The sequence below is a fragment of the Phocoena sinus genome, chromosome 12 (assembly GCF_008692025.1).
Source record: "Phocoena sinus isolate mPhoSin1 chromosome 12, mPhoSin1.pri, whole genome shotgun sequence".
Lineage (NCBI taxonomy): Eukaryota > Metazoa > Chordata > Mammalia > Artiodactyla > Phocoenidae > Phocoena > Phocoena sinus.
The window spans coordinates 76,085,946-76,230,124 of record NC_045774.1 but is presented as its reverse complement, the minus strand read 5'-3'; the positions used below and the strand labels follow the sequence as shown (position 1 = coordinate 76,230,124).

Genomic DNA, 144,179 nt, shown 5'->3' with positions numbered 1-144,179 from the left:
TTGAATAATAGTGGTGAGAGGGGGCAGAAATAAATGAAAAGAAACAATGTCTTGTTCCTGATTAGAGGAAGTGGGTTCAGTTTTTCACCATTGACAATGATGTTGGCTGTGGGTTTGTCATATATGGCCTTTATTATGTTGAGGTAAGTTCCCTCTGTGCCTACTTTCTGCAGAGTTTTTATCATAAATGGGTATTGAATTTTGTCAAAAGCTTTTTCTGCATCTATTGAGATTATCATATGGTTTTTAATCCATCAGTTTGCTAATATGGTGAATCACATTGATTGATTTTTGTATATTGAAGAATCCTTGCATTCCTGGGATAAACTCCACTTGATCATGGTGTATGATCCTTTTAATGTGCTGTTGCATTCTATTTGCTAGTATTTTGTTGACGATTTTTGCATCTATGTTCATCAGAGATATTGGTCTGCAGTTTTCTTTTTTGTGACATCTTTGTCTGGTTTTGGTATCAGGATGATGGTGGTCTTGAAGAATGAGTTTGGGAGTGTTCCTCACTCTGCCATATTTTGGAATAGTTTAAGAAGGACAAGTGTTAGCTCTTCTCTAAAAGTTGTTTGTTGGAATTCGCCTGTGAAGCCATCTGGTCCTGGGCTTTTGTTTGTTGGAAGATTTTTAATCACAGTTTCAATTTCAGTGCCTGTGATTGATCAGTTTATATTTTCTGTCTCTTCCTGGTTCAGTCTCGAAAGGTAGTGCTTTTCTAAGAATTTGTCCATTTCTTCCAGGTTGTCTATTTTATTGGCATATAGGTGCTTGTAGTAATCTCTCATGATCCTTTGTATTTCTGCAGTGTCAGTTGTTACTTCTCCTTTTTCATTTCTAATTCTGTTGATTTGAGTCTTTTCCCTTTTTTTCTTGATGAGTCTGGCTAGTGGTTTATCAGTTTTGTTTATCTTCTCAAAGAATCAGCTTTTAGTTTTAATGATCTTTGCTATCATTTCCTTCATTTCTTTTTCATTTATTTCTGATCTGATCTTAATGATTTCTTTCCTTCTGCTAACCTTGGGTTTTTTTATTCTTCTTTCTCTAATTGCTTTAGGTGTAAGGTTAGGTTGTTTATTTGAGATTTTTCTTGTTTCTTGAGGTAGGATTGCATTGCTATAAACTCCCCTCTTAGAACTGCTTTTACTGCATCCCATAGGTTTTGGGTTGTCGTGTTTTCATTGTCATTTGTTTCTAGGTATTTTTTGATTTCTTCACTGATCCCTTGCCTATTTGGTAGTGTATTGTTTAACCTCCATGTGTTTGTATTTTTTACAAGTCCAGCCTGTAATTGATATCTAGTCTCATTGCTTTGGGTCAGAAACAATACTTGATACAATTTGAATTTTCTTAAATTTACCAAGGCTTGATTTGTGACCCAAGATATGGCCTATCCTGAAGAATGTTCCATGAGCACTTGAGAAGAAAGTGCATTCTGTTGTTTTTGTATGGAATAGCCTATAAATATCAATTAAGTCCATCTTGTTAATGTGTCATTTAAAGCTTGTGTTTCCTTATTTATTTTCATTTTGGATGATCTGTCCATTGGTGAAAGTGGGGTGTTCAAGTCCCCTACTATTATTGTGTTACTGTCAATTTCCCCTTTTATGGCTGTTAGCATTTGCCTTATGTATTGAGTTGCTCCTATGTTGGGTGCATAAATATTTACAATTGTTATATCTTCTTCTTGGATCGATCCCTTGATCATTATGTAGTGCTCTGCTTTGTCTCTTGTAATAGTCTTTAGTTTAAAGTCTATTTTGTCTGATATGAGAATTGCTACTCCCGCTTTCTTTTGATTTCCTTTTTCATGGAATATCTTTCTCCATCTCCTCACTTTCAGTCTGTATGTGTCCCTAGGTCTGAAGTGGGTCTCTTGTAGACAGCATATATAAGGGTCTTGTTTTTGTATTATTCAGCCAGTCTGTGTCTTTTGGTTGGAGTATTTAATCCATTTACACTTAAGATAATTATCGATATGTATGTTCCTATTACCATTTTCTAAATTGTTTTGGATTTGTTTTTGTAGGTCTTTTCCTTCTCTTGTGTTTCCTGCCTAGAGAAGTTCCCTTAGCATTTGTTTTAGAGCTGGTTTGATGGTACTAAATTCTCTTAGCTTTTGCTTATCTGTAAAGGTTTTAATTTCTCCATCAAATCTGAATGAGATCCTTGCTGGGTAGAGTAATCTTGGTTGTAGGTTTTTCCCTTCATCACTTTAAATATGTCCTGCCACTCTCTTCTGGCTTGAAGAGTTTCTGCTGAAAGATCAGCTGTTAACCTTATGGGGATTCCCTTGTATGTTATTTGTTGCTTTCCCTTGCTGCTTTTAATATTTTTTCTTTGTATTTATTTTTTGATAATTTGATATTTTTTGATAATATGTTTCTCTTTGGGTTTTTCCTGTATGGTACTGTCTGTGCTTCCTGGACTTGGTTGACTATTTCCTTTCCCATGTTAGGGAAGTTTTTGACTATAATCTCTTCAAATATTTTCTCAGACCCTTTCTTTTTATCTTCTGCTGGGACCACTCTAATTTGAATGTTGGTGCATTTAATGTTGTCCCAGAGGTCTCTGAGACTGTCCTGAATTCTTTTTTCTTTATCCTGCTCCCTGGCAGTTAGATCCACTGTTTTATCTTCCAGCTCACTTATCCATTCTTCTGCCTCAGTTATTCTCTTATTGATTCCTTCTAGAATATTTTTAATTTCAGTAATTGTGTTGTTCATCACTGTTTGTTTGCTCTTTAGTTCTTCTAGATCCTTGTTAAATGTTTCTTGTATTTTCTCCATTCTTTTTCCGAGATTTTGGGTCATCTTTACTATCATTACTTTGAATTCTTTTTCAGGTAGGTTGCCTATTTCATCTTCATTTATTTGCTCTTGTTGGTTTTTACCTTGCTCCTTCATCTATAACATATTTTTTTGTTGTTTCTTTTTTTTTTTTTTTTTTTGATGTGTGGTGCTTTATTCCTGTCTCACTGGTTGTTTGGCCTGAGACATCCAGTACTGGAGTTTGCAGAAGGTTGGATAGAGCTGGGTCTTGGTGCTGAAATGAAGACCTCTGGGAGGCCTCACTCCAATTGATATTCCCTTGGGTCTGAGGTTCTCTGTTAGTCCAGCGGTTTGGACTTGGAGCTCCCACCACAGGAGCTTGGCCTGACCTCTGGCCTGGGAACCAAGATCCCGCAAGCTTTGTGGCATGGTTAAAAAAAAAAAAAAAAGGAGCAGTACAATATCAAAGAATAAAAAACAAAATAGAATTAGAAAGATAAAAATTATATTAGGAAAAATAAAACTGTAATTGGGACAACTGCAACAAGGTAAAATAAAACCACAACAGAAAAAAGGAAAAAAAAAAAGAAAAGGAGGTTACAAGCCAGAAGGAGAGAACAATAATGAAGTATAAAGAATAAAATAAAATTAGAAAAATAAAAGCTATATTAGAAAAAATATAAAAGAATCAACAACAGTGAATCAACAAGGTAAAACAGAACCCCAATCTAAAAGTGGAGAAAAGAAAAAGAAAAGCCTTGGCTATGGGGACGGAGTTTAGGCGGGGGTGGAACTTAGAGGCAGAGTTTAGGTTGGGACGGGACCTAGGTGGGTGGGGGGCTGATGTTTGAGCGTGGGGCGAGGCATTGGCGGGGTGATGTGCAAGCGTGGGGCGGGGCCTCTGCTTAGGACCTGAGTGGAAGGGGAGAGGCAGCATGTCAAAAGGAGGGCCTCTGGAGTGTGGAGTTCAGGAATTTGGAGCTAAGGCCCTGAGTGAGGGTGTGTGGGTGGGGTTTAGGCCCAGCTCGTTGGAAGGGGTCTCCCAGTGTAGAGGTGGGGCCCTGGGTGGGGCTGTAGGGGCAGGACTTGGGTTCTGTGCTGCAGGAGGGAGGCTCGGAGGGCAGAGGATTAGGCCTGGGAACCCAACAGGCTCCTTGGTGCCTAAGTGGACAGGGAAAGCACTGGCCGCATTCCCTTTCATTCCTCTGTGCCCCTCCCCCATCTCCCCCACAGTCTCCCCCATCGCTACTGGACCCCTAACCATGGGTGCGTCCCATTGGGTGTAAGAACTCCTCCCCTCCCCCAGCTACCCCTCAGGGGTGCCAGTTCCAGAGGTCCAGCCTTTACTTTTGCTCCCCCTTCCCTCCCTCCCACTCCCTCAGGACCCACGTGGCTGGAGGGGGCCTAGGTGGGCAGAGGATCAGGCCCAGGATCTCAGCAGGTTCCTGAGGGCCTATGTGGGCAGGGGAAACCTGGCCATTCTCCCTTGTGACCATGTGCCCTCCCAATGGTTCCCCAGTTTCCCCCTTTTCCCCTCCCCCAGCTGCCCCTCAGGGGTGCCATTCCTGTCCCGCCTCTACTTCTCCTCCCTCTTCACTCCCCCCATGCCCCACGTCCTACCCATTTGCTGGGGGTTCCTCCCATACCCTTAGTTGTCCATGGTCCCCCTCCAGGGCCTGGTAGGTAGTTGTCAGGAGACATGAATTCCACATCCTCCTAGTATGCCATCTTGACTCCACCCCACTAGGTCTTCTGCTCTTTTTTTTTTCGTGTGTGTGTGTGTGTGTGTGTGTGTGTGTGTGTGTGTGTGGTACGTGGGCCGCTCACTGTTGTGGCCTCTCCTGTTGCGGAGCACAGGCTCCGGACGCACAGGCTCAGCGGCTATGGCTCATGGGCCCAGCCGCTCCACAGCATGTGAGATCTTCCCAGACCAGGGCATGAACCTGTGTCCCCTGCATCGGCAGGCAGACTCTCAACAACTGTGCCACCAGGGAAGCCCCTGCTCATTTTTTGATTGGGTGGTTTTTTTTTTATATATATATTGAGCTGCATGAGCTGTTTGTAAATTTTGGAGATTAATCCCTTGTTGGTCGTTTTGTTTGCAAATATTTTCTTCCATTCTGTGGGTTGTCTTTTTTTTTCACTTAAGGTTTCCTTTGCTGTGAAAAAGCTTTTGAGTTTAATTAGGTCCCATTTGTTTATTTTTGTTTTTCTCTAGGAGATGGATTGAAAACAGTATTATGCAATTTATGTCGAAGTGTGTTCTGCCTATATTTTCCTCTAAGAGTTTTATAGTATCTGGTCTTACATTTAGGTCTTTAATCCATTTTGAGTTTATTTTCTTGTGTGGTGTTAGAGAATGTTTTAATTTCATTCTTTTACATGTAGCTGTCCAGTTTTCCCAGCCCTATTTATTGAAGAGACTGTTGTTTCTCCATTGTATATTCTTGCCTCCTTTGTCATAGATTAATTGACTGTAGGTGCATGGGTTTATATCTGGGCTTTCTATTATTTTCCATTTATCTGTATATCTGTTTTTGTGCCAGTACCATAATGTTTTGATTACTGTAGCTTTGTAGTATAGTCTGAAGTCAGGCTGATTCCTCCAGCTCCATTTTTCTTTCTCAATATCACTTTTGCTATTCAGGGTCTTTTGTGTCTCTATACAAATTTTAAAAGTTTTTGTTCTAGTTCTGTGAAAAATGTCATTGGTTATTTGAATCTGTAGCCTGCCTTGGGTAGTGTAGTCATTTTGACAATATTGATCCTTCCAATCTAAGAACTTGGTATATCTTTCCGTCTGTTTGTGTTATCTTCTATTTCTTTCATCAGCATCTTACAGTTTTTCAGAGTACAGGTTTTTTGCCTCCTTAGGTAGGTTTATACCTAGGTATTTTATTCTTTTTAGTGTGATGGTAAACGGGATCATTTTTTAAATTTCTCCTTCTGATCTTTCATTGTTAGTGTACAGAAATGAAAGGGATTTCTGTGTATTAATTTTGTTTCCTGCAACTTTACCAGATTCATTAACGAGCTCTAGTACTTTTCTGGTCTCTTGTGATTTGATGACTAACTTTACTGTTGTGTTTGGATTCCTTATTCTTGAGTGTGTGTGTATCTATTGTAGATTTTAGGTTTGCAGTTGCCATGAGGTTTTGATATAGCAGTCTGTGTATAAACAAGATTGTTTTAAGTTGCTGGTCTTTTAATTTCAAATGTATTTCCAGTATCCTACACTTGTACTCTCCTCTTCTCATGATTGCTGGTTTTGATAGCATATTTTTGTGTGGATGATTTTCTACCTTTACTGTATGTTTCCCTTTACTGGTGAGCTTTTCCATTCATAATTTTCTTGTTTCTGGTTGTGGCCTTTTTTTGCTGCCTAGAGAATTTCCATTAGCATTTGTTGCAAAGCTGGTCTGGTGGTGCTGAATTCTCATAGTTTTTGCTTGTCTTCTTCTCCTTCTCCTTCTTCTTCCAGATACTACCTCTTGCAAATGCTTTTGTTAAAGGAATTCTTGCCAGGAGGCTCGGTGTGAACAGGAGGTTAAACACAGGGCTGCTTTGGTAGAGGTGAAGCGGAGATCCCCGCTTACCCTTCCCCCTTCCCACACTCGAGGGATTCTGCACAGACCAGCTTTCAAGGGCCATGTGGGCAGTGTGTGTGTGTGGGCCTGCGGGCCTGTCTAGAGGTGGGTTGGAGAGGAAAGAGATTCTATTGTTCATAAAAATGTAACATGCTCAACAACACCCCCCCCCCTCTTTTTTTCTTTTCTAAATTACTTGATTTTGTATTCTGGGCTCCCTAGAACTTGGATTGACTTGTAACTGAGCAAATACTTGTTTAGTTCTTGCTGAGCTGCTATCATGATGTGAGGTTTTAGAGAAATACATGGAGCAGTCCTGCCCCCAGAAAGTATATAATCTAATTGGGAAGCCAAGACGGTCACCGTCCTGAGAGTGGTTCCAAATTTACAGGTTTTCATTTCTGATCTCTTGCCTGAATTTTAGCTCTAATACTTTACCTGTCTGTCTGCCTCCTGGACAGTCTCTGCTTGGCTGTCCCACTCTCACCCGAACTCAAAATTTCTAAACCTGGAGCTATGCTCTTTCTCAGAGAACCCAGAAAGTTCACAACATCTACATCAGAGTTGTCTGCTAAAAGAACAAAAGCACTGAGGAGCATCAGGAGACAGCAGGGATCATCAAAGTGACAAAAGCAACACAGATAATTGGGGAGAGTTGCCATTAAATATGTGAAGCCCATCATGCATGACAGGGAAGAGGTGTGTCCTGCAGGGAATGTATACCAACGTCATCCCGACTAGTCTCAGATGTCTTGTGAGGCTCTCTCTATATTAATGTGATGGTAGTATTAAAAAACAGGTGTTTTATATATAAATGGCCTTTAATTGCTTGTCAACAACTACCACCACTGTTCAGCCAAAGAAATAGGAATCTGTTCCAAAAATGAAGGGAAAACTGGCCATGACGGATTTTCTCAAAGATGGTACTATGTACACAAAACCATATTTACTATAACTTCTGGGTGATGACTGGGATTTTCAAGGGTAATATTGACCTCGTCTGCTTACTTTATTTTTTAAAATTTTTATTGGAGTAGAGGTGATTTACAATGTTGTGTTAGTTTCAGGTGTACAGCAAAGCGAATCAGTTATACATATGCATACATCCACTCTTCTTTAGATTCTTTTCTGTATAAGCCATTACAGAGTATTGGGTAGAGTTCCCTGTGCTATACAGTAGGTCCTTATTAGTTATCTATTTCATATATAGTATCGTCTGCTTACTTTAAAATGAAAATACTCCGTGAATTGTGACTTCACTGTATTTGATTTTGCTATAGAGGACAAACCGAGGCGGCAGGTAGCAGACAATTGCTCGGTGTAAGGGAGAACTGCTAACAAGACAGCTGCCCAAAGGCACACTGGGTGGCTGCGAGAGCAGTGTGCTTTCCTCCCAATTCAGACACAGGCCAGGATGAATTCCTGCATTTGGAGGGAGGCTGAATTGAAAAGCCTCCCAAGTTCCTTACAACTAAACATTTTATGAGTGTATGAATATGAGTTCCTTTGGAGGTCAGAGAGGTGAGAAACTAAAATTAGGAGGTGTTTTCGCAGAGGGGCCTTCCTGATGGAGGAGGTTATTGGGGCTTGCTTTGAAGGACTGCAAGGTTGGGGAGGTGAGGCAAGGAAAAGCGTTATTCTGGGTGTCAGAGGTGGGGAAGAGGCTAGGCAGGGGCAGGGGAATGAAGAGGCCAGCTGATGATGATGGAGGAAGAAAGAAAGATGCTAGAAAGAGCCCCCTTGAGAGAGAGGATGAGTTGAACTGTGTTTGAGGCAGTGGTGAGCTTAGCCAAAACCTGACAGCTGTTCATACATTATCTGAGAAACCTGACAGTTGCCTAAGGACACGTGAAGTTTGGAGCAGCTCTGAAATGAAAAGAGGTGGGAAAACTGTACGCTGTGTTAAAGCTTCCTCCGTAGAGCTGAAGAACTGGGGTTTTCCTAAACACAGGGCAGGGCTACCTATCAGAACTCCCAGTAGGTCCAAGGCCAAGTAATTTGCTCTTTTTAGGTGTCTCACCCCTCTGTCTAGACTGAGATGAAAGGGCAGTGAGAAAAATCTGTGAACATCCCACTGAAGTCAGGACATGACATTTTAAGAACTTTATTTCCCCACAGAGGTGAAAAGGATTTTTTAAGAATATGATAAAGATGTTTTGTTCGTGAACAAACAAGTACAGAAATGGTACAAGATCATTTATTACATAACTGAAAGCAATCCTGACATGGAACTGTTTCAAAAGGACCTTTGAATGATTGATTATCCACTTAGTAACTCTACTCTTGTATTTATAATGTAAATCATACAATAAAACCATTATTGGATAGTTTCCTGTAGTGTGCAGCTTTGAGCTGTTGTCACCCAGTCCCACCTGAGCCTCTAGAGATATGGCTGTGCATGTTATGTAGGTGATCAAAGAAATATCATGATGGTCTTGTCAGAAACTCAAAAGCTGTGATGGTTCTAAGTAGTTTGCCTGTCTCTATGTTTTCGTGTTATTGGGTTACCACTGTGTAACTCTGTATTTTTATTTTATTCCTTTTATCTATACAAAGGAAAGAAAGGAATACATTCAGAAAATTGGGAGCGACACAAATAACGTTTCAATCAAAGAGACCTCAAATCTAGAAATATCATTAACCTGGAGCAGGTGAAGTCCCAAATGATCTACTACGACCATCCGGTTGTCCAGGTGTGAGGAAAACACTGGTGTGAGCACAGAGGCTAATCACAACACTTATCATTGGGATAATGAGGCTCCTTGGTGGAATAAAACATCAGGAAATTATGCTCACTCTGAGAAATAGACATAAGACTTTTGTAGCTTGGATTCTGGCAACACCCAGTATTGTTTATATCCCGTTACCTTCTGCTATAGAATATTATCTCTCCTTGGGTCCTACCAGTTTATGATGAACCTTGATTTCAAATGAGTTTTCCAAGACATTGTAGTTTTTCCTCCTCTCTTTTCAAATGTTCATACAAGTAGGATTTGGATGAGATGAGGGGAAAGGGACACTCAGGGCAAGGGAAGCAGCCCAGGTAAAGACAGTATATTCAGGTAGGAGGGAAACCAGAGGGGGAGCAACCAGGCTGGGACAGATGATTCCTCCTGGAGGGGGAATAGTGGAAGGTTAAGGAGAAATATTTTGGGGGGCGATCTTATATAGCAGTGGACATGCTGGGTTATAGAGCAGTGAGATGGGGGCTAAAGAGGGGATGTGGCAGAGGAGAAAATGACAACTCCTAGGCGGGTCATTATGAGGAACAGTGGGGGCAACTGGGTGGCTTCTGAGTGCGGAGCTAGGGAACAGTCCACAAGACCACCCTCATGCAGACAATGAGTTCAAGTTTGGGGGGCCCCAAGGCCAACTTCAGCTTCAATATTTTGCTAGCAGGACTCACAAAACTTACTAAACGTTGTTATACATGTTAAACCGTGGTTATGACGTATTACAGTAAAACAATACAGATGAAAGTAAGCCAAGGGAAGAGGTGCATGGGGAAGAGTCCAGGAGAGTTCTAAACTCAAGAACTTCCAGCTGGAGTGTGGAAAGCATTAACATTTCCAGGAACAATGTGAGACAATGAGCACAAATTATTGCCAATTGGCAAAGCTCACCTAAGCCTTGGTGTCCGGAGTTTTTATGGGAGCTCAGTTACATAGACCTGAATGGCCACCCACATTGCTGACCTCAGTATCCAGCCCCTCTGGAGGTCTAGCTGGTGCCATGGGACCCAAAGCCTCCACCCCTAATCACACCGTTAGAGTATTGGTGTGGCCCATGGCCCTCAGACACTCTGATCAGACATGACATTCCAAGGGTTCAGAGGTCACCTCCCAGGGACCAAGGGAAAAAGCCAGACCTCCCTTTCGGGTGCAGTTAATTCTTTACTACACACTGAGGTAACACACTTTTGCTCCTTTTTTCTTCTCCCTCACATTTCTGTCCCTTCCTTCTTCCTTTCCCTAAATCTTTTAACGTTCAAAACAATCAATGTCCCGAAGGACCGCCTCTCAGCGGCTGTCAAGTCAGGCTACAGTCATAGTGACTGGGCTCCAAGAAATGAGAGCAGAGTCAGTGGCGTGTCTTCATCCTCAGCTTGACAAGCTCCATGGAGGGCACTGGGTAGATCTCGTGGTGCCAGGTCCCTGGAGAATGTTATCTGCAAGGATGACTTCTACTAACTTGGGAAATTACAACAAAAAGAAATTACCTCCGAGGCCAAGGACTAAGAGTCTGATTTCCATGGTAACATAGAGATCGCACCTCTCTGCTAGGGATGGAGAATATATGGCCCTAGAAGACTTATTCTGGGGCCATATATTCTCAAACAATGAGATTTCTTTAAAAAAAAAAAAAAAAATTACCCCAAAGAAAGTGACTATGTGATTTAGATCAGGCTGCCTCAAAGCCTTAGGACAGTTCCCTTTAGAGCTCTCCCAGGTGGCTTTTTGTTTTACTTACGATTTCTTTCTTGGTCAACTTGTTCCCTTCATGGAATGCTTAGCCCAGAGAAAGCCTTCTCAGATAATGGGGAGCTTTTTCTTCCTGCAGATGTTGTCATCTTCAGGCTTGCTTAATCATCTGTAGAGATTTCTATGAGGGTTGCCTGCCTTAAACATTTTTTAAAATTATTTGGAAAAAGCAGGTTTGTCTCAGCTTTGGGCTTAGGGCTGCATTATAAATGGTAAAGGGCTTTATTTGCAGATAAAATGTTTTCCACAAGTACTTGTCTAACCAAATCACAGAGCACAAAAATAAGAGGACTTGAATTGACAAAAACGATCATTATTTGCCAAGGGAAACTCTTTCAAATGTGCTTATACCTATCCACATCTGGTTTTTGATCTTGGGGCCAAAAACCCTCTTGATTTAAGTGTTTTGCCTAGGGTGCACTTATCTCAGAATTGTGACATGAAATAAATAGGGAAAGTAAACAGCATTATTTTAAAATAATGCAATTTGTATCTAATGTGGTCATGTGTGGTACTCTAACTTATTATGTGGAGCTGTAATTTGAAATACTTCATATCCTACATTTTAAAACTAACCTAGGGTTTTCTCCGACGTTTTCAAAAGTCACTATTATATTTTCATATTGTCATTAACATTGATTATGCTACCATTCTAGTGTTCTGCTTTATATATTTTAATTAAATGTTTTATATTGTGTACTTGAACCCTGAGGCAATTTTAACATGAAGGGGACAATTTTATAAATGGAAAAAAATAAAACCTTACAAAATGATTGGTGTGTTCCCTGCTGCACAGAACATTTAAGAACCAGAATTCCTGCCTCAAAATGTTTCCAGGCTAAGTAAAATTATAAGGAAAATTAGATGCTTTCAAAATGTCGAGTTAGCTCTTTTATTTGGTTTGATTTTTGGTTTGTTTGATATAGGCATGAAACGTTTTCTCCTTAAAGAGGAGTCCCTTTTTGCTGAAGAGAAGGTAGTATAAAGGTTTATTATATGATTATTTGTAATCATTTAAAAATTGGATACAATATAGGTGTCCCAAAATAGGGGGCTAGTTGCATGGTTAGGTAGCATCCACACCACGTAATAACACATGTTTACTATATGTTAAGAGAAAAAAATCAGATCATAATCAGTATACACAGAAGAGTCCTTATTTTATTAAGAAAAAATATGCAGAATATGAATAATATGTGTAAATATGCATGGAAAACCCTGAAAGTCTATTTACACCAGGTTAGTAGTGGTCTCTCTGCATGAACGTGACATGATTTGAACAGTCATAAATCCCTAAATCTTAGAGTTGAAGGGACTTGGAGATCATTTAATTCAGTTTCTCATTAATTCACCAGATAGCTCATTCCATTTACAGACTGATCCAAGTATTCGGGAGTTCTCTCTTAAATGGAATTCCTACCTGCCTCCCTGTAGGTTCCACTAGCTGCTGCCCTCTCCGCCCTCGGGGGACGTGTGGAATAAATCCATTTCCTTATACATCACTGCTCTTTAGCTATTTAAAGACCGCTACTCCTTCCTAAATCTTCTTTTCTTCAGGGTAACATCCCTAATTTATTCAGTCCTTCTTTGTGATTTCCCAACTCCTCCTATGGCCCCGATTCATTTTTCTGGAGGTCATGGAATTGTTGGCATATCCCTCTTAAGATGGGTCACCCAGAACAGACCCCCATGTTCAAGTGCGCTCAAGCCAGCCCAAATCCAGTGGACCTTGTTTGCTCCTTTGATCTCTAACCAGTAAAGGCCACGGTTTGTATCAACTTGAAGTCAACGAAAACTTTTCCGGAGATTTTCTATATGAGCGACTGTTAAGGGCCATGTTCCCCAATTTGAATTCATTCTATTAATTCTTTGACTCCAAAGCAGGATCTACGCAGCTATAACAAGCTGCAATTCAGCTTCCAGCCTTTCTATTAATCCTTACTAAGCCATATCTTATTTGTTTTATTCTATATCCAAGTCTGTCAAACTCATTTCAAATCTTGATTCTGTCCAGCAATGTGTCACCTCTTTTTCAGTTTCTTGTACTTCCTATATTGATAAGTAAACCATCTCTATCTTTAGTCATCTCTGAAAATCATTTTTAAGGGCAAAGACTAGAAGTCTCTGAAATCCCAGATCTGCTTTTCACACAGCACTTGATGGTACAGTATTCCATTGGCCGTCCCCCTCTATTCACGACCTACAACTCTGGGGTGAGCCAGCAAGCATCCCTGATGAGATGGCACAGGCAGCAGCTGGGGAGGAACGCAGCCCTGAATTTCCTACCACTGGGCACAGTAAAAATGTCTTGTGCTTTTCCCACCACCAGGCACGGGAAAAAGAATATGAAAGCCAAAAGTGGAGACAAAACTGAAGAGAGGGTATTTTCCCGAAAGAAAGGAAATGTAGTAAAAGAACGGAGTCCCTGGTATCAATCAGCGCTTCCATGCCACTGACAAGCTAAGACCCTATAAACAGAGTAACGGGTTGGACCCCTGCCTAGTTTCCCCTGTAAATGCCACCCATGTCTGGCCCACTTATTTGAAATGTGGTCTCCAGAAAAATCTTGGATGGGGGAACCAAGTTCCTGGGAGAATTGGTCAGCTGTGAGTTTCACAGACTTTTGTCTTTAACCTGATTCTGCAGCGTCCCCATGGAGCTCTGGTTCCACACGTCCAAGGTGAGGGAGTTGAATGTGACCTGGTGACCTTCATGTCTTCTCTGTTCAATACTTTTGATATGAAGATAAGTTTGATGCACGGTCAAGGGGCAATTTCCGGTTTTTCCTCATTATGCTGTTCAAGGTTATCTGTGGAACACAGATTTGATATTTCCAGAGCTTCTCTCCTTTTAAAAAAATTTTTATTTTATTGAAGTATAGTTGATTTACAATGTTGTGTTAATTTCTGCTGTACAGCAAAGTGATTCAGTTATACACACATATCCAGAGCCTGTCCCTTGCTCAGCAGTTCTCTCACATATCTCAAATAGGCTCCCTTCTTTTTCCATGCCCCTCAGGCACTGCTTTCTGCCCCTGCATCCTCCCTGTTTCCTGAGAAAATCGCAGAGATCTAGCCTGATGGCTAAGGGCAGCTACGGCAGCCTCTCAGGCCTAGACCTCTCAGGCCTGGACTGCACGCCCCTCAGCTGTGAATTCTGCTCCTTTCTGCGAGGGACCCAGCCCACCACTAAATTTCTTACAGCCTCAGTTTACTTATATAAAATGGGGATGATAATTCTCACAGGACCATGGTGAGGCTATGTCAAAGAAAGAGTGTAAACTGTTAAATATATCATCTGGCACATAGAAAACACACACATAGATGTTAGCAAAAAACCCAAAAAACTTCACATTTCTCTGCATCTTCACCCTATCTGGTCTGAGAGGAAGTAGGATACATATTCTTTTTCTGAGGTGATCACAGTTCCATTTGTACTGATTACTGGCTTAAAACAATAAGAGGAATTACAGGTTTATGTAAGTGGAGGTCCAGAGAGAGGACAGAATACTGACAGCAACCTGAGGTTAAGGTGAGGGCCCCTCGGGGTCAGGAGATGGCTGCAGAAGTTCCAGCACCTCACATTCAGCAGAGAAAGAGAGTTGCTTCCAGAACTTCACTCAGAAGAGCAAAGCAGCTTCTTTTTCAAAAGTCTAAAGAAAACTCCTCTCATATCTCACTGGTCTAAATGAGATGAAATGCCTTCCCTGGGCTTCCCTGGTGGTGCAGTGGTTGAGAGTCCGCCTGCCGATGCAGGGAACACGGGTTCGTGCCCCTGTCTGGGAAGATCCCATATGCCGCGGAGCGGCTGGGCCCGTGAGCCATGGCCACTGAGCCTGCGCGTCCGGAGCCTGTGCTCCGCAACGGGAGAGGCCACAACGGTGAGAGGCCCGCGTACCACAAAAAAAAAAAAAAGCCTTCCTTAAATCAGTCGGGTGATAAGTTCATGCTATTTTAGGCTTGAACCCCATACTCTATTTCTAGAAACAGGGTGGAGTCAAATTTCCCCATTGCATATAGGGTTTGGGGTACCCAGGCAGCATTGTCCAATTATACAGTTTCAGGAGGCCTGACCCCTATGATTTCTCTTCTGGAACTGTGTTCTATGCTATCCACGTAAAGTGCCATGGGAATAGTGCTCGGTGGAGTTACTCAGCTGGAAGCACTGGACTTGGAAAGAGGTACAGAAGTCCCCTACCTACACACCTTCAAATTGTGAACTTTCAAAGATGTGAATATGCGTTCGCATGTCCAATCACATAAGTTAGTTCATGTGTCTGGCGTATATTGTCACGTGCATGCATCCTCTACAAGTGGTTGTGCTTTTGTATCGATCTGCGAGAGGATGACTTCATTGAACTCCTTGCTGTGCAACGCGAGGGGCTTACTAATGAAGACCTGATGGAATTGGAGGCCCAGAGAAAGGACGAAGAGAGACAAGAGGAAGAAGAAGTAACTGAAGAACTGAAGAGATTCACGTTGCAGGAAGTGGCAAGGGGATTTTCTGTATTTGAGGAGGCACTGTTAGTTTTTGAGGCACAGGACCTGAACGTAGACGGTACACGAAGGTTGCAGCAGCCGTTCAGAATGCAATCCAGTGCTACCGTGTCATCTATGGTGAGAAAAAAAGAGCTACTAGCCAGACATCCCTGGATCATTATTTCAAGAGGGTAGATAGAATTGAATCCAGCAAGGAACCAGAGCCTGTGCCGTCAGCGTCAGGCGTGAGTGCAGTTGCAGCCTTCTGTCTCCTGTTGCTGACGATCCTTCAGCTCTACCATCTCCCACCTCGTCTCCCTCCTCCAGTCTGTAACTCTTCTTGCCTGTTCCCTCGATGCCAGCCCCTGTGTGCCAGCTGTTGGACTACTGTGCTTTTCAAGGGACTGTACTGTAAGGTTAAACATGTTTCTTTATTTTTGTGTTTGTTCTTTATGTATTATTTGTGTGAAAAGTATTATACACCTATTACAGTACAGTACTATATAGTCGATTGTGTTAGTTGGGTACCTAGGCTAACTTTGTTGGACTTACGAACAAATTGGACTTACGAACGTACACTTGGAATGGAACTCGTTCGTATGTAGGGGACTTACTGTACTTGAAGTTCAAGGAAGTTACCACAGAGGTACTAGATATTGGCTAGCTCATCACACAGGTCATTCCACTAGGTGCCTGAATCCATCTCCTCCTCCTTTTCCTACGGAACGTTCTCCTGTTAATTTATCCTTTTTCTTGAATTGGCATCAGCTCCCGTTTTTATTGGGTCACTTATGCTGATTCTTCTTCATCCAAAACCAAACAAAAATTAAAATTAAATTAAAATTAAAAAATCAAAGCTTCCCCAAACCTGCTACTCCACCAAGCTACCTTAACTTCCCTGTCACAGTTACTGAAAGCACGGTCTGTATTCATTGCCCCAGGTCAATGATCTTGCTTCTGCCTCAACCTCTCCGCTGAATCTGCTCTCTCAGAATCATTTCTCTGTAAACTAATCGAAATGTCAGGCCAGTTCCAACTTCTCCGATCACCATATCCTCCTTCTTGAAACTCTCCTCCTTTCTATCCATTTATTTGATCAATATTTATTGTTCACCTGCCACGTGTTAGACACTGGGGTAGATGCTGAGAATGCAAAGATTAAAAGAATCTGGTCCTCAAAGAGGTTATAAGGCAGTGGAAGGGCAGCCAATGAAACAACAGGTGAGAGCCTGAGTGGAGGAAACATGTAAATCTACTAGGAATAGGAGAAGCTTCTAAAAAGGCAATTCTTGGACTGTTTTTAAAAAGCTAGGCGCCTGTTGATTGGAAAATGTCAAAGGCACAGGGAGAAGCATGGTGCAATCAGGAAACTACAAGTGGCTTGGTATGGTGTGAAGGATGGCAGAGACTCTGGGGCGGGAGGGAGATAAAGTTGTTCAACAAGGTAGAAGCCAGGTCGGTCAAGGGTTTGGACAATGTGACATAGATCGTGGGCAGCTGCGGAAGAATTCTGAGCCATTTAGTGACATGATCCAATTCATATTTTACAAAGATCATTCCAGTGGAGGACAAAATAGGCAGGCCCAGAAGCTGGAGGACAAGTAAGGAGGATGCTAGAGAATTTGGATAAAAATGATGATGTTTCTGAACTACAACTATGGTGGGGGTCTGTTAAGGTGGTAGAACAAATTCAAAAGATATTGAGGAAATAAAAATATACAGCATATAATATGGGATAGGAAGGTAGGACCAGTAAAAAATGGTGAAACCAAGTGGGAAGAGAAATGCAATAATGTCAAACATAGTGGAGAGATTAGTCAAGAAAAGAACATAGAATATTCTTGGTTTCCTCGTTACTTCTATGACCAGTTCTTACTCATGCTTGGGTTCTTAGCCCTGCCCCTGAGCAGGGGTGCTTCCCAGTGAAAAAGCCGGAGCAGATCTGCATTCTTCCCTTCACAACACCATCTAATCTTATGGTTTCGACAATCACATCTATGTCCTAAGCTCCGATTCTACTCATCTGAGTCCGAATTGTTTCTCAAATTCCAATGTCAGTTTTCAGTGCTTCCTCAGTGTCTTTTGCTTGGATGTCCATCTCTGCATTCTAACTAAACTGAAATCATCGCCTTTTCTCCAAACATATTCCTTCTCCCCTGTTTCTTAATCTGTTAATGCTGCTGCTCTCCTTTTAGCTGGACAATTTACTGTCACCTTTGCTTCCTTATTAGTTCATTCATTCACTCATCAAATATTATCGAGCGCCTACGATATCTCTTGAACTCTTCTAAGTGCTGTAGATATAGTGATGACCTAAACAAAGTTCCTGCCCATATAGAGCTTCATTCCAGTAAGGGAATACATATCGTATTAGATAAGTGCAAGAGGGTAAGAGTGACAGAGTGCTTGCTTGCGACATTCAATAAGTCGGTAAGACCTTTCACTTTAATGTCTTTTGCATTTATCCTCATCCTCTATTCCAACACTGTACCAAAGTTCTGCCTTCAGTGTCCCTCAGACAAATGGTAATAGTGTCTCAGTTTAATCCAATTCATTTGAAACGATACGTAGTGAGCCCTTACTACATGCTGGATGCTTGGCTTGTTACAGATCCCGAAATGAACTCTAAAAACTTTGCAATTTAGAAAAAGTGATGAAATGACCACCTAAACCACTTAAATACAAACAAAAAATTGATAAAATTCCACATGGCAATTCTACCTAACTAGCCAGGGAAATTCACAGGATGGGTAGATCACTTCTGAAGTGGGCTTAGCTGAATTAGGGGTATTCAAAATGCCACTCAAAGGATAGATTGGACTTTTATTGGGTCTAGGGTGGCAGCTGGGGAGGAAAATGCATTCCAAGGGGAAGACACTGGATGAGTAAAGGAAGGAATGTGGGAAGGCATGAGTGTCCAGGTAATAGTGGGTAGTGCCATTTTCTGGGAGCTTCGGTTACTGATAGAGGAAGCTGAGGCTAGGAAGACAGACTAGGACCATCCTGTAAAGAAGCATAAAGGCTGGTCTGATGAATTTATATTTAAATTATGAAAATCCATCGTTTTTTCTCTTATTTTTATTACATACATGACCTTTTTATTTGTTAATTTTTTTATTTATAGAACACTTGTGGAATTACTACCCACTACTATCCCAGAATATTGGTAATTTAGTAAAAAATTGCTATACAAGACCCATGTGTTGAAACAGTATCTTATGATATGAAAGTTAAATGAACTCTGGTAGACGGTGGCATGAATGTATTTGTATCTGAAAAATTATGTTCCTGAGCTTTGAAATATTTTGGGTTTCCCATTATTTTGAAATTAGATAAAGACTAATTTGGACGCTAGCAGTGAGCTAGCTTCCAAACTTCTATTTTTGCTAACTTTGTAGAATGAAAAAAAAGAAAATTTCTCTCCTGTGGGCTTTATCAAAATTCTATGAATTGGCAAAGGCTATGAAACATGAGAAATTTGAAGAACAAATCTGAGTAGAATATCTCCAGACTTTAATAAATGTCTGAATGAAAATACCAAAAATATGGTTTCTTCCAAAAATATGTTAATAATTATCCATTTCTAGAATGAGACGTTAGTTTCTAAAGAGGTGCTAATTTGTCTTTTAAATAAAAGATTGAGTTGTTTTAAGTTTTGCATCACCTTATAAAAGGAAATTCCCATTCGGAGGATTTTCAAAAACAAATAAACCAGTTGAAGTTTCCAAATATAGAGCTATGTGTGTTATATTGATGACATCTCCTAACAACCAGCTTTCTGGTTTAGCTTCTGAATTATTCTGTACATGGACAATCTCTTGAAAGTATATATTTGGTAATGAGTATCACACTAATATTCTCCTATGTGAGTAGATATGAAACCCAATATGATTTCAAAATTGGCCAACTTTGCCAAGGAAACATGAAGGTTTCCATGGTTCCAGAGAATCAATAGTGCCCTCTAAAGGAAATCCATGTGAGGTACATCCCATATCCAGGTTTAATTCAGCAGTTAATCTGCCAAATTTTTACTCAATTGTAAATCCAAAAATGGATTCAAAATTATAAAAAGAATGCAGGCCAGCCCTCATCATAAGTACCCTAGGTGGCTGCCCACCCCACTTTGGGACTGTTGGAGCAGAAAGACCATTCTTCAGCCCTAGCTGCTGCTTCGTGCTGAGAACTGTTTGTCACCACCCTGGTGGAAAGTTCCTGGAAAGGGAAAAGGTGATGGTTTCTAAAGGGAATCCAGGTACGTGTCTTGGGAAAGTGTGTTACGTGTAAGGAAAAATGTGTAGGATAGAGTTTCTAGGAAGCCTCGTCAGCTTTTTGCCCTGGGCCAACTCAGAAAACCCAAATATCGGGAAGAGAGCCAAATCAGCTGAATTCCAAGAGGACAGACAGTGTGGTCTGGCTGAAACGCATGGAAATAAAAAGAAGTGATATGAAACATTTATGGATATGTGTCTGTCCATCTAATTTTGTGGTTTAATCTTACATTTTTTCTTCTCTCCATCTTTCATGATACACAGAGAAATAGCCACAAATGACTTGAGAATGTTACAAGAAATCCTGGGCAAAATTTTATATTGTTACTATTGATTAGTAGCGGGAGAAGCCTTGGAGATTAATATCTGCCTTAGAGGCATAAAAAGTCAATAAGTACAGAAGATGTTAATCCCAAATATACATTGCTGAAGCAGGTTATTATTGTCATAATGAGATGGCTGAGAATGAAGTTTACAGTATTTCCTTTCTTCTGTTGCCAAAACTACACGTATAGAGAATTGTTTATATTTTTAAGATTTTCCTTCAGCATTCAGGTCCAGTTTTGTCAGACAATAAATATCACGGTAAGGTTGGCACTCAGCACATACACCTGTAACAGGTGAGACAGCTTACCTGGCACCTCCAAATATAAGACTTCACCTGAGCCTCACATTGACCTTGTAAGGTCGGCAGGTCAACTATTTATTTTTAATTAGTTAATTATTTATTTTTGGCCGCATTGGGTCTTCGTTGCTGCGAGCGGGCTTTCTCTAGTTGCGGCGAGCGGGAGCTACTCTTCGTTGCGGTGCGCGGGCTTCTCATTGCGGTGGCTTCTCTTGTTGCGGAGCACAGGCTCTAGGCACGTGGGCTTCAGTAGTTGCGGCACACGGGCTCAGTAGCTGTGGCGCACGGGCTTAGTTGCTCCGCGGCATGTGGGATCTTCCCCGACCAGGGCTCGAACCTGTGTCCCCTGCATTGGCAGGCAGATTCTTAACCGCTGCGCCACCAGGGATGTCCCAGGTCAACTATTATCATAGCAGAGATGGAAAGAAATCTCATGAGCGTTTAATTTCCCAAGATCCTCTTTTCTACTTATTGATTAGAATATTAAAGCACCTGAAGATACATTAGGTTAAAGATGAAGGGAATTTTAAAATCTGCTAAGTTGATCCATCAGCCACAGCAAAGCTTTCCCCTACCTTTCGGGACAGTCCAGTTGAAGGGACACCTTTCCACAGATATGGCTGTGGTTAGTAGAGTGAGTACCATCTTAATTAGACGTGACCCATTCGTCTAAAGGAATCTGAGAATTACGGCAACTAGAGTCATTCTTAGCAGGTTCCTCAAACTGCGAGCCAAGCTAAAAGGTGCCTCGTCAGAGCAAGCGGGTGTGCGAGAGCTGACAGGACATGCTGGCTCACTTATAGCACTACGTCTACTCACAAGCCCCCTAGGATGCATTTGAACTTCACAGGCTAGAAGTTAAAAGGGTTTTTAAGTGTTCATTTAGGTTTCCCTACCACATGGCTCTTGGAAAAGACAAATCCTGGAAACTATAGATTTCTTTAAATCTCCAGGGCCGGAGGTTACAAAAAATCCCTCCTCCTATGACTTATCCTTTTCAGCTAAGAGGCTATTTTAAAGTAGGTGCCAAAGATGTACTTCTAAGGGTTTATCACCACCACAGCCCGGCACAGTGGCTGGCGGGGCGAGGATCACAGAGCTCCCTGGGTCTGACTGCCCATCTCAGTGTGGAGTGGGATGTGGGCAGCCTTCTTCCAGCATTTTTGGAATTCTTTTCTGGAACCAAGGCCCCACTTGGGGAACAATGGCTCTTGATGGAGTTTCTGCTCACGGGGGGCCTCTGGCGGGGTGAGCAAGAAAGCTTCTAGCCTGGGACACACAGAAACAGCCTAGGTACGACCGAGGGTCAGAAGCCGTCTGCCTTCAGTGCCTTGGCCACTGAACAGAAACAGTACTTTCTATTTTAGGCACTAAACTCTGTATGAGGTCAGAGCCCATGGCTCTGAGAAGGGTGCTGTTCAGTTCGTACTGACTCCGTAACTGCTGGGTCTTCTCACTGTCACAGACCAGTTTCTCCTTGTCCTGTGAATTACGGTTATCATGCTATTCTGTGTGGTTGTCATACCTGGACATGGCATGGACAGCAACTCCAGACGTTAGGAGGGCAAGGACTATTATCCCCCACCTCGCTGCTGGGAAACCAAGGGGGAAACGGAATGATTGGGCCTGAGGATACTCTGCTGGCTGAGGACACTTGGCCCCACCCTGTAAGCAGTGCTCTTTGCTTTATATCATTACCCACCCTCCTTCCCTCCTGTACCGCGTGTCCATGAGGCAATGTGATAAAAGAACTAACACCGATAGGATGAGATCAAAAGTGATTCCCCCTTGGCCTCTCTTCTTTAAGATCTTTCTGGAGACAGTATCTTTAAGTGTTCACTGTCTTGGTAAGAATTTGAGGCTGGAAAGGACAGCATTTTCTTGTGGCTTTTAGGGATGATGAAAAGCAGTGAGTAAATGCGCACCTTTCATTTTCTCGTATAGGACGTTCAGGAACACACTACAGGTCTTTCGGCTGTTCAAGAAAACTGGCCCAGGTACTAGGATTCTGCTCTGCGTTGGGCTAGGGGGGCATGGGCGCTACATCGGTTAGACAGAGGATTATGACCTGTATGTATGGAAACCTTCTGCCAGAACACCGTAGTTGTTCAACGATAGAGTCGTTCAGGATGTTTCTTGTGGATAAAGGGGCAACGATCGCACATTTCATTTCTATTTTACTGGATTTGAACATTGCTTTGGTGACTGGGAGAGCAGGAATAGTTTGGGGGACGGTTTTGAAGTGCAGTGAGAGGGTGAGGAAAGAAGAGCAGGCAGGAGTCAGTGGACCCTTTACCTAAATGAGTGGTTCAGAATATGCATGGCCCACAGAATTGCTTTCTCAGTCTGCTGCTAGAGAAAGCAAATAAATCCTGAGGACTATTTCTGAAGTCTTACCCGTTACAGGGTCAATCACTGGAGGCACTGGCCTCCATTAAACTGGCTCATCCCAGTAGTCTAAGATTCTACCAATCAGGAAACAACCATTTTCCTGACCTCCCCAAACTGGAAAGCGAAAAATGACATTCCCCAGACTTGTACGTACCTAGGGTTCTGGAATCAATGAGGTGAAGGTTATCTTCTTTCAGTTTGGGGCACTTTTTTTTTCTGCTGGCAACCAAGACTGTGGAGACCCCTATATATACCCTCTAGATGCTGTAGGGGCAGCAGGAACTAGACTCCAGGCTCCAGTGTCCAGCAATTGTGGTGATGTTGCTTTCCAATAACGGCTTTTAATTCCCTGAATTGAAGCAGGGATAACGCGTTCTTGAAGTCGGGGGGCCCTGCCTGTGGCGAGGAAGGGGTGTCCTGGGGGATGAGTCAGGCAGTGTTCTGGAAGTCAGCTGTAGGATCCCAGTCTAGAGCCCACTCCTCCAGCTCTTCTGTTTTCATAAGCACTTCGTTCCCAGTGTTAAATCCTTTCTGTTCAAGATCTCTCGAGTGGTTTCTGTCTTATGCTGAACTTGTTCTGATACGCAGGGTACCAGGAAAAATAGGAGAGGCCTTCAGTAAACATGGCCCATTGACATTCTTATTTCAGTAATAAGGAAAGAAAATCTAGGCAAACAAAGAAGTTACTAAGGAGAGGGGATTTGAATTAGAGTAACAGTTCTCTATAATACTAAATAGCAAGAGAATTGGAGCGGTATCACATTTAGGAAGTGATGCACACTCCACTTACAGATTCATAATATGTAATCGCCTGGCACAGACTCGGAGAAGCTTGCCACAAAGAAGCATGCTTAATTCTGTTTACCCTTGTATTTCCCGAAGTCATACAGAATGACAGTCATTATTTGGGAGATGCTAGTTTACTTCAATTTGAGGTAAAAAATATAGTCTTAATAACTATTCTTAAAGTAGATTAGTACTTTGTGGTAACTTACTAAGGAAATACTTGAGACGCACACACACACAAAAATCATGATTTAAAAAGCAAAGACAGGATATAGAAGAAAAGTCAGCAAGCAGTGAAACCAATACAATAGTGAATGTTGAACTAACAGGTGGCTAGTAAACTTAAAATGCATCTTAAGCAAAAGTCTTGAAAGATAAAGTAAAATGCTAATAATAACTATAAATTTAAAATCTTCTAATATTTGAACAAAAGACTAAGCAGTAGGAAAGGAGGAATGAAGAAATTATGTTAATTTTTATATTCTACACTGAGGGGGGGCAACAGATTTGGATTTGTTCTTGATGCTGATAGGAAAATTTAGGAAATACATACATACATACATATTTAATGCTTAAGTAACAGAAAAGTATTTGGATTAATAGCTTTTAAATAAAGAGAGAGAAAGAAAGAAAACCTAATAGAGAAAAACGATCAAGAAATTCTAGCATTAGATGACAAACATAAAATAAAACCCAGGAGTGACACCTGTAAGTGTAAAAAGCAAAAACACTTACACCGGCTTTTAAAGAAATCCAACTATATGTTCTTTATAAGCAATCTATCAAAACCAAAATCATATAGAAAGCAGAAAATAAATCAAGGGATAAACAAAGATATCACGAGAAATGCAAACCGAAAAGAAGTAGGAGGTCTTGGTATCAACACCCAAATAAAACTCAAGGTAAAAAAAATTAACTGGAGAAAAAAAGGAGATTTTAATGTTGCTAAAAATTACACAGTGATGACAAAGGGGAGAGATGCCATTGACTCCCTCTCTGAAATAGGAGATCCCCACCTCTCAGAAGTGTTAAGGCCCAAGCCTTCAGAAGTGCTTTCTTCCCCTTTGCTCTCCTATGTCCCTTCCAAGGGATGCCTCATTTGATCAGTGAAATCAGAAAAGGATCATGTGTACTCATGGACTCCGCTCTTGGCACACTTCCTTAGAGCCACCTACCTAAAAGCACAATGAGTTCCACATGGAAATCTCCCTGGAATATAGAATGATTCCATTGGCGAATGGCTTTGGAGAAATCCAGCCCCTCCTCACCGAAGCCACTAGAATGAAGAGTGAAACAGTGTGCTTGCTCTGCAGACACGGCTTCAGGATCTGCTCCCTGGCATGCTCTGCCAACCTCACTATACAGAACCACCCCAACTATATAGAAATTCTGGGCTACTGCCTTTTCTGTCCTGGCTACTCCGTTAATGACTAAATGAATTCAGTGAGTAGAGGAAGGTCTATTTTGGCTAGAAATCCAAGTTAAATCCTCCAATTCAGTTTAGTATGCAATGAAGCTAATATTTTATCCCAATCTGATTTCTGAGTATCTTTACCAATTAGTTTATAAACTAGAAAGGAGAGAGCTGTGGGTAATTACAGCCTCCAAACCTCCAAAATGGGGGCCATTAACTTTAATGAAAATATATTAAAGCAATATATAAGAAGAAGTTGACAAAACCACATTCTAGAAGGGACACTTAAAACACTCTGTTTCAATCCTTAACTGAACAAAAGGACAAAGATTACGACAGGAGATAGAGAATTTGAACAAATAATAAGAATATGAATACATCAAAATTTGTGCTCTATGAACAGAGAGGATATGCATTCTTTTCATATATTTATGGAAAAATTTACAAAATTTGATCATATACTAGCCCCAGATAGAAACTCAATAAAATTCAAAAAGTGACAGTTCTTCCTGCTATATTCTCTGACTGTAAAACTAAAACTGAAGATTAACAATACAAGCAACAGTAAAATAAAATTTTAAATGAATTAAAAATATTGAGTAATCCTAAACTTCCGGTCAAAGAGACAATTCAAATCAGTTTCAGAAAGTTGAAATAAATCACATCAGATGCCGCCTGTGTACCTTACATCCTTCTTGGTTTCACCTCTGATTCCATCTGTATCTGAGACAATTATTTCCACACAGGTTTCAGCCTGTTATGTGCAGATAACCATGCCCCTCAAGGGTGGGTCATACTCAGTACTCATGGATTCTCAACCAGGACGTGTGGGGAAGTTAAGGCCTCAACCAATGGGGATGGGAGTCAGTGGAGAAATAGTTCTTCTTTTTGTCCTTTGGGGAGACAATTCTACGACACTTTCAGTACAGTCCTCAGAATGTCCCTATGGGATCAAGGACCACTTTCACATACTGCTCATCAACTCAATAACACATACACACCTTAAACGTCCCTCTTTTCCCTGTTTCACTCTCCCTGGTCTCTCACTCCTGCTCCTGGTATCACTTCCCATATAAACTACTTGTACACAAGCTCTTGTCTCAGGCTTGCTTTTCCCTTTCCCAAGAACACAAGGTAGGTGAAGCATGGTCCTAGAAAGCTCACCCTTGGGATGGTATCTGGAACCCAATTCACCAGGCAGATGGCAATAAGAACCCCACTGTGGTGAAATGAACTTCAGGTAACTGCAAGAGGACTGAGAATATCACCACGAAAGGATTGCTACCTATGAGCACTGAGTATATTTACCTATAGAATTAAGACTAAAGCAAATGCAGAATAGGGTATCAGAACAGAGTGTAAATGTTTTATGTCCTGATATTACGGAAATTATTAAACTTGGGAAAGGAAGGGAGAAAGAAATAGAAGCTATTGTAAGAACATTAATTTCTTCATCTGTAATAGTTTATAGAGTTAAAAGATATCATTTAAAGCTGATGACCCAAGAATCAGAAATATAATAATATTTAACAATACAAAAAGAAGATATTATCAGCTAAAATTTGTTGTTAGAGAAAAGGGGATGGGGGGAAGAAATATGCTATTTTTTTAACACTGCAGGGTAGGAAATTAATAGATATTGTCCAAAGTAGTAGAAGACTAAGTAAGGGTATTTAGTAGGGAAAAAACTCACAAACCTTTCTTAATATCAGAAAAAGAAAACACACACACACAGAGGCATATGCATGTACAAAGAAAACAAGCCACATAATGAAAGACATTTTAAAAACTGCTAAAATAGAGTACATAAAATAACACAGTGGAACAAAGATCATCTGAATATCAATAAATGTAAATTTAATTTATATATTGAAAGAAAGATTTTCAGATTAGATCACAGAATAATCCCCAACTCTATGCTTTATACAAGCGGCATATCTAAAACAAAACAATCTAGAAAGGTTCAAAATAAATACTAAGCAAACACTTCCCAAAATAAAAATAGGGTCAGGATCTTAATATCAAAAAAGGAATTCATACCCCAAAGCAGTAAACAATACACACAAAAAAGGACTTTTTTAAACCTAATGGGCACAATCCACAGTGAGTGTATACTTAAGAATCTTTCATGCACCAAATAATGTTGCTGCAAATTTTATAAAGCAAAAATTGCAGAACCTACAAGGAGAATTAGAAACACAGTCTACTAATATCGTTCACCACATTATTAGACCATTCATATAATCCTATCTATTGTTACGAAAAAACATTTGGAAAACAACTGAACAATCATTCTTGATTACAAATACTCAAGTAAAATGGGAAAATATGATTATTTGCTTAACATGATAAATCTATTTCAGCCCAAAAGTCAGCATCACGCTTAAAGGGAAAACAATAGAAGCATTCCTACCAAAAATTATGTGCAAAACGAGTATGATCACTGTCCTGACTATTATATAAAACTGTGCTGGAGGAAGGAGCCAATGCAATCAACCAAGGAAAAGAAATTAGACACATGTGGAATGAAAACAGATAAAACTACCGTTATCAACATGTTCACAAACCTGGAAAACTCAAAGAGTCGCTTTGACATATACAAATAGTAATCAGATAAAATATATGATATGAAAGTAAAGTTGCAAAAAGATTAAAAACCTAGGAATGAACTTAACAAGAAAGGTGTGAGACCTTTACAAAAACAATAACAACAAAACTTTAAAACATACTGAAAGATACAAAAAAAATCGAACAAATGGAAACACATACTATATTCTTAGATAAGTCAGCCAAATATTAAAAGCATCAGTTTAACACAGTTTTAATAAAAATACCAAAAATTTAAAAAAAATAGACAAAAATGATTCTAAAGTTTTTAAGGCAAAAAGCAATATATATCAAGCAGAACTCTGAAAACATGAGGTGAGAAATGCGGTGGAGGGTCTAGTACCACTAGATATTAAAATATATTCTATAGTTTCAAAAGTTAAAACAATGTAATATTGGCAAATGAATAGACAGACAACCAAAGGAACAGAATAGAAATACCAGAAATACATTCAAATACATAAAATAATTTAGTATATGATAAAGGTAGAATTTCAAATCAAAGACAAACTTTTAACAAATAGTGTCAAGACAATTGGATAGCCATCTTGAAAAAAAATTACGTTGAAACACTGTCTCACAGTATATACAAGTATTGATATAAATTCTATCGAAAATGAGACTAGAAAATTGTTAGATGAAAATAGAGGATTCTTTTATAACTGTGATTCAAAACAAAAGACTGATAAATTTTACATAAAAATGAATCATGCATGGTGAAAAGAAAAAAACACATAAGCAAATCAAAAGACAAGGGATAACCTGGGGGAAAAGCTTCCAAGTCATATCATGGGTAAAGAGCTAATCTCCCTAATATGTAAATAAATCCTAGAAATAAAGAGTAATAACCTAATAGAAAAATGGAAAGATTATGAACAGTCAGTTCAGAAATGTAAATGGCTCTTAAACACAATCCCACACTTACTAAGGGAAATGCAAATGAAAACCATATTGAGAGATCTTCAGAAAGGCAAAACAGGCACTTACATTGCTGAGTGTGTAAACTGGTTAAAACCATGGAGGGTAATACTGTAGTATCCATCAAAATAACAAATTATATATCTTCTGGCCCATCAATTCCACTTCTGGGACTTTGTCCAAATGAAGATACACTTAGATATACATAAAACTGATGTACAAAGTCATTCAATGAAGCATTGTTTGTAAGAGCAAAGACTGGAACAATACAAATGCCCATCAATAGAGGACCAGTAAATTAACTCTGGTTATTCCTCACAATGGAGTACCGTGAAGCTATTTTTTAAAAGCAAGGATGCTTTCTATGTAATAATGTAAAAAGATCATCGTACTAGTTTCTCAGGGCTGCTGTAACAATTCACCACAAACCGGGTCGCTTTAAAACAACAGAAATTTATCCTCTTACTGTTCTGGACATAAGAAGTCTGAAATCAAGGTATTGGCAGGGCCACATTCCCTCTGAAGACCCCAGGAAGGATCTGCTCCGTGTCGTTCTCCTAGCTTCTACTGGTTGCAGGCAATCCTTGGCGTTCCTCGACTTGTAGGCGTCACTTTAGTATCTGTCTCCATCCTCTTATGGTGTTGTCCTCTAGATTAGTGTTTGATTGAACAACTGGGTACTACAGCTTGCCAAGTTGACACATAAAATTAACCATCACAATCACCAAGAAATATATTAAGCGAAAAATAATTCAAGATACACAGTAGTATGTAAAATATGCTATGCTTTATTTACAAAAGGGTAAGAATAAGAATTCATATTGCTTGTATTTGCATCAGTTCTGGAAGGATTCTCGTGGTTATCTGTGTGCATGTGTAACTGGTTAGATTAGGGACAAGGAACAAGAATTTACTATAAACCTTTTCATATTATTTTAATTTTTGAACCATGGAATGTATTACCTAGGCAAAATGTTTAACTTAAAAAAAGAAGATGCAACAGTGAGATCTGTGGTACAGATGTAAGAAAAGGCAGATCATTAGAACAAGATAAAAAGTCCCAAACTAGACACACACACACACGCCCCGTTTAATTTTTTTTCCTATCCGTATTTTTTATTTCCTCAGTGAACTTGTTTCTTCTGTGGCGCTAGAAAAATAATTAAATGTCCTTAATCCCTCTCGGAAAGTTTAGCAGAGACAAAGGATGATGGATCAAAGCCTTTTGAGAATCAGAGAATTCATCTTCACAAAAATGTTTAAAAACTGATAGCCTCTCCTATTTTTTTTAAAAGATACGTTTCTTACCTTGAAGGATTTGAAGGGTGAGAGAAAACAGAAAGGTCCAGCAACTTCATTATCTGTACAGTTCATGTATTTATGAAACTCAGAATTAAAAGTGAGAACGGATCTTTAGGGAAACTGACACGATCATCTCTGCTATTACCGACGTTTGCATTTGCAACATTTACATATTTCGTAACCTTGTGCAGATCCATGGCTACAAATTCCAGACATGTGTGATTGAGTCCCAGATCAGTATTTCTGGTGTGTCTCTTCCTTCAGTTTGCCAGACATGTCCATATGGACAACAAACTCAACATACTTAAACTGCAGTCACCCACCCCACCTCCTGCCTCACACACCTGCTCTTTTCAGTCCCCATTTCAGTCTGTGTCACTATCACCTCCTCAGTGACTTGGGGCCTCTTCTCTCTCCCGCCCTCCTGTATCTAATGGATTACCGAGTGCTGTCAATTCTCTCTTAAAAAATAACTCTACAATTCATCCATAGTGTAGTCCTATTGACTCTGTCTCTTGTTATTTCTATTTTTCCAGTTTTATTGAGATATAATTGATATACAACACTGTATAAGTTTAAGGTGTACAGCATGATGGACTGACTTACATGTGTTGTGACATGATGAGCACAATAGGTTTAGTTAACATCCATCATCTGATAGAGTTCAATAAGAAGAAAAAGCAAAAAAAGGAAATGTTTTTTTCCTTGTGATGAGAACTGTTAGGATTTAATCTTCCGAGAACTGTCGTATGTAATGTACAGCAGTGATAGCTGCAGTCATCATGTTGTACGTTATATCCCTCATACTTACGTTTCTTATAACTGGAAGTTTGTGTTTTTGACCACCTTCCTCCAATCGCCCCTGCTTCACCCTGCCTTCTTTGATAACCGCATACATCATCTTTTTCTATGAGTTTGTTTGTTTGTTATTATATTCTACATATAAATGAGATCATATATCATTTATATAGTCATTTATAGAATGACTTATTTCACTTAATTTCACCTAGCAAAATGCCCTTGAGATCCATCCATGTTGTTGCAAATGGCAGGATTTCCTTGTTTTTTATGGCTGTTTTATTATATCTGTATATCTACAGATACAGCTATAGATATATCTATATAAATATATAAATAGAGATATATCTATAGTTATGTCTCACAACTTCTTTATCCATTCATCTGTCAATGGACACTTAGGTTGTTTCCATGTCTTGGCTGCTGTAAATAATGCTATTACATGGGGGTACAGATATCGTTTTGAGTCTGTTCTCATTTCCTTGGGATCTAGTCCCAGAAGTGGAATTACCAGGTCATATGGTAGTTCTATTTTCAATTTTTTGAGGACCTTCCATACTGTTTTCTACAGTGGCTGTACCAGTTTGCAATCCCACCAGCAGTTCACAAGGGTTCCCTTTTCTCCACACCTTCGCCCGCATTTGTTGTCTCTTGTCTTTTTGATGGTGGCCATTCTAACAGGTGTGAGGTGATCTCTTATTGTAGTACTGTTGATTTGTATTTCCCTAATGACTAGTGAGGTTGAACATCTTCATGTACCTGTTGGCCTTACGTATATCTTCTCTGGAAAAATGTCTATTCAAGTCTTTTGCCCATTTTTAAATTGCATTATTTGAATTTTGCTATTGAGTTGTATGAGTTCTTTATATATTTTAGATATCAACCTCTTATCAGATATATGGTTTGCAAATATTTTTTCCCTTTCCATAGGTTGTCTTTTCAGTCTGTTGATCTGTTAAGAAATCTGTTCATTGTCTTACGGGATTTCCCTTGTGTGTAATTTCTCACTTTTTCTGCTTTTAAAATTCTTTGTCTTTGACTTTTGACAATTTAGGTATAATGTGTCTCGGTAGAGCGTATTAGGGTTCAACCTATTTGGATCCTTTGGGCCTCTTGGATGCAGAGGTCTATTTCTCACCACAAGCCTGGGAAGTTTTCAGCCATTATTGCTTTAGATATACTTTCTGTCCCTTTCTCATTCTCTTCTCCTGCTGGAATTAGCTTCCCTACCCAGGCTCATCAGCTAAGTATCTCTAAGGCCACTAATGCTCTTTGTGGTCTTGACTCAAGTCAGCCTGCACCCCAGTTTCACTGGCTGAACAGGTGCTACTGACTTTGCTCTGGGGGCCGCCGGTTCTGCCCACTCACCTGCCTGTCAGCTCAAGAGTTGCTGGGTTGTGCGGCTTCCAGATGTTCTTGTCAGCCCTTCCCGTAAGATAGGAGTAGGTAAAGACCACACTCTACAGTGCGTGGGGCTGTGACCCAGACTTCTGCCTGGGTGGGACTGGGAGAGCCCACTTCAGGCAACTCCCTAGTTTTTTCTGAACAGGATTTCTGGTAGGGAGGCTGGGGGAGGAGCTAAGACTCAGTTCTTCTGCTGGGCGTGGGCAGACCAGGCTCCAGGGCTGGCGGATCTCCTCATTGGAAGACCCGAATTAGGCAGACTTGTGCCCCACCAAGCTCCCTCGTCAGACTGTGCCACCAAACGGGCTGCAGAAGAGCAAAGCTGCTGCTTGGGTTGACTCTTTGGGCTCTGCAGGCAGGAGCTCAGTCTGCCAAGATCCGAGTGCTGCTTGTTGGAAGCCCCTCCTCCGTTTCTCCATCACAATCAGATTCCCAGTGGTTGAGCCCACAGATGCTCCTGTGAGCCCCATGGGGTGAAACCAGAGTAGGGGTTCCCATGAAGTGACCCCCGGTGCTGGCGGTGCTGGATGTCACCGCTGTGTTCTCTTTTGCCACTGGAGGAGCTGTAGGCACGGTGCTGTGCCGGCCCAGGGAAAGGGCCATGCGGTCAGCGTGTAGCTGTTCCTCTCACCCTTGAATTCAGTCTGTCTTGGTCTGTGTGGTGCAGGAGGTGCTTCAACCTCACTCCCGTGTTCTGAGATTCTCTGAGTGATGTTTTATTCTTGCCTAGTTCTTAGTTGTTCTTCTTGTGAAACGGAGTCAAATCAGGTATGACCTATGTCACCATCTTGGTGATGTCATTCTCTCATTACGTCTGATCTGCAATTCCTAAACAGTTTAATCCATTTTCCACATTAGTATAGAAGTTATTGCTCCACAATGAAACTCTTATGTCATCAAAACTCCTCTTTTGACTTCTATTAAGTTCCATTTTATATAATAGAATCTCCATAAACTCTTGTTAAATGAATGAATGAAGAAGTGGACAACTGGATGATAGGCAGTGAGCAGATTCAGGCACAGTTATTTTGAGACTTATTAGCCATAAAACAATTGTTAGAAGAAATGCCAGCTAGTTAAACCATTTTGCTAGAACTTAACCTCTGAAACAACTGTCCATATCACATCAAACTATTACAGATGAAGTTATTTTTCTTTGTAAGTTTCTTGATTTTATTTCATTAAATCAACCAGAGACAATGATGGCAACTTTATGAAATTTTGGAATTGAAAAGACCAGTAAATAATAATCATAGTAATCACAATAGGATTTCTGCAGTACTATAGACACAATGGAGATGTATTTCCTAGGGGTGATTTAAAATTCAGAATTCTTTCAGCTCCAAATCCATATATGTTGTGCAACACAAAGGAACACTCTCCCTCAAAAAAAGTGACTAATTCTCATCCACTAAATTGTTTAAAAACACATTCTTTATAAGTGTACCTGCACACATTTCTGTAAAGCTAAAAGCGTCCAGAGATATATAGCGCTCATCTTGCTATAAATTTAAATGTAATCCTGACCTGTATTTTTATGAATTAATAAAAATTTTACTTGGGCAGTCTGGGTTTTGCAGTTAATCAAGAGAATTGTACCTTTAAGAGAGTATCCTAGCAACCTCTCAGCAGCTAAGGAAAGACCCAGCTGACAATATACACAGATTTAATTACTCTGCTGGTCTCCATCAAACTTCGCAGTTAATCAAAAAGATACTTAAAAACAGAAACAGAAATTAAGCCACAGCTGAAAATGAGAACTATTGGTAAAAGGGCATAAGGGAAGAATTATCTTGACTATAAAGAGAACTTTTTACTCTGGAACGTGTTTATCAAGCAGCAGAGTAGCAATGAAATTGGTAAAGTTATGATTGCAGTAGGGGTGTCAGAACCAACGTATTATTACTCTAAGAGATCGCTAGTTCCAGGGTCAAAATTACATTGGAATAATCACAGCTTTATAGATATTCTCAAACTTGAAACCCCACTACATTTCAAGGCACTGTCTAAATGTACACTTTCTAGTGGTGATGCACTGTAAGGGAACTAAGCCCTGGAGAGCCATGTTTCTCTTGAGCACACATTTGGAAACAGAGCCGATTTCATCACCGCTATGTCCTACGTCCTTCGACCACCAGTCCAGACTCCCCATAATCACCACCGTTATTCTACATGGCCTGATATTCGGCCCCATCTTTATCTCTATATCTATATATGTTTATAACAGATTACACAGAAACAGGTCTGTCCGAGATGAGGTAGGGTATTTTTGGGTAACAGATGCATAAATCAAGGAAGCCAGAGAAAGACAGATGGAGACTTTGTACAGCAAACAAAATCCAAACTTGTGAAAACATGGCCTACTTTGTCTAGAAATAAAAACTTCCCCTGGATGTATATAGGCATTCTTGTTTATATACATGTCTTCAGCAATGCTAAGGAGTGGACATGAGAAATCTGAATACTTAGTTCTAATTTTTCTTTTGTTTAACATATTCCCTGTATATAGGCTAATTTAGATAATTTTAATATTTCTTAAACCTCAGGCACAGAAAGCTACTTGCCTGGATCATTAAGCACACACACACACACATACACACACACACACACACACACACACACACACACACACCTCAAACTGAGAAAGCTGAACTTTTAGATGTAATGTCAAATTTAAACCACATTGATTAGTTTTCCTTCAGGGAGTGCTGGAGGATGTTTGGAAAGTTTTTCTGGAAGCTTGGGGGTTACAGGCTGTGATGGAGGAATGACATATGAACTAACTAATCTTTTTGGTGCTGGTTGTTCCAAAGGCGTTTCTCTTTCCTGACTAGTTCAAATCTTCTGATATATTAGCCACAGAGAGCTAACAGTTAGACCGTATCTGGTTATAGCCGTAAAGAAGTGGCTTATTTCTAGTCTAGGTGGCACGCAGTGTGAGGGGCAAAGGTGAGTCCAGATCCAGCACCTGCACACTGTAACCCCAAGCCCTCAGTGCTAAGATTCGAATTTGCAAAAACTTGCAGGCAGCCACTTCCGTCTGTGTAGGAACGTTTCCCCTCACCACCACCTCCTATTGTTAGGTTAGAGCAGTAGTTCTCAGACTTCAGCTGCAGTGCCATCCCCTGGAGGGCCTCTTCAAATACAGACTGACCCACCCCTGGACTTTCTAATTTCAGAGGTCTGGAGTGGAGCCCGGGAACTAGCATTTCTAACAAGTTCCTCAGGGGACACTGCTGCAGCTCTGGGTGGCTTTGGGGACACACTTTGAGAACTACTGCCTCAAGTTTAAAGCAAATGTGTCTATTTAAATGAAGCTGAATCTGTTCTTCAAGAGAAAAACCGTGGTTATTGTTCAGAGAGATGCCATTATTTCCTGCTTAGAACCAAGGACTGCGTATTTATGATAAAGCTCGACTTCAGAGTTATGCGTGCCATTGTTTCTGGACCCCGGTGATAATGTTTGAGGTGATAACATGACAGATTTTCCTGGCCCCTGTTCTTTGGTTCTACTGATTCTAGTTTTTACTGAAAATATTTTAAATAAAGAACAGATATGTGCCGATTAAGTCAAGGAGGTCCTTTGTCAGTGTTTAGGAGAGTAAATAGTACAGATATCATTGAAATTAGAAGCAAATATTGCAGCGAAATTTAAGATTTGGGGCTAAGTTCTTATAGAAGGACAAAAGGACTTCAATAAACCTTTGTTCTCAGGTGTACCCAGAAATTTTCTGTATCCACGATTGCCTAGGTAGGGTAACTCTTGGGTTCTTTTTATCAGGATAAAAAAAAAAAATCTGAAATCTATGATGTCCTGTTATATATATAGATTGTATGAAAAGTATGCCTAGCCAGGATCAATATCCACTGGGACGGGAGTTCTGAAATTTGATATTTAGGTCAGTTACAGAGAGAGAGGCAAGGCAGCTGCTTTTGGCCATGCTATTCAGGGCGATCCTCGCTCTGTGGCAGGGAGGCTTCACCCTGAATTTCAATGCCCTGTCTTCAGAACACAATGTGGGCTCCGGATTTCCATCTATTCCTCCTCCATGGAAACGGCTAGTGAAGCAAAACTATGTGTGTAAAACTGCTTCTCCCACAGGCGGCTTGTTCCCAGAAGCAGCAAAGTGCCTTCTGTGGAAAAACTGTAACCTCCGCGTGGCTCTGTAAAGACAAGAGCCACTTCAAAGATGGCAGATTACAGGGTGAAATCGCACGTTTCGTTTTTTAAAATTCCGTATTAGCAAGCATCTGCTGTGAAACAAAAGTTTGAGGCGTTTGGTACGGAAGTAGAACACTGACGAGGTGATGCTCTCCCTATGCTGACATGCCACACTGTTTCACTTATTCTCTTCTCTCAAGAACACATCCTTTTATTAATCATCGCGATAACCCTTGTAAGATATGATCTGCCCTACTCCCCATCCGAGGAACCTTAAGTCAAATTATTTGACCAAGGTTGTAATTAGCAAGTGACAAACCCCAAATCCTGTGTTCTTTCTACCCTACCCTGGCTACCTATTTCTGATTTTTGTTTTGTGCTGGACTGAGACAGAATGTCTTCATTTATAAACAGATATAGATTTTGCAAATGTAGCATTGAGTACGGGAAAATATGTATCTGGATCTCTAAGCCTTTTCTATGAACGTAGAAAAGCGTAGTTTAAATGTCTTGCAGACTCACCTACCGCTGAAATTGCTCACCTTTAACAACAAAGTGAACTTCTTAACACAAGCATGGTGAAATCCTATCTTATCACAGAAATGGCTTGTTCCTAGGAATAAGGCGTATGGAGTAAGCAGCTAAAGCTTATTCCATTAAGAGCCTTTCGATGTTTTCTTCTGTTAAGAGCCATTCATTTTTTTAATTAATTGGGAAATACAGTAAATACGATTTTCTTTTTTATGCCCAAAGTGTCTTCATCAGGGAAAAATGCCTCCCCCACTCCACAGAAATACCAATCATTCCAGGAAGAGGGCTAAGAGTAGGGAGTCCACGCCTCCCATGCACATGCCACCAGCCCTACAGGCGAGCACATAACGTAAACTAGCCAAGCAGACCTTTGCCAGAACTACAGGAAAGATTTTCTCTTTCTGAGGTGGGTGCCAGCTGAAGGGAGGCTAGCGCTTGGGGCTGCCAATTGCAATACTGTCAGCAAATGCAGAAGTTATCTGGAAATGATACCCAGCAAATGATACGCTAAGAGGTGGAGAGTAGGCACTACTGTTTTAACCTCCGGAGCAAAGCACATTTTCTTGAGCTTTCCAGATTCAAGCCAAAATTAATTTCCTTGCTCTGTTTAAGCTAGTCTTATTTGGGTTTCTGTCACTTACCACTTAAAGAGCACTACTGCAAAACTCTTCCTAAAATACTTTATTTCTTTGGACTTCTTACATTGAGACTATTGAATGCAGCCTGTTACCTGTGTAATCTATCATATATTACAACCCGTTAGTCTCAACTGTCAAATGGAAGCAATAGTAAGCGCCTTCTTTAGAAAAAGCTTTGGGAGGATCACGCGAAAAAAGCACATACATAAAAACACCAACCGCCAATTCTATATATAGAATTCAACAATACCACTTCATCCCCCCTTTTCTCCGTTACCTTTCCAGAACATCAACAATTTGAGCATCAAATGGTTCCAAGATTTTTCACGTATGAACTCATTTACTGTATGCAACTACCATGAGGTAGGTACTGTCATTAGCCCCACCTCGTAGAGGGGAGGGGCGGTATGGAGAGGCTTTGAACATATCCAAGGACACACACAGACATTGACGGGGGAGGGAGCTGGGCTACAAATTGTCACATTCTGCAATCCAAGTCCGGTGTTTTCTGGACTTCATTGTCTTTTTGCTATGAGGCTAACTCTCTACCTCTCCTTATGTCACTAAAACTGTCTTCAGAAAAGCTTTCCAAAACTTAGCTGTTCTACTTACTCTTTTGTAGATTAGGAAGCCAGCTCATCAGTCATACACAGTTAGTGCCGAATAAAGGGACATTCTAAGTGCAGACCTAAGAGGCACAATATATTCAGTAACAGATATTGTATGTTAATTTGGAGGTTTAGAAGCTCTTTTTGCTTGTATCTTACTCAAAGTATAATGTCAATGTATTTTGTGTACATTACCTATGCTCTATTTTTTCCAAGTAGTCCCTAAAGGAAACTCATAACAACTGTGATAACAACAGCTGATGTTTACTGAGTGCTTATAATGTATCGTGCACTGTGCCAAACATTAACCGAAGTATTTCAGGTACTCCTCATAGCCACCCTAGGAAGCATTATAAAAGACTAGTAATTGCTAAGTAGCCCAAGGACGCCCAGGGAGTGGATGGAAGGGCAGGGATGCAGCCCGGCTCGTGTCCACACTGAGGGAGAGGCAGGGCCTTACTCTCCCGGCACCTCCTACCGTGCCGCGCACCCCCCAGGGAGCACGCAAACAAGCAGTCAGTGAATGAATACATGACGTGCTCTTTGCTCAAAACCCAGAACAGAAAAACACTTTCAAGTGACACGAAAGGGGACTTGAAGGTGAAAGGGGCATTTATTGCGTAGAAAGGAAAAAGCTTTAAAAGATCCTTTCTTGACAATTTATGGTAACTTCTTTAATCCTAAAAAGTCCACACTGTCACCGTAATACAAGTTTCCCATCCCCCTTGCACCAGACGGACTTGCAGGCTCTACCCAGGTTAACACCCAGCCAGGGACAGCAGAAGCTTCAGCGTGTCTGAAAGTGAGGTGGGGATGAGCATCAGAAAGCCAGTGCGTCAGCACTGAAGTGTTTATTTTGATTCAGTCTAGTCCCCCTTACCGCCGCCTTTTAATATTATAAGCAACATAAGCCGTTATGACAGCTATGAATCGTGAAAGAATTCATTAAGACTATAATTATCTGATAAGGCTAAGCATACTGTCTAACCCGACGTAGGGCAGATTCATCTACTTCAACTAAAAATACTGAATAGGAAAATTTAAAAAGGTGAATAATGAAATAAAAACCCTGCAGGTCCTATTTCCACTATATATTTCCCAAGTGACCTTAAGGAAGGTACCATTCAAACAAAGAGTCAGTGTGTTTTACATGTTTATTAGTAAGAGTTCTGAGTGCAAATAAATTTAACTTGACATTTAGGGGAAAAAAAAGTTATTCACTAAGGTTTGTTCATAAAAACTTGTTCTGTATAATCTCCAATTTTAACGCTTAAGACCATAATGCTAAGCCTATAACTTAATTTTAGGTTTAATTTAATAATTCTGCCTTATTGCATCTGGTTAAAAAGACTAGAAAACATCAGGTAGAAAAAAGCAAGAGACTAACTAAAATGACCTGAATATAAAACTTTACTAAAGGACTTTTTACAAAAGCCTTTAGAACAAAAAAACCCTAAAAATTAGAATACTTTTGGCTGAAAAATTAGCAGCTGTGAACAAAATTAACAGTACATAATATTTTATCAAGAACTCCACTACAATATTGTGGTTTACGTATATTAGAATGATTTACAATATACTAAATGCTTATTTATATCAGTCATAGAAAACTTTATTAAAAAATTTTTAATATAGTTTAGCACTTTTGAGAGATTCAGTTCCCAGTAAATAACAGGAACACAATTTAGAAGATGCCAGGTGGTAACATCTTTTCATTAGAGACCTAACCAGGTCAGTCTTGTCAAAGAATTATGAAATTATATTCAATAATAAGCATTTATAAGAACTCAAGATAAAACAGTAACTCTAGTCCCCTCATCAGTATGTATGCTTGGCATGAGAAATCATACTATGAGCAAATATGTAGTAAATTCTTGAAAACAACAGTTCACTTTAGAATAAGTGCCCATCAACATTATTTATTCTTCCCCTGACACACTATTTCCACCACTCTTCATCTGAACTGTGTTTTCTCCTTGGTTGGTGGTGTATTACTGTTTCTTAAAGACCAGTCATGCCCAGCATAATCCAAGGTCATCAACTCCTTTGCAGCTGACATGAGCTACAAACAGCAGAAGACCAAACACTTTTCAACAGAAAATCGACCACCCTACTCCGCAAGGCAGGAGCCCCATCTCTTAAACAACTTTTACCAAGGTTGCTTTAAAATCAGCCCTGTAAGTCCAATAGTATCACACTATCGTTATCTCTTTGGTTTGACAGTAAGTTCAAATCTTAAAAGTACGTATTAAAATTTCCTAGTTACGTTACTCTGGAAACATAATTGAGTTGAAAATCTTGCTATTTTGGGATGAAATTTCTTCTGTTCCGTGTATTTGATATGAACTCTCACATCTAGTCACTGAGATATAAAAAGCGTAGGAGATCAAGAAGACGAATTACTGATGACACTGCACCCAAGCCTCTGGGAGCCATGACAGGGAACTGTCCACCCAAACAAACATCTTCTGAATTCAACCTAATGTATTAGCACAGTTGTAGGTAAGTGATTTAACGAGACTCTGTAATTGGGAAATGAGTGGCATTTAACTGTGGTTGCTTCCAGAGGAATGGGAAGTCCCCATGTTGTCACTGTTCCACTTAAGAGTACCCTCAGCCTTGCCACACTTCCCAACAGAGCCTCTCACTCTTCATTTCCATTCGACAATCAGCAGGAAGACTGTATTTAGCTCAGAGAGGACAGGGCCAAAAATTAAATAAATAAATAAATAGGGTGGAGTAAAACTCCCCACTGAGCTGATTCAGAGGTAAAACCTATTTGTAAAAAGAAAGTAAGATGCATGTCTATTTTCGGTTTCAGTCAAAAGAGTATGCTTCATTCTTGGCAAACTAGCTATGCGGTGTGATATGATCTTTTTATTTCCGCTGTATTTATACTTTAAAAACTATTGCTTAATAAGGACTTAATATTTATTAAAAACTCTTTATAATAAAATAAATACTGTATTGAAACATTTTAATATTTACAATTGGAAAAAATATATACTGTCAGTCATCTCAGTGCTACTTCTTCAATTTCATCTTCTACAGAATCACCTTTTACTGCTGGTTTATTGTTTGCATGTTTTAATTGGTGTCTATTTGGATTAAAACTTCTTCCTTTGCTGAAGAAAAAGTCATCGTCATCATCATATTCCCTACCCCTGCTGCTTTTATCCCCAGGGAGAAAATTTAGAGGGTCAAAGTCTCCATTGGTGGCAGCCAGAGAATTTGGGTCACTGCTTTTAGAGGAAATGCTGCTGCCGCCACTGGCACCAAATAGCTGTTCCATCAGATTAGCTTTTTTCTCTTTTCTTGTAATTAAATCGACACTGTCTTTACTAAATTTCTCTATATTGTTTCTTTGGAAATCCAAAAGGCTACTCTTGTGGCTAACTGGACTTGACTTGCCTAATGTTTTCGCAAATGAAGGCACATAGCTACCAAATGCAAGCCCATCTGGAGAGGCTGGTTTTCTGATACTGCCTGGATTCTCACCATCGCCTTTTGTACTGAAAAGACTGATGTCTTGCAAATGATGCCCATTAAATAGTCTCTCCGAGGATTCAAAGAATGTGTGTGTTTTGGGGTTTCTCTCTGGGGAGCGCGGCTTTGATTCCAAATCACGAAGCAATGGCAGAGAAGGATATTTTAGATTCCGAGAACCTTGGAGTTCTCTGCTGATTTCATTCAGTTTAGCAAGTAGCATTTCTCTCTTCAGCCTTTCTTCTTCCTCTTCTTCCAATTTATCAGTATTTTGAATGTGGTAGGTTTCCATTCGGTATCTTCCAGTTTCCAACACTGGCTTTTCTTCTCTCTCCAACAAAGATGTCTTTTCCTTTTGCTTTTTAGCAAGTTCTTCTCTTTCCCGCTCTGTATGAAATCAAATATGAAAACTCAACTCTCATCTTTTACAAAGCAATAGCTTTACCTAATTTGTGTATGATCGCTACAGTGAGGGTGGACACCATAAATTTCACTTTTATACTTGATATTTAGGGTTTCAAAAAATAATATATACTTAATATATATTTAAGAGTCACAATTATAGAAAAAATTTTGTTCTTCAAGTTAGGGGTGAGAAAGAAGGTTCTCTGCCTATTTTTTATACCTAATAGTGTGCTGTACACTGAATGGAGGATGGTGGGATGGGTGGAGCAAAAACTTTGAAAATAAATTGAACATTTGGATGTCATACTCTGAGAGGGACACAACATCACTTATGTAGTGTTCTGACAGAAGATGCAATAACCTGAATTTAATTAAAAGAAAACTTCAGATAAACCCCAAACAAGAAACATTTTATTAAAAAAAGGGGTCGGTGTTCATGAAAAATATGTTAATCTCACAAAATATTTTTAAAAGGCTGAGTAGCTGTTTTAGATGAAAGGAGACTGAAAAGATATGAGAACTAAATGCAATTCATGATCACATCCTAAAGGGAAGAAAATGCGGAGACGGCGAGGAAGATGGCAGACAAGTAAGACGCAGAAATCACCTTCCTCCCCACAAATACATCAGAAATACATCTACACGTGGAACAACTCCTACAGAACACCTACTGAACGCTGGCAGAAGACCCCAGACCTCCCAAAAGACTCGAATGGTGATTGGTGTCTGAAGCAGGCGGGAGGGCAGTCGCAAAGGACCGAGCCCTGGACCCGTGGAATCTGATGCCATCTCCAGCCATGTGGATGAAAGGCTCTTGGTGCTGCAGCCAGGAATCAGTGCTGTGCCTCTGAGGTGGCAGAGCCAACTTCAGGACACTGGTCCACAAGAGACCTCCCAGCTCCACATAATATCAAATGGCGAAAATCTCCCAGAGATCTCCATCTCAACACCAGCACCCAGCTTCACTCAACGACCAGCAAGCTACAGTGCTGGACACCCTATGCCAAACAACTAGCAAGACAGGAACACAACCCCACCCATTAGCAGAGAGGCTGCCTAAAATCATAATAAGTCCACAGACACCCCAAAACACACCACCAGACGTGGACCTGCCCACCAGAGAGACAAGATCCAGCCTCATCCACCAGAACACAGGCACTAGTCCCCTCCACCAGGAAGACTACACAACACACTGAACCAACCTTAGCCACTGGGGACAGACACCAAAAAACAACGGGAACTACGAACCTGCAGCCTGCAAAAAGGAGACCCCAAACACAGTAAGATAAGCAAAATGAGAAGACAGAAAATCACACTGCAGATGAAGGAGCAAGATAAAAACCCACCAGACCTAACAAATGAAGAGGAAATAGGCAGTCTACCTGAAAAAGAATTCAGAATAATTATAGTAAAGATGATCCAAAATCTTGGAAATAGAATAGACAAAATGCAAGAAACACTTAACAAGGACCTAGAAGAACTAAAGATGAAACAAACAACGATGAACAGCACAATAAATGAAATGAAAAATAAGATGGGATCAATAGCAGAATAACTGAGGCAGAAGAACGGATAAATGACCTGGAAGATAAAATAGTGGAAATAACTACTGCAGAGCAGAATAAAGAAAAAAGAATGAAAAGAACTGAGGACAGTCTCAGAGACCTCTGGGACAACATCAAACGCACCAACATTCGAATTATAGGGGATCCAGAAGAAGAAGAGAAAAAGAAAGGGACTGAGAAAATATGTGAAGAGATTAGAGTTGAAAACTTCCCTAATATGGGAAAGGAAATAGTTAATCAAGTCCAGGAAGCACAGAGAGTCCCATACAAGATAAATCCAAGGAGAAATACACCAAGACACATATTAATCAAACTGTCAAAAATTAAATACAAAGAAAGCATATTAAAAGCAGCAAGGGAAAAACAACAAATAACACACAAGGGAATCCCCATAAGGTTAACAGCTGATCTTTCAGCAGAAACTCTGCAAACCAGAAGGGAATGGCAGGACATACTGAAAGTGATGAAGGAGAAAAACCTGAAACCAAGATTACTCTACCCAGCAAGGATCTCATTCAGATTTGATGGAGAAATTAAAACCTCTACAGATAAGCAAAAGCTGAGAGAGTTCAGCACCACCAAACCAGCTTTACAACAAATGCTAAAGGAACTTCTCTAGACAAGAAACACAAGAGAAGGAAAAGACCTACAATAACGAACCCAAAACAATTAGGAAAATGGGAATAGGAACATACATATCAATAATTACCTTAAATGTAAATGGCCTAAATGCTCCCACGAAAAGACACAGATTGGCTGAATGGATACAAAAACAAGACCCATATATATGCTGTCTACAAGAGACCCACTTCAGACCTAGAGACACATACAGACTGAAAGTGAGGGGATGGAAAAAGATATGCCATGCAAATGGAAACCATAAGAAAGCTGGAGTAGCAGTTCTCATATCAGACAAAATAGACTTTAAAATAAAGACTATTAGAAGAGACAAAGAAGAACAATAATGATCACGGGATCGATCCAAGAAGATATAACAATTGTAAATATTTATGCACCCAACATAGGAGCACCTCAATACATAAGGCAAATACTAACAGCCATAAAAGGGGAAATCAACAGTAACACATTCATAGTAGGGAACTTGAACACCCCACTTTCACCAAAGAACAGATCATCCAAAATGAAAATAAATAAGGAAACACAAGCTTTAAATGATACATTAAACAAGATGGACTTAATTGATATTTATAGGACACTCCATCCAAAAACAACACAATACATATTTTTCTCAAGTGCCCATGGAACATTCTCCAGGATAGATCATATCTTGGGTCACAAATCAAGCCTTGGTAAATTTAAGAAAATTGAAATTGTATCAAGTATCTTTGCTGACCACAACGCTATGAGACTAGATATCAATTACAGGAAAAGATCTGTAAAAAATACAAACACACGGAGGCTAAACAATACAGTACTTAATAACCAAGTGATCACTGAAGAAATCAAAGAGGAAATTAAAAAATACCTAGAAACAAATGACAGTGGAGATACGATGACCCAAAACCTATGGGATGCAGCAAAAGCAGTTCTAAAAGGGAAGTTTATAGCAATACAAGCCCAACTTAAGAAACAGGAAACATCTCGAATTAACAACCTAACCTTGCACCTAAAGCAATTAGAGAAAGAAGAACAAAAAAACCCCAAAGTTAGCAGAAGGAAAGAAATCAAAAATATCAGATCAGAAATAAATGAAAAAGAAATGAAGGAAACGATAGCAAAGATCAATAAAACTAAAAGCTGCTTCTTTGAGAAGATAAACAAAATAGACAAACCATTAGCCAGACTCATCAAGAAAAAAAGGGAGAAGACTCAAATCAATAGAATTAGAAACGAAACAGGAGAGGTAACAACTGACACTGCAGAAATACAAAAGATCATGAGAGGTTACTACAAGCAACTCTATGCCAATAAGATGGACAACCTGGAAGAAATGGACAAATTCTTAGAAATGCACAACCTGCCAAGACTGAATCAGGAAGAAATAGAAAATATGAACAGACCAATCACAAGCACTGAAATTGAAACTGTGATTAAAAATCTTCCAACAAACAAAAGCCCAGGACCAGATGGCTTCACAGGCGAATTCTATCAAACATTTAGAGAAGAGCTAACACCTATCCTTCTCAAACTCTTCCAAAATATAGCAGAGGGAGGAACACTCCCAAATTCCTTCTACGAGGCCACCACCACCTTGATACCAAAACCAGACAAGGATGTCACAAAGAAAGAAAACTACAGGCCAATATCACTGGTGAACACAGATGCAAAAATCCTCAACAAAATACTAGCAAACAGAATCCAACAGCACATTAAAAGGATCATACACCATGATCAAGTGGGGTTTATTCCAGAAATGCAAGGATTCTTCAATATACACAAATCAATCAATGTGATACACAACATTAACAAATTGAAGGAGAAAAACCATATGATCATCTCAATAGATGCAGAGAAAGCTTTCAACAAAATTCAACACCCATTTATGATAAAAACCCTGCAGAAAGTAGGCATAGAGGGAACTTTCCTCAACATAATAAAGGCCATAAATGACAAACCCACAGCCAACATCATCCTCAATGGTGAAAAACTGAAAGCATTTCCACTAAGATCAGGAACAAGACAAGGTTGCCCACTCTCACCACTCTTATTCAACATAGTTTTGGAAGTTTTAGCCACAGCAATCAGAGAAGAAAAGGAAATAAAAGGAATCCAAATCTGAAAAGAAGAAGTAAAGCTGTCACTGTTAGCAGATGACATGATACTATACACAGAGAATCCTAAAGATGCTACCAGAAAACTACTAGAGCTACTCAATGAATTTGATAAAGTAGCAGGATACAAAATTAATGCACAGAAATCTCTGGCATTCCTATACACTAATGATGAAAAATCTGAAAGTGAAATCAAGAAAACACTCCCATTTACCATTGCAACAAAAAGAATAAAATATCTAGGAATAAACCTACCTAAGGAGACAAAAGACCTGTATGCAGAAAATTATAAGACACACTGATGAAAGAAATTAAAGATGATACAAATAGATGGAGAGATATACCATGTTCTTGGATTGGAAGAATCAACATTGTGAAAATCACTCTACTACCCAAAGCAATCTACAGATTCAATGCAATCCCTATCAAACTACCACTGGCATTTTTCACAGAACTAGAACAAAAAATTTCACAATTTGTATGGAAACACAAAAGACCCCGAATAGCCAAAGCAATCTTGAGAACGAAAAACGGAGCTGGAGGAATCAGGCTCCCTGACTTCAGACTATACTACAAAGCGACAGTAATCAAGACAGTATGGTACTGGCACAAAGACAGAAATATAGATCAATGGAACAGGATAGGAAGTCCAGAGATAAACCCACGCACATATGGTCACCTTATCTTTGATAAAGGAGGCAGGAATGTACAGTGGAGAAAGGACAGCCTCTTCAATAAGTGGTGCTGGGAAAACTGGACAGGTACATGTAAAAGCATGAGATTAGATCACTCCCTAACACCATACACAAAAATAAGCTCAAAATGGATTAAAGACCTAAATGTAAGGCCAGACACTATCAAACTCTTAGAGGAAAACATAGGCAGAACACTCTATGACATAAATCACAGCAAGGTCCTTTTTGACCCACCTCCTAGAGAAATGGAAATAAAAACAAAAATAAACAAATGGGACCTAATGAAACTTCAAAGCTTTTGCACAGCAAAGGAAACCATAAACAAGACCAAAAGACAACCCTCAGAATGGGAGAAAATATTTGCAAATGAAGCAACTGACAAAGGATTAATTTCCAAAATTTACAAGCAGCTCATGCAGCTCAATAACAAAAAAACAAACAACCCAATCCAAAAATGGGCAGAAGACCTAAATAGACATTTATCCAAAGAAGATATACAGACTGCCAACAAACACATGAAAGAATGCTCAACATCATTAATCATTAGAGAAATGCAAATCAAAACTACAATGAGATATCATCTCACACCAGTCAGAATGGCCATCATCAAAAAATCTAGAAACAATAAATGCTGCAGAGGGTGTGGAGAAAAGGGAACACTCTTGCACTGCTGGTGGGAGTGTGAATTGGTTCAGCCACTATGGAGAACAGTATGGAGGTTCCTTAAAAAACTACAAATAGAACTACCATATGACCCAGCAATCCCACTACTGGGCATATACCCTGAGAAAACCATAATTCAAAAAGAGTCATGTACCAAAATGTTCATTGCAGCTCTATTTACAATAGCCCGGAGATGGAGACAACCTAAGTGCTCATCATCGGATGAGTGGATAAAGAAGATGTGGCACATATATACAATGGAATATTACTCAGCCATAAAAAGAAACGAAATTGAGCTCTTTGTAATGAGGTGGATAGACCTAGAGTCTGTCATACAGAGTGAAGTAAGTCAGAAAGAGAAAGACAAATACCGTATGCTAACACATATATATGGAATTTAAGAGGAAAAAAAATGTCATGAAGAACCTAGGGGTAAGACAGGAATAAAGACACAGATCTACTGGAGAACGGACTTGAGGATATGGGGAGGGGGAAGGGTGAGCTGCGACAAAGCGAGAGAGAGGCATGGACATATATACACTACCAAACATAAGGTAGATAGCTAGTGGGAAGCAGCCGCATAGCACAGGGAGATCAGCTCAGTGCTTTGTGACCGCCTGGAGGGGTGGGATAGGGAGGGAGACACAAGAGGGAAGAGATATGGGAACATATGTATATGCATAACTGATTCACTTTGTTATAAAGCAGAAACTAAGACACCATTGTAAAGCAATTATACCCCAATAAAGATGTTAAAAAAAAAAAAGGGAAGAAAATGCTATAAAGGACAATACTGGGTCAACTGACAAAACAGTACTGTGGACTGCAGATTGGAGAAATGTGTTGTATCAAAGTTAACTTTCCTGAAGTTAAACTACACTGGAATGATAGAAGAGAATGTCCTTATCTTGGAGAAATACATATGAAAGTATTTTAGGATATGGCCATGAAGTATACAACTTACTCTTACGTGGTTCTCTGGCTATTATTGCCACTTTACTATAATTCTGAAAGGATTTCTAAATGAAAAAACTAAAAATATTAAACATGTAAGGACACTATGCATTTGGTAACTTTATAAATGGCACGTATTTCTCACTGATAATCAGATCATTCCACACAGACTCCAGGAAAAAAAAAAATCAGTCAAAAATGACAAAGAAGTGATAGTCTTCTGCTACTTTATTCCTTTTCCTGGTTCCTAGACAGAACTGACCATAATACCTATTTTCTACTCTATAGTTTAATATGTTGCAAGTGTCTTCCTTTGTGGTTTAGCCAACATTGACATAAATGTGGCTTCTATTTCAACTGTTAGATGGTTTTAAATACACACACAAAAATATACATACTCTAAGCAATAATTAGGTCATGATTTTTTGTTAACTTTAAGGGAAAAACAGTATTTCTCTGTAAGCAGCTAATACATAATTAATAAAATACATGCAAAGGATTAGAGTCTGGGATCCTTCTCGCTTATACCTTTAAGACATTTTATCCAAATGAAAATGGATTTATTCCTGAACTTCATTTCCAGTACCTGAAACTATGTGAATTGGTTCACTAAACTTCCACATTAATGGTTTAATATGTTAAAGATTTATTTTATATATTAAAACTGAAGAAAAATTATAGGAATATATTCAAGGCCTCACAATTCATTGATTTTAATGTTTGGGCTTGTCTACAGACTAGACAGGCTCAAGGTCAAGCCAATAAACAGGGTTGTCTTTCAGTTATCTCTTCATCAGGCTTTAGTTATACATAAAGAATTTTTTCCCCTTTCAAATGAATTCTACTTTATCTGAATTTTCTGAAGGTAACTTGTTTCTATCCCCTAATCCCAAATAGCAACTTACAGTCTTCATTCTTTTTCTGTCCTTAGTAACTTCATTCAAACGTTTCTGACTGCTTGATAGACTCCCCCCCACCACTGTAACAACCTTTTCTTGTTCTGTATAACCAGTTCACTGTTCAGCTGGAAGATATTAGGGGATATTAACCCTTTCTTTTCCAAGGGATGCTGACTTATCACTTGCTTAAACTCTTTCTTACCATCCTCCAGCTTCTCAGCCTCCTGTTTCACAGCATGGAGTCCTTGATCTTTAACAAATTTGTCTTCTCTTTCCACAATTGGGTTTAGAATCCCTGCTTCTTCATGATCATCTCTCCCTTGAGATTCCAGATCCTATTATACATTTTTTTAAATGCAAGTTCACATGCAGGAAAAGGGGGGGAAAGCAATTTAAATATCATAGATTTATCTCCCATTAAGCACAATCCCAACTGTTAGAAATTAAAGCAAATTTTCCATTTCTAAAGCAGCAAGCTACAAGTTACCACCTTTGAAAGATTTTCAAAAGCACACAAGATTATTTCTTACTTTAGTTAAAATTTTTAAAGAGGCATTTGGAAAACATATCAGAACCAATATAATGGAAGCAAAGCCAATGCCCTACATAAAATTCTTAAGAGACAAGTATCAGAAGTATCCTTACCGGGCTTCCTTGGTGGCACAGTGGTTAAGAATCCACCAGCCAATGCAGGGGACACAGGTTCGAGCCCTGGTCTGGGAGGATCTCACATGCCGCAGAGCAACTAGGCCTGTGCGCCACAGCTACTGAGCCTGCATTCTAGAGCCCACAAGCCACAACTACTGAAGCCCACGCACCTAGAGCCCATGCTCCGCAACAAGAGAAGACACCGCAATGAGAAGCCTGCGACTGCAACAAAGAGTAGCCCCCGCTCGCTGCAACTAGAGAAAGCCTGCACGCAGCAACGAAGACCCAACACAGCCAAAAATAAATGTTTATTTAAAAAAAAAGAGGCATCCTTACTTTGCATATTTCACAACAAAATCTGATGAATTCAGTTAACCAATAAAGGCTATTCATCAACTATTAAAGGCCAAGTGATACGGTGTTGAGCTGTAACACCGGCAGCGACAATGGCATAGAATCTTTCAAGTTTATACTATGCCCAAGGTCTCCAATTAATAAATCTTACAATATTTAAATCAAATAAAAATGTAAACTTAAAATTTATTGTTTCTTATGGTCCCTTTCACGTGTGTGTGTAATTTTTCTTAATAAAAGTAAAATTTATTACTAGTGGATTTGTAGAGAATTGTCTCCTAGTATCCATTTTCCCCTTCTTCCTTTTTGTTACAGAATCCCTTAAGTTTTAGCAGAGCACAGCGCTGCCTAACTGGAGACCACATTTGCTAGCCTCCCCTGCAGCTAGACAGAACCAGTGGAACGTGAGTGGACGTATGTATGCAACTTCTGATCACATTTATAAAAACAAAAGCTGCTTGCCCTCCACTTCCTCATTCCTCCTTCTCCCAGGTATGATAAGACAACTGCAACCACACAGATGTGGTTACATGCTTCATGATCGAAAAACAATGAGATAGAGAATGGCTACCATGGAACAAAGGTGTCTACCTATTCTGGGGACTACCCACTGACCTTCAGTTTATTACAAGAGAAAGAATCTTATCTCTTGCTTGAGCCACTGTATTCTGGGTCTCTTTCCAATAGCAACAGCCTATACTTTTACTAACAGAGCTCCCATTTGCTGGGACCCCTCAAAGTGACAGGATTAGTCTTAAGGGCTTTATAAACTTCATGATTAGTTATTACCACAACCCTGAAGGGTAACCCACCCTTGTTTTATAGATTAGGAAACTGAGGCTCCAACAAGTCACACAAGTCACTAAAATGTTAGAACTGTAATTTAATTAAAACACTAACTGCTAACTCCAGGGCTATATCCTCTTTCACTATATCAGGTTGCTGCTTCTGCTGAATCTTATAAAGGGCAAATTTTTTAACCCTTCTAAAATTAAGAATTACTTTGCTATTCCACACTTTGCCTTTTCAAAAAAAAAAAAAAATTAACATGACCTAGTCTCAAGGATTTGTAAATATAGGAAGAAACACACTTAGCAGATACAGCTAACTTATCTAAATTGTAAAACAAAAACAAAATAAAGGAAAAAAACAAAACAAAACTAGAGTACACACAGGAATCAATTCAGTCCACACACAGGAGGTGATCTCAGGATCCCTGGGATACTTACAAGTAGTATCAAAAATACAGCATTATATGAAATATGCAGGATCCCTCGTATATTGTTTTCTTTAGAGTTTCAACTGTAAACACTAAAGATAAAACCCTATTAGAGAAAAGGACCTTCCAGTACTCAGTATGAGTCCTTTTAAATGAAGATGCAACACAGGCCTCCTGAATTCCACTCTAATTTGAATGATATAAAGTCAGAGTCCACTGCAATTACTTTGCTCGACATTCAGCTAAACTATAAAATTCTCTTACATAGGAAGCCAAAAAAATTAAATGTAGTCAAATTCTAACAAATCATTTGAAAGCTACTGTAACTTGCTATTATACATAAAAGCCAGAAGGATTTTTAGAGACGATCTGGTAAGAGACATATAAGGTAAGAAACTTAGATAATTTTCTTTTCTTCTTCCTCCAACCTAGAGAGTACAACTGACATTTCTGAAGCATCTGAAAGATGCAGTGTTAACTAAGAGTCAATCCAAAGGAGTTTAATAAAATGCACAGATGTTATCTCTTTCCCTGTAAAAGGCTAGTTGCATATTTATACAGCTATGGCACTAGCTTCATTGCTGAAATTTTTAAATGTTTGATATTGTGCATTTAGGAATAACTTCAAACCTAGAGTTTCATACCTAATCATATTGCTAAACTCACCAAAGAAAGACGTTCAGGTTCTTTCCGTTTGTTTTCATAACACATAACTGTTTGTGGTGTTATAGGATATTCCTCCAGCTCGAAGTCTTCACTGGTTTGTACTTCTTTTGTACACTGGTTTGTAAAATCACTCTGGCATGCAGCTACCATGAAAATTATAAAAGAATTTTTCTAATCGTATTGAACAGTGCTAAGATATATGGAATTCAATTGGTATATGTTCACCCTCTAAATGAGAAAATGCACGTTTCTCAGCTCCATGACTACTCACTATTACTGTTTTTATTTCTAGGATTTACTGGCAATTTTGTCATTTGAGGACAACTCTGAGGGATAAATCAATCTATTAAACTTTTACAAAGTTTATGTTTTTAACTTTTTGCAAACCAGAGAAGAAGGAAATTATACTTTTGTTTTTTGAAAAAGAATATGCATAAAAATAGCAAAGTATTTATGAGTGAAATGAAATGACAGCTGGGATTTGCTTTAAAGTACTCCAGAAAAAAAGTAGAAAAAATAGGTGAAATAAAATTAGTAAAATGTATAACTGTTAAAGGTGGTGATACATAAATAAAGGTTTATCATACTATAATCTCCTGTTTAGGGTATGCTTATAGTTTTTCATAAAAGTTTAGAAAAATAAGTTATAATTAGGAAAAACATTTTAATTATGTAAAACATAACTGTAATGACCTCAAGGGAAAAAACTGAGAAAGTGAAAGGATTTCTGAAAAGTACCTATAAGGAAATCTATTTCAATAAAGTTCTTTCCCTTCATCTTCCTTCTACTTCAAAATTAATTTATTTTATTATTAATAACTACAATGTTTTTCAACAATAATAACTACTATACCATTTTTTTTTGATGTAATTTCTTTTTCTTTCTTTGGAGAAGCCTTTGGCAGACGATTAGAATATATGTTTTTTAAGTCCAGTTCTCTCTCCTTTTCCTGAAAACAAACCCAACACAATTAAGAATGTAGAGTCTCAGTTTAAAATAAAACAAAAATCCTCATCTTTTCAACTGGTATTTTCCTCACCAAATTGGAATATACCTAAGTTCAGCTTCCCTTTGTAACTACCAATTATAGAAAGGAATGTCTTTAGGACATTTAGGTTACGGTAGAGCAATGATTCTCCATTGAAAGTCCAATATGCACTAGCAGTCATGAAAATCAGAATAAGGCAAAATTCATTTTCTACCCACTCCTACGTGATATAGTAATGTCTTCAACTGACTTCCAGGCTTAGCCACACAAAGAATTTAATTAGCATCTCTCAAATGTGGGTTCCAAATTAATGGCGAGTTAAAAATTAGACCATTTTTTAAAACACAAGTGTTCTTCACCACTTTGCAGCTATGGCTTTCTCTTAGAACTTGATTAACAAAATGAAAATTCTATGCAAGATAATGCACAAACACTTAATGTTGCACAAAATTTCAACCCATCAATGACCTCTGGATAGAATTAAGAACACCTACTTTAACAGAATTAATTAATTCTAATGCTTCTTCTAAACACTGTGAAAAGGAAGGGCAGTATTTGGAACAACTTTAAAAATAATCAATCATGGGGTTATCTGAGGAAGAACACTGAGCTATTCAACCGTGCAACACAGAAAAACTCTAGTTCCCATAACTTTCTTGCAGGATTTTATAACTTTTTTCAGTTATATCATTCCTATTAGTGTATCTAATGTCTCATTTTAACAAATATTTTCTTTATAAGTGCCAAAGAAAATATTAGAATTTTGTAAATGATATGGTACCAAAGTTCCAAATATAAATGATAACAATGTTTTAAAATAAAGTCTTCATCTAATATATAACATAGGGAGAAATGATGCCATTTAAAATAAAATGCTTACCTTTAATTTGTGATGTAGTTGTTGTAGCTCATTTTGAAGAATTTTGTTTTCATCATGAGCCTCATATGCCCTTTTCCTTTCAGCAAGCAACTGTCGCTGGAAACTGTTAGTACTTAGCTCAAGGTTTCTTGATAGTTCCTATGGTATGTGTATAAATACGTTAAAAAATAGTACTAAAAAAATAATTCAACAGTAAAATACTGCACTTAGTGTCAAAATGACATTTTTAGTGGTACTAAACAAGACATACAAATCAGGTTGGCCTTAGTGTTCATAAACATACAATAAAACAGAATATAGATTTATCAACAATTTAGTAAGATACTTCGCCTATTATTCCTCTCTTTGTTTTCCACAATGATTTGTAGATAAATTCTTAAGCAGTTGCATCAAGAGCACATGGATAGTCATTTAAGTTGGGAGCAAGAGACAGCCAAAGGATGTGACGAGAAGCACTGGCTTTTGGGAATCATTGTTTGGGCAAACAGAACCTGAGGCAGCCGTGTAAAATTACACAGCACTATTCAAGGTGCAGCGACCATCATCCCAGTTTTTACTTATTTCAGCTCTAAAGACACACAGGATCAAAGTGAAAGGATGGAAGATGATATTTTAAGCAAACAGAAACCAGAAGAAGGTGGGCATAGTCATACTTAGATAAAATAGACTTCAAGGCAAAAAGGGTAACAAAAGAAAAAGAAGGTCATTATCTAATGATAAAGTGGTCAACACATAAAGAAGACAACAATCATAACACATACACTCCTGGGACTTCCCTGGTGGTCCAGTGGGTAAGACTCTGCGCTTCCAATGCAGGGGGCCCTGGTTTGATCCCCACATGCATGCCACAACTAAGAGTCTGCATGTCACAACTAAGAAGTCCACATGTCACAACCAAGAGTTTGCATGCCACAACTAAGAAGTCCTTATGCCACAAGTAAAAGACTGCACATGCTGCAACTAAGACCCAGCACAGCAAAAATAATAAATAAATATTTTTTAAAAAACACATACACTCCCAACACCCAAGCACTGAAACATATTAAGCAAATACTGATAGATTGTAAGAGAGAAATCGACAATAATACAATAATAGTAGGGAACTTCAATACCACACTATTAGCAATGGAAAGACTGTCCAGATAGAAAATCAGCAAGGAAATGTTGGAACCACACTTTAAAACAAATGGACTAACAGACCTATACAGAACACTACATCCAACAGCAGCAGAATACACATTCTTCGCAAGTGCACGTGGAACAGTCTCCAAGATTGATCATACTGACCACAAAACAAATCTTAGCAAATTTAAGAAGAATAAAATCATACCAACTATCTTTTCTGACCACAGTGGTACGAAAATAGAAATCAACAAGAAGAAGAAAGTGAAAAGATTTATAAATATGTGGAAATTAAACAACACACTTCTAAACAACCATTAGGTCAAAACAGAAATCAAAAGGGAAATTTAAAAATTATCTCAAAACAAATGAAAATGGAAATGCAACATACCAAATCTTGTGGGATGCAGTAAAAGCTGGAAGTTTAGAGCATTAATGCATATATTAAGAAATTAGAAAGATCTCAAATAAACAACCTAACTTTATACTTCAAGAACTCGAACAAGTTAAGCCCAAAGTTAGCAGAAGGAAGGAAATAATAAAGATCAGAGTGGAAATAAATGAAATAGAGACCAGGAAAGCAATAGAAAGGACCAACGAAACTAAGAGCTGGTTCTTTGAAAAGATAAAATTGACAAACCTTTACTTGGACTAAGGAAAAAAGAGAGAATTAGAAGTGGAAGAGGAGACATTACAGCTGAACTACAGAAATGCACTGGATCATAAGCAACTAGTATGAAAGATTATATGCCAAAAAGCTATGTAACCTAGAAGAAATGGATACATTTTTAGAAACACACAACCTACCAAGACTGAATCAGAAAGAAACAGAAAATCTGAACAGACTAATGAGTAATGAGATTGAATCAGTAATCAAAAAACTCCCAACACGGAAGAGAAAAGATCAAGATGGTGGAGGTAAAGGGACATGGTGCTCACCTCCCCCCATGAACACATCAAAAATACACCTACAGGTGGAACAATTCTCACTGAAAACTAACTGGAAACTAGAAAAAGGACTGAACAACCAAGGCTGTAAGGAAGAGGTAATCACACAGGAATGGAAGAAAAGCGATCAGGTAGGGACCTGTCCTCCTGGGAGGGAACTCAGAGGAAATAAGAAATTGCAAAGGTGGATACCCACCCTGGGTATCCAGGAGTGAGTGGGTCAAGCCACAGACTGGGTGTCCCGGTCCTGGAGTCCTATGTGGAGGAGACAAGCCTCCTGGACTGCTTGGACAGATAGAAAGGCTGGAGAAGCCTGGACTCTATTCATGAGGTGTGAGCACTGGCCTGCCTCTGAAGCAGGGTGAAGAGAGGTCTGCTCTAGCAGCTGCCAGATTTCCCACAACCGTGCCACTCTGGGCCCCACTGTACCACACCTCAACACCTCCCTACCCCATAAACGCAGAGAAACCATTCAGGCTCCCCTCCCCTGTAGAGCACAGTGGAGGCTGGGAACAGCAACCAGCTGTGAGGGGAAAAGGGGTCTTGCTTCTGAGGAGAGGTCTGCGTGGTTACTGGGTTTCCCACAGCCACCTCACCGTGCACCAGTGAATGCTTTGGCTCTACTCAGTCTGTGCCACAGTGCGGCACTGGATGTGGGACAGCCACGACCAGGAAAAAGACTCTACCGTGGGTTGCATCTGAAGGAGCCACAGATACCTACACAAGCAGTGCGTTGAACCTTTGTATGTGAAAGGCCCCACTTGCTTCAGCACTCCCTACTCTGGGGCAAAGGTCTTGGTGCTGGGAGAGAGAAAAACACACATGTAAAGGGAACAGAGGCAGCTTGAGCCTGACACAAAGGGCTTCTGCTTCAGCAACTTGGGATCAGACCCCGCCCCTGACAGAGAAGTGATAGCCACTGAACAGAGAGAAAGTCCCGTCTCACACCAGGAGCCAGCTCTAGCCCCTCCATCCCCAGTCACACCCCACTACCAAGGTAAGAGCTGCCAGCACAACATCAGGAAAGATGTGACTGGCATCCACATCAAATCCAGCCCTCCCACCAAAGGCACTGGGCATGTGCAGTCTGCATAGGGACACTCCCAAATAAGAACACCCCTTCAAGTCCACAGAAGGTCACTGCTTCACCTTAGTTCATAGAAGCAGAGAAAAGTAAAATTAGGGCTTCCCTGGTGGCGCAGTGGTTGAGAGTCCGCCTGCCGATGCAGGGGACATGGGTTTGTGCCCCAGTCCAGGAAGATCCCACATGCCGCGGAGCGGCTGGGTCCGTGAGCCATGGCCGCTGAGCCTGCATGTCTGGAGCCTGTGCTCCGCAACGGGAGAGGCCACAACAGTGAGAGGCCTGCATACCGCAAGAAAAAAAAAAAGAAAAGTAAAATTAAAAGGCAGAGGAACTATTCTCAATTCAAAGAGCAAGAAAAAAACCCTGAAAAAATAATGAAATGGAAATAAACAACAGATAAGTAATTCAAAACAATTGGTAATAAAAAGCTTAACTGAATTAGGTAAAACAATTGATCTAAACACTGAACATTTTAACAAGGAATCAGAAACATAAAAAAAAACCCACCAATCGGAAATGAAGAACTCAACAGCTGAAAAAAAACACACTGAAAGGAATGAATAGCAGGTTAAGTAATACGGATAATTGCATAATTGACCTGGAAGATATAATCATGGAAATCACCAAATCAGAACAGCAGAGAGAAAAACACATTTTATAAAGTGAAAGCAATCTAAGAGATCTCTCCAATAACATTAAGTGTTCCAACATTTGCATTATAGGGGTTCCAGAAGGAGAGAGAGAGAAGGGGATCAAAAATGGATTTGAAGAAATTATGGCTGAAAACTTCCCAAACCTGAAGGAGGAAACAGATATCCAGATACAGGAAGCAGAGAGGGTTCCAAACAAGATGAACCCAAACAGACCCACACCAAGACATACAATTAAAATGGCAAAAGTTAAAGAGAATCCTAAAGGCAGCAAGAGAAAAACAAAGTGTCATACATAAAGGAATCCCCATAAGGCTATCAGCTGATTTCTCTGCAGAAACTTTGCAGGCCAAAAGGGATAGGCATGATATATTCCAAATCCTGAAAGGGAGAAACCTGCAACCTATGATACTCTGCCCAGCAAGATTAGCATTTAGAATAGGAGAGATAAAGAACTTCTGAGACAAGCAAAAACTAAAAGAATTCAGCATACTAAACCTACCCTAAAAGAAATGTTGAAGGGTCTTCTCTAAATGGAAAAGAGGTAAGAATCTGTAGGAAAGGGAAAATCCCAGTAGGAAAGTCAAATACACAGTAAGGATTGAAGATCACTTAAATAAGCCAGTATGTAGATTAAGACAAAAAAACTATAAAAGCAACTATAACTAAAAATAAATAGTTAAGGGATAATCAAGAATATGATATCAAATACACAAAATGTGGGTTACGAAGGTAAAACATGTAGATCTTTTAGAATGTGTTTGAATTTAAATGATTACCAGTTTAAAACAAGTAGATATAATTATGAGTCAACATATATGAACCCCATGGTAACCACAACTGGAAAACAAGTAATAAAGTGGCAATAAGTATTACCCATTAATAATGACTTTAAATGTCAATGGACTAAATGCTCTGATCAAAAGACATAAGGTGGCTGACTGGATTTAAAAAGAAAACAACACAAGACTCTTGAATATGCTACCTACAAGAGACTCACTTCAGGGGTGAAGACACACAGAGTGTGAGAGGATGGAAAAAGATGTTTCATGCAAACAAAAATGACAAAGTGTGGGTAGCAATACTCATATCAGACAAAATCATATCAGACTTTAAAATAAAGACTACAATGACAGACAAAGAAGGCCTTATACAATGATAAAGGGATCAATACAAGAGGGTATTACACTTGTTAACATAAATACACCCAATACAAGAGCACCTAAACATATAATGCAAATACAGACATAAAGAGAGAAGTTGACAACAATACAACAATAGTATGAGATGTTAACACTCCACTGACATCAATGGACAGATCATCAAGACAGAAAATCAATAAGGCACAGAGGCCTTAAATGACACAACAGACCAGTTAGACTTAATTGATATCTACATGAGACTACATGCAAAAAAAAGAATGCACATTCATATCAAGCACACATGGAACGTTCTCCAGTACAGATCACATACAAAGTCACAAAACAAGCCTCAACAAATTTAAGAGGACAGAAATTATTTCAAGCATCTTTTTCAACCATAGCAATATAAAACTAGAAAATCAACTACAGAAAGAAAAGTGGATAAAGAACAAACGTGGAGATTAAACAACATATTACTAAAAAAACAATGGTCACTGACAAAATCAAAGAGGAAATAAGAAAATACCTCAAGACAAATGAAAATGAAAACACAACTTTCTAAAATCTATGAGATGCAGCAAAAGCAATTCTAAGATGGAAGTTCATAGCAATACAGGACCTTCCTCAAGAGCAAGAAAAATCTCAAACAACCTAACCTACCACCTTAAAGAATTAGAAAAAGAGCAAAGTCAGCAGGAGAAGGAAATAATAAAATCAGAGGAAATAAAGATTTAAAAAATGTAGAAAAAGATCAATGAAACCAGGAGCTGCTTTTTTATAAAGGTAAACAAAATTGATAAATGTTTAGCTAGGCTCACCAAGAAGAAAAGGGAGAGGACCCAAATGAACAGAAATGAAAGATGATAAATAACAACCAATACCACAGAGATACAAAAAATCCTAAGAGAACACTGAACAGTTATATGCAAACAAACTGGACAATCTAGAGGAAATGGACAAACTTCTAGAAACATAAAGCCTGCTAAGACTGAGTCAAGCAGTTTTTTTGTAATAAAAAAAAAAAACCAGCAAACAAAAGTCCAGGACCAGATGGCTTTACAGGGAAATTCTACCAAGCATTTAAAGAACTTATACCTATCCTTCTCAAACCATTCCAAAAAACTGAAGAGGAGATAACACTGCCATATTTATTCCACAAGGCCACCATTACCCTGATGCCAAAACCAAAAGAAGACACTACAATAAAAGAAAGTTACAGATCAATATCTTTGATGAATATAGATGCAAAAATCCTCAGGCAAAGTACTCGCAAACTGAATCCAGCAATATGTAAAAAGGACTACACAACATGATCAAGCTGGATTTATTCCAGGGTCACAAGGATGGTTCAATATTCGAAATCAATGTGAACATCACATTAACAAAAGGAAAGATAAAAATCATATAATCATCTCAAAAGACACACACGAAAAGCATTAGATAAAATTCAACATGCATTCATGATAAAAACTCTCAACATAATAATGGCCATTTATGACAAACCCAGAGCCAGCATACTCAATAGTGAAAAGCTGAAAGCCTTTCCACTAAATTTAGGAACAAGACAAGGATGCCCACTCATACCACTTCTATTTAACACAGTATTGGAAGTTCTAGCCACAGCAATCAGACAAGAAAAATAAATAAAAGGCATCCAGATTGGAAGAGAAGTAAAACTGCCACCATTTGCAGATGACATGATACATTACATAGAAAACCCTGAAGTCTCCACCCCAGAACTATTAGAATTAATGAATTCAGCAACGTTGTAGGATACAAGATACGTATACAAAAATACATTGCGTTTCTATACACTAACATTAAACTATCAAAAAGAGAAAGTAAAAAAAAATCCTGCTTAAAATTGCATCAAAAATAATAAAATACCTAGTAATGAACTTAACCAAAAAGGTGAAAGACCTACACTCTGAAAACTATAAAACACGAATTGAAGATAAAAAAAGAAATGGAAAGATATCCCATACTCTTGGACTGGAATAATTAATATTGTTAAATGACCATACTACCCAAAGCAATCTACAGATTTAATACAATCCATGACATTTTTCACAGAACTAGAACAAGTAATCCTAAAATTCATATGGAACCACAAAAGACCCCAAATTGCCAAAGTAATCTTGAGAAAAAAGAACAAAGCTGGAGGTATTACCTGATGAGATTTCAGATTATATTACAAAGCTACAGTAATCAAAACAGCATGGTACTGGCACAGAAACAGACACATAAATCAATGGAACAGAATAGAGAGCCCAGAACTAAACCCATGCACCTATGGTCAATTAATCTATGACAAAGGAGGCAAGAATATACAATGGAGAAAAGACGGTCTCTTCAATAAGCTGTGCTGGGAAAACTGGAAAGCTACATTTAAAATAATGAGATTAAAACATTTCCTTATAACATATACAAAAATAAACTCAAACAGATTAAAGATCTAAATGTAAGACCTGAAACCACAAAACTCCTAGAAGAGAACATAGGTGGAAGCCTCTTTGACATAAATCCTAGCAATATTTTTTTGGATCTGTCTCCTATGGTAAAAGAAATAAAAGCAAGAGTAAACAAATGAGATGTAATTAAACTTAAAAGTTTAAAACTTAGAACCCATTTCATAGGTTGTCTTTTCATTTCAACAGAAAGGAAACAACCAAAAGCAAACAAACAATCTGATCAAAAAATTGGCAGAATACCTGAACAGACATTTTCCTAAAGAAGACATACAGATGGCCAACAGGCACATAAAGAGATGCTCAACATCACTAATTACTGGAGAAATGCAAATCAAAACCAAAATAAGATATTGCCTCACACTTCTCAGAATAGCTATCATCAAAAAGAATACAAATAATAAATGTTGGCAAGGATGTGGAGAAAAGAGAACCCTTGGTGGGAATGTAACTTGGGGCAGCCACTATGGAAACCAGTATGGAGTTTCCTCAAAAAACTAAAAACAGAACTACCACATGATCCAGCAATTCCACTCCTGGGTATATGTCCATAAACAAAAACACTAATTTAAAAAGATACATGCACCCAATGTTCATAGCAACACTTTTTACAATAGTCAAGACATGGAAAGAACCCAAGTGCCCATCAACAGATGAATGGTTAAAGAAGAAGTGGTATGTATATATGTATGTATGTATGAATGTGTGTGTGTATACATGCACACACATAATGGAATATTACTGTCATAAAAAAGAATGAAATTCTTCCAATTGCAGCCATGTGAATGGACCTAGAGGATATTATGCTCAGTGAAAGAAGTCAGAGAGAGAAAGACAAATACTGTATGATACCACTTATATGTGGAATCTAAAAAACAATACAAATGAATGTATATGCAAAACAGAAACAAACTCACAGATCTAGAAAGCAAATTAGTGGGTACCAAAGGGGAAATGGAAGGGGAGGGGGCAAATTAGGGGTACAGGATTAAGAGATATAACCTACCATGGGTAAAATAGACAACCAACAAGGACATATTATATAGCACAGAGAATTATAGCCATTATCTTATAACAACTTTTAATGGAATGTAAACTGTAGAAATACTGAATTACTATGCTGTACACCTGAAACTAATATAATATTGTAAATCAACCATACTTTAGTTTTAATTAAAACAAACCAGGGCTTCCCTGGTGGCGCAGTGGTTGAGAGTCCGCCTGCCGATGCAGGGGACACGGGTTCGTGCCCCAGTCCGGGAGGATCGCACATGCTGTGGAGCGGCTGGGCCCATGGGCCATGGCCACTGGGCCTGCGCATCCGGAGCCTGTGCTCTGCAGCAGGGGAGGCCACGGCAGTGAGAGGTCCACGTACCGCAAAAAACAAAAAACAAAAAAACCCAAAAACCTCCCAACACGGAAAACTCCATGACCACATGATTTCACTGGAGAATTCTACCAAACATTTAAAGAATTAACACCAATCCTCCTCAAACTGTTCCAAAATATCAAGGAGAACGGAACACTTCTGAACTCGGAAATTCTAAGCAGCCAGAAATACCTTGATACCAAAATTAGATAAGGATACCATATAAAAAAAGAGAAAACTATAGACCAATATCCCTCATGAATATAGATGCAAAAATTCTCAATGAAATATTAGCAAACTGAATTCAAGAACACATTAAAAGGATTATACACCATGGCTTAGTGAGATTTATCCCTGGGATGCAAAGATGCAAATACATCACATCAATAAAATGAAAACTAAAATTCATGTGATCATCTCAAAAGATGCAGATGAAGTATTTGACTACAATATCCTTTTATGATTAAAACCCTTAACAGATTGGGCATAGAGAGAATGAATGCATCTCAACATAATAAAGGACATATACAACAAACCCACAGCTAACAATATACTCAGTGGAGAAAAACTGAAAGCATTTCCTTTAAATCAGGATCAAGAGACAAGGATGTACACTCTCACCCCTACTATTCAATATACTACCGGAAGTCCTAGCTAGAGCAATTAGGCAAGACAAAGAAATAAAAGGCTTCCAAATCAAAAAAGAAGAAATAAAACTGTCACTATCTCTTGATAATATAATCATTTAGATAGAAGACCCCAAAGAGTCAATCAAAAAACTGCTGGATCTAATTAATGATTTCAGTAAAATGGTAGGATATAAAATCAATATACAGAAGTCAATTGTGTTCCTTTACACTTAAAATGAAGCAACTGAAAAAGAAATAAAACTATTCCATTCATAACAGCATCAAAAACAATAAAATACTTAGGAAAAAATTTAACAAAGGATGTGAAAGATCTGTACAATGAAAACTACAAGATTTTGCTGAAAGAAACCAAAGAACACACAAACAAATGCAAAGACATAACATATTCATAGATTAGAAGAATATTATTAAAATGGCTATACTACCCAAAGCCATCTAAAAATTCAATGCAATCCCCATCAAAACACCAAAGACATTCTTCACAGAAGCAGAAGAAACAATCCTAAAATTTATGTACAACCACAAAAGAATCCAAAAAGGCAAAGCAATGCTGAGAAAAAAGGACAAAGCCAGAGATATCACACTTCCTGATTTCAAACTATACTACAAAGCCAAAGTAATAAGAACGGTATGGTACTGGCACAAAAACAGATGCCAAGATCAATGGAACGGAATAGAGAGCCCAGAATTAAGTCCCAGCACATACGGTCAACTAATATTTGACAAGACAGCCAAGAACACACAATGGGGAAAGGATACTGTTTTGAACAAATGGTACTGGGAAAACTGGAAAAAAGACATGCAGAACAATGAAGCTGGACCTTTATCTTACACTGCTCACAAAAATTAAACTGAAACGGACTAAAGACTTAAATATAAGACCTGATACCATAAAACTCCTAGAAGAAAATGCAGAGAAGCTCATTGTTATTAATCTTGGCAGTGATTTTTTGCAAATGACCTCAAAAGCGCAAACAACAAAAGCAAGAAATCAACAAATGGAACTACATTAAATTCAAAAGCTTCTGAAGAGCAAAAGGAACAATTTACAAATTGAATAGACAACATACAGGATGAGAGAAAATTCTGGCAAACCATATATAGGATAAGAGGTCAATGTCCAAAATATATAAAAAACTCAGTCAACTCACTAACAAAAATACAAACAATCCAATTTTTAAAATGGGCAGAAGAACTAAATAGACATTTTTCTAAAGAAGGCATCAAAATGGCCAACAGGCACATGGAAAGATGATCAATAAGGGAAATACAAATCAAAACCACAGTGAGATATCACCTCACACCTGTTAGCATGGCTCTCAAGAAGGCAAGAGACAACAGGTGCTGGCAAGGATGTGATGAAAAGAGAACCCTTATACACTGTGGGTGGGAATGTAAACTGGTCCAACCACTATGGAAAATGATAGGGAGGATCCTCAAGAATTTAAAAATAGACCTACCATACAACCCAGCAATTCCACTTCTGGGTATATACCCAAAGGAAATAAAAACAGGATTTTCATGAAATACATGCACTCCAATGTTTATCACTGCATTATTCACAATAACCAAGATGTGGAAACAACCCAAATGTCCATCAGTCGATGAATGGATAAAAAGATGTGAACATATATACACATAACCAAATTTTTTTAGCCATGAAAAAGGAGGATATCCTGCCATTTGTGACAACATGGATGGACCTTGAACACAATATAGTAAGCAAGATAACTGAGACAGAGAAAGGCAAGTACTGCACAATATCACTTATGTGTGGAATCTAAAACAGTCAAACCTGTAAAAACAGAGTGTAAAATGGTGGTTACCGGGGATGAGGGCTGGGGGGATAACTGATGGTGTTTAAGGGTACAAACTCGTAATGAGGAGTAAATAAGCCATAGAGATCTAATACATCATATAATGAATGTAGACAATAAGACTGCACTATAATTATGTAACACTGATAAACATCACTACAGTGAGTCATATTACAGTATTTAAGTGTATCAAAGTAACACACTATACACCTTAAATTTATTTAAATTTATTATACAATGTTACATGTCAAATTTATTCAATTAAAAAATTTTCTTTTAAATAACTTAAGTTGTCAAGATACCATTTCTAACATCTGGATGAAAAAATGCCTTTTATTGATATAACTATAAAATTTTACTACAAATGTAATAAGTGTTTACTTTAAAATATTAAAAAATCACAAAGAATAGAAAATTTTAAAAAGTGACAGTCTATCACTCTGTGATAATCACTGCCACCACTTTGGTGTGTATAATTTGAGACTTTTATACATTTTTCTCAGTAAATAATATCATAAATGCCTTTCTATGTCAATAAAAACACTAATATCACAAAACTTTTTAAGGAGATAGCATTCTATATTATAGATTATCAAAATTTAATCATATTCTGCTCAACATTTGAGTACTTCCAGTTTTTCCTATGGTGAACATCCTATTACACATAAATTTAAGCTTATTTTTTATTATTTCCTCAGGGTAAATGCTAAGAAATTAAGTTTCTGGGTTGATAGACATTTATACGATTTTAACGCTTTTCAAAAGCACTACCAAAATGACTGCTGGAGAGATTGCAACAATTTACATTCTCTTCAAAAGTCTACTAGCCTTTATTTTACTATATTCTTGAAATAACTGGATATTGAAATTTTTAAATCTATAGGACTAGCAAAAAAGGATATTAATATTTTAATTTGTATTTCTTGGATTAATACTTAAGTTAATTTTTATGTTTATTGGCCATCCATATTCTTTATAAACTTTTTATATAGTGTAATAGGAATTTAAAAGATAATGACACAATAGGGGAAAAAACAATATTGAAAAACAAAACAAAAAGACTAAGAATTTTCCAGAAAGAAAAATATAAAAAGAAGATATAAAAAGAGAGATAGAGCTGGAAAAACCATTACAATTAAGACTGGATCAGGAAAGAATCATCAATGGATGTTAAACTTTGATGGGAAATAAGATATATAAATTCCAAGTGGCTCACCACAGACTGCTTACTGGTTTCACTGAAGGGGAAAAATAGTAATTGTATATATGGTGTACAAATCAAGAAACATCGGTAAAGTTATCAAAATTAACATCAACAATAAAGGATAGGTGAAGATCATGTACCTCCAGCTGTGATATCTTAAGAAGGAAATTACATCACCTATTCAGTATTCTAGCCAAGAATATAAAAACCTCAGTCTAATAACAATAAAACATCAGAGGGCTTCCCTGGTGGCGCAGTGGTTGAGAGTCCGCCTGCCGGTGCAGGAGACACGGGTTCGTGCCCCGGTCCGGGAAGATCCCACAGGCCACGGAGCGGCTGGGTCCATGAGCCATGGCCGCTGAGCCTGCGTGTCCAGAGCCTGTGCTCCGCAACGGGAGAGGACACAACAGTGAGAGGCCCGCATACCGCAAAAAAAAAAAAAAAAAAAAGATGAAAGTAAAAGAAAAAATATATTAGGCAAAAAAAAAAAAAGTAGTGTAGATTCAATAGGCTTTAAGACAAAAAGCATTATTAGGGAGAGAGAGGAATTTTTATTCAACATTGAAAAAAAAAATCACCAGAAAGGCAAAACAACCCTGAATATGTTTTAGTTTCAATTCTGAACCTATAAATAACACAGCTTCCAAACATGCTACGTTTTTTGGCAAGCTTTATCAAGAAAAAGAAGAGGTACATATTAACTACATTAGGAATAAGAGTGGGGTATGTAACTATAGAAGTGACAGAAATTTAAACATCATAAATGCTATGAAAAACCTAATGCCAACAAATACAAAATCTGAGATAAAATGAATAATTTCCCAGAAAAATATAAATTATTAAAACTAAAAATATAAGATCTGAGTCAATCTACAAATGAAGTGAATAAGTAGAAAAATTTAAAAAAAACAAAAACAAACTAGATCCAGGTTTCAGAAGTGATAATCTACAAATTTTAGGACAGAGATATTTCCTATCTTTTATAATCTGTGAAAGAGAACAGAAAGAAGAAAAAGCTCTCCAAGTCATTCCCTGTGAGAACTTATATAACCTTGATGCCAAAACTGGATCAGGACAGCTTGAAAAAAAATACATCATAGACCATTCTTACATATGCATATTGCTGCAAAAATCCCAAATATTATTAGCAAAAGGAATTCAGCAATGTACAAAAATTACATCACAAGAAGCACTTCTCCCATAAAAGCAAAGCGTAAGAGTAATGTAACAGTAAAAATATATAAATGTAATTTTCCATGTTAATTAAATGAGAAAAAAATACTTGATCACTTTAATAGACGCAGAAAAAGGCATTTGAACATTTGACAAAATTCTCCACTATCTGTGATTTAAAACAAAAATCTTAGGAAGCTAGTAATAGAAAAGCTAGTAATTCTTCATCTATAATACATATTATACACATACACAGAAAAGATCAAGAAGGATATACGGGCTTCCCTCGTGGCACAGTGGTTAAGAATCCACCTGCCAATGCAGGAGACACGAGTTTGAGCCCTGGTCCAGGAAGATCCCACATGCCGCGGAGCAACTAAGCCCGTGCGCCACAACTACTAAGCCTGTGCTCTAGATCCCACGAGCCACAATTACTGAGCCCGTGTGCCACAACTACTGAAGCCCGCGCGCCTAGAGCCCGTGCTCCGCAACAAGAGAAGCCACCGCAGTGAGAAGCCCATGCACCACAACGAAGAGTAGCCTCCGCTCACCGCAACTAGAGAAAGCCCACACGCAGCAACGAAGACCCAATGCAGCCAAAAATAAATTAAAAAAAAAAAAAGGATATACACTAAAATGCTAAAACTGATGATATCTGGGTGTAAGAATGTTTTTATTTTTCTCAAGTTTTAAAAAATGTGTATGTGCTACTTATATAAAATAAAAGGACAATTTCTAAAAATACATTTAACTGTAAAAAGTCAAATAGGAAGAAGATATATCAACTTCAGAATAGTTACTTCTGAGGAAGGAGAGTAGAAGAGAGATGTTTTGGAGAAAGTGTACAGGGGAACTTTAACATCTTATTTTTTAAAATATGACCTAAAGCAAAATTAACAAAATATCAAGTAGGTAGATGAATGTTTTAAATATTATTCTCTTTTTTATACATTCAAAATATTTCATAAGAAAAAAATTAAAAGTGCTTTAAGAAATTAAAGATATGGAATAGAAAAAGAAGAAAAATTTTTGGCTGGAAGGACTATGGGTGTTTTTCCCCTACTTCACTGTAAGTCTAAAAATGTCTTTAACAAACATTTTTATAATACAAAAAAAAACTTAAATAACTTATTTTTTTCCAAAAGGAAAGAGCACAGAATTCTAACTGTTTAAAAGAGAGAAATAAAGGTTTACATAATTTAATTTTTGCAAGCAAACCCAAAGGATAACTGAACTTACCTTCACTTATTTTTTATTAATTAATAGAGCAATATATACTTAAATAACAACACTCCATTTGTTAAAACAGGTCTATAAATGTCAGTTGTTTTATTCATTGCTCAGTGTTACCGTAACTCAATTCTGAAGGCTTAGACCCTTGTATAAGCAAGGAACCTATAGCTGTGGTCCCCAACCTTTTTGGTACCAGGGACCGGTTTCGTGGAAGACAATTTTTCCACGTACTGGATAGGGATGATTCACGCAGTAATGTGAGCTTCACTCACTCGCCTGCCATTCACCTCCTGCTGTGCAGCCCAGTTTCTAAGGGGGTGGGGAACCCCTGCCCTATAGGAACAGTTTATACATTCCTAGTAGGTGGTCATGCAGCCTCTGTACAAATACCTGTGGTGGCAGAAAAGCTCAATAATATAAAGGGTACTGATTTCATTATCATTGGACAATTACAACTATTAGGAAGCTCTTGTTTATAAATGAGTGGAAATCTGCTTCCCAGAAATATCCATTAGGTTCATGTTGCCTTCAGGAACATCCAAAAGCATATCTGTTTCTCCTCTTTCACACAACAGCTCTTTAAATACTGAAGTTACATTTTCCCTTAATTTGAATCTTATCCATAATTTCATGCTTCTTCCACTGTTCCTTATATGCCAGTTCTTTGACCCCCCCCCCCTTGGTTCTTCTGCTTACTCTCTACAGGTCAGTTTGTTACCTAAAATTGGGTACCTGTTATCAGATGTGATCTGGCCAGTAAAATAAGTTATTATTACCTTGAGAGCCTGGGCACCACCATACTCAATTAACTTTTTTCTTTCAGTTATCTTTTTAAACAGTTATATGATTATAGGTTCCTCAACTGAAACCTTAGACTTTTAAAAAAACTGAATAACTTTCAAGCCAGGTCTCCCCATATGGTACCAATAAAATGGATGGAAAAAAATTGAGGACTCAACAGTTAACTTGATTAAATTTTATCTTGCTTGTTTTCTGCCAGATTTTGAACCTAAGGAGATCAATTCAATCTCAGTCTTCTCATCCATCAAATTAGCTGTCCCTTCTACTTGTGAACCTGTCCACGAATGCCACTTTATTTTATTGATCTATCCATCCATTCATTCCTTTAAGAGACACTAATTCTAGCCAGATAGTGTATCAAATGTCACAAATACAAAATCAAATAAGACTTGTTCTTGTCCTTAAGGAGCCCACTCAAATACACTGATAAACATGCTGAAAGGGACAGGGCCTAATATGGCACCCCACCTAGAAATGTTCTCTCCAAGCTGACAGCTGTGTGTTTATTTGCACTCTTTGGGTTCAGTTACTGATCCAACTGTAATGCTTTCTAACATTATTTTCAACCAGTCCACACTTCTCCACTAAATCACAAATATGAAAGATTTACTGTATCTACTGTATATCAAGATATATTCTATTTATTATATATCAAGATATACCTATTAGAATCCAGTAGATATAGTATATACCTACAGAATATAGATGTATGTAGTATATATTATATACTATATAAGTGGTATAGTATAATCTGTAGTATATATTGTATAGTATAGAGCATATAGTTTAGAATATGGATGTATACATACACTATATGTAAATAGTAGAATATAATAAAGTATACCTCACTGTACCAATCTACCAACCTCATGGGGAAAAAAGTGAGGATACTTCTAAGTGAGAAATATGTTCCAAAACATACTCAAACATTTGGTAGAGGCTGGCATTAAGTATACTGATTGATAATTTCTAACACCTACTTCCACCTATCTTTGAAAACAGTGGTACTTGTTTTTTGTTACTTTTCTTGCCTTTCTTACTCTTCCTAACTCCACAAAGAATACTGACAAAGATTCTGAAATCACATTCACAGGGTTCTTCAGTCCTCTGAGGTATAATTCATCTAAATCTGGAGACTGAGATTTTTAAATGAGTTACCCATCACTTATTATTTCTTCATCTGCCTCGAGCAGGAAAAGAAAGAAGCAAAACATAGAATCCAAAAGTTATGTTTCCTTTGAGCATTTCAAGTGTTGAGTTTTGGTAGAATTACTCTAATGAAACTTCTACTGTTTCCTTTTAAAATGTTTGCAAGCCTTTGCTTACTCTGAGTTTTTGTCTTCCAACATTGTTAGATTTTACTCCACAGTATTCACCACAGTTAGCGCCAAAAATAAAACAGATTTCCGAAGTGTTACCTACTCAACAAACTGCATATAGAAAATTAGTATGAGAGATTCTGAAAAAATGATTTGTTTCTTTAACAGCATGTGGATACTGATAAAACAGCCAAAGTTAATTTTAACCTTAATTCATGCTATCGTTAAAAATTATGAAAAAAACACAAATGCACTATAAGAGGAACATATTATTCAGCATTTAGATACATGATAAAATCCTAAGGCTTTTACTAAAATGATAATAAAATAATAGAGCAACAGAATGGGAGACAAAAGACTGCAGCTCTAGTTCCAGACATGTGGTCCTAATGACCTGTGCGACTCTATGTAACCTAGAACATGGTAAATAACATCTGTCTGTCATAACCTCCTCAACTGTAAAATGCTTGAGTTGGACTAGAGAGTGCCCCATGAAGGAGTTTCATGGGCTGCCTCAGATTGCTGGGCAAGTGACTTTCTAAAGCCCTCTCTGCAGCCTAACTCACCAATCACCACACAGAATAGTTCAAGTTCACCCTTTGTCTGGTTTTCTACGAAGAACTGCTAAAATTTGAAAAACCGATGGACCAAATCAGTAGTTGTAAACTTAAAAAAAAAAAAAAAGAAATAGAACGCTTAAAGTCCACTGAGCTCAATTTGAAAACCAATGCACTAAACCATTTCTACGGTCCTTTCAAATTGTAGGATACTAACTGTAATGTACTTATTTTTTAAATAGTGTACTTTTCCCTCAGTGTATTTTTTCTTTTTCAATTCATATATTAGGTGCCTGATAAATACCAGGCACTAAGCCAGACTCTTTATGAATTTTATCTGTAACATGGTTCATCACCACCTGCAAGGTTTTACAGATTGAAAACAGAGGTTCAGATAATCTAAGTGGTAAAGCACATCATAGAGCTAGCCCGGTATAGAACAAAACTTGGAACCTGGTTTATATAACGTATGTCCATAAAATTCCAAGATTCATTAGGATTTAACAGCTTAAGAGATAGGTATTAATTAACAGAATAATTAAATGATAAATAATTGTTATGTGGCCTTGAATGCTAAGGCCATATTTTCTAACAACTAAGTTACAAAATTCAACAGTTTTCATATTAAAGATGCTTACATAAAAATGCATATGTTTTAAAATCTTAGGTGATATTAATCACAAGGAAGGCCAATTTGATCCTTCAAAAAATAGAATAATTTACTTTATTACTCCAAGAAAAACAATTATCCAGCAACATTCTTTATGACCTTATATTAACAAGTAGCAAAAATGATTTTTAAATGACTTGCTGATCCAGAGACTTTAACTTGCAGAAATTTTGCATTAGTATACTTATATATGCATGCAAAGACTTATGTTCCCTGCCATGTATATTAGACTACCCCCAAAACAAGAAACTAATATATATATATATATATAAATAAGGGAAAGGGTCAACATAATATATATACACAATTGAATAATACAAAACCTTTAAAAAGAATGAGAAGTTTAGAATGACATAACCAAGATGATGACGTAAGTTGTTCCTGACTTGGCTCTGCTTTATAAGAAAAACAACTAACAACTATGCAAGAATAAGACATTACTTAGAGAATCTCAGAACAACACGGGAGTGAGGTTGAAGCACCTCCTGCACCACACAGACCAAGACAGACTGAATTCAAGGGTGAGAGAAACAGCTACACGCTGACCGCATGGCCCTTTCCCTGGGCCGGCACAGCACCGTGCCTACAGCTCCTCCAGTGGCAAAAGAAAACACAGCGGTGACATCTAGCACCGCCAGCACCGGGGGTCACTTCATGGGAACCCCTACTCTGGTTTCACCCCATGGGGCTCACAGGAACATCTGTGGGCTCAACCACTGGGAATCTGATTGTGATGGAGAAACGGAGGAGGGGCTTCCAACAAGCAGCACTCGGATCTTGGCAGACTGAGCTCCTGCCTGCAGAGCCCAAAGAGTCAACCCAACTAGCAGCTTTGCTCTTCTGCAGCCCATTTGGTGGCACAGTCTGACGAGGGAGCTTGGTGGGGCGCAAGTCTGCCTAATTCGGGTCTTCCAATGAGGAGATCCGCCAGCCCTGGAGCCTGGTCTGCCCACGCCCAGCAGAAGAGCTGAGTCTTACTTAGCTCCTCCCCCAGCCTCCCTACCAGAAATCCTGTTCAGAAAAAACTAGGGAGTTGCCTGAAGTGGGCTCTCCCAGTCCCACCCAGGCAGAAGTCTGGGTCACAGCCGCACCCACGAGAGTGTGTGGCCCCCAGCCCCATCTGGAGGAAGGGCTGACAAGAACACCCAGAAGCTACACAACCCAGCAGGTGAGTGGGCAGAACTGGTGGACCCCTGAGCAAAGTCAGTAGCACTGTTCGGCCAGTGAAACTGGGGCACAGGTTGGCTTGTGTCAAGATGACAAAGAGCATTAGTGGCTTTGGAGATACTTACCTGATGAGCCCGGGTTGGGAAACTAACTCACAGCCCCACTTATTGCTGAAGACAGACTTCAGCCCGCCTGACCAGGGAACCTCACCAGAGCACACAGGGGGGCTGCAGAGCCCAGCCAACATCCCTGCTGACAGTGGCACTTGAACAGAGAGCACGGCCCGTGGCTTTCCCTGTCTGCAGAGCAAAGCTGATGGCCTCACCTGATTAGGATATTCAGTGCACACTCTTGCCTGATCTGGGTCCCCAAACAATGAGGCACCCAGGCATCCTGTTACCCCACCAGGGCAGGGACGCTAATTCATAGTCCCATCCACCGCTGAGTATATCTCCCAGTCTGTACTGTCTAGTAAGCCTCTCCAGAGAATCCAGGCAAAAGCGAGGTCATCCTACAGCCTCACTTGGTCAGGGAATCAAGCCAGCAGTCCTACCCAGCTGCTCTCCACCAGTGGCACACCCCACCACTCCTGACCTCAGAACTCAAGTAGTTGCCTCAGCCAAAAGTAGACCCTAAAATCAGGCCCTGCCTGCTCAAGGATGTGACCAGCAGAAACATCCAGAAACCCAAATTGAGCTGATGAGTGAAGAACTGTCTCTGCCAAAGCAAACCTGCAAAGTCTGGAAGAAGGCACCACTTACTCAAATGCACAGACAACCAATGCAAGGAATCAAGGATCACACACACACACACACACACAAATCAGGTAAATATGACACCACTGAAGGGAACTATTAAAGCTCTAATAACTGACCCTAAGGAAATGGAGATCTATGAACTGTCAGACTAAGAATTCAGAATAATCTTCTTAAAGAAGTTTAGTGAACTACAAGAACACAGAGACAACTAAAAATACTAGGAAATCAATGCATGAACAAGACGAGAAGTTTATCAAAGAAACAGAAACCATAAAAAACAAATGAACAAACTGAAATTCTAGAGCTGAACAATGCAATAACTGAACTGAAGAATTCAATAGAGAACTTCAAAAGGAAAGTCAACCATACAGAAGAAGAAATTAGCAACCTGGAATTAGGACACTTGAAATTATCCAGTCATAGGAGTCAAAAGAAAAGGGAATGAAAACAGTGAAGAAAGCCTATGGGACTTATGGGACAAAATGAAAAGAAACAATATTCAAATTATGGAAATTCCAGAAGGAGAAGAGAATGAGAAAGGGACAGAAAGTATATTTAAAGCAATAATGGCTGAAAACTGCCCAAGCTTGTGGCGAGAAACAGACCTCTACATCTAAGAGGCCCCAAAGACCCCAGATAGGCTGAACGCTAATAAGGCTAGACTGAGACACATTGTAATTATATTGTCAAAAGTCAAAAACAAAGAATTTTATAAACTCAACAACAACAAAAAAAGACGTTACATACAAGGGAAACCCCACTAAGACTGTTCGCAGATCTCTTAACAGAAACTATTCAGGCTGGAAGAGAATGGAATGACATACTCAAAATATTAAAAGAAAAAAATCCCAACCAAAGATACTATACCTTGGTTATAGGTTATAAAGTTGTCCTTCAGAAGTGAAGGAGGGAAAAACACTTTCCCAAACAAATGAAAGCTAAGGGAATATATGTATACCTGAATCACTTTGCTGTACAGCAGAAATTAATACAACATTGTTAAACAATTATACTTCAGTAAAATTAATTTTTAAAAAAACTGAGGAAATTCATCACCAATAGACTTGCCTTACAAGAAATGACTACGGAAGTTCTTTGAGAAGAAGTAAAAAGATGGTCATGTCATAAAAACAGAAGGTAGTAAAACTCACTGGTAATGGTAAATATATAGTCAAATTTGGATTCTGTAATATGGTAATGGTGGTGCATAATTCACTTACAATTCTAGTTTAAAGTTAAGGAAACAAACTCAGTAAAAATAATCATTACTACAATAATCTGTTATTAGTTACACACTATAAAAAACGTGTAAACTGTAACATCAATAACCTAAAATGGGAGGTAAGAGAGAAGTGAAAGTGTAAAGTTTAGGAATTTTACTCAAATCAAGTTGTTACTAGTTTAAAATACAATGTTATAACTTTAAGAAATTTTATGTAAGCCTAGTGGTAACCACAAAAGAAAACTCTACAGTTATTGCCTCAGAGAACATGATAAAGTCAAAGCATAATGATACCTCAAGACATCAAAACACACACACACACAAAGACAGAAGGATAAGAAACAAGGAAGAGTGGATCTACAAAACAACCAGGAAACAGTTAACAAAATGGCAATAGTAAGTCCTAACTTATTAACAATTACTTTAAACATAAACAAATTAAATTCTCCAATCAAAAGACACAGAATGGCTGAAAAATTAAAAACAAGATTCAACAATATGCCACCTATAAGAAGCCATTAGCCTTAAAAGACACACATAGGGCTTCCCTGGTGGCGCAGTGGTTGAGAGTCCGCCTGCCGATGCAGGGGACAAGGGTTCGTGCCCCGGTCTGGGAAGATCCCACATGCCGCGGAGCGGCTGGGCCCATGAGCCATGGCCGCTGAGCCTGCGCGTCCGGAGCCTGTTCTCCGCAACGGGAGAGGCCACAACAGTGAGAGGCCCGCGTAACGCATAAAAAAAAAAAAAAAAAAAAAAAAAAAGACACACATAGACTGAGAGTAAAGGAATGGAAAAAAATATCTCAAGCAAACGGCAATAAAAACAAAGCAGGGGAGAGGGGGAAGATGGTGGAAGAGTAAGACATGGAGATCACCTTCCTCCCCACAGATACATCAGAAATACATCTACATGTGGAACAACTCCTACAGAACACCTACTGAACACTAGCAGAAGACTTCAGACCTCCCAAAAGGCAAGAAACTCCCCCACGTACCTGGGGAAAGCAAAAGAAAAAAGAATAAACAGAGACAAATGAATAGGGACGGGACCTGCACCAGTGGGAGGAAGCTGTGAAGGAGGAAAGGTTTCCACACACTAGAAGCCCCTTCGCGGGCGGAGACTGCGGAAGCTTCGAAACCGCGGAGGAGAGCGCAGCAACAGGGGTGCAGAGGGCAAAGCAGAGAGATTCCTGCACAGAGGATCGGGGCCAACCGGCACTCACCAGCCTGAAAGGCTTGTCTGCTCACCCGCTGGGGTGGGTGGGGCTGGGAGCTGAGGCTCGGGCTTTGGTCGTATGGCAGGGATCTCAGGGAGATGACTGGTGGTGTGAACACAGCCTGAAGGGGTTAGTGCACCACGGCTAGCCGGGAGGGAATCCAGGGAAAAGTCTGGACCTGTCAAACAGGCAAGAGACATTTTCTTCCCTCTTTGTTTCCTGGTGCGAAAGCAGAGGGGATTAAGAGCGCTGCTTAAAGGAGCTCCAGAGACGGGCGCAAGCCGCGGCTAACAGCGCACATCCCAGAGACGGGCATGAGGCACAAAGGCTGCTGCTGCAGCCACCAAGAAGCCTGTGAGCGAGCACAGGTCACTATCCACACCTCCCCTCCTGGGGGCCTGTGCAGCCTGCACTGACAGGGTCCCAGGATCCACGGACAACTTCCCCGGGAGCTGTGCAAACAAAGAAGGGAAAGGGAAATTTCTCCCAGCAGCCTCAGGAACAGCAGATTAAATCTCCACAATCAACTTGATGTACCCTGCATCGGTGGAATACCTGAAAAGACAACGAATCATCCCAAATTGAGGAGGTGGACTTTGAGAGCAAGATTTATTTTTTTCCCCTTTTGCTCTTTTTGTGAGTGTGTATGTGTATGCTTCTGTGTGAGATTTTGTCTGTATAGCTTTGCTTTCAACATTTGTCTTAAGGTTCTGTCCATCCGTTTTGTTTTTTTTCACTTTTTAAAAAAATTTTTTTCTTAAAAATTATTCTTTATTTTAATAACTTTATTTTATTTTATCTTACTTTATTTTATTTTATCCTCTTCCTTTCTTTCTACTTTTCCTCCCTTTTATTCTCAGCCATGTGAATGAAAGGCTCTTGGTGCTGCAGCCAGGAATCAGTGCTGTGCCTCTGAGGTGGGAGAGCCAACTTCAGGTCACTGGTCCACAAGAGACCTCCCAGCTCCACATAATATCAAATGGCAAAAATCTCCCAGAGACCTCCATCTCAACACCGACACCCAGCTTCACTCAATGACCAGCAAGCTACAGTGCTGGACACCCTATGCCAAACAACTGGCAAGACAGGAACACAACCCCACCCATTAGCAGAGAGGCTGCCTAAAATCATAATAAGGTCACAGTCACCCCAAAACACACCAGCAGACATGGACCTGCCCTCCAGAGAGACAAGATCCAGCCTCATCCACCAGAACACAGGCACTAGTCCCCTCCACCAGGAAGACTACACAACCCACTGAACGAACTTTAGTCACTGGGGACAGACACCAAAAACAATGGGAACGACGAACCTGCAGCCTGCAAAAAGGAGACCCCAAACACAGTAGGATAAGCAAAATGAGAAGACAGAAAAACACAGCAGATGAAGGAGCAAGATAAAAACCCACCAGACCTAACAAATGAAGAGGAAATAGGCAGTCTACCTGAAAAAGAATTCAGAATAATGATAGTAAAGATAATCCAAAATCTTGGAAATAGAATAGAGAAAATGCAAGAAACATTTAACAAGGACCTAGAAGAATTAAAGAGGAAACAAGGAACGATGAACAACACAATAAATGAAATTAAAAATACTGTAGAAGGGATCAACAGCAGAATAACTGAGGCAAAATAACGGAAAAGTGACCTGGAAGATAAAATAGTGGAAATAACAACAGCAGAGCAGAATAAAGAAAAAAGAATGAAAAGAACTGAGAACAGTCTCAGAGACCTCTGGGACAACATTAGACACACCAACATTTGAATTATAGTGGTCCCAGAAGAAGAAGAGAAAAAGAAAGGGGCTGAGAAAATATTTGAAGAGATTATAGTTGAAAACTTCCCTAAAATGGGAAAGGAAATAGTTAATCAAGTCCAGGAAGCACAGAAAGTCCCATACAGGATAAATCCAAGGAGAAACACACCAAGACACATATTAATCAAACTGTCAAAAATCAAACACAAAGAAAACATATTAAAAGCAGCAAGGGGGTTTCCCTGGTGGCGCAGTGGTTGAGAGTCCGCCTGCCGATGCAGGGGACACAGGTTCAGGCCCCGGTCTGGGAAGATCCCACATGAGGCAGAGCGGCTGGGCCCGTGAGACATGGCCACTGAGCCTGCGCATCCAGAGCCTGTGCTCTGCAACAGGAGAGGCCAAAACAGTGAGAGGCCCGCGTATAGCAAAAAAAACAAAACAAAAGCAGCAAGGGAAAAACAACAAATAACACACAAGGGAATCCCCATAAGGATAAGAGCTGATCTTTCAGCAGAAATTCTGCAAGCCAGAAGGGACTGGCAGGACATATTTAAAGTGATGAAGGAGAAAAACCTACAACCAAGATTACTCTACCCAGCAAGGATCTAATTCAGATTTGATGGAGAAATTAAAACCTTTACACACAAGCAAAAGCTGAGAGAGTTCAGCACCACCAAACCAGCTTTACAACAAATGCTAAAGGACCGTCTATAGACAAGAAACACAAGAGAAGGAAAAGACCTACAAAAACAAACCCAAAACAATTAAGAAAATGGGAATAGGAACATACATACTGATAATTACCTTAAATGTAAATGGATTAAATGCTCCCACCAAAAGACACAGACTCACTGAATGGATACAAAAAGAAGACCCATATATATGCTGTCTACAAGAGACCCACTTCAGACCTAGGGACACATACAGACTGAAAGTGAGCAGATGGAAAAAGCTTTTCCATGAAAAAGGAAATCAAAAGAAAGCTGGAGTAGCAATTCTCATATCAGATAAAACAGACTTTAAAATAAACACTATTACAGGAGACAAAGAAGGGATCGATCCAAGAAGAAGATATAACAATTGTAAATATTTATGCACCCAACATAGGAGCACCTCAATACATAAGGCAAATACTAACAGCCATAAAAGGGGAAATGGACAGTAACACATTCATAGTAGGGAACTTGAACACCCCACTTTCACCCATGGACAGATCATCCAAAATGAAAATAAATAAGGAAACACAAGCTTTGAATGATACATTAAACAAGATGGACTTAATTGATATTTATAGGACATTCCATTCCAATACAACAGAATACACATTTTTCTCAACTGCTCATGGAACATTCTCCAGGATAGATCATATCTTGGGTCACAAATCAAGCTTTGGTAAATTTAAGAAAATTGAAATGGTATCAAGTATCTTTTCCGACCACAATACTATGAGACCAGATATCAATTACAGGAAAAGATCTGTAAAAAATACAAACACATGGAGGCTAAACAATACATTACTTAATAACCAAGTGATCACTGAAGAAATCAAAGAGGAAATCAAAAAATACCTAAAAACAAATGACAAGAGAGACACAACAACCCAAAACCTATGGGACGCAGCAAAAGCAGTTCTAAGAGGGAAGTTTATAGCAATAGAATCCTACCTTAAGAAACAGGAAACATCTCAAATAAACAACCTAACCTTGCGCCTAAAGCAACTAGAGAAAGAAGAACAAAAAAACCCCAATGTTAGCAGAAGGAAAGAAATCATAAAGATCAGATCAGAAATAAATGAAACAGAAATGAAAGCAATGATAGCCAAGATCAATAAAACTAAAAGCTGTTTCTTTGAGAAGATAAACAAAATTCATAAACCATTAGCCAGGCTCATCAATAAAAAAAGGGAGATGACTCAAATCAGTAGAATTAGAAATGAAAAGAAGTAACAATTTACACTGCAGAAATACAAAAGATCATAAGAGATTACTACAAGCAACTCTATGCCAATAAAATGGACAACCTGGAAGAAATGGACAAATTCTTAGTAATGCACAACCTGGGCTTCCCTGGTGGCGCAGTGGTTGAGAGTCCACCTGCCGATTCAAGGGACACGGGTTCGTGCCCCGGTCCGGGAATATCCCACATGCCGCGGAGCAGCTAGGCCCATGAGCCATGGCTGCTGAGCCTGCACGTCTGGAGCCTGTGGTCCGCAAAGGGAGATGCTGCAACAGTGAGAGGCCTGCATACCGCACAAAAAATTAAAATCTTCCAACAAACAAAAGCCCAAGACCAGATGGCTTCACCGGCAACTTCTGTCAAACACTTAGAGAAGAGCTAACACCTAACCTTCTCAAACTCTTCCAAAATATAGCAGAGAGAGGAACACTCCCAAAGTCATTCTACAAGGCCACCATCACCCTGATACCAAAACCAGAGAAGGATGTCACAAAGAAAGAAAACTATAGGCCAATATCACTGATGAATACAGATGCAAAAATCCTCAACAAAATACTAGCAAACAGAATCCAACAGCACATTAAAAGGATCATACACCGTGATTAAGTGGGTTTTATTGCAGGAATGCAAGGATTCTTCAATATACACAAATCAATCAATGTGATACACCATATTAACAAATTGAAGGAGAAAAACCATATGATCATCTCAATAGATGCAGAGAAAGCTTTCAACAAAATTCAACACCCATTTATGATAAAAACCCTCCAGAAAGTAGGCATAGAGGGAACTTTCCTCAACATAATAAAGGCCATATATGACAAACCCACAGGCAACATAGTCCTCAATGGTGAAAAACTGAAACCATTTCCACTAAGATCAGGAACAAGACAAGGCTGCCCACTCTCACCACTCTTATTCAACATAGTTTTGGAAGTTTTCGCCACAGCAGTCAGAGAGGAAAAGGAAATAAAAGGAATCCAAATCGGAAAAGAAGAAGTAAAGCTGTCACTGTTTGCAGATGACATGATACTATACATAGAGAATCCTAAAGATGCTACCAGAAAACTTCTAGAGCTAATCAATGAATTTGGTAAAGTAGCAGGATACAAAATTAATGCACAGAAATCTCTGGCATTCCTACACACTAATGATGAAAAATCTGAAAGTGAAATCAAGAAAACACTCCCATTTACCACTGCAACAAAAAGAATAAAATATCTAGGAGTAAACCTACCTAAGGAGACAAAAGACCTGTATGCAGAAAATTATAAGACACTGATGAAAGAAATTAAAGATGATACAAATAGATGGAGAGATATACCATGTTCTTGGATTGGAAGAATCAACATTGTGAAAATGACTCTACTACCCAAAGCAATCTACAGATTCAATGCAATCCCTATCAAACTACCACTGGCATTTTTCACAGAACTAGAACAAAAAATTTCACAATTTCTGTGGAAACACAAAAGACCCCGAATAGCCAAAGCAATCTTGAGAACGAAAAACGGAGCTGGAGGAATCAGGCTCCCTGACTTCAGACTATACTACAAAGCTACAGTAATCAAGACAGTATGGTACTGGCACAAAGACAGAAATATAGATCAATGGAACAGGATAGAAAGTCCAGAGATAAACCCACGCACATATGGTCACCTTATCTTTAATAAAGGAGGCAGGAATGTACAGTGGAGAAAGGACAGCCTCTTCAATAAGTGGTGCTGGGAAAACTGGACAGGTACCTGTAAAAGTATGAGATTAGAACACTCCCTAACACCATACACAAAAATAAGCTCAAAATGGATTAAAGACCTAAATGTAAGGCCAGAAACTATCAAACTCTTAGAGGAAAACATAGGCAGAACACTCTATGACATAAATCACAGTAAGATCCTTTTTGACCCACCTCCTAGAGAAATGGAAAGAAAAATAAACAAATGGGACCTAATGAAACTTCAAAGCTTTTGCACAGCAAAGGAAACCATAAACAAGACCAAAAGACAACCCTCAGCATGGGAGAAAATATTTACAAATGAAGCAACTGACAAAGGATTAGTCTCCAAAATTTACAAGCAGCTCATTCAGCTCAGTTATCAAAAAAACAAACAACCCAATCCAAAAATGGGCAGAAGACCTAAATAGACATTTCTCCAAAGAAGATATACAGACTGCCAACAAACACATGAAAGAATGCTCAACATCATTAATCATTAGAGAAATTCAAATCAAAACTACAATGAGATATCATCTCACACCAGTCAGAATGGCCATCATCAAAAAATCTACAAACAATAAATGCTGGAGAGGGTGTGGAGAAAAGGGAACACTATTGCACTGCTGGTGGGAATGTGAATTGGTTCAGTCACTATGGAGAACAGTATGGAGGTTCCTTAAAAAACTACAAATAGAACTACCATATGACCCAGCAATCCCACTACTGGGCATATACCCTGAGAAAACCATAATTCAAAAAGAGTCATGTACCAAAATGTTCATTGCAGCTCTATTTACAATAGCCCAGAGATGGAAACCACCTAAGTGCCCATCATCGGATGAATGGATAAAGAAGATGTGGTACATATATACAATGGAATATTACTCAGCCATAAAAAGAAACAAAATGGAGTTATTTGTAGTGAGGTGGATGGACCTAGAGTCTGTCATACAGAGTGAAGTAAGTCAGAAAGAGAAAGACAAATGCCATATGCTAACACATATACATACAATCTAAGAAAAAAACAAATGTCATGAAGAACCTAGGGGTAAGACGGGAATAAAGACACAGACTTACTAGAGAATGGACTTGAGGATATGGGGAGGGGGAAGGGTAAGCTGTGACAAAGTGAGAGAGTGGCATGGACATATATATACTACCAATCGTAAAATAGCTAGCTAGTGGGAAGCAGCCGCATAGCACAGGGAGATCAGCTTGGTGCTTTGTGACCACCTAGAGGGGTGGGATAGGGAGGGTGGGAGGGAGGGAGATGCAAGAGGGAAGAGATATGGGAACATATGTATATGTATAACTGATTCACTTTGTTATAAAGCAGAAACTAACACACCATTGTAAAGCAATTATACTCCCATAAAGATGTAAAAAAAAAAAAGCAGGGAGAGCTATACTTACATCAGACAAAATAGTCTTTAAACTAAAAATGGTAAAAATAAATAAATAAAAACTACATCAGTTTGCACATTCTAATCACTTTCCAGTATCAAAAGGGAGATTTTTACTTATATTATAGCCCTAGTGTATGCAGCTGGTAACACCAGAGGCTACAATCCAGTATTACTGCTAAGAGACATTTTTCATCCACCAATGTTGTACATGTATGAAAATGGTGTACAATAATGTAAATCCTAAAAGCACCACTATTTTAGCATAATAGAAGAAAGTCTGAAGAGCTCCTATATAGACTACTGCAGATAACTTCACTTCTTTGATACTTGTAGCTTATTGTAATTCTTAAAAAATAAATTCAAGGTCATTCATTGTCAAAGAAAAAAAAAGACAAAGGTCATAATATAATGAAAAAGGGTCAATACACCAAGAAGATATATCAGTTGTAAATATTTATGTACCCAACATCAGAGCACCCTAAGCAAAAGGAGAAATAAACATCAATATAATAATAGTTAGGGACTTTAATAACGCCCTCCCAACAACAGATAGCTCATCCAGACAGAAAATCAGTAAGAAGACCACAGATTTGAACAGTACTATAGACCAAATGGACCTAACAGACACACACAGAACATTCTATCTGACAACAGCAGAATGCACATTCTCCTCAAGCAGACATGGAAGACCACATGCTAGGGCAGACCACATGCTAGGCCACAAAACAAGTCTTAGCACATTCAAGAAGACTGAAATTATACCAAGTATCTTCTCTGACAATGGTATGAAATCAGAAATCAATAACAAGAAGAAAACTGGGAAATTCACAAAACATGAAAATTAAATAACATCCTCCTGAACAACTAATGGATCAAAGAAAAACTAAAGAGGAAATTTAAATGTATCAAGACAAACAAAAATGGAAACACACCATACCAAAACTTACAGGATGCCCCAAAAGCAGTTCTAAAATAGAAGTTCAGAGCAATAAATGCTGACATTAAGAAGCAAGAAAGATCTCAATAAACAACATAACTCCATGGCTAAAATAACTAGAAAAAGAAAAAACTGAGCCCAAAGTTAGCAGAAGAAAGGAAATAATAAAGATTAGAGCAGAAATAAATGCAGTAGAGAACAGGAAAACAATAGAAAAGATTAACCAAACTAAGAGTTCGTTCTTTGAAAAGATAAAATTGATAAACCTTTAGCTAGACTAACCAAGGAAAAGAGAGAATCCAAATCAACAAAACTGTATGAAAAAAGGAGACATTACAACTGATATCACAGACATACAAAGACTCCTAAGAGGCTACTACGAGCAACTATATATCAACAAACTGGACAACCTAGAAAATGTACCAATTCTTAGAAACATACAAACTACCAAGCCTGCTAGTTCTATTTTTAGAGAAACCTCCATACCGTTTTCCACAGTGGCTACCCCAATTTACACTCCCACCAGCAGTGTATGAGTATTCCTTTTTCTCCACATCCTTGCCAACATTTGTAATTTGTGTTATTTTTGATGACAGCCATTCTGACAGGTGTGAGGTGATATCTCATTGTGGTTTCAATTTGCATTTCTCTAATGATTAGTGATGTGAGCATCTTTTCATGTGCCTGTTGGCCATCTGTATTTCTTCTTTGGAAAAATGTCTATTCAGTTCTTCTGCTCATTTTTTAATCAGGTTGCTTTTTTTTCATGTTGAGTTCTGTGAGCTGTTTCCATAGATTGGATATTAACTAACCCCTTATTGGTCATATCATTTGCAAAAACTTTCTCCCATTCAGTATGCTGTCTTTTCATTTTGTAGATGGTTTCCTTTGCTGTGCAAAAGCTTTAAATTTATTTAGGTCCCATTTGCTTATTTTTGCTTTTATTTCCTTTGCTTTAGGAGACAGATCCAATATTGCTACAAGTTATGTCAAAGAATGTTCTGCCTGTGTTTTCCTCTAGGAGTTTTATAGTATCCAGTCTTACATTTAGGTCTTTAATCCACTTTGAGTTTTTTTAATCAATATATAGTGTTAGAGAATGTTCTGATTTCATACTTTTACATGTAGCTGTTCAGTTTTCCAAGCACCACTTACTGAAGAGACTGTCTTTTCTCCATTGTATATTTTGCCTCCTTTGTCACAGATTGACCATAGTCTGTAGGTTTATTTCTGGGCTCTCTATTCTGTCCCATTGATCTATGTGTCTGTTTTTGTGCCAGTACCATACTGTTTTGATTACTGTAGCTTCGTAGTATAGTCTGAAGTCTAAACTACCATATGACTACCATATGACTACCATATGACCCAGCAATTCCACTCCTGGGTATATATCCGAAAAAAACAAAAACACTAATTCAAAAAGATACATGCACCCCAATGTTCATAGCAGTATTTACAACTGCCAAGATATGGAAGCAACCTAAGTGTCCATCAACAGATGAATATATATATACCACATCTTCTTCACACACACAATGGAATACTATTCAGACATAAAAAAGAATGAAATTTTGCCATTTGAAGCAACATGGATAGACTTTGAGGGCATTATGATAAGTGAAGTAAGTCAGACAAAGACAAATACTGTATGGTATCACTTATATGTGGGATCTAAAAAATACAACAAACTAGTGAATATAACAAAAAAAAAAAACACGCAGATTCACAGATATAGAGAACTAGCGGTTACCAGTGGGAAGAGAGAAGGGAGAGGGGCATTATGAGGGTAGGAGATTAAGAGATACAACCTATTAGGAATAAAATAAGCTACAAGGATATACTGTACTACATGGGGAATATAGCCAATATTTTATAATAACTATAAATGGAAATTAACCTTTAAAAATTTTGAATCACTCTATTGTACACCTGTAACTTATACTGTACAGCAACTATACTCCACTTATAAAAAACAAAGACAAGGGGCTTCCCTGGTGGTACAGTGGTTGAGAGTCCGCCTGCCGATGCAGGGGACACGGGTTCGTGCTCCGGTCTGGGAAGATCCCACATGCCGCGGAGCGGCTGGGTCCGTGAGCCATGGCCGCTAAGCCTGCGAGTCCGGAGCCTGTGCGCCGCAACGGGAGAGGCCACAGCAGTGACAGGCCCGCGTACCGCAAAAAAACAAAAACAAAACTACCAAGACTGACTGAAGAAGAAACAAGTCTGAATAGACCGATTACTAGTAAGGAGATTGAATCAGTAACCAAACTTCCAATGAAGAAAAGCACAGGACCCAGATGGCTTCACCAGTGAAGTCTGCCAAACATCAAACTCTTTCAAAAAATCAAAGCAGAGGGAACACTCCCAAGCTCATTTTACAAGGCCAGCATCACCCTAATACTAAAGACAGAAAAGAATAGTACCAGAAAATAAAACTACAGATCAATATCCCTGGTGAACACAGATGCAACAATTCTCAATGACATACTAGCAGACCAAAATCAGCCCCATATTAAAAGGAACATTCACCATGATTAGGTGAGATTTATAGCTGGGATGCAAAGATGGTTCAATACATGCCAATCAATAAATGATATACCACATTAATCGAAGGAAAGAAAAAAATCATATGCTCATCTCAATAGATGCAAAAAAAGGAGTTGAGAAAATTCAACATTTGTTCTTGATAAAAACTCTTAACAAATTAGAAGAATTATTCCTCAACATAATAAAGGCCATGTATGACAAGCCCACTACTAACATGATACTCAATGGTGAAAGCTTGAAACTTTTTCTCTAAGATCAGGAATAAGACAAGGATGCTCACTCTCGCCACTCCTATTCAATATAGTACTGGAAGTCCTGGCCGGAGCAATCAGGCAAGAAAAAAATAAAAGGCATCCGAAGGCTTCCCTGGCGGCACAGTGGTTGAGAATCTGCCTGCTAATGCAGGGGACACAGGTTCGAGCCCTGGTCTGGGAGGATCCCACATGCCGTGGAGCAACTAGGCCCATGAGCCACAACTACTGAGCCTGCGCGTCTGGAGCCTGTGCTCCACAACAAGAGAGGCCGCGACAGTGAGAGGCCCGCACACCGAGATGAAGAGTGGCTCCCACTTGCCACAACTAGAGATAGCCCTCGCACAGAAACAAAGACCCAACACAGCAAAAATACATTAATTAATAAACTCCTACCCACATCTTCTTAAAAAAAAATTTCTAATTTCCAAATTAGAAAGGAAGAAGTAAAACTGTCTCTATTTGCTGATGACATGATTTTATATATAGAAAATCCTAAAGACTTTAGCCAAAAAACCGTTAGATCTATTCATTGAATTCAGCAAAGTTACAGGATACAAAATTAACATACAAAAAATCAGTAGCATTTCTATACACTAACAAATTAGCTGAAAAAGAAAGAAAATAATCCCATTTACAATAGCATCAAAACAATAAAATACTTAGGAATAAACTTAACCAAAGAAGTGAAACATCTCTTCTCCGAAAGCTAAAAGATACTGATAAAGAAATCAAAGAAGATATAAGTAAATGGAAAGGTATCCAGTGTTCATGGAATGGATGAATTAATATGTTAAAATTGTCCACACTTACCCAAAGCCATCTACTGATTCAATGCAATGCCTATCAAGATTCCAGTGGCATTTTTCTTTTTTACAGAAGCAGAAAAAATAATCCTAAAATTTATAATGAATGGCAAAAGACCCCAAAAAGCCGAAGCAATCCTCAAGAAGAAGAACAAAAAGGAGGAGGCATCACACACATCCTGACTTCCCGCTAATACTATAAAGCTACAGTAATTAAAACAGTACAGTAGTGACATAAAAACAAAGAGATCAATGGAACAGTACTGACAGCCCAGAAGTAAACCCAAGCACACACAGTCAAAACTAATATTTGACAAGGGAGTCAAGAATACTCAGTGGAGAAAAGACAGTCTCTCCAACAAATGGCGCTGAGATAATTGGATATTCACATATAAAAGAAAGAAGCTAGACCCCTATATTACACCACTCACAAAAATTAACTTGAAATGGATTAAAGACTTAAATATAAGACCCAAAACCATGAAACCCCTAGAAGAAAACATTGAAAATAAGCTCCTTAATACGGGTGTTGGCAATAATTCTTTGGATATGACACCTAAAGCACAGCAACAAAGTAAAAAAATAAACAAGTGACACTACATCAAACTAAAAAGCTTCTGCACAGCAAAGGAAACAACCAAGTGAAAAGTCAACCTACAGAATGGGAAAAAAACATATGTAATAAGAGATAATATCCAAAATATATAAAGAACTCATTCAACTCAATAGCAAAAAACACAAATAATCCAATTAAAAAAATAGGCAAAAGACATTAATATACTTTTTTCCAAAGAAGATATATGAAAGGCAAACAGGTACATGAAAATGCTCAACATCACTAGTCATTAGAGAAATGCAAATCAAAACCACAACGAGTTATCACCTCACACCTGTTAGAATGACCATCATCAAAAATTGAGACAACAAATGTCAGTGAGGATGTGGAGAAAAGCGAACCCCTGTGTACTGTTAGTAGGACTGTAAACTAGTACAGCCACTATGGGAAACAGTATGGAGGATCCTCAAAAAATTAAAAATAGAGCTACTATATGATACAGCAATTCTATTTCTAGGAATACATCCTAAGGAAGTGAAAACACTATCTCAACAAGATATCTGCACCCCATGTTTGTAGCGGCATATATTTACAACACCCAAGACACGAAAACAACCTTAGTATCCACTGATGTCCATTATTCATCAATGGATAAAGAAGTTGTGGGGTGTGTGTATGTGTGTGTATAAATGATCCTAAAAACAACAAAAACAACAAACAAACTCATAGAAAAAGAGATCGGATTTGTGGTTACCAGAAGTGGAGGTGGGGCGGGGGGCAGTGGCAGAACTGGATGAAGGCAGTCAAAAGGTACAAACTTCCAGTTACAAAGTAAGTACTAGGCATACGATGCATGTATAGGATGATGACTATAGGTAACACTGCTGTAGAATATACATGAAAGTTGTTTAAGAGAGCAAACCTAAAGGGTACTCATTACCAAAAGCAAAACAAAAAAACCATTTTTGCTTTTTATTGTATCTATGAGATGATGGAGGCTAACTAAACTTGTTGCAATAATCGTTTCACAATATATGTAAGTCAAACTATTTTGCTGTACACATTAAATGTATACAGTAATATATGTCAATTATATCTCAATAAAACCTGAAAAATAAAAATGAGGCCGATTTAATATATGTGTATGTGAGTGTACACACATATATATATATTACATATACATCCACAATGATATGTAAAGAACACCAAAATATACTTTCAGTGAAAAAAACACATATTAAGCAATGTGTATGGTACCCTTTCATTTGTAGTTAGTAAAAAAACGGACATACACATATACATGTATGAATTTGTGCATGTAAAGACGATTTCTTAACAGTGATTACTTCTTGAGAAGAGGCCTACAAAGGATAGCATAGAGGGATACTGATGTTTCACTGTATACCTCTCTGTATTATTTGAATTTTTAGGCCCTTTTTTTCTATTACTTTTTCGATAGAAGGTTTTTACTGTAAATATTAACACAAAATTGCTGTAATTGTTCTACCTAAATGGTTAGTTTCTAAGGACCCTACCAAATTTATTCTCTGCAATGGTTTTAAACTTTACCCTTCAATCACAGATCTCATAATTTCATTGTAAATCTTCTTCCACCAAAAATGACAAAAATTTTGTAAATAATATAATAAAATCTAGCCAATTAAGGATCTCAATGAGTGCTATTTTATTTCACAATCAGTTCCTCTTTTCAACATTAGAAATCTTTCATTTCTCCAACTTCAATAATAAGCCCAATGACTTTTTTTTTAATAAATATGGTTTACCATGCTAAAAATACTTTTGACACATGAAAGGTTTAAAAACATGATTTAGACTCTGATTCAGATTTCAGAACTGAGAGGGGCCTCAGAATCATTTAATTCTGCAAACAAAGCAACCAAAATCTGGGCATGAAGAGGGATGCACAACGTCAGAATAGGGCAAAAACCGAGCTGAGCTCCTGGTCTGACCTCCATTACTCTGTCCTAATTAGCTTTTTTTTTTTTTTAAGAAACAAAGCAGGTAGGTGAGGCAAAGGCAGGCCTTCTGGATTTGGGTTTCTGGAGGGTGAAAGGGCAAAAAAAACATTTAGAGCAGAGACCTAGCCACTGGAGTAAGGTATGGCAGGGAAAGATACAGGAAAAGGAATCTACCTAGCCAACACTACACAGCTCAATTCTCATTCTGAATCAACTAGAAAGGGTAAGGGAAGACAAAGCTGAATCAATTCTTACTTTTGAAAATGATTTACAGTGGAGGACAATATTATTTTTTTATCGACAAGAAACAAATACCTACTTGAGGGCAGCTCTAGGGCCAAGGGAATTTGAATGCCAATCTGTTACAAGAAAAACCTTCAAAAGAAAAAGAAGTCTATTCAAACTTCATTTTAGAGCTCTATGATATTCAGGCTACTCAAATCATTCCCCAAAATCTTCAGAAATTTCTAAAAAGGGAGAGAAAGCCTTGTTAACAGTTTCATTATATTTTTCTGACAAGGTAATTCACTCTGTGCCAATTTAATGTTAAAATAGAGTTGGATTTTTTTTTTTTTTTTTTTTTTTTTTTTTCAGTACGCGGGCCTCTCACTGTTGTGGCCTCTCCCGTTGCGGAGTACAGGCTCCGGACGCGCAGGCTCAGCGGCCATGGCTCACGGGCCCAGCCGCTCCGCGGCATGTGGATCTTCCCGGACCGGGGCACGAACTCGTGTCCCCTGCATCAGCAGGCGGACTCTCAACCACTGTGCCACCAGGGAAGCCCTAGAGTTGGATTTTTTAATGCATTAAAATGTGTGCCCTACAGCTTACTGGAGTATTTTAATAATTATGTGCATGCTATTACATTTATGATCTTTTCATAAAACTTAGTAGATAACTTCCCATTTAGTGATTAAGGATTCTTATGATAGTTAGCAATGCATGATATTTGCTTCATGACAGACTGTTGATCATATCTCTGACTAATCTGCTACTGCATCCTGAGATCGGGAATGCAACCCCAGCTGTAAGGCTTTCTTATGAGGGACAGGACAGAATCGGTGCCTTTACCTTCAGCCCCTACTGGAGGACAGTTCCAGGCCCGGTAAACAATGGTGCAGTTTGGCAGTCATTAATAGAAACTGCAAACTGGGGGAATCGCTAATGAAGTTGCTAACAAAGAACCACTGATATTCAATCAGTGATTCTCGAAGAGTGGTGCAGGGACCCCTAAAGGTCTCTGAGACACTTTCGGGAGTTTGCAAGGTCAGAACTACTTTATAATACAGTATTATTTGCTATTTTCACTCACTGTCATGAGTGTACGATGGAGCTTTCCAAAGGCTATATAACATGTGATATTATATAACGAAACATGTCAATATTTGGAAAGTGTGCCTAATGCAATGAACGAACATTTTCCAAATAACGAACATTTTCCAAATGACTAATCCATGATATTACAAAATCATTCATGGGTAAACATTCATTCAAAGGAGAAGACTGATGGATTTTAAGGTGACAGAGTATAAAAAATTCTTTGACATGGTTTTAGATTCCACATTGCAACAAACCTTTGAGAACACCACTTACTAAGTTTTGATGTAGTATCAAAGAATATCCAGTTATCTGAAGAGCTTTTAAATATTCCTCCATTTTCTAACTCCTACAGACATCTGTGTGAGGCTGAATTTTCTTTTATCAACCGTAACAACATATTGCAACAGATTGAATGCAGAAGCAGCTATGAGGACCCAGCTGTCCTCTATTAAGTATGACACTGAAGAAATTTGCAAATATATATCAATAAAATGATGCCACTCTTGTCCCAATTTATTTTGGGTTTAGAAAATAGGTATTTCGCATTAAAAGATTTCATGATACCATTTAGTGAGTTATTGTTTATTTTAAATAAATTAAGAAATATTTTTGAATGTTCTCAATTTTAATTTCTAATATGGTAAATACCAATAGGTATAGCCATATAAACAAAAGCTCCTGTGGTAATGGTGGGGGGAATCTGCAATCATTTTTAAGAGTATAAAAGGGTCTTCAGACCAAAAAATTTGAGAATCACTGCACTATGTAACTAAAAATATTTTACTGCTGCAGATGTTAACACTTTAACAGTTTTTTGCAGCTTTTTTACAATTTGTTGCAGTTTTATTTAAATATTAATATATATAGCTATTAATATTAAAATAAACATATTTAACTGGGGCTGCTACTTTGATAGGACCCTATTCAATAAACTTATTGAAGTAAAAGCCTAAATGAAGGTATAAAGCCAACCCTAAATAAAGAAATAAACATGTAGTCTGATTTAGCTGTCTGTACCTTTGTACAGAGCTCAACAAATTTAACCCTATCAAGCAGCTCTTCATTCCTGGTATAAGGCCCAGGATCCGGCAGACCACGGGGCACAAGGCTGGTGAAAAACAACTGCTATGGGTGATTGATTGTCCCTACTCGTATTTTAAAAGGTTGTTTGTCTAACCATGTGTCCACTTCTAAACCACAGTACTCTTAAATTACTCAGACTATGCATTCTGTCACTTCCATCAACTAACAAAATAAACTTGTATCCAACTTACAGAGGGTGAAGAGGGAAGTTTTTCACAGCTCAACTATTTACAGGTAACCTTGAAGAATGCTTCCCCGCTGCCCCTCACCCCCCCCCCCCCCCCCCCCCCCCCGTCCCCCAGGAAGAAAATGTAACACAAGGGGAATAAGAATTGTGGCCTGAAATCCTTTCTGGGATAAGGCAATCTATAAACAAATAAACAAAGTTGCCTGTCACAAACTCCAGCTTAAGGACATATTCCTAAAATAAACAAACAACACCGTACAGATAGTCATCCTTAGTAAAGAACAGCACAAAACTTAAAGACAGCACTACTAGGATTTTACTGCAATTTCAAGGGACACTCGGGACTTTCTCAGGTTTTAGTTAATTTGCAAAATGAAACACCACAATTGAGCTCCTAGATTCCTCCCTTACCCTTAAAGTCAATGGCACCGAGTCTGAAGAAAAAAGATTAACTTAGTGTTAAATAAAATTTGAAAAACTGAATGAGGCATGAAAACAAAAGCTAACAAAAGCTAAATTTCACACTAAATTAAGACACTCAATAGTAAATATTTCGAATTCTGGATTGATTACTGAGATTATGAAAGATAATTTTCTTTCAAAATGAAAACTTTAGGAAGTATCAAAACTTTAGGAAGTATGAAAAGGTAAGCTAAAAAGCAGAGAATAATTACCCTCAGGTGGGTTGCAGAGGCTCCTCCATTCATAAGAGAGCTAGTTTGATATGACAGCTGACTTGAGATTGATTTGAGAGTAGGTTCATAATAACGTATTAAATGTTGATTCCAATATAATTTACAACAGAAATGAAGCAGTTTAGATCTCCCAAACAAACGTTGAGGCTTGGAGCTAATAAACTTAACATTCCTGAAACTTGACAGTAAACTTCTAAAGCTAAGCCATTCCTTTATGTGCATTAAATAGTCATAACCCCTTGTGAAAATGATTTTTGCAATAAAAATGAGCTTTTAAATTTGAAAATAAAAGTTCAAAAATAATTTTCTCATCCAGAAAAAACTGAGACTATTTACAGTTGCTTCAAACAAAATGAAATATTTAGGTATAAATCTAACAAAACCTGTTTCAATCTGAATCCAGAAAATTAAAAAATGATGATGAAAGTAATCAAAAATGGAGAAATATACTGTGTTCAAGAATTGGAAGATTCGGGGCTTCCCTGGTGGACCAGTGGGTAAGACTCCATGCTCCCAATTCAGGGGGCCCAGGTTCGATCCCTGGTCGGGGAACTAGATCCCGCATACATGCTGCAACTAAGAGTTCACATGCCGCAACTAAGAGTTTGCATGGCGCAGCTAAGAGTTTGCGTGCCACAACTAAGGGTCCACATGCCGCAACTAAGAGTCCACATGCTGCAGCTAAAAGATCCCATGTGCCGTAACTAAGACCCAGTGCAGCCAAAATAAAAAAATAAATAAATATATTTTAAAAATTGGAAGATTCAACATAATAAGGATGTCAATTCTCCACAAATTGATCCATGTTTAATGCAATTCTTATCAAAATCTCAGGAAGGTGTTGGTAGACAGAGACAAGTTTATTCTAAAGTTCATTTGGAAAGGCAGAGGACCTAGAGTAGCTAAAATAGGTAAAATTTTAAAAACAAAGCATAACATGAGATGAATCCCTCTACCATAATCATATATATACGGTTTACTATGTAGCCTGTAATGAGGAGAGTGTGGTATCGTCAGAGGGACAGACACATATATCAGTAGAATAAAGAATCCAGAAATAGACCCACAAAAATATGCCCAACTGATTTTTGACAAAGGTGCCAGATTCAGTGGAGGAAGAACAGCCTTTTCAACAAATGGTACTAGAGCAACTGGGCACTAAAAGGTGGGGGAAAAAAAAAATGAACCTCGACCTAAACTTCACAACTTATACAAAAATTAACTCAAAATGAATCATGGACTTTAAAACATAAAACCATAAAGCTTTTGGATAAAAACACAGTACAAAATCTTTGGAGCTACAGACAAAGGGTGCCAGGGATAGCAAAGAATTCTTAACTTGACACTAAAAAGCACAATCCATGAAAGAAAAATCTGATAAACTGGACCACATCAAAATTTAAAACCTTTCTTCTGAAAGACCCTGTGAAGAGGATGAAAAGACAAGCTACAAACTGGGAGAAAATATTTGCAAACCACGTATCTGACAAAGAACCTGCATTTAGTATATATATAAAGAACTATCAAAATTCAACAGTAAAAGCACAAACAATCCAATGAGAAATATAGGCAAAAAACAAACAAAATGAATAGGATCTTCTGATGGCAAATAAGCATATAAAAAGATGTTCAACATCATTAGCCATTAGGAATAATGCAAGTTAAAACCAAGAGATAGTGCTAAAAACCTGTAAGAATGGGTAAAATTTTAAAAAGTGATAACACCAAATGCTGGCAAGGATGTGGAGAAAGTGGATCACTTATACATTGCTGGTAAAAATGTAAAATGGTACTGTTGCTCTACAAAAGAGAAAGGCGGTTTCTTACAAAACGTGTGCTTATCGTACAATCCATCAAGTATACTTTCATGCATATATTCCAGAGAAATGAAAATCTATGTTCACACAAAAATCTGTACATGAATGGTCATAACAGCTTTAATAGGTAATAGCTAAAAACTGCAAACAATCCAAATGCCCTTCAACGGGATATACCATAACACTCTGTTGTATATCCATGCCATGGAATACTACCTGGGAATAAAAAAAGGAACAAGCTATTGATATATGCAACAACTTGGATGGAGCTCAAGGGAAAAAATGAAATCTGCCAACCGCAACAGGTTAAATACTGTATGATTCCAGTATTTATATTACATTCTTAAAATGATGAAATTATGTGAACAGATCAGTGGATGCCACAGATCAGAGAGCAGGGGAAGGCAGGAAGGTAACTGTGCCTATAAGTTGGTAACACAGGTTCCCTGTGATGGAACTGTTCTGCATCTTGACCACGGTGATGGTCACATGAATCTACACATGTGATAAAACTGCATAGAACTAAATACACACACACACACACACACACACACACACAAGTCCAGGTAAAACTGGTGAAATCTGAATAAGGTTGATGAGTTGTATCAATGTATTACTACCAATTTCCTAACTGCAATATTATATTCTAAGTATGCTATATGTTACCACTGGGGAAACTGGATGAAGGATCTATGCGATCTCTCTACATAATGTTGTTAAAACTTCATGTCAACCTACAATTAACCAAAAATAAAGTTTTTTTAAATTTCTTAACTCCACTAAGAAAAAAAAGTAAGAATTGAGGACACTATACAGTTAACAAGTATTTCAAAGACTTATCATCACAGATGACTGATTTTCAGCTCTCAAGTGGGTAGCCACATAATTCAACTCCATCTACAACTCAGAAACCACAGACTTATTCCATTTTTCCTCTCTTCCTTCTTTCTCTTCCCTCCTCTACCACTCCATCAACCCCCTTCATAACTGGCTATAAGAGAGAACTGCAGTGTGTGTGTGTGTGTGTGTGCGTGCGTACTGCAACTCCGTGTTCTCTCTAGTTTTATATAAACACGCACAGAGGTGTGGGTTGTTTTCAACCATACTTATTAATTAGCATTCTGTGCTCTTGGTTCCTAATTTTAAAATCCATTATGTGGCACATTTTATACTTCCCTTTAAAAATAATTAAAATGTCAGCTATTTGTTTATGACAATAGTTGCTTCCATCCCTACCCCCACCCCACTACATAGGTAAATGGTCCTTAAAAAAAAGTTTTCGTATGTTGCTCTGAAGTTCGAGTTGATCACTGGTGGAACCTATACAATAAGATATCTTCTGTGCACTGAAACAGGAGTTAATGATTGCTAATTTTGGAGAATAAGCTAGGCACTTTTTCTGGTTACTGATATACACTCCATTTAATAAGCCACTGTCTCTGGGCATGGCATTGGTAGATTGAGCCTGGCATACTACACAGACTAAGAAGTACTAGTATCATACCATGTACTAAAAACATCTAATTAATACACTGCAGAAAGCTAGTTTATTTATAGTTCTGACTTGCCCTTGCTCAGAGAGCTCTCACAGCAGGCATTATTCTCATACTTTTTCCCTACCTTTGCTTTCTAAACTACTTCGTCAATTCTAAGTAATTCTAAGCCCTGACTCAGGGCTTCTGTTTGATACACACAGACACACACAGACACACACACACACACACAGAGCACCACATTTCAGTGGATGTTTAACTCCGTGGATCTTAGTCACTTGCGGAAAATATACTATTTGATTTGAGATATATGTGTGTGTGTGTGTGTGTGTGTGTGTGTGTGTGTGTGTGTGTGTGTATCTCACAGGTAGCATCTAATATAAGTTTTCCATATAACAGTCATGGGGTAGTACTCTTTTCCTCTCTAATTATAAGAAAAAAATATTTTTATAAGATCTGCTGTATTCTCAGACTATTAACATCATTCCACCCACCTCTCACCTCAGTTTTTATTTGGGGGAGTAGAGGCACACCCTGTTCCAAAATATATCTTTCACAAATGTTCAAAGAAATAAAAACAGAAAGTATTATTCATGTGGCATTTCTTACACAATGGCCCCAAAATGTCAGTTTTCTACACTATAGCTCTTATAGTATCATTTTCAATTTCAGAGAAACAATCACATAATCAAATAGTGTATTTCCCCCAAATGGCCAAGATCCATGGAATTAAATATCCATTAACATGTGGCCCATTAATGTATACAATCTTTTACATCTTGCTCTTAAAGATAAAATCTTAAGTTTTTCCTAATCTCTTACTCAGAAAGATAATACCAAAAGAAGTTTTCATTTCCAAGCAATGCAGAACTGCAATAAGCAGTCTTAAAAGAGCACATTAAATGCCCAATGAAGAATAACACAAAACAGCACAATTAGAAACTGTAGAAATTTTACCTTAATTCTTCTCTCGGTGTCATCTAATTTTAACTCTGCTGAAACGAGTTTCTTTGCTAAATCATCTCGCTCAGGTAGCTGTCTAGCTTCAGAGATCTTTTTCAGTTTCTGTAAGGAAAGTTTTGTCCTAAATAGTTCACCTTCTGTATCTTTCACCCTTTTCTCAGTTGCCCGTTCTTTCTCTTGAGATTTTCTTAAGCGTTCTTTGAGTGCTGTAATCTCATTGTTATGACGAGCAATAAGTTGTGAGATTTCATTTTCTGTATCTTCAAACTTATTCAGGGCTTTCTCCTGCCGATACTGAAGCCTTTTCAAAGCCTTATTTTCTTTTAGCAGCTCAGCCAACTTGACCTGGAGTTCAGTTACTTCATTCTGCAATTCATTGATTTTTAGCAGTCTTGCAGAAAGAACCCGTTTTGTAACAAGATCAGTATCTTTCCGAACTGGCTCCCTATTGAGGCCCTGGGAGTGAAATCCCACTGGGACTCCCCTTCTGTTTGGTGGACCCTTAGGGCTTGGTTTCCTAGGGACTAAAAAAGAAACAGTAATAATGTAAAGTGAAAGCTGTACCAGATGTAGTATTATTTACTCATCCTAACACAAGTGGATCCACAACATTCTTTGTTTCCTTAAAAAATGATTTTACAATATTTAATTAAATATCAGGTTTTACCTAGAGCTCTTAATCTAATGGTTTTATAAGAAAGGTTTGAAATCTTTTAAGAAAGTTCAAGAATTATATTCTGATCCAGCAAAATAACATCCCCATAGTTTATAGGGAATTATTTTACCATTTTTAACTTTACAGATAAGACAGCCAGCCAGCATTTGAACATAGGCACCGTCAGCACTAGCATGGTGCCTAATAAATACTGGACAAAATGTTGTGATATTCAAGTCATTTGTGCCAAGATATTTGGGATCATTATTTAAAATGTGGAAATGTATGGGGTTTTTTTTTTTTTTTTTCTTTTGCTGTACGTGGGCCTCTCACTGTTGTGGCCTCTCCCCTTGCGGAGCACAGGCTCTGGACGCGCAGGCTCAGCAGCCATGGCTCACGGGACCAGCCGCTTTGCGGCATGTGGGATCTTCCCAGATCAGGGCACGAACCCGTGTCCCCTGCATCGTCAGGCGGACTCTCAACCACTGCGCCACCAGGGAAGCCCGGGGTTTTTTTAATTAGTTAGAAATCTTTATTTGGGGAAAGAGGATGACAACATGACAGCAAGAAGATTTACCACTTAATAAATCCTTGAGCAATTCAACTTAAACCTTTTCCAGGTCTATCTTCCCTACCCACAGAATGAGGATAACAACTCATTTGTTGTCGTGAGGATTAACTGAAGTTTGCATGTAAAACAGAAAGTTCTCCAACAAATATACTCTGTCAGCGACAAAAACTTAATCCCAGGTATCAGTGATTGGAAACAGAAAACACTTCAGCAGTACAGGTGTGATTCTAAATGCTTTCTCAGAGGCTTGCTTTTGTGTGATGTTCAAATCAAAAACATCTGGCATAATTTAAGAACAAGATAAACAAAAAACTCCACCCTAAAAAGTACAAGCATGTGAAACCTTTAAAGTTAACTAATACACATTAATCACAATATTTCACAAAAATTTGGAATGTTTTTTTTCTTTTTACTAAAAGTTCATTAAACTTAAGCCTTGATATACAGAGCACCTGCCCTTTAAAAGAGGCATCTGGAAGTCTGCCACAGTTGAGAATAACGAACTTTAATCTCCAAGGTGACTGCATTTTTTCAAGAAGGAAATGCATTCCAGAGGGAAAAAAAATGAAGAAAAACTAGAAAATCCAATGTTTCCCTACCCGTTTTACCAGCCATGGATACCCTGATTTCATTATGTAAACAAGGGTAAGAGTAATATTTACAATTTAACACTATAAAGTTTCATTAAAGAGATGGAAGTTTTATAGAAGCTATTTTGAATGTGTAACTGATTTGGGATTGCAGCTCTATAAATGCTTGAATATATGAAAGGAAGTGGTAATAAAAAGAAATGAGGGAAAACCTACTTGTAACTCTGAAACTATGCTATCCAATATAGTAGTCACTAGCCACATGTGCCTACTGAGAAACTTGAAATGTGGGTGGTCCAAACTGAGATACCCCGTAACTATGAAATACATACCAGATTTCAAACACTTAGTTTAAAAAAAAAAAAAGGAATGCAGAATATTCCACACACTATGTTTTATATTAACTATATTTAGAAATGATAATATTTTGGATATGTTGGGTTAAATAAAATATAGTATTAAAATTAATTCCACCTGCTTTTCTTTTTAAATGTGGCAGTAAAACATTGCATTTGTGACTTGCATTATATTTCCATTGGAGAGACTGCTCCAGTTTTAAATTGGAGCACCCATCATTTCAATTCTCTTTCTTTCCCAACATACTGAATTAATAGTTTTAGTATCTATATGCTATTATAGAATATGTATTCAGCTCTTGGAGTGACAGAAACTTTATACATAAAAATGACTGTACATAAGGATGAATGTTAATCATTCCAAATCTCTGATTTTTATGTATAAAATTATATTGCTCAGCAAACAAGACTTCATACAAATGGAAACTTAATTTGCAAAGTTAAAGCCTAGATATTATATGAATCAGGATAAAAATTTTCCACTAATATTTTACTGAACAATTTAGCCAGACAGAAAGGGCTTCCACAACCAACTTCTGACATCCTAAAAACCTGAACATTGATTTTTAGCATATTCTATTAGTACATCTACAAACAAAGTACACTTAACCAGAACTCAAAAATATTTCTTAGCGTTCATCTACCTCTTTCATTTTTAAAACTATCAAGATGAAATACAGGGCTAACAGGAGTCAGAACAAAGATGACTTATTGTTGTGTATATCATTCTTCATCTCCCCCTTGTTAAGTCACCACCAAAAAGAGGGTGGGCAAATAAATGCTTTTTTCCTTCCGTCAGGTGTTAAAATTACGGTATGACTCATTTAAAAAACATGTAACAAAAATAAACTATGCATCTACCAAAAACTCAGTGTTTATATTACTGATAAAACAAGAAATAGAATAAGTATGTAATATGTAATACACAAAGATGTATAAATTATTAAATTTTATTATCATATAACTTCTGATAGAGCACAAATTTTACTTCTGATAGAGCACAAATAACTTCTGATAGAGCACAAATAAAGCATGCTGAAATTTAAAAGGAGGAAGAATATGTTATCAAACATGAAATTCCACAAATTCAAGTGTTAAAGATGCTTTTTGAATCACACTTGTTCTTTCCTTAATTTAGTCTACACTGATGATTGTGACTTAAACCAAAAGGAAGTAACTTAGTGTTTAAGGAAAGTTATCAGTTTGGTTATGTTGTTTGATCTAAGGTAGACAAATTACCACAGATTTTAATTCAAAAGATAATGCAAAGCAGAAAACAGTACAAGTCAGATTGAAGACAATAACCAAAATTTTTCTGGGTGATATTAGAACTGTTTCTCATAGCTTTTTCTCAATTATCTTCTTAAATAAGATAAGGCGTAAGAAGTTCTGACTCCTTAATTGGGTAGCCTCCTAAACTGCTTCTGGGTAACGAGTGAAAAAGTATTCTTGCCAGTAATTCCCAAGGTATGTAAATGATTTCTTGGGAATAAACAGTCATTTTCTAAGGTTCAACCCTAAGGTCTGTTTGTTCTTAATTATATAGCAAAAGTTTAATATCAGATCATGCTCTCAGCCACAAAATCAAAACAAGAAAACTGCACTGAGACAGATTTGAAGGAAGAGACTAAGAAACCTGCAGCATTGTACTTGCAGGACAAACAAACAGACAAACAGAAGAAGAAAATGCATCCAAATTGTTCAAAGTATCAACATCCCTGGGAAGCTAGATCAGGGATCCATGAGAGGGCTGCTTTCAAAAGGAACATACACTCTTCTAAAAAAGCAAATGTTACTTTTCAAAGTAAAAATCTGTAAAGGCAAATTTAATCAAACTCCTGATTAAAACTTTTCAATAGCTAACTATTCTCCTGTACAGAAACAGTCAATATCTTAACACAAGATTCCAGGTGTTTCATTGCCTTGCCCCTGTTTTCCTTTTCATCTCCCAAACTTACCACTCCCTGCCTTGCAATCTTACCATTCTAAGCTACTGCTGTTATATTGTGCTGTATTTATTAACGTATATTATAAAACCTCATTTACCTTAGCTTACTTTTCTGTGATATACTCATACTCCTTACATATTTTGTTACTAAGTACATCAGGGTTTTCTTGACCAGGGATTTATTAAGATGAAGAAGAGATTTCTAGAACATTATCTAGTCAAATATATATTAATAACTAGTTCCAGACTAGTAACATTTTAGTAAGAAAAATTATTTCTAATGATTTATGTTGTTTCCATTATAACACAGCTTAATAGAAAACAGACTGGTGGACCCAAGCCCCAAATTCCAATTCTAGGCTGAATTTGAACTTTTGTAATAAGTAGGGCAAGTAATTTTACTCAATCTATAAAAATGCCCCTTAACCACTTTATATCAATGCTTCTCACTACTTTTTGAAATTGAAGATAAAGGAAGGTCCACGTGTTTTGTGGGGCTTTTTGTGGTTTTTTTGCCTTTACAGTACCTCACGAACTCCAAGATAATCATTTATTTAGGAACAAGAGAAAACAAAATGAGAAGCCTCAGTTATGGTTCTTTCTTTAGTATACCGTATGACTTTGAATATAACAAAGGATAATACACAGTACCATAAGCAACATTTATAAAAATATATCCTTTTCTAAATGTAAATCATCCCATTTCCATGCACATATCCATATACATATTAATAGAAGAGTTTCATTCATACATGTTTTCCTTAAGCATTCAAAATGAATTTTCTAGATCTACTGGACTTTTTTAAAGGATGCTTACCTTGATGACGCACTTGGCTGTCTGAAATTTGCTTTTTAGGATTTTTTCCCTTAATAATTGCCGGCGAGGACGGATGGGCCAGCGATGACCGGCCAGAAGACTGTGGTGTAGCTCCAAAATCAGATGAACGGTGAGAGTAATAATGTCTGCCTGCCTTACTTTCTTTACCAGTACCTGGACTTCTTTCTCTTTCCCCCATGGCTTTGAAAAATGGCCTCTATTCACATAATTTCACAGATTCTTTTCTTCAGAAAAATCCATGGCAATCCTGAAGAGCATTTTTTAGAGTCTTCAGATCCCGGGAATAATATTCATGTATGTGCAATTTGTTTTCTCTCTGTATCTGTGGTCCACAATTCACAGGAGGGACCAGAAAATACACTTTTTCCCCTACAATTAAGGAAGGGGGAAGGAAACTCATCATATTTCATGAAATAGATTTCTACAGTTAATTACAATGAAATATACTAAAAGCAAAATAATATACTGCTTATAATTTTTAAAAGAGGCTGTAATTTAATTCATCTATATTTTCACACAGTTGTTTACAGTATTTGGAGAAAAGACAAACTGTCATAGCCTAGATAAAGAACATGTAAAGTACCTGACATATACTTGCTTCTGAATAAATGTTAACTGCACTTGACTCCCTTGAATCTTAAGATTTAAAATAAACACAAGTGCTGATTTTTAACAGGTGAACTATGATCAAATCACCAATTTCTTTCTTTTTTTGGGGGGGTGGGGTGTTGGGGGATGGTGGTAAAGGACAAGACTGCTAACAAAACCAAAGAAAAAATATCTAAAATTGCATAAAAATGTAAAACTGAAAGTATGTAAAAAAACTAATCAAATTAAAGCACTTGATGAAAAAACATTTGCAACATGACAGAAAAATGGTTACCACCCTTAACAATAAATACCTCATATCATGCCATAAGAAAAATATGAAGTCCAAAGATAAATGGGCAAACACATGTTAAGACCCACAGCAAGCAATACAAACTATAGGCACAAAATAACATTCAACCTCAGATACCATTTTTAAACCTATCAAATTATCACAGATTTCTCAACACTCAATGCTTCCAGAATGGCTGTCAAGAAAATACTGGGAAAAAAGTTGGCAAAATATATTAAAACTTTAATTATGCTTTTAACCTTTGATCTGATAATTCCATTGCCAGATACCAAGAAAATTATCCTAAAAATAGGGGGAAAGTTTATGCACAAATATTTAATGCAGTACAATTAAAAAAAACAAAAAACAAAACCAAAAAAGGAAGCAACCTAATCTAACCACTGCAAAATAACAAAATTAAGGAAAGTACTGAAAAAAGTCAATATAGCCTAGTATCATGCAACTGTTAGAAATGTTTACAGAAAGTTTGTGTTAACAACGAAGATGCTTATACTATTACAGTAAAAGAAAAATTCAAACTGGTATATAAATATGATCTCAACTACACACAGTCATTGAAAAATACTGAAAACACTGAGCATCCTTTTTAGCTGAACTCAGGAACTGAAAAAAACTGCAAACCAAGGTATACATAATATACCAAAATAACATCTGGAATTGGATTACTTTTATAATTATAATTGTTCTTAATATTTACAAGAAATGAAAAGCCCACTGATGAAATCAGTGTTAAAAGTATATACTAGTAATAAATGAAAATGACACATGCACAAGGTAGCACTACTACTATTCATGTAGTACTTTTGTAGTGGGAAAGGACTAAAACAATCAAAATGACCATCAATAGGGAACTGGCTGCATACACTGTAAACCTCCACACAGTGAAGTACAGTACTATGAAGCTATTAAAGGAATGCGGATTACCTCTGTATATTCTCTGCAGTCTGAAGTGATCTCTAGAATATATTAAGAAAAGGAAGAGGGAGAAAAGCACGTATAGTACGCTACCATTGAATGAAGAAGGAGGGTTATAAATTTATATACGCAACTTTTTATATTTTTGAAAAGTAGAACAAATTAAATAATGAACAAACAATGGGTTCTCTAGGGCAGGGCTGTCCAACAGAACATTCAGCAAGAATGGAAATGTTCTAAAACCTGTTCAGTATGATAGCTAGCCACATGTAGCTACTGAACACCTGAAATGTGGCAAGTGTGAATGAAGAACTAATTTTTAATTATGCTGAATTTTAATTAATTTAAATGTTAAAAGCCACATGCATTAGTGGTTAGCTGATTGGACAGTATAGCTGTAGAGGAAAGCAGGAAGCAGAGTTCAGGGATAGGGATAGGAATTAGACTTCTTTATCTATAACTTTTGTAGACTCAACTTTGGAAATAATAATTTTTAGAAATTAGATTTTTAAAAAGCATTTCCTATAAATCCAAAGAAAATGAAACAAATAAATGTAACTATATATACAGTTGGTGGCAAAACCACACAGATTAACCAGTTCTAATGACTTTAAAACACAATCCCTAGTGAGATATATCCTACTGACAAAAAGTTACAAAATTTTTCTAAAAACTAGTTTCAATAATCACATCGTTGGCATTGTTATTCTCAGGCTACTACATGTGCACTGTGAGATAAAGCAAACAAGTAATTACATTGGTTCGGTTAGGTATTAGAATTTTCTAAAACAAACAAGTATAAGCCAATACGAGTTTTAAAATTCTGGAGCCCAAAATGTGAATTTTGAGTATCAGTATGAATTTATCATGGATTTTACATTTAAAAAAAAAAAAAAAACACTGTTTCCCAGCTCTGTTCACTGAAAAACCCTAGAAGCGAGAAACAAATTAATAGCAACAAACATTCCCAGCACTCAAATGTAGTGTCTAAATACCGTTTCCCTTAAAAGAAACTAGAACTCCTTGTAAAACGTCTTATTCCACATCTAAGAGAGGAAACATACAAGATGAATCTAAGAATCTAGAAATTTGGTCATACTAGAGAGCAAGAAAGCTGTGAGGCACTCCTGATGGAGCATCAAAAGGGCTCGGGAGCGCACTCCAAGAAGCTCCGACTAGCCAACAGTGGGACAATTGCATCATCAATAAGAATCATATCAGCAAAGGATTAAGACACATCAAATATGTTTAAATTCATGAGGTCATATGTTATTTTTTAAAAACTAATTAGTTACCTCTGAAAGACACTAGGCAACCAACTCATTCATATGAAATTGATACATAAAGAGAAAAAAATCAAACATGTATCCTACCTATACTGTTAAGAGCTGTATCTTAAAATAACAAAACAGTAGATAAGGGGAAGTATTGAGTTGGCCAAAAAGTTTGTTTCTTTACAGAATTATTCTAGCTAATAAATTAAAAAGGGAATATCAGAATGACAGAATTAGAATACTGCCACTTTGTAACCACTAATGAAATAATGAAAGTAGACAGTGCTCACTAATGGCTGCTAACACCATAGAAAAGAAATAATCAGACACTGTGTGCCTTCCAGATAGGACAAGGATACCTCTGAAGTAATGTGCTCCTCCTACAAGAAAAATAAAATCTGATTCTGGTCAAACTTCTAAACTGAAATGACAATTTATAGAAAATACAGGGGACAGAGGTACAAGGAAGCAATTAGCAAAATCCACACTGTGGCAAATCCTATAGGACAAACTGGCTTCTTTAACGCATAAATTGCAAGCAGGAAAAGAAGAGATGGCGAGAGGGTTTCTATATTTTTTAAAAGTCTTAAGGAAAACAAACAATTGCAATCTATGAGCCTTGCTTCAATCTTGATTCAAACAAATTATATAAAAGAAAATTATAAGATAATTTAAACACTGACTGGATATTTAATGACATTAAGGAATTGCTATTGCTTTAGGTGAGATCATGATATTGTGGTTACTTTATTTAAAGAGTCCTTATATTTCAGAGGTAGATGTTGAGATATTTATAGGTAAAATTAAATAATGTCTGGGGTTTGCTTCAAAATAATCCAAGGGGAAGGAGGTAAAGAGATTAAATAAGACTGGCCATGAGTTAATAAAACTATGTAAAAACTGTGGAGACTTGCAGCTTCACTATTCTACCTCTGCTTTCATATTGTTTCAAATTTTCCTTAACAAAAAAGATTTTTTCAAAATCAAGCAAACAATCTTAGAATTTTGTTTTACTTCCTGGTAGATTATTAGTGCCTGGCAATCTCAGTCTCTGTTACAATTAGCTATCTGATCTGAAATCAGCAACAAGTACTAATATTAAAAAATATATAAATCAGTCTGAATCTTTCACTTTGCAATCATGACAGAAAATATTTACACATTTAAAAAACTGTCTAGGAAAAAAGGATGATGGATTAAAGCAATTAAGTGGCTCTATCACTTATTAGCTGCGCAAACCTGGAGAAGCCACCTAACTTCTCAATCTAAATCTAAATCTCAATTTTCTCACCTGTAAAGTGGAAATAATAATGGTAACTTCCTTAAAGAATTGTTGTGACAATTAAATGGGATAATTCAATAACTATCACACAATAAGCACTTGGTAAATATCAATAATTGTACATTACAATTCAAACATACAAGATACTCAGTAAATTCTGATTAATACTCTTTGTTAAAGACTTTCAGTTTTAACAGTATAATTAAAAGTTGATTATATGATATGGACGAAGATTATTTCTGTTTATATGCACATAGCAGCAGTAGCTCCCTATGACCTATCCCATGTAAGTCAGGGGTCCCACCTAAACTTCTTCTTGCGAAGGGTAAGAATCCACAAAAACATTACCTGCCATTCATCTCATATACACCAACACTAGCTCTCTCCCCAACCCCTGCCCCAAACATATACATGTTTAAAAAAAAAAAAAGAAGGAAATATCCATTGCCCCATTATCCAAATCCTGTTTCCTGGGACAACTATTTTAATGGCTTATACTTTTTGCTTATACTATTTTTTTTATTGAAGTATAGTTGATTTATAATATTGTGTTAGTTTCAGGTGTACAGCACAGTGATTCACTTATGTGTATCTATATATATATATATTCCTTTTCATATTTTTTTCCTTATAGGTTATTACAAAAATTGAGTATAGTTCCCTGTGCTGTACAGTAGGTCCTTGTTGGTTATCTATTTTATATATAGTACTGTGCTTATACTATTTCTTGAATTAGCAATTTTAGACTATGAAAGATGAGGATTTAACTCACACCTCATTTTAAATGGCTGCAACATGCAACTACATGTTGGTTACGCAGAGGTTTTTCTCTAGAATTCCTAATTGTCCTTTTTTCTTGAGAGGAAAAAGCATCCTTCTTATCACATCACTGATATCTATCAGTTTCTTGGTCATTCTATCTATAGCCTGAAATCCATTATTCTTCCTCCTAAAAGACATTTTTCTTGGAGACCAGTAATTTCCTATTCTAATGTAAACCAATGACTTTCTACCCGCTGCACCACTGTCATTCTGGAATAACTTTTACTGTATTTCTGAGTTAATCTACCATTTCTAGTGGCCCATGTCATCGTCTTTATTAGTTTTCATTGTATTTTACTGCTCCATATCCTCAAGTAGCTTCTTCAGAAAGGGTTATCCGAGGTAAAAGTTCTGAGTCTTTGCATGCCTGAGAATGTCTTTATTTTGCCTCATACTTGATAGTTTTCATAGGTTCCAAATTCTAAGTGACTCTCTCAGAACTTTGGAGACACTGCTCCAGTGTCTTCTAAACCCTCAAAGCTGCTTATGAGATGTGACAGTCATTCTTTTACTCAACATATACTTTTCTCGAGTTCTCACTATGCAACAGTAATGAAAAAAACAACAAAGAAAGATCCCTGCCCTTATGGAGTTCACACTCTAGTTATGTTCATCTGATTCTCATTCTTCATAGGTAATCTTTTTTTTTTTAACTCCCTAGGAACTTTTAGGATTTTCCCTCTTGCTATACTGAAATGTCACAATGATGTACGTAGGTGTGGTTCTGTTTTCATTGTGTTGCCCTTTTCTTTCCCTCTTCCTTTTAATCAGGAAACTTGTGTCTTTAAGCACGAGAAATGTTCTTAGGTTTCTTTTTTGATAACTGACTCTTCCTTTACTCTTTTTGAAACTTCTACTGGTTAAATAACAGACTTGCTCTCTTTGTCTTTTTGGACTATTTTCAAAGACATTTACTCAATCTATCTTCTAAATCATCCAGGAATTTTTTTTTTAATTTGTGCAAACATCTTAATTTGCAAGAACTCTTTCTTGTTCTGATTTTTTAAAATAATTATTCTGTTCTTGCTTTAATGAGGCAATACATTCTCTTTCCCGAGAACACTAAATAGACATTTTGTGTGTTTTAAGGTCTCTTCTGATCCAGAAATTATCTTCGTTTCACACAGTTACAGTTTTTCAGTTTGTTCATCTTAGGTTTTTTTATACACTGATTTTATTTCTTTGAAGATAATTTTTAGTCACCCACTGATATTTAGGAAAGAAGAAAAAGAATGAACGGAAACCATGTACATGTGAGCGGGGCCTCCTGACAGGCACGCGTTGCTTTAGGATGAACAGCAAAGAATCAGCCATTATGCTGGGGACTCCCTAAAAGTTAGCAATGAGGAGGGATTATCTCCAAACACAAATGTCCACCATGGCAGCTCTACTTCTTCTTTAGTGTCATCTTTGTTTTTATTTCCAGAAGAAATTACTTCTATGTTTTTTGATGGGAAAGAGAGTGAGGGGTGAAGGGCAGAGAGTATTACACTGACGGTCGCTGTGCATGAGCTTGGGTGGAAAAGGAGGCACAACTATTCCATTTATAGTTTTTTAATTATTCTTCCTCCCCATTTTCAATTTTCTTTTCTGACTTTTTAAATCCCAAGATACTCTGAGACTCTGTTGGATATATCAGAATATTTCTTTGCTGCAGTTCCCTCTTGAATATCTTGGGACATAGTTCTGTTCTAATCTATTCCACCCGTCATTTCTTTCATGTTTCAGAAATGTGTTGTAATCTCTCGTCTACTGAGCGTATTCTATCATTCTTACAATGTTATACGTTTATTCTCTTTTTTTCTTTAATATGATTTTAATGTTGCCTCCAAGTAGAAGAGACAAATACATATGGTCAGATCTATATCTTTAACAGCAAATATAAGTCATCTTTAGGCTAATTATTTATAACAATTATTCTCGACCTTTCAAGACAACCTGATATAAGCAATCACTTTTCCAAAGTTCATGAAACTACTATTCAATTCGTACACTTATTCAGTCAACAAAAATTACTGATGATACAGACGCCATTTTAGACAATGAGGAAACTAAAATGAGCAAAAATACACTATGAGTTCTTTTAGGGCAGCATCTGGCTCTTCCATCAAAGAGAGACGATTAGAAAAAACAGTCACAATAAATTATGTATGTATCCTTTATATATTCCCTGAAAATATTACATGTTAATTACACGAGAACACTTTAAAAGCGATAAATTCAAGAACAGCCCCCAGGACATATATGTGGAGAAAACCATAATTCAAAAAGATACAGGCACCTCAATGTTCACTGCAGCACTATTTATAACAGCCAAGACATGGAAGCAACCTAAATGTCCATCAGCAGAGGAATGGATGAAGAAGATGTGGTACATATATACAATGGAATATTACTCAGCCATAAAAAGAAGGAAATAATGCCATTTGCAGCAACATGGATGGACCTAGAGATTATCATACTAAGTGAAATAAGTCAGACAGAGAAAGACAAGTATCATACGACATCACTTATATGTGGAATCTAAAAAAAAAATGATACAAATGAACTTATTTACAAAACAGAAACAGACTCATAGGCTTCGAAAATAGAAAATAAACTTATGGTTACCAAAGGGGAAACGTTGTGTGGGCGAGGAATAAATTAGGAGTTTGGGATTAACACATACACACTACCATATATAAAACAGATAATCCACAAGGACCTAGTATACAGCACAGGGAACTCTACTCAATATTCTGTAATAACCTATGTGGGAAAAGAACCCGAAAAAGAATGGATATATGTATGACTGAATCACTTTGCTGTACACCTGAAACTAACACTACATTGTAAATCAACTATACTCCAATATAAAATAAAAAATTAAATTAAAAAAAAAAGGAGAAGAATAGTCCCAGGAATGCTAGAGAACATTTCGTTACCTTTGCCAAACTTCTGATTACTTAGGATCTATGCTGAAATAAGGTAGGTATTTCTAATCCCATATTATGTTACAAACCTTCATGACAACAAACAAGCATTCCTTAGAAAATATAGCAACCCAAAGATCTAAGCCTTCCTAGAAAATGGAAATTTAGACACTTGTGAAAATTTTCCTTTATAAAACTAGTCCTTAGTCCTTGTAAGAACACCGTTGCCTGGCTGTCAGTGGCTGCCAGAAAAACTGTTCAAACAAGCAAACAGGAAAACAAAAGTTAACAAGTTAAAGAAAATGCATGAAATATTAGACCAAAATATGAAAGGAAGAAATGGATAAAGATGAGGTAAGACAACTATTAGAATAATAACTAATAATGTTTTTACGAAGTACAAACAAAAACAAATGAACTACTATAGTTTAATAAGATTACATAACAATTTAGCACTGGAAGGAACCCTGGGAAATCACTCCTTTCTTTGCATAGATTAAGGAAACTAAGACCCAGAAAAACAAAGTGACTTACCCAAGATCACAGTTTATCTAAGGTCACAGACCTAAGTTAGTAAAACTGGAAATGGACTACAAGTTTTCTGACTCTTGGTTGAGGGACCTATTCAATATTTCAACACCAACCATCGATGAGAACTACCTCATCTTTAAAGCCACCTCCATGTGCATCTATTCCATAGTGTGGCGCTCCCCCTACTAAAACTGAAGCAGCATTTCTGCTCCTTTTTAGAGCTAAACTTTTCACCTGTCTTCCTTCCCACTCCTCTCCATCTCAAGGACTGTGCTCTTGCAATTCTGCCCTCTCTACAGGATCATTCCAATCAACAAAGAGGTTCTAGTAAAGCTGCTGCTTGACTCCATGGCCTATTGCATCTACAACCCAATTTCTCCGCTCCAATTTTCCAGTAAGAGTTTTCGAAGAGTAATTTATAATCTAGAATGTCATCTCTACTTCCTTTCCAACAATGTTTTTCTGAATCCACACTAGTCAGGTTTTCATCCCGACCATTCCACTGAAATAGCTTTTGTCAAAAGAGACAGTGACATTCAACCTGGTGAAATCCAAGAACCAATTTTCTGTCCTCTTCACCCCTGACTCCCCAGCAGCATTGGACGAGACTGCCCAGTCCCTCCTGCCTACAACACTCTCTTTTCTTACTTAACTTCCATAGCCACCTGCCTTCCTGGTTTTCTCATTACCTCATTGGCTGTCTCTTCCCAGTCTTCTTTGTTCAGTCTGCCTCCTCTTCCTGACCTCTAAAGGTTGGAGTACACAAGGCACCACATATTTGGCCCTCTTTTCTTTTATCTACACTCTCTCCTTAGGTGATCTCACCTAGACTTCATTTACCCTGCCTTTCGGATTCATATATTCACTTTCCTATGTGACATCTCCAGCTAGGTATCTAAACATCATTTCAACCTTACATGCCAGTACAAAATCATGATCTATCCCCTTTCTACTCCTACCCACTCTTTCCTATTTTTCTGATCACATTAAATGGCATTTCCATCTACTAAATTATCCATTTCACAAATCTAAGGATCATCCCGGATTCCTTCTTACTCTCACATCCCACAACCAAACCATCTGTAAAACCAGGCTGTTTTATCTCCAAAATATACTCCACATTTGATGATTTCTTACCATCCCCACTGCAACTGCCCTGGTCCAAGCCACCATCTTTTCTCACTTGAACTTCTACAACAGCCTCCTAACTGATATCCTGCTTTCATTTTTGTTGCCCCTGTTAGAGAAACCTATTGAAACTTGACACAGAGATCAGACAGCATGACTCTCCTGCTTAATACCCAATTTGTTACTAATTGATAGCTGTGGTTTGTCTGAGGCCACAAAGTGAATGAGAGGTTTAAACTCAGGTGAAAATCAATGAGAGGGGTTTAAGCTCAGGTGGAAGTCAGTGAGAGGGGGGGTTAAGCTCAGGTAGAAGTCAGTGAGAGGGGATTAAGCTCAGGTGAACTGGACCCGTGCTCTTCACTACTGTTAAACACTACCCCGTGGTCCTGCCGACTTAAAACGCCAAGTATCTGAGCACCCACTCCGATTCACCGATGCCAAGAAGGCACTTTTTTTTTTGCCAACTCTTCCCTCCTCTCATCCCATCTCTGAAGGATGTGTAAAAATTTCACAGCCTGCACCAAAGAGCCGTTCCACACTCATCAGTCTTAACTTCCTATCATTTATTAATTCCAGGGCTACAAAGAGCCTCACAGCCTCCTTCCCCTCCTTGCCCCGTCCCTCCTTTCCCATCTTCAGTGTCTGCAGGCCCCTAGGGCTTTCTAATAACTCCGAACCCCTTCTCTAGATCCTCCTGCAAGGCGCTCCCTTCCTTCTTTCCCTGATCTCCCAAAGCAACCCCTCCCGAACTCGTTCTCATCCTAACTTCCCAATCCCCCACCTTTCGGTCAACCTCCCCTCCGCCCAACCCCCTCCCAGCCGCCGGGCTCCAGATTTGTTTTCCGAGGACTTTCCTTCGCCCCGCGTCCCCCAGTCCTCCTCCATCCCTAATCCTTTAACAACTCCACTCGCACGCCCCCACCTGCTTGGCGGGTCCCGCACAGCCCGGCCTCACCTCGCACCCTCAAGTCCCCCCTATCCCCACGCCCACCCCAAAGCCCACCTCCAAACCGCTCCCGCCCCTCCTCAACGCGGACGCGGCGCCCGCCTCCTTACCTTCTGTCCGCGGGGCCTCGGCGTCTGGCCGCCAAAGAGGGGATGCCAGACTCGGCTGCGGGGCGGGCGCTCAGGGGGCTGGGGTGCGGGAAGTTTGAACACGGGGCTAAGGTAGGGGCGGGGACGTCAGCTCCTGTGTTGCAACGGCGCGGCGACCTCGGCTCCAGGGTAACGGAGGGGGAGGCCCAGACTGCACTGCGGGACGCCCGCAGCCAATGATAAGCCCGCCCCCGGCCTCCCATTGGCTTCTGTTGTTAGAGGGCGCTTTCTATTGGCTTCAGTGGAACCGGAAGGCGGGACGATGAGTAAGAGACTAGGCGGCCATTGGTTGACCGCTCTGGCTGTAGAGGCTACGGAGAGCGGCGAAGTCGTGCGCACCGAAGCTCGTAGAAGCGCGCCCGGCCCTTTAAGCTGAGCGAAGCCAGGGGCGGCCGCAGAGGGTCTAGGTCCCTGGGCGGTGGGAGGTGAATGGCGCGGGCGGAGAGGAGAGGGGTTACTTGACGTGAATTGTAGAAATAAGCCACTGCGTAGTTGAAAACATTGAAAATTGTCTCGAATCGTTTTTGGAAATCGCTTGGTTTTAAATTAGAAACAAATAGCTAGTCGCTTCTCTGTCTTAGCACTGAAATTGCTGATTTTCAGGAGGATGTGGAATAAGTGTACTGATGCGCCTGCCTCGAAGACCTGGCTTTAGTGAAGCACGAAAGTGCCCCGAATTAGGCTTAAAAGTGATTGTTAGGTTTTGGAAGGGGTTTGAGGTGGAATGACATTTGTGGCGCATGTCAGTAACCTATTGAGAGCTGCTTTAAGGCATATTTTCCCTTCAAAAATAATTGACAGTATATATTAAATGGCATTAATTGCGGGAGGCAGGGAAGGTAAAAAGAAAATCCTCTCTGCGATGAAGTTTCAAGCCTTTCTGAGCCTTCTGATTATCAAGATGGTTTAACACCATACTCCGGTGTTCTCGCCTTTGTTAATTTCTCTAGCACTTTCATTCTGCAGAGAATCTAATTCTTGAAGGCAAAGGCGTTCTAATCAATCTTCTGACCGTGAATTACGGTAATTCCGTTTCTTGCTTGACCATGTTTTCGACTTGCACTGTTTCAAACCTTTCATTTTACCCTGTCAATATATTTTACTTCAAGTTAAAGATTAACCCACCTAAACAATACCATAATTAAATACAGTCGTCTCTATGCGCAATAATCGGGAGAAGATAGTAATCATCTGTTAGTAAAAAAATTAAGATGAGTAATACCAGAAACCGCACGGAAATAGCTTTTCATTAATTTGTTTAAATCTGCTAATACTCTTCATTAAACTAGTTCACTGGTTATTACTCCGTTAAAGTTAATACTATGTAGCTCAGTAAACGCATTGATGGATTACTTTTAAAGGAACTTGCTATAGAGAGTCAAAAAACATCCTGTAACTAGATTTAAAAACAAAACCAAAAAGAGTCTCTCCCCAAATAGTCAAACTGGGGTTTGCTAGCACTCAAGGAGAGCTGAGAATGAAACAGTATTTATTAAGCACTAACAGTGTGCTAGTCAGTGTAATATTCTGGCTTCATTCAGGTTCTAGACTGGTATTGTTATTCATCGTTCTACCTGAGGAAACAGATTCTGAAAGGTTAAAGGATCTACCACTAGATACTAAAGTAGTAAGTGGTGGGGTCAGGATTCAAGCCAAGGTCAGCTAAGTTCCAGGTTTCAAATTTAAGGCCTTTAATGTGTTTCACCTACAGGTTAATAGAGTTGCTGGCAAGCAAGAAAGAATTTAAAAGTTCAGGAGTCTCCACAAAATTGTCTAATTGTATGTAACACATTTTCAAGATCTTTACAATGTACAGTTTTATTCACTCTATTGTACTTGGAATAACAGTGACTATCAATTTGTTGGATCTAGGAAAAAGACCAAAAGAATTTATAAACCTACATAAGTTAAGAATCAGTTTATTGAACTAATTTTTTAAAAGATTATCCCAAAATAGGAGATAATTTCAAATGTTTTTATGTGATTTTACATGGTTTTGATAGGGCTGGAATTTCCTAAGATTATACCATTTGCCATTTCATTTCACTATATACTACATAGAATTCTGCTTTTCAAAAAAAAAAAGGTAAACAAAGCCAACAAAATTACATCTTTACATTTCTGCCACTTGAAATTATAAGCAACAGGAAACAGACTTATTATTTTTAAAGATTATGTTTATGAAAAAATTTATGTTAATAATTATTAAGCACTTTGGAGTTTTATTTTTATTATTTTGGGGCTTATATTGTTATTGCAATATCTCCAGATTTAACTGAATGTTAACTTTTTGCAGGACTCTGATTGCCTTGTTTAATACTGTGTGGCAACAGTGATACAGATGATATCAATTAAAATCTTCCTAGAAATGCTTACCAGTAGACTTATTCCCATTTTGCATATGGGGAAACTTAAGTGTTTGAACAATTTGTTAGAAGCTTCATAAAATTAATAGACTAGTAAGTAGACTTTCCAACTGTAGACAATCCAGAAATTACAATGACTATAATTTAAAATGGGCATACTAGAAATAATCACAACTTAGAAAGTACACCAGCATATAATTATTCTTAGCTAAAGTTCAGTTGTCCATTTAATACAATTCTTAAAAAAAAGAATATATATATATAAGAATATATATATTCTTATATATTTTACCTTTTGTGATAAGTAATACAAAATTCGAAAATTCTAAATCTGTTTGGTGTCCATATTACTAGAAAATTTTAAATTTATTTATAAATTCCAGGTAAATAGTGGGTTGCCAACACATAATATTAACTTTTAAACATTATCTAATACACCAGATGTTTAAAAAAATGGAATGGCTTAGGAAAACTTGAGTAGGGTATAAAGAACAGTAAAACTGGGGACACAGAAAGTAGTCTGCTCTTATAAAAACAAATTTAGTCTAATTGATTTTTGTTATTATTTGCCTTTGCAGTACAGAAAGCTGATACTCTTTGACTATTACTTTCTTTAAAGGATACATCTTATTTGATCACTTGATGAAATTTACAAGTTAATTATTTAGTGGAGAAAGAAATAAGGCTATTGAGATGTTTACTAGAATTTTTCTTTCATAATTGGTGAGTAAATCATTAATAGTTTCTCAATTTCTTAGAGTTTATTTGAATTTGGGGGGCTTTTGTTTTGCATAGAAAGAACTAAATCAAAAGCTGGTTTAAGCTAGTTTTTAATACATGTTTTCATATTTTGTTACTCCACAATTACATCTTTAAGTAAATTGACTTACAGATCAAATGCTGTCTCCAACGCAGTAGGACTAACGTTGAAGGAAAATGTAATTCTATTTGTATTCACATTGTTAGATTTGAAAGGGAGAATGTTAGTATAGTTTTCTTAGTAGATGATTGCCTGTTCTCAACTAAAAATAATCCACAGGTGATTCTATTAAAATCAGTGACTGTCTTTTTAATTGACAATAAATATCCTAGGTAAAGAAAAAAGTGTTTTTACTACTTTGGAGTTCTAGCATAATAGGTATTTCTCCAGTGAAAACAGAAAAATGGCATAGCAGAGCTGCAATGGGAAATTTCTGAGGTAGAAACCTTCGTTCATTCATTAAATGCATATTGAGTACTTGGGGAACACAGAGATGAAAAATGAGGTCCTTGTCTTCCAGCTGCCTGCTGTCTAATGAACAAGGTCATCATCAGAAGATGACCTTCTGATTGCAGGTCATCTATGTAATAAGGGCAATTATAAAGATACACCTAAGGTGCTAAGGGGACTTGGAGAAGGGACTCTTAACTCAGCCTGGTGGCCCAGATATGATTCCCAGAGGAAATAACTCTTGAATTAGAGCTTATGCCACATAAAGCTAACCAGAAATGGGAAGATAAATAAGGTAGAAATAAATCAGTATATACCCAGGCAGGGCAGTATATGCCCAGAGGCAGGGCAAATCGTTTAGTAAACATCATGGGGGAGGGCATGGGGAAAGGTAGAGCATACACCGAGAGAGGGAGTAGCGCCTTCTCTCTCCAGTGTATGGTTGGGTAGGAAGCAAAGGCTAGAGATGTTTAAATGCGTTTTTAAGCTTGTATTTAATCCCAAACACCATAGGTAGTGACTGATGAATTTTTGGACTGATATGATTTGATCTGCACTTTAGAAAGATTATCCCAGCAGGGTAAGACTAGAAGCAGAAAGGTCAGGTAAGACCTTTAAAACTTCCGGAAGGGGCTAGTAACATAGGCAAGAAATGAGGAGGGCCTGAATCAACAAATATTGATCAAGGGAGCAATATTGACCCATATCAAGTGAGCATCTTCTATTCCTGGCCCTGGGCATACAGTTTTACATACTCACTTTAATCCTTGCTGCAACCCAATTTAATCCTTACTACGACTCTGATATAGTGTTATTTTTGTTATTTGTTTGTTACAAATGAAGTCTGGGGCTGAAAGAGGCTAAGTGCTTTGCCCAGGGTTACAGTTAGGAAATAGCAGAGTAGGGGGTTAAATCCCTGTCTGACTCTAGGACCCGGGCTTTCAACCACCTGTTTTTGTGGTTTATTAATGAATTATCAAATCAATTTATGGTTTGTAACCACATTTTTTTAATGGATATAGAGGAGAACAGAAAATACCAGAGTATATTGTGTACAGGAAGGATAAATACCATTTTATGAAACTTCTGTTTCAGTGATTTTTATATATCTATTATGTGGTATTACTATGTCTCAAAGTAAAAAAAAAAGAAAGTTTGAAAATGACTGTACTATGTTATACTGCAATTGTAGTAGGGAGAGAAAGAAAATGGGTGTGTGTTACCTATGTTATAAGTTTGGGTGACTGATTGTATGTGAGAGGGTGATGGGGAAGAAGAATCCCAGGTTGACCCCAAATTCCTGGAGAAGACGCCTGGTACCCTTCACCAAAGACGGTGAGTACAGAAGGGCAAGTATGAGATAAAGGACAGTAATCAATGGTTTGGGGACCATGTTTGAGATATCTTTGGGACATCCAGGTGAAAATGCAGACAGCATTTCTTAGGAAGTTAAACATACATTTATAACATGACCCAGTAATTTCGCCAAGGTATTTACACTAGAGATATAAAAAAAAATTCAAAAAATACTTAATCAATAGCATTTATAGCAGCATTATTCATATTAGGCAAAACAGGAAACAACCCAAATATCCATTAACATGAGAATAATATTTTTAAATACAGTATTATCCTTACAATGTAATGCTGGTCATCAACAGAATTAACTACTGGTCAGCATGGATGAATTTCAAAGGCATAATGGTGAGCAGAAGAAGTCAGACACAAAAGCATATATTCTGTATATTTCCACTAACAATCAGTTAAAAAGCAGGCGAAGTTCATCTTAACCGGTGAATATCAGAACAGTAGACTATGGGGGTGGGGTAGGGACGGACTGGAAAGGAGTGAAAGAGTGATGTGAATATACTATATCTTGACCGAGGAGGTAGTTAAGAGTGTTTCCTTTATCAAAACTCATGAAAATTTATAATTAAGATAGGTGTTTTTCACTGTATGTGAACTTTACCTCAATTTTTTAAAATGGCTTAGAAAAAAACAAAGAAGAATAGATTGTTTTATATGATAGAAAAATCTAGAAGTAAACCCAGCTCCAAATATGGTTGGATCCAAGTGCTCAATGTTATTGATATTAAATTTTTGTTTTCTCTTTGTCTCTTGCATGTACTTTTTTATGTGTAGGTTTTATGTCAGGCAGGCTTTCCCTGCCAAGAAGTTTGACCACCAAAGCGCCAAACTTACATTCTATTCATCTAGCAACCCCGTAGGAAAAAGAACACCTCTTTTCTGATTGGTCCAGCAGAAATCCTGGTATTAACTCTGCTCGTACCTGAACATGAACTAATTACTGTGGCCAAGTGGCTCCTTGGGGTGGGGAGGTGGAAAGGGTATGATCAAGTCACCTGTATTTTTATGTTCACCCAGAAGAGCTGAGAGAGGTGCTTCTCCAAAGGAAAACTGGAATGCTGTTACTAGAAGAAGGAATACGGGACAAAACCAACAGATGTCCCCCAAAGTGATAATAATTTTATTCAAATAGGTTCGGATGGTCTGCTGTTTTTTAAAGTTCTTTTTAGGAAAGCACATGTAATTCTAAGATCCCCAGGCTGTAAATACAGATCAGATCAGCCAAATTTTGTTGTCCTTTGACCCCTTCTGATTTATAGTTGACCCTCCACTGTCAAAAGACTTCCCCACCAGTAATTTATGGGACTTCCCAGAGAGTGTCTCATACTTACAAACACCATTACCTTCAATGGTAGTCCTTCTTAGGAGAGACAATAGGACCACTGCCCTATCATGGTTAGTCTCTCCCCTTTCTCTCCAGAACCCAGCAGTTTCCACTGGTGGCTGTTACTGGTTCACTAAGTACCACCACTATGTCAGTGCCAAAGTTGAACTGGAATAGTGCCAGTTAAATGCCTATTGTTTCTCATTTCCTAGCCTGCCTTTCTGTATTCTATTATGTGATGCTGGCAGTAGGACTTGGCTATCTGCATTTCCCAGACTCCCTTGTGAGTTGGCTCACTGTCAGGTTCTGATAGCAGAAGGCATTGGGGAAAGTTTAGAAGGCAGGTGGTGAGCAGAGAGACATTCCTTCTTCGTGTCCCTGTTCCTATCAGTATTGCTCCAGCAGCAGAAGCAGTTGGCTCTAGTCTAACATGTCTTTTGCTGCTCCCAGGACTAGATACCTAGAGCTCTCTCCTCTGGGTGTAGATACCAGACCTGTGGGGCCTTCTCTCTGAGTCCCTAGGTTCTAGTGACCCCACCTCTGTGTTTATTCCTTTAATCCATACAGGTAATTGCTTTTTGCAGTTACAAATATCTGGGTTATCTTGGTGATCCTTTGTGATCTTTCAGCCTTTCAACACCTGTGTACCAGTTCCCTGTATTAAATGCTCTCATTTATTTTATTTTATTTATTTATTTATTTATTTATTTATTTATTGCCACACAGCACGGCTTGAGGGATCTTAGTTCCCCGACCAGGGATTGAACCCACAGCCTCGGCAGTGAGAACATGAAGTCCTAACCACTGGACTGCCAGGGAATTCCCAAATACCCTCTATTTAAACCTAGTGCAGTTTCTATTTTCCCAACAGCATCCTGACCTAGTGTTCTAGAGCCAAGTTTTGGAGGTGAAAGTGATATGCCCCCTTCCCTATGTGTCACTCTCTGTTACATGGATCTCAGTTAAGTGTTTCTTGCTGTTATAGACTGAATGTTTGTGTCTCCCTGAAAATTCATATGTTGAAATCTAATCCCCAATGTGATGGTATTATGAAATGGGGCCTTTAGGAGGTGATCAGGTCATGAGGGTGGACCTCTCACAAATGGGATCAGTGCTCTTATAAGAAGAGGCCAGAAAGCTAGGACTCTGCCATGTGAGGCTACAATGAGACAGCTACCTGCAAGCCAGGAAGCGGGTTCTCACCAGACACCAGATCTGCTGCCATCTTGATCTTGACTTCTTAGCTTCCAGAACTGTGAGAAATAAATTAATGTTGTTTAAGCCACCCAGTCTATGGTACAGTATTTTTGTTATAGCAGCCCACACTGACTAAGACACTCATTATGCCCAGATGTTTTACATAATTTAATGAAACAGTGCTTTCATTTCTCTTGCCTTATCATACAAACACAGTAGGGAGCTGGACTGGCATGGATTTGAGTGCTGTAGTCAGACACTACCTTCTCTGACAGCTCTCGATCAAGGTAGCTGTACTTTACCCTTTTCCCCTTGGAAAAATTCTTTCCCAGGAGGATTCTGAGGTCTATGGCTCAAGCTGAGATCCTCACAGCATGTAAGTATAGCGTCTACCATTCATACGGTTCAGTACTGAGGCTGAGTTAACAGACTCAGTGCACACACAGAATATAAATGAGAAGACTGAGTGAATGTGCTCATTATTATGTTTGTAGCCTACACTATTACTTTACCTCCCCCTGCCCCACCCTCCAAAAACATATAAACAATAACAAAGAAAAAACTCCACAAAACTTTCCAAGGAGCAACTAACACAATGGGTGACCCAACAAGCATTAAAATGCCTTGGAGTAGGATCTTACATTTGTGTAGCATTTTGCATAGCACTTTCACAAAGATTACCTCATTTGATTTTAAAACAATCCTGAGAAACAGAAAGGGCAGATACTTTCCACTTTCAATAGATGAGGAAACTGACCCCAAGGTTAAGTCAGATTTGTCTAATAGACCCATAATGTGAGCCACATGTTTAATTTTAAACTGTCTAGTACTCAGGCTAAAATAAGTCTTAGACAATTCATTTAACATAATCTATCCAAAGTATTATCATTTTCAACATGCAATTGATATTTTAAAATTATCAATGAGATATTTCACATTTTTTTCTACTAAGACTTTGACACTTAAGTGTGTATTTTACAGTTACAACACATCTCAGACCAGCCACACCTCAAGTACTCAACAGTGGCTTGTGGCTACCCTATTGGGCAATATAGGGTTAGACTCTTTACCCAAAGGCATGTAATAAGGAAGGTAGTCAGCTTCTGAAAAGGGAAATAATAGTCTGAAAACTTAAAGACCTGAATTTTAGACATGACTCAGCCTCTTACTGGTTGTGGGATAGAGGACAAGGAATTCTTCTTCTTTAAAACAAAGCAAATGGCATTAATCACTTGTCTTTGCTCTGTTCCCAGTCTTCCCCTTTCCCCCATACACATATCGGAACCCTTTCCTCAAGGGAAATCTTGAATGGAAAGCCAATAGTTAAAACATAAGATGTACTTCTCTGTTGAAGGAGGAATGCCAATGGGGAGGGAGGGGTACAAGTGGCTCACACTCTGTTTAGCATACACACGTGTGTGTGCATACACATGCACACACAAACAGAGTATCTTCTGAGGGGACTTGGATGAACCCCTTGGGCATATTTGAAACTCTTGGAGGAAATCGCCTCTAAGTTCTTCTCATTTTAAAGTCTATGATTCCATGGGTACAACTCCACTGAGGTATGGTTGACTCTTTCAGCCACTGTTTAAGATTTAACCAAGATAAAGAAAGTACTATTGTGAGTACAGTACAATCCACAGACATCATTATATTCGTGTTTGACTCACACGTTTAGTTTCATAGAATCGTCAGTTTTCATAAATGGAAGGGGGTCTTTTTTTTTTTGGAAGGGGGTCTTTAAGATCAATTATTCAAGTGGCTTTCTGATTTTTTTCCCATAGTAATAGAAGCTTCTTTTCAAACAGTAGGTTACACAGAAATCTAAAATATACTCTATGAGAAAAAGGAACCCTTCTACGCTGTTGACGGGAATGTAAATTGGTATAGCCACTATGGAAAACAGTATGGAGCTTCCTTATAAAACTAAAAATAGAACTACCATATGATCCAGCAATCCCACTCCTGGGCATATATCCAGAGAAAACTATAATTTGAAAAGGTACATGCACCCCAGTGTTCATGGCAGTTCTATTTACAATAGCCAAGACATGGAAACAACCCAAGTGTCCATTGACAGATGAAAGGATAAAGAAGATGTGGTACATATATACAATGGAATAGTACTCAGCCATAAAAAAGAGTGAAAAAATGTCATTAGCAGCAACATGGATGGACCTAGAGATTATCATACTAAATGAAGTAAGCCAGACAAAGACAAATATCATATGATACCATTTATATGTGGAATCTAAAAAAAAAATACAAATGAGCTTATTTACAAAACAGAAAGAGACCCACAAACATACAAAATAAACTTATGGTTACCAAAAGGGAAGGGGGGGGTGGATAAATTAGGAGGATGGGATTTACATATATACACTATTATACATAAAATAGATAATCAACAAGGACCTACTGTATAGCACAGGGAACTCTACTCAACGTTATGTAATAATCTATAAGGGGAAAGAATCTGAAAAAGAATATATATATGTATAACTGAATCAGCGTGCTGTATACCTGAAACTAACATGATATTGTAAATCAACTATACTTCAATTTTAAATAAAGGAAAATATATATATATATACTCTATGATAGAGTCAGGATAGCTGTGCAAAGGGGAAGTACATGTGAGGATCTCCCAAACCCCTCCCAGAAGCAGGGAGAATCTTCTCTCAAATCACCAGGGCAAATCAACACAGAATTTTAACAACCAAAGTTTAAGTCCAGTTCCAACCCCTTCATCCCATGAGGAAACTGAGGTCTTGTGAGATGCTTGGAGTCCCAGGACAAGCTGGTGTCAGAGCTGTCACAGAAACCAATCAATGACCTGCGAGAGCTCGCTGGTACTGGCTCCCAAGAGCCAACTGTTAACATTTTCAGAAAGTTTGTAAGCCAGCTGACATCAGGACAGTAGCTGGAAATCAGGCATGGCGAAAATATTTAAACCACAGAAACCAGCAAACGCTACAAATCAGGGCTTTCCCCAGGGAACCGGTTGTTATACCTTTATCAGCACACACCCCAACCCAGAGTTTCCAAGTCCAGGTCTTTATACGCTAGGCAGCAACCTGAGAATAAGATGCACTCATTGTCGCTTTATAGGAAACAAAATTTTAAGTTAATAAAAAATTTTAAATAGTAAAAATTGTGTCTGTTCATGAAGAAGAACTTAATACCAAGCGATTTGTCTCAATATTTACCACTTTGTATTGTCCTGTGGGTACTGGTCCCATTGAGTCTTTTCAGCTGTTATTTGCAGAATTCAGCTTCTTTGGGGATTGAGGTTTTTTTGTGTTTTTTTTGTTTGTTTTGACAGAGCCGCGCGCGGCATGCGGGATCTTACTTCCCGGACCAGGGATCAAACCTGAGCCTCTGCGGAGTCTTAACCACTCGCCAGGCAAGTGAAACCTTTAGAACATTAGTTAAAATTAAAGTCTAAAAAATAAAATATGGAGAACAAATGAAACTATCGAAATTGCCGTTTGAGTAGCGAATGATCTGATATACCTCTTCTCAGTCTTCCTCTGCTTCTATTTCTGGCTAAGAAGGTATTTAAAGGTCATTGTAAACAACCGCTGGTCTCCAAGCTTCTCAGCTGGCCTCGTGCCTCCACCTATTTAATCCTCCCAACCGAACTTCTGATTTATCATTTTAACAATAACCCATTCCCTCTGCCTCTTCCTCCCCTCCCTTCGTGGTTTTTCTTCCAGTCCTTTGTGCCTCCGCTCTCCTTCCTGGCTTGTTTGGACATGCTTGTGATGTCAGATGCCTGCACTTGAGCTGTCCTTTTGTATCCATGGTGATGGATGAAAAGTAAGCTGCTTTGCAGGGATTTGAACTTTAATCCATTCAAATGATGCATGCTTTATTACTCAGGTGATTTTTTTCCCCCAATACTTTTGGATCACTGAAATCTTGAATTATTAAAGAAGAATTAACATGCTTTCTCTTTTCTTTCTTTCCTTTTTTTTTTTTTTAACCTTTTTTCCCTCGGTAAATTCGAATAATCTTTTTGATCTCAGCAACTGCACTTTTTTCTTGATAATTAAATCAATAGGAAGATAATTTCAAAAATATGATTCCAAAGGAAAAGGAATTATAAAAGATATTTAAAGTTTCTTCTCACTACATGTATATAAGGAACTTATACGAGGTTAAGTAAAGTTTGGAGAGCCTACATAACACTAGGGGAAACATGAGCAAACTGTAAAACATTTACAAAGTAGTACTGGCCAAAATGTTGGCCTCTTAATACTAGTGGCACATGAAATCACTTCAGTGGTCTACAGGTATAGTATTACATAACTGGCCCCCAATCTTTCTGAATTAAGGAAACAGAAAATCTCAGCCTGGTGGCAGTTTTTAGCACTTTGCTAATACTTGCTGATCATTTTTAAAAAAACAGCAAATGTTGGCGAGGATGTGGAGAAAAGGGAACCCTCGCACACTGTTGGTAGGAATGTAAATTGGTGTAGCCACTGTGGAAAACAGTATGGAGGTTTCTCAAAAAACTAAAAACAGAACTACCTTATGAGCCAGCAATTCCACTCCTGGGTATATATCCAAAGAAAACAAAAACACTAATTTGCATGTAAAGATACATGCACCCCAATGTTCACAGCAGCATTATTTGCAATTGCCAAGATAAGGAAGCAACCTAAGTGTTCATCAACAAATGAATGGATAAAGAAGATATGGTATGTATGTACAATGGAATCCCCTCACCCATAAAAAAGAATGAAATGTTGCCATTTGCGGCAACATGGATGGACTTGGAGGGCATTATGTTAAGAGAAATAAGTCAAACAGAGAAAGACAAAAACTGTCTGATATCACTTATATGTGGAATCTAAAAATATAAACTAGTGAATATAAGAAAAGGGAAACAGACTCACAGATATAGAGGACAAACTAGTGGTTTCCAGTTGGGAGAGGGAAAGCGGGTGGGGCAAGATAGGGATAGGGGATTAAGAGGTACAAACTATTAGGTATAAAATAAGCTATAGGGATATATTGTACAACACAAGGAACATAGGCAATATTTTATAACAACTATAAATGGAGTATAACCTTTAAAAATCGTAAGTCACTATATTGTATACCTGTAACATATAATCCTGTACACCAACTATACTTCAATTAAAAAAAGAAAAAAAGAACAGAAAACAAACAAACAAAAACCCATAAAAATCTGGCACTCAATGATCAGTGTAACCAGAGGTGAGTAAGCCTTGGGGAAAACATTAATATCATATGAAATATCCAGAATAGGTAAGTTCAGAGAGACAGATAGTGGAACCAAGGTAACCAGCAGCGAAAGGGCAGGGAGAGAATGGGAGTTACTGTCTAATGGATACAGCATTTTTGTCTGAGATGATGAAAACCTTCTGGAAATAGACAATAGTGATGGTTATACATTTGAATTTACTTACTGCCACTGAACTGTACCCTTAAAATGGTAAATTTTGTATATATTTATGTGTATTTTGCTACAATTTTTAAAAAGATTGCAATTCATGGCTGTTCTTATCCTTGGTGAAAGAAGGTTTAGTGAACTGGCATGGGCAGAAGCTAGTAATAGGTCACAATCTAGCATCAGAGTTTAGGGAAGCTGACGTGCACAGGATGCCCTTCCTGAAAATTCAGAGGCAAAGCAGGACACCCAGGGCAAGTCCAGGCTGTGGATGAACATCAGTAACAATGCAATTCACCATACTGGATCCTGAGATAAGAACGAGGGACCTGGCTGTGAAAGCTCAGATAAGAAATCAGACAGCAGGGAGCAACATCCCACTTGTCCTGTTTGGCAACCTTGAACTCTATTTCTTCTTGTCAAAGGCATAGTGGCGGGCTTCCCTGGTGGCACAGTGGTTGGGAGTCCACCTGCCGATGCAGGAGACACGGGTTCGTGACCCGGTCCGGGAAGATCCCACATGCTGCGGAGCGGCTGGGCCCGTGAGCCTCGGCCGCTGAGCCTGTGCATCCGGAGTCTGTGCTCTGCAACAGGAGAGGCCACAGCAGGGAGAGGCCCGTGTACCGCAAAAAAAAAAAAAAAAGGCATAGTGGCCAGTTGCCTGCTCCTAGTGACAGGACAAGAGTGGGGTTAAGGTCATGGTATCTGGACCAGGCAGAAGGTTAGGGAGAACAGGGTAGCCATTTCATAAGCTTTGGTCCAGTCTATAACACCAACATTAGTAACTGGGAACAGACACCAGGCAGACTCTGACACTAGGACAATACCTAAGACATTTAAGAAAACTGCAAGAGTTGGATGAATTGAGAAGACTTTTCTTTTCAGATAATAAAAATTAAATAATACAAATAGTGGGGTAAAAGTTATTAAACTTGAAAGTGTCTCTAGTCTTCCCCTTACCCACTTCCTGCTTAGTGGCATGTTGCATGGGATTTTTTCCGGTTGGTCCAGAATTGTGGCTACTTCCCAAAGCTGAGATCATTCTCTAAAGAGCCATAAATAATTAGACTCAAAACCTTCTACCAGTGCTTTTTAAAAAGTATAGAAGCAGTCTTACCACTACCAACCACCACCCTAGGAAACTCCTTTCTTTGTCTTCATCTCACCAAAGGAAAGGCCTTTGGGCCTTTGGGCCTCACCAAAGGGGTGAGGGGAAGAAATCCAGGAGAACAATTCACAGGTAACTTGAAGAAGAGGAGACTAGCATCTTGCTCCCTGACTGACGCCTGCTAAGTTGCAGCCCCTTTGTGCTGCCATTGGAATAGGGCATTTGAGATGGCTTTGGGAGTATCTTCCATTGTTTATGGGGCATGCATAGAGGCTAATGTCCATTTCTAGTCTAGAAATGTCTGAAGCTGAGAGTAGAAAAACCACTCGCAATAAGGCTTGAAGATACAGTATGCCTAGAAGAAGGTGAAGGCTCCTGCCCCCAATCAGTTGGCCATGATTTTAAAGGACATGGCAGGGACACCCGAAGTCTCATTATTCCAGGGAAGGAGTGGAGAGTTAGAGGAGAAGCAGAAGAGCATGGAGGCAGATGTGTGGTAGATGCACAACCCATAGAAGCTGGGAGGGCAAACAGCTGGGTGACCTGAAGGAAGTCTAGTTTGCCCTTCTCTTCCCCACAGCAACAGAGGGGACCTGGGGAAAGCTGAGCATTGCCCCAAGGGACCCACACTTCACCTGTCTGGAGACCATCTCATCCTCTGAGGCATTGGCATCGGACAAGAACACGACGAACCAGAGAGAGACAAGTGATGTCTCCCCACCTGTGGCCCGTGGGCCATTCACAAAAGGAGGTGGATGCTGACCGCCTCCATTGTCCAGAACTAGCTGTACGGCCTCCCCTACTTCTGTTGTGTTCAGAGTTCCAGCTTCTACTCTACGAGGGAAGGAAAAGAAATTGAATCAGAAATGAGACTGAAGGTTTAAAACTAGACTATACTTCAAAACCTGAAAGTAACCACAGTGTTATGGAATCTGTCCAAGATGTTAATCTGGAATTGAAGAGAGCACAGTTGAAAGCAGTGATACTGTTGTATTTTTGAATATTGAGACAGCTTAATTAACATACAGAATCAAACTATGTACACAATTTTATACGTGATTTTTTTTACTTATAACAATTTTCTCATCATCTTAAAAAAATCTTCACATGATCAAAAAAACTTTATAAATATTATTTATAATAGCTGCATATTTCCATTTTACAGATATGTCACAAGTTTTTAACCATTACTCTGTTGTAGGACATAGATGTTGCTTTCAAATTTGAATTATAATATTTTTTTGTTCTTTTAATGTGATTATTATTATTATTTTTTTTTTACAGTATGTGGGCCTCTCACCGCTGTGGCCCCTCCCGCTGTGGAGCACAGGCTCCGGACGTGCAGTCCCAACAGCCATGGCTCACGGGCCCAGCCGCTCCACGGCACGTGGGATCCTCCTGGACCGAGACACGAACCCGCGTCCCCTGCATCGGCAGGCAGACTCCCAACCACTGCGCCACCAGGGAAGCCCAATGTGATTATTTTTATCATTATTAAATATCCACTGACTACCTAGTAATTCATTAGAACAGTTTGGGATATCAGTAAGCCAGCCAGGAGTTTCGATGATGTGTTTACTAAGCTGGCAGCATTACACATTTTATCCTTCTAGTGTTTGCCAATTTGTGTGGAGCTGATGGCTGCAGTCCTACAGGATATAACATGTCTCTGCCTTTTAGAATATAAGCACCACAAGGGTGGGTGTTTGTCACTGTTTCATCCTCTGTCGTATGCTTGGTACCTTGAACAGGGCCCAATAAGGGAAGGCGATAAATAAGTACTTAAAAATAAATTAATGTAGTTTTAAGTAGGAATGGGACATAATTACTCCTCAATTTCCCTTCAGTTTTTGCAGGGTGCATTTATGGGAACCACATAGGAGGCGGTTAGGATAAGAATGGATCTAACAGAAGAAAATGAGAGGAGGCAGAGCCACTAGCAGAAGACAGAGACGAAGGGGAAGAGGGAGCTTTGGGTCCTGGCATCTGAATAAATATTGACATGATCCTACGTGACATGATCTTGTTTGTATTAAGATCTAAATTAAGTTAATTCAGTTAGTAAGATATTAGGTTTACCATAATATGGCTGAAACCACCCAATGCCATACAGGGGAAGTTATTTCTAGTGTTGCCAAGTGGTGGACTGAACATACACATCGAACCCCCTGCTCCCTGAAGTCCCAGAGAAATAACAGAAGAGCCATAACATAGATTTTTTAAAAATATTTTTGAAGATTAAAAACATAATATATCCGGCTTCCTTGGTGGCGCAGTGGTTGAGAGTCCGCCTGACGATGCAGGGGACACGGGTTCGTGCCCTGGTCGGGGAAGATCCCACACGCCGCGGAGTGGCTGGGCCCGTGATCCATGGCCGCTGAGCCTGCGCATCCGGAGCCTGTGCTCCGCAACGGGAGAGGCCACACAACAGTGAGAGGCCCACGTACCGCAAAAAAAAACACAAAAAAAAAACCCCAAAAAACATAATATATCTCCGTGGGATGGAGATAGCTAGCAGCTGACCAGAAGTTTGCAGAAGTCCTAGAAGACAGAAACTAATTAGGATCAGACTGAAGGGGCAAAAAGAGTGAAAAACTACAGTCCAAAAGTTCATAGGTAAGAGGAGTCCTTTCTAAAGGAGGCCCAGAGAAATTCCAAGTTCAGAGGCAACACTGGCAAAAGTCAGTTCAGGATGGGGATATTATCAGTGTAACTAATTAAAGAAGTACTGAGAGGACTTCCCTGGTGGCGCAGTGGTTAAGAATCCGCCTGCCAATGCAGGGGACATGGGTTCGATCCCTGGTCCGGGAAGATCCCACATGCCGTGGAGCAACTAAGCCCATGCGCCACAATTACTGAGCCTGCACTCTAGAGCTCATGAGCCACAACTACTGAACCCTTAGAGCCCGTGCTCTGCCACGAGAGAAGCCACCGCAATGAGAAGCCCATGCACTGCAACGAAGAGTAGCCCCCGCTCACTGCAATTAGAGAAAGCCCGCGCGCAGCAACGAAGATCCAATGCAGCCAAAGATAAAAATAAATAAATAAATTTTAAAATAAATAAATAAGAAGTACTGAGACTGTTGGGTCCTCCCCACTCCCTTTTCCTTCTCTTTCCCCTGGGTTTATATTTCCAAACTCAACCTATAAACACAGCATGGAAGATCTCCTTAAAGCCATGAGACAATATCAACATTATAAATGGCAACAATTTAAAAAATTTAACAAACTCAGGAAGGACAAAGGCAGAGTATCCGTAGGTGTTCAATTTCCTCATCTTTCATGACAAGTTGATGAATACTACCTACAATTAATAAGTCAAGAAATACAAGTGATGCTGTACACCTGGAACTAACACAACATTGTAAATCAACTATATTTCAATTAAAAAAATTTGTTTTTAAATTTTAAATAAAAAAATAAATACAAGAAATAGAAGTGAAATGTATTATTTGAGGTTAAGGAGTAACCACCACAAACAAACAAAAATCCCTTACAAACAGTGAGTGGACTAGTGATGAAAATGATTATCCCCAGGAAGTGACACTTGGCATAGGAGGTGGGGGGAGTGGCAAGGAGTCTCAGAGAAGTTTGTATAATTTAAAAGGTTTTCTAAGTTTTTATATTGCTTTAATAAAAACAAATGTTTAAATGCTTAGTAAGAGGAAAACAGCAAAAATACACTAAACTGTTAATAGTGGTTGTTTTTGAATGATAAGAATTATGGACAATTTTGGATTTTCTACAATTCTACATTCTCCAAGCTTCCTATCTCTATTTCTTCTGTCATAGAAAAAAAAATCATTACTAGGAAAATGTCATGCCTACCGTATAGCACAGGGAACTATACTCAATATTCTATAATAACCTACAAGGAAAAAGAATCTGAAAAAGAATAGAGATATATATACGTATAACTGAATCACTTTGCTGCACACCTGAAACTAATACAACATTGTAAATCAACTATACTTCAATAAAAAATAAAATTAAAAAAAATTAAATAAAAATTTTAATTAAAAATAAATTTAAAAAAATTTTAAAGGTAAGAAAAAAATAGGCTCTCAAAACACACACACACAAAGTAATGACCATGGGCTTGCTGTAAAGTATTATACATGCAGATAAAGAATTTAAAATAACATGTATCTGAAGGGAGGAGGCCAAGAGGGAAGGCTGGACTTTGCAACTACTGGTAGCTGGAAGAGGCAAACACTGGACCTGAAGAGAGGAGGCTGGCACTGGTTTCAGAAAGGAATGATTTCTGCACGTACACAAAATGGAGGGTGTGACCAGCCATGGGTTTACTGAGCCACTCCTGGATTTTCCCCCACTGAGATCCTCTGCTTCTCTAGATTTTTCTGTAGGATGAGACATGCATATCCATTTCCCCCCCTTATTTAAAACAACCAAGAGAAAAACCTGACCACTGCAGAGACCACCAATGAGACCTTCCCCATTAGGACATACTCTTCCTGGAGCTGCTGCTTCCTGCTTTTGCACTGGCTGGTCCTGTCTCACACAAACCGGACATGATCTTACAGAGTTAGCTCCACGACCACCTGACAGCTGTTCCTACAAGTGGTCAAGTCAAGACCATGCAGGCTAAGGTCTTCTATGGGATGGTCACCACATATGGTGTGGTTAATGCAGAATATTATCAGAAAGTAACTGATTACCATAGTGGGTGCCTTTTCTAGCAGTTTCCATGCTGGCACAACTATCAGTGCCTCCAGCAAACCTGTCTTACTGGGACTTCAATGTCATGACCATGGCGTCTATCTCTGAGCCTTTCTTTTAATACTTTTTCTGCCAGTGTCCCAGAAGAGCATATTCTTTCATGCAATATCCAGCAAAGATTTTCTACAAAAGTCAGTAGTCAAAGATGCAGTGTTAATTGAACATCAAAAGGGAAGCATGCCAGCCTACTACAAAGAGGCCCTTTAGAAATATCTATCATTTCAAGGCACCCTGATGAAGGCCAATTGAGAATATTTTTGCAATGTCTCAAAATTTGGACTGTTACGTTTTTCCCCCATTGCCAAGACTTTAGTTATTTTTAATTTTTTTATTAAGGTATAGTTGATGTACAACATTATGTAAGTTTCAGGTGTACAACATAGTGATTCACAATTTTTAAAGGTTTTTCTCCATTTATAGTTTATAAAATAATGGGGAATGTTACTTTTTTGAAGGACATTTTTACTGATCCTCTGGTGTGCTTTTTTCATCGCAGGCTATAAAGAGATTTTAAATTATGTGCAAGTTCTGAGGAGTTACAAAGCCTCAGCCCTCAAATTCTTTGCTATATAATGGAGCAGTAGAAGCTATTGAAATATTAAGCGAGTCATGGCTACCTTCTCAGTGGTTTATCTAAATGTCAGCTGGGATTCTTTTGGCGAAGATCTTGCTTCTCAAAGTGGAGTCCACAAACAAGCAGTGTCAGTATCTCTGTACATCACTTAGAATCTCAGGCTCCACCCCAGACCTACAGAATAAAAACCTTCATCCAGGTGATTTGTACGCACGTAAAGTTTGAAAAGTACTGGTTTAGGAGAATCCAAGGCTGCTTTGGGAATGTTCTCAGCTGTCAAAACAGACGATCTACATCTATGAATTTTACGACTAACTTCTGAGCGTGCTCTAATGGTTATTTGATATTTAAAACAGGTTATATGATTCTCATTAGGATTGCAGTATTTCAGATCGCAGTTGCTCTAAGCATGAGATGCTATGCTAAAAGATTTGCAATCAACCCCTCATTGCCTTGGTGATTCAGACTCTTAATCGTGCTGCAGTAGACCAGAGAGACTCTCATCTCGCAAAGAGTATTCAGTTTGGGTATGGAAGCCACTTCTCAGTCACTGCTGGAATTTTCCTTTGAGAAGCATTTATAGAGTCTAAACAACCAAGTAAAGAAAGAAAAGATGGAGTTCATAGCTGATGCAAGTCAAGCAACAAAGTTCTAGTTTTACCATCTAATCTGCCATGGCCTCTGAGTTCATACCTGCCAGTCCCAATGTTTCTCTGATCAAAATTACAGAATGTTGAGGAAGATGGTGTTTGTATGTTTTCTTACACGTGGAAATATTTTGCAAGACTGGATTCTAATGAATCTCTTCAAAATCACAACAAAACCTCAGTTTTAGACAAGATACACACATGTTCAGAAGAACCGAGTGCAAAAGAAAAAGTTTACCATCTAAATAAAGATAATCCGGGCTTCCCTGGTGGCGCAGTGGTTGAGAGTCCACCTGCCGATGCAGGGGACACGGGTTCGTGCCCCGGTCCGGGAAGATCCCACATGCCGCGGAGCGGCTGGGCCCGTGAGCCATGACTGCTGAACATGCGCGTCCAGATCCTGTGCTCCGCAACGGGAGAGGCCACAACAGTGAGAGGCCCGCGTACCCCAAAAAAAAAAAAAAAAAAAAAAAAAGCTAATCCATACTTGTGGCCCAGTGAAAAGAAGGGACCCAAAAATTCAGTGTATGTTTTGGTTTGTTTGGTTTTTTTTTTTTTACCACGTGGACAAACATGCAAACATGATATATCAAAAATAAGAAGGGTGACTTTTGCAGCCATGATGGACAGAAACCATCAGAATACCAAAGATCCTGGATGACTTAATCTTGTAACACGGAGCCATTTTCCTTCCTCTTCCATTAAGTATCTTTGATAATGAACAGGTTTCTGAGAAAATTATAAGGTCTGGTCCCATTTTTTAAGGACTTTTCTTCATTCTGAAGAAATGCTACAGTTATTGTTCAGAAGCTATTATTTATCATGCATTTCTTAAAGGTCATTTTAAATTATGTGGTCAATTAAGCTGTGTTGAGCTCATCAGTATAATTTTCAATGGCCTTTGAAGAGGCAGATGACCTGTCTTTCCCTCTTATTTTTCCTGTTGTGACCATAGTAGGTATATTAATACTGTGTCATTATGATATCTGTCTAATGTATAACCAAAAATTAAACAGGAGTTTCTGGAAGTGTCTAGAAGCTTTTTGTATATAAGAAATTCCAGGGGTGGGAGAGAGACAAAATTTTTAAATCACAAAATCTGTGCTAAGGACATAATATGTGGAAAAATATTAATAGAGCCTTTCTAATCTTCTTTTGACAAGTTCTACTGACAGTCATTTGAGAATTCTTGTTTCTGGAGTATTCTTTGAAATTCAATAGAGGATTTATTGAGGAGTCTGCAACAGGGAATAAAGAATGCTGACTTGAAATTTGTAAGTCAAATGTACTTTCCTCTCAATCCTAAAATTCAGTCCATCAGAGTATAAGTCAAAAATATAAAATGGAATAACTTTCCTACTGCAGTGTGGTGTGGTCAATAGCACAGACTTTGAGGTCAGAGGTCAGAGAAACTTGGCTCTGTCACTCAGAAGCTGCAAACTGGGGCAAGTTACCCAAATGCTCTTAAGTTTTAGCTTCCTTACTTGTAAAATGGAAACCAAAATGTTCACTTCCTCAGACTTTTTTGAAAATTAAATAACATAATTGTTTAGTAAACCCCAAGTAAACCTCAGTGAACATAGGTATTATTATATTTTTATTAGGTACCTGGCAATATCTAGTTGGACAATGAAAGAGATAGATATTATTATATAGATAAATATTGTTATTACAGATATTGTTATCAGATATCTACCAATATCTGGCTAGATAATGTAAAGGCCAAGATAGTTCATTCACGATAGTTACATTTCATGACCTACATAAAGAAAAAGCTAAAAATATACCATGTCCCTGGAAAGGAAAACTGAATAATTTAAAGGTGTCAAATTATCCCAAATTGATTTATAGGCTCACTGATAGTCCAAAACCATTTAAAATTTTTTTTCAAAAGGATCTTAAAACATATTTAGATGAATAAACATGCAAAATAAGTTTAAAAATTAAAAATAATAATTGTGAGGAGAAATATAACATGTTCAAACATTAAAATGTTAGAGTCCTACCACAATTTTTATAATAGTACTAACACAAATTAAAATATATGATAAGGAAAACTTCTCAAATCAAAAAAAAGAAAGAGGGGCTTCCCTGGTGGTGCAGTGGTTGAGAGTCTGCCTGCCGATGCAGGAGACACGGGTTCATGCCCCAGTCCGGGAAGATCCCACATGCCGTGGAGCGGCTGGGCCCGTGAGCCGTGGCCGCTGAGCCTGTGCGTCCGGAGCCTGTGCTCCGCAACGGGAGAGGCCACAACAGTGAGAGGCCCGTGTACCGCAAAAAAAAAAAAAAAGAATTATTCATTAAATGACTCTAGGGAAAGTCACGGGCTTAGAGATCATTATTTATAACCCATACCTTATACTATTTCATTAAATGCATATCAAATGAATTTACGAATTAAATGTAAAATTCAAAATATAAAAAGCAAGCATAAAATGAAATATTTATCAGATTTCTGCGAGGAAGCTTTCTAAAATTAAAAATAGTGAAACAAGTCTCCAGTAAACGTATAAACAAAAGATATGAATAGACAGTTGCCCTAAGAGAAATTAATGCATGTTAGAAATATAGAAAAGTCTAACGTCATTAGAAGGCTTTAAAATTTTTTCAGAATGAAATGATTAAATCCAAGTAGATTCTATTTTCATCCCTCCACTTATTTCTTATTTCAAGAATAAAAATACTGAATGCTGGTAAGGAGGTATTAAAACAGGCACTCTCAGACTCTCTGGTAGTATAAACTGGTTTAAACCATTTTGTTAGTAGTACATCAAAAATCTTAAAATGACTGTATCTCTCAACTCAATAATTCCACTTTTAGAATTATCTCCTTGAAGAAATTCCTATATACAAAACTTGTAATGTGCAAATGTACGATAATCACAAAAATATTTTAAAAAGAAAATTGAAGATACCATAAATAGTAATGTGATTAAATATCATGGTATATGATTAAACTTTGGAAACATTAAAAATGTAAAATTTACAATGAGGAGAGGAAATAATATGATAATTTTTAAAAAGAAACAAACTTCAATACAAAAGCATAATAAATGTGCAAAAATATTAACTGTTTTTGGATGATGGAACTACTGGAATTTTCTGTATTTTTTTTTAATATATGTTCTGATTTGTCTATTATGAACATGTTTAACTTTTATGATTAGAAAAAGATAAAGTACTTTTGAAAACTCAGAAAGTAACATATTTGTTTTTATAACAATTCATGCTTTTCTGCCTATGTGAGAAATAGATAAAATAACAATTGCCAATTTATATTTCTTCCCGGACCACATGCATAATTATAGACTCCTAGGTGTCCAAGTAGAATGCTATTATATACATTGCAATAAACTTTGATTAAAAAACATGATTTGGGGCTTCCCTGGTGGCGCAGTGGTTGGGAGTCCACCTGCCGATGCAGGGGACGCGGGTTTGTGCCCCGGTCCGGGAGGATCCCACATGCCGCGGAGCGGCTGGGCCCGTGAGCCATGACCGCTGGGCCTGCGCGTCCGGAGCCTGTGCTCCGCAGCGGGAGAGGCCACGGCAGTGAGAGGCCCGCGTACCGCAAAAAACAAAAACAAAAACACATGATTTGTTTGTTTAATCAGCAGATATAAAAGAGTACCTGCAATTTATATTTATAATATTTTATAAATAACTTCAAAATTAAATCATGATAAATAAGATGATTGGGAAAAGAAGATACACAGAATTATAATGTGAGTCACATTTTAATTTTTATTAAAATTAATACCTATTTAATTTTTTTCCTTTTTAGTTCATGATCATTTTAGTGGTTCGTGACACGAAAAATTAGAATTGATGACTATGGAGAAGATGTTGAGTTTTCCAAATTATTATAAAAATATAAAAGGTTTAAAATTCTTATTGAGCAACAAAAAGGATCCAGCAAAGATTTTCTAAAACATCTGTAAAATGGAAAAAAAAAATGTGGGGAGCTATTAATAGAGAAATGAGAGAACTGGAGCTATTCCACTGGGAATGTTCCCAGATTGTAGCAAACATTACCATGCAGTAACCTTCTGAGGGTAATTATGTTTGGAATACTTACATTTGGATTAAATGAGCACTGAAGGAAAATGCATTGTAATTAGTAGTGGATAAGCTTGCTAGGACACAACTTGCTTCAGCCAGCAAACATTAGATATCCAGAAAATACTATTTTTAAGTCAATTTTAATATTTTACAAGACAATTATTCATTTATGTGTCCCACTTGACATGCAAACCTTTTTCCAGAATGCTTCCAGGAGAAAAGTTACCCTGATTGTGGGGAGTTTGGAATTAATCAGGCTGGAATGGACAATTATGTATATTACAGTTTATTATTTTGAACTTCACTGATTTAAGACATGATCATTCAAGTCTGACTGGGCTCTTGTTTTCCTTGGAATCATCAAGGGAGAAAATGTTTACAAGGCAAATGAGTATCATAAATGAGAATCTCCTAAATAAGAAAACTAATTTTAAACACATCAGCGCATTGACTTGCTATGAGGGTCAAATGAGTTTCACTCGAATGAACCACACCTGCGAGGAAGGAGACAGCATAGCCCTGAGGAATGAACAGCAGATGAGAGGATGTGTGTGGAGTCTGCTGCTTTAACTCCTGCAGACAGCTCAGCTCTGGAGATGGGTGGACTGGAGAATCAGCATGGTTTGAACACAGGTCATCTACACACAGAAGGGTCCACCACTGTCAAATAGGCAATGGTTGAGGGTGTTGCAAATATAAGGATAAAACTATATCCTGGTGTCAAGACCAGCCTTCCATGGTTGCATAAATGCATAATATAAATGTGACTTTTAGAATCCTTGGAGGAAGCAATTTATTTGAGGATACTTACATCACAGAATCTGTTAACTACATATAGTCATATATTCACTTTAAAAAATGAAAAAGGAACTCTCCTACCCTGTTGGTGAGAGTGTAAATCGATGCAGCCACTATGGAGAACGGTATGGAGGGAGGTTCCTTAAAAAAACTAAAAATAGAGTTACCATAGATCCAGCAATCCCACTTCTGGGCATATATCCGAAGAAAACTCTAATTCAAAAAGATACATGCACCCCAATGTTCATAGCAGCACTATTTACAATAGCCAAGACATGGAAGCAACCTAAATGTCCATCGATGATTGAATGTGGTATATATACACAATGGAATATTAGCCATAAAAAGGAATGAAATAATGCCATTTGCAGCAACATGGATGGACCTAGAGATTATCATACTAAGTGCAGTAAGTCAGAGAAAGACAAATATCATATGATATCACTTACATGTGGAATCTAAAAAAATGATACAAATGAACTTATTTACAAAACAGAAATGACTCACAAACATAGAAAACACACTATGGTTACCAAAGGGGAAAGGGTTGTGGGGGAAGGATAAATTAGGATTTTGGGATTAACAGATACACACTACCATATATAAAATAGATAAACAACAAGGTCTTATTGTATTGCACAGGGAACTATATTCAATACCTTGTAATAACCTATAATGGAAAAGAAGCTAAAAAAGAATAGAGATATCAGGACTTCCCTGGTGGCACAGTGGTTAGGAACCTGCCTGCCAATGCAGCAGACACGGGTTCAATCCCTGGTCTGGGAAGATCCCACATGCCGTGGAGCAACTAAGCCTGCACACCACAACTACTGAAGCCCAGGTGCCCTAGAGCCCACACGCCACAGCTACTGAGCCCACACACCACAACTACCGCAGCCTGCACACTCCAGGGCCCACATGCCACAACTACTGAGCCCACATGCTGCAACTACTGGAGCCCGCGAACCTAGAGCCCATGCTTCGCAACAAGAAAAGCCACCGCAATGAGAAGCCCGTGCACCACAACAGTTTGATAACAAACTGAGGTGACTTTATAAGATGCATTCTTGGCACTTGGGGTGTTTTTTTAATTTAACTTTTTATTATGAAAATGTTCAAACATACAGAAAAATAGAGACTAGTATAATGAGTCTCCATGTATCTATCACCAAGTGAAAACAATGATCAATATTTTGGTGGCATGGACTTTGATTAGAATTACCACTGCAGGGTGTGTCTCTTTCACTTTATTATCTGGAATACCAAGCATAGTCATGACACATATATAAATGAGTGACTTAATGAACAAATTTCAAACTAAAAGAAAGTGAAAGGGAAATTCCCTGGCAGGCCAGTGGTTAGGACTTCGAGCTTTCACTGCTGTGGGCCTGGGTTCAATCCCTGGTTGGGGAACTAAGGTCCCTCAAGCCATGTGGTGTGGCCAAAAAAAAATAAAAGTATTTACTTCAGAAAATTGTAACAGGAAAAAAGAGCTAAACCACTACTAGAAGAATACTGCACTCTAGCAGACCGATTTGATATAAGAACTGGAGAGATGAAAGTGTAAAATAGAGTAAATCACAATCCATCCATATACCCACCAAAAAAAAAAAAAGAAAAGTAGGCTGATCCACTTTCCAGAGCCCAGAAGGAAAGAAGAAAAGAAATAAGTTAACATGTATCAACTTTCCTAAGAATAACAGAGAACCTATTTTGGAACTGTAGAAGAAGGACAAATCAGGAATGAGGGCTGGGATTGGTACAGTAATGGTGTACTGCAAGTGCAAAAAGAAAGCAAACAGGATGAAATAATCAGAAGCAGGTAGGGATGACTCAGATAAATGGGAGAAGATGGATACTTTTAAGGAAAAGAAACAGGAAGAGCTCTGTCAAGTGAAAGGGCCCTGGAAGCAAAACAACAAGTATAGTGAGTGCCAAGACCTTGTTCTCTAATGTCATTCCCTACAGAAAGGAAGGAGCCAGGGCTTCTAAGAGGAATGACTGATTCCAGGGCTGGCATGCTATCATACTGAATCATATAGGCGTAGTCTATTCCCCTTGTTTCACAGACTCGTAAATGTGCACCCAGGGAAGTTATGTAACTTTTAAAAAGTCATAAAGTTGTTCAGAGGCAAAAATCAAAATTAAAATCCACATCTCCTGATTACAAGAAAGATGCCTTTGCACTATGCCACATTATTTATGTGTGTATGTTTATATTTATAATATTGATACTTATTTTATTTAGTTAATATTTTATTTTATGTTTATATATTTTATATTTACACTATTATATTTATTTATTTAAAAACACATTTAAAAATGAATACTATACTATCAATACAAGCACCTTGAGAGCACGGATTTTTTTTTTTTTTGATTCATTCACTGACATTTTCCCAGTGCCTATAAAAGTAATGACGTATACTCAGTGCTTATGAAATATTTCCTGAACAAATGAATGTAGGGGCAAACAGTTATAAAATGTCAAAACCATTAGTTATGTGATATTTTAACTAAGCTGGTACTATATGAAGGCAAGTACTATCTTTTGTTCACTGTCCTATCTTAGGCACCTTGAACTTGGGCTGATATCAAATATTTAATTAACACTTTGAAATAGCTATGAAATGGTGATTGATTTGTATCACAAACTTTATTTTGACCAGAGGCAGCATGATATGGTAGACAGCACTAGTCCAGATGGGTGGTCTGGGTTAGGAACTCAACTCTTCAATTAACTGGCTTCATAGCTTTGGATAAGTTACTTCAGCTCTCTGGACAGTGCTAAAATGAAAGGGTGAACCATATTTCCAGTCTCTAATTCACCTCTAATACACTAAGATTAATCTCCCCACATCTTTGGCAAAAAATATTAATAATTTTGCAAGACTCTAGAGGTAACAGTAACTCACTTCTTCTTCTGAAAACTGTCATATCAGATAGGTCATGAGGGAGCGAAGATATAAAGTTGGGTTACAACTGCTCTGAGCAATTTTCATCATCTAGATCACAGAGGTAAAATGCTAAAAAACAGACACCTTGGCAGTGGCATAAAACAGATCTAGTAGCAAAATCTTCTAGCCTCTGCAGTTAAATGTGAAATGCATCTAAACACAGATGTTTCTTTCAATTTCAGAACATCAGAATATGGAGAGTTACGTAATGTCACTTAAGCATAGAATAGAGTACATAACAAAACAGGTCAACTACTATCACTGGCTAAACCATTTTCTGCATAAAACCGACCATCACCAATAAACTTTACTTAGTCATTGGTTCCCGTTCTACTCAGCTATTTAAAATCCATCATAGGCCACAGAGTCCATTTTTTCAAGGGTTTCCACTGGTGTGCTTTACTGGATTCACGTACCGCCCACCACCATCGCCACTCCCAATCTGACTTGCCTTGAATGGAAATAATATTAATCATTCATTTATTATGTGTCTGTGAGTTGAAATTTTATCATATTTAGAAAGTGATGACAATAGAAGTCTGAAAGGCAAGGTGTGTCAACTCTAAACATTGCATTTTCTTACTGTCCTCTTCATGATTTTTAAGACTTCTTCTATCAGCATAGGCAAATGGGTTGGAATTCAAATTTGACATTTAAAAATATAATTTAAGTTCTGTTTCAAAGCTTGACACATGCAAGGTTGAACGGTGGCAATATGAAGAAGAGGCAACATCACGTATTTTCAGAGCAGGTTATGATGTTTACTCCTCCATGACTTTGAATATACTGCTCCCTCTTTTTGCAATGAATTTCCCTCCTGCCTCTCTATCTGTAAAATCCTGTGCATTCAAAACCGAGCTCAGGCATCCACCATCTGTCACAGGTGGTTTACAACATTTCTCTCCTTACACCTGGTGGTCACCTCCCACACTAACTTGCTGGGCCAGTGAGAATAACAAGTGTGACACAAGCAAAGACTTGAAAAGGATTATGAATTGAAACTTACTTTCTCTTGCTCTTTTGGGTACACAGCAACAATGTCAAGAAGCCTCGGCTTCCCTGCTACGTGTTGGAGACGTGTAACCCAATTGTTCCTGTGGCTCCTGCCACACACGTGAGTGAGGCCGTTCACAAACAACCAGACCCCAGTGACACACCAGCTGAACGTAATCACATGAGTGAGTCCAGGTGAGACCATCCAGATATGTCCGGCCAAAATCGTTGGTCTACAGATTTGTGAGCTAGTAACCGATGATCCTTTTCAGGGACTATGTTTTGGAGTGATTCATAACAAGCAAAAATGAGCTGATAGAAGAATTTGTTTCTATAAGTGAGGTGTTGCTATAACAAATATCTAAAAGGTGTGACAGCGGCTTTAGGGGTAGGCAGCCAGCGGAAGCTGGAAAAGCTGTGGACCAAGGCTGTTCGCAAAGACTGGAATAGTAGCAAGAAAGCCGTTAGCAAAGGCTGGAAAGAATGCTGAACCAACTATTAGTGAAGACTGGAACGAGAATAAGTAAACTGCTGCAGCAGGTTGAAAACATGGTGACCCATTAGTATAGTAGTCCAACGATTCACAGCTGTCACCTGTGGTACTTTGGAAGATAGCAAATATACCTAATAAACTTGTGGAGCTCTTATGGAGATTTCCAGGCAGTACCAACTGGTTTCCGCTAGCTGTCTATTAGAAGGTATTGTAAGTCTGGAAGAGAGTGGATATGTGTATATGTATGGCTGATTCACTTTGCTGTACAGCAGAAACTAACACATTATAAATCCAACATATATACTCCAATATAAAATTAAGTTTTTAAAAAACTACTGTTAAGAGAGAGATGAGCTAAAGAAGGAACTGCTCAGTTTGTAAATAGAATTTAGAAGACAATGACCTTCATGCCCAGCAGGAGAAACTTTAAGAAAGTGAAAGTGCATTATATTTTATTCAATTTAAAAATTTTTTATTCAATATTAATTTGTACTTCCCTTGAGTTTGCAAATTCTTTTACTAATCCTGCCATGATGCTTTATTAGAAAAAGCGAATCTCTGAGGTTACAGATGAGGTCATGGAAGCCATTTACCCAATTACACAGCACGTAGTAAAGCCAGGATTTGATCTCCAGCTCTCTGGATTCAAAATTAGTACTCTTTCCTTCTTCCCTGTTTCCCTAATTCTATCAATCAAGAGAGCCTTCCAATGTATGAGTTATTTAACTTAAAATAAAATGTATCCTACTTTTTTCATTTATAATGATTCTCAAAATATACACAAGAGTTTCACAGAACTGAATCTTTTTAATATTCAAGATGGGTGATAGAATGATACATTATGTATGAAGGGCTGTAATATGCTTTTTTAATTATAATAGAGAGGAAATTACTACGGCGTCCCGATAGCTTGTGCTGTTGAAGGTGGACTCTCTTTGATATCTGACCCGTAATGCTCCCCTGGTATATCTTCTGCTGTTTCTGGCTTAGCTTCTTCCTCTTTTTCTGGATAAGCTTTTTCTCTGTTTTTTTTTATTTGGAAAATTCCCATTTAGATTAATGAAATGGAATTTTCCCTGGCAGGAGAACAAGGAAGAAATGAATGTTCAACAGCAGGAGGATATAATATTAAACCTA

General features: G+C 38.2%; 1 protein-coding gene across 1 annotated transcript; it reads right to left on the bottom strand.

The window, feature by feature from the left end:
- Positions 1–38,911: 38,911 nt before the first annotated feature.
- Positions 38,912–113,914, bottom strand: LCA5 (lebercilin LCA5). The gene is made up of 8 exons (XM_032651895.1): positions 113,745–113,914; positions 102,903–103,292; positions 97,960–98,489; positions 53,931–54,068; positions 52,915–53,011; positions 52,062–52,204; positions 49,377–49,509; positions 38,912–41,648 (listed from the first exon to the last, which is right to left on the bottom strand). Exons 2-8 carry the CDS (start codon positions 103,099–103,101, stop codon positions 40,789–40,791), a joined length of 2,100 nt encoding a protein of 699 aa, XP_032507786.1. The 5' UTR covers positions 103,102–103,292; positions 113,745–113,914; the 3' UTR covers positions 38,912–40,788.
- Between the last annotated feature and the right edge of the window lie 30,265 nt (positions 113,915–144,179).

What these genes read in the sequence shown, in the direction of transcription:
- LCA5 (XM_032651895.1), bottom strand. Translation starts at nt 103,101, where the DNA reads ATGGGGGAAAGAGAAAGAAGTCCAGGTACTGGTAAAGAAAGTAAGGCA. An exon ending in AACTACATCACAAATTAAAG is followed by an intron (nt 53,012 to 53,930) that starts GTAAGCATTTTA and finishes GTTTGTTTTCAG; the next exon opens with GAAAAGGAGAGAGAACTGGA. An exon ending in AACCTGAACGTCTTTCTTTG is followed by an intron (nt 49,510 to 52,061) that starts GTGAGTTTAGCA and finishes AATGTATAATAG; the next exon opens with GATCTGGAATCTCAAGGGAG.